We start from the raw sequence: 107,441 nt of genomic DNA on the forward strand, positions 1-107,441 counted from the left end.
TGAATGTTGGAGGTGTCCAACATATCATTGATATGCAGAAGAAACAGCGTGGGAGACAGCACACAGCCTTGGGGCACTCCAGCATTCACGGGCTTCGGGTTCGAGCAATATCCGTCGACAACGACCTGTATGCTGCGCCCAGTGAGGAAGCTGGGTGTCCACTTGCACAAGCTCTCGGGAAGCCCAAATGATGGAAGTTTGGAGAGGAGCGCCTTGTGCCATATACAACAACAGGCTAACTGCCAGGCCTTCCCCCTTGCTTTCAATAGCCGCAGCCCATCTATGTGTTAGGTATACCAGAAGATCACCTGCCGACTGACCATGGCTAAACCCGTATTGTCGGTCGTTGATCAACTGGTGACCCTCTAGGCTGACTGCTAATTATGCTCTCCATGATTTTGGAGAGCAGGGAGGTAATAGCAATAGGCCTGTAGTTTGCCGGATCCGAACTGTCTCCTTTTTCTTGGATCGGATGGACAAGGGCTGACTTCCATGAGTCAGGGGCTACACCTTTAGAATAAGAGTGCCGGAATAAACGCGTTATCACCGGCGTCAACTCAGGGGCACACGTTCTAAGCACGATTGGAGAAATGCCATCCGGCCCGCTCCACTTCCTGACGTCCAACGAAAACAGAGGCTCGCCTAACAGTTTTCTGTCTGAACTGTACTTCAGGCATAGAGCTCTGACACCGCGGGATGGTCGGCGGTGTTTTTCCGTTGTCGTCAAGAGTCGAGTTGGAGGCGAAAAGAGTGCACAAGAGATCGGCTTTATCTTTTGCCGTATGGGCCAGGGTGTCATTCCTCATGTGCAACGGTGGCATGGACGGCTGGCTGAAGTTACCAAGAGCAGCTTTCGACAACGACCAGAACTTGCGTGTTCCGGTCGGGTAACTGGAAAGCTGCTCGCCGATTTTGACGACGTGTGTTGACTTTGCACGGGCGATTTGCCGCTTAAAAAATCTGGAGGCACCGTTGTATTTCCTCTTAAGAACTGTGCAGTTCGGATCCTTTATGCCCAGCGCCGCAACCCAAGCTCGATACGCCTGTTTTTTGCAGTCAGATGCTGCTTTAACTGACGCATCGAACTAGGGCTGTGATCTGCCACCGATGGGTACTACAGAGTTTGGTATAAAAATATCCATACCCTGTAGTATCACATCGGCTACTGCAACGGCGCAGGCACTAGGATCATCCGATGGGAAACAAACCCTGCCCCAAGGGTAGGATGCAAAAAAGGAACGCATCCTATCCCAATCTGCTGACTTGTAGTGCCAAACGCGGCGGGTCGCTGGTGGTCTGCGACGTTGGCGTCGGATAGGCACTACACTCCTGACCAGGCAATGGTCGGACGTTCCGAGAGGGGTGTCGACAAAGACCTGGTAACCATCGGGATGTGTAGTCAGTAGAAGATCCAATAAGGACGGCATGTGGCTATCCACATCTGGAAGCCGCGTTGGCGACTCAACCATTTGGGACAGACCATACGCCAATGCAAAATTATGCACAGATCGCCCTGCGTAGTCTGTGGTACGTGATCCAAGCCATTCGGCATTGTGCCCGTTGAAATCACCCAAGACTACGATTTCAGCGGAGGGTATCTGTGCAAGCACGTCGTCAATTTCCGCTTGAACGCAGCCCATGAGATGATCGGTTTCTGCGCTACCACTACCGCGGACGCGGTCCTCTAAATCTACGTGGAGCCAGAGAGTGGACAGGTCCCTACCCTCAAAATTGCCGAGACGGCGATAGCAGATATCCTCCCTAACGTACACACATACCCCGGCATGAGTCAAAAAATTGTGCTCAATTTTGTACCCGGGGTACGTAAAATATGACGTATCGCTAGGTCGAGATATCTGCGTCTCCGTAAGGAAATACAAGGCCGGCTGCGCCGTCTCAAGGTGGTGGTGGACGGCGTTTAAATTGGAGTGAATTCCCCTGATATTGCATAAGTCCACGTTGAGTCTGGAGCGGGGTGCCGTGGTGTTACTTCCTCGTTTGTCCTTGGTCATGCGCGGTTCTGTGCCCTCCCCAGAATACGAAGGGCAGCCCGAGCTAGAGTGCTGGGGGAGGGATTCTCCTACTCTGGTAGAGCCGGTACCCTCCTAGGGTAAAATCTTTTTAAGTTCCGCTGTAATATTCGCGTGGAGGGGGGGGGGGAATAGCCACCGGTCCTCGACACTAACCTATGCGAAACATAGCAGCTCTAGGCCGCTACTTCACGCCGGTATTCTGTGCGAGTGTGGTAATTAACCCGGACGAGTCTGGCCCGATTGTGCTGACGTCAAAAGACGGTAGCGTGACTCTCCCACTTCTAAAAAGCCCTTAGTCGCCTCTTACGACACCCATGGGCCTGGAATTCCCATATTCTTTTTACGCTCCGGGCAAGCAGTGAACTTCTTATCAAAAGCTTGGCAAGAGGTAACAGCAGCCACTATCCAACATTCTTTTCGACATGCTGGATTATGTAGTAGCCAAGAAACGAACCAATTTGACAGTGAAGACAATCTACCACTGAGTGAATGGATAAGCTAGTTCAAGATACCAAACAATTTTAACGAAGATCTACAATCGTACCAAAATAAAGATGAGGATGTAGCCACAACTGGTACACTTACAGATGAACAAATTCTTGATTTAGTGACAAAAAGTCAGGAAACACCCGATAATCAAAATGAAGAAGGCGATCAAGTGGACAAATCCGAATCACCACCAACAATTCAACAAGCCCTGTTCTGGATCTCGTTCTAACTAACTGTGTTACCTTAAAAGTTTCTAACTCCTTAAATATTATAAGTAAAATTGATCGAAAGCATCCTCCCTTATTAATTACTGTACCGGAATTAATACCACACTTTCTTAATCCAGCACAAAATCCACGACACAACTTCTTTAAAGCGAACTATGAGCTAATCTTAGCTCACCTGAAGGAAATTAATTGATCACAAACGTTCGATAAGTGCCAAAACGTTAACGAGATGACAACTGTATTTTACCGTATTTTAAATAATACCGTGGAAACATACGTCCCTGTTTCGAAGCCAAAAAAAGCAGGTTCCCTTCATGGCTTAGTAAGTCTCTGATAAGAATAATCGCGGAAAAAGAAAGTAAGAGAAAAAAGTATATGAAATACAAAAACCCACGCGATAGGTTGGAATATGAATTACTTCGTGAGCGTAGTAAAAAAATAATAGACGCATGCCTACAAAATTATAAAAAACGGATCGAGGGTAATATTATCAGGAATCCTAAATGTTTGTGGAACTATATTAAGGATAGACGAGGTGGTCAATCTACTATACCTGCCGAAATGACCCTTGATGAGGTAACTGCTAACATTGGTACAACAATTGCAGAATTATTTGCTAAAAATTTTTTATCAGTGTGTAACGTAGTATTACCTGATAGTCTAGAGTCCGCAGCGCATGGTCTCCTATTTTTGAATATAATAAAATTCAGTGAACGTGAAATTAAACGTGCCATTAAAAATCTAGACAGTTTCAAAGGTGCCGGCCCAGATGAGATCCCTCCCGTATTTGTAAAGCGCTGCGGCCCTACTCTTGCTCTGCCACTGTCACTCCTTTTCAACAAGTCTTTACATGACGGGGTATTTCCTGAATTGTGGAAAAAAACTAAGATTGTTCCAGTGTATTAAAAAGGTGACAATAAAGACGTCCAAAACTACCGTCCTATATCCATACTTTCCTGTATACCTAAACTGTTTGAATCTCTTGTTTGCCCAATTGTCACGCGCCACTTGGAAAGCCTGATATCAGATTGTCAACATGGGTTTCGAAAAGGACGTTCTGTCACAACGAACTTGGTGTCGTTTATGTCCCATCTCAGTAATGAAATAGATAGTCGTCAGCAAGTAGACTGTGTGTACATGGATTTCTCGAACGCTTTCGATAAGGTGTGTCACTCGCTTCTTGTAGATAAATTGAGAGGGTCTGGTGTGTGCGGGACCTTGCTAGAATGGTTTAAGTCATACCTAGCAAAAAGACTTCAGTTTGTGGTGCTAAACGGTCACATATCAGATGTGTATGTTGCGTATTCAGGAGTACCACAAGGATCCCACCTAGGCCCTGTTCTCTTCTCGGTGTTTATAAATGATATTACCTGTTCTATACATCACTGTTAATACTCACTTTTTGCCGATGACTTAAAAATATTTAAAACTGTTAGTTCGAATAGTGATGTGGAGCTCATCCAAGCTGATCTTGATGCAATAAATATGTGGTGTAAATTAAATGGTATGGTTATTAACACAAAGAAATCTTATCACATTAAGTACACAAAGAAAAAAATACAATTTCCATCATCGTATAATTTACAGTCCGATAAGTTACAAGAGGTAACTGAGATTCGAGATTTGGGCGTGACAATGGACTCACAATTTAAATTCAAAGTACACAAAAACACAAAAGGATTTGTTTCTCCTCAAACCAAAATAATTCTTTATAACTCACTGGTTCGCAGCAAATTAGAATTTGCATCAGTTGTGTGGAGTCCCCAATACGCAGCACCTTCTCAACGTTTAGAGAGACTACAAAGATCCTTTACTAGATACTTGGCATATCATAGTTCCGGCATCTTTCATAAGGCCACCTACGACCAGCGGCTGAAACACTTTAAAATGTTGTCACTCTACAATCGCCGCATAACACTGGATTTTGATCCAGATCCAGATCCATTGAGGAATGTTAGCATTCCTCAAAAAGCTGTTATCAGGACAGACGGAGTGCAGTGAATTGCTGGATAAAATAAATTTCAAAATCCCGCACAGATATCCACGAAATCCGATTACTAACATACTTGTGGAACCAGTAAGTAGGACAAATGCCCTTAAGCATTCTCCATTATCAAGGATGTGTTCTGAGTACAATCGATTTTCCGCGTCCATAAAAGATTTTGATATTTTTCATGACAAAGTGACAAGTCTAAAAAAAAACTAACCGCACATTTCTGTTTGTAAATAATAATAATATGTTAGTTGATATTCATACTAACTATTTCTTCGTTATATTGTATCTATTATTGTGAGTAATTTGCTTAAAATCCTTGTTAAATTTGTAGTTCGAACTGTATTTTGTATTTAAATTAATGTCTTGCAATGAGAGTGGTGTATGCACCAGTAACTGGCATTCATACCAGATTATAAACCTATAAGACCATAATTATTTTTAATGTTTTGTATGTAATGCTGTTGGTGTGTCAATAAATAAATAAATAAAGCCCTAGATGCCGGTAAGTTGATAGAAAGTTATTTGTTGTTTAATCAAGACGATTCCACCACATATCTAGATATGAATAGAATACATAAAATAATACAAAACAAGTACTGGCATAGCAAAAAACGTCAGACAAAGTTATCAGACTATATGTGTAAACAATAATTTACCCGTATAAGCATTTATAATCTAAGACATAGGTACATATTAAAAATTCTTGTTAATTTGGTTGTTTTTTTGTGCACTCCATATAACGACAAAAAATGCTGAGTCCCTTGAGTTTCGTTCTAGAGACTTTAAGTAGTACAAAAACGTCAAAATTAGTCCTCTGGACGCTCACGAGTGGCGCTTCAAATAGGCACGAAAAATTTGCTGTCCAGTGGTATTTATACAGGTCCACTGACCTCCCATACGACGAATGAAACAACGGCAACAGCGACAGTGGTGAGCAGCAGGAACTAGCACAAATAATTTTACTTAGTTCCTACATGTTTTGAATTTTCTGTAGTTGTGTCATATTATTGACACAGGATGGCGCTTAGCACAAAACATGTTGTGTATAATATCACAGAGTAGGCTTGGATACATTAATACTATTATATAGTTAAGGATGCAGTATGTAACAGGAAATAAAAATAAAACCATTTAATAACCAACATAATATAATAGATAGATTTGTACATAAAACTAAGTACCTAGTACTTTTTAGCGACTAATATTATCGTTTTAATTGAAGTAGATATATTATAGTATCGTAATATCGAATTTACAATAAACGATAATTATTATAAATTAGTTTAACTTATTTATATACAATCCTGATTATTATTAAATTAATTACGACACGCCAATTATTTGAAAAATTTTCGAAGCACTTTATAAATTAAGTCTATACATACATAGGTAAGAAGTAAATCTATTACTATAAATACAAAGTCGAAATTTGTGAAAAGTGAAACTTTTGACAGGTCGTTAATAAGCTATTTAACATTAACAATAGCTTTAACCGGTTAAGATTGGACGGTTACGGTTCATAGTTAAAAGTTATGAAGTCATCTAAAAATTGTCAAATGGTGCAGCTCATTCTTGCTTAACCGGTACTTTAACATGTTTGTTATTGCTAAAGTTAGTAGGTACAACCCAACCTTAGTAGTCTGGTTGTTAATTTTCAAATGTGAGTCATATAAGTTGTATTTGCAAAACTTGTTTAATGGGCCAGTATATACACTATTGGATGAGTAATATAGAAATAGTTATAACATCTTACTCTATTTAAGTAGACTATTTAAATAATATAACTTTATTGAATTTCAAGCAACAGCCATACATTTAAGTAAAGGCAAAGAAATATTGCAGTTTGCAGTATGCTGATCGCGGGTCTTGGTATGAAAGTCTCCAAAACAAAAATCATGGTGGTTACAAAGAAAGAGGCTGTAAATCCAGTGATTTCTGCAGAAGGTAAGGTGCTAGAACGGATGCATAAATATAAGTATCTGGGTACATAGGTGAAGGAAAACTGATACAGTGATTCTGAAATAAAAACCCGCATTGAAATCGCTCTTAGTGACTCTAATTACATGAAAACTACACTCGCAGCCTGTAGAATGGTTGCCTATCTAGGTCACGGACTTAGGCGTGAGTTTCTTCAGATGATAAGTGGGCGCAACAAAAGATATTGGGCGTACAAAGAAGTGCTGTGTAATATCCAGGAATGGACTGGAATCACAACCAAAGACCGGGTAAAGTAAGGTAGAAGTCTGAGGAAACCTCAAAAGTCCAGGTGGAGCTGATGATGATAGTTATAATTACATAATTCATGATTATAGTTTTTTTTTAATTACAATTGCTTTTATTGACATATTTTGTTAAAATTATGATCGTGTCATAAAAACTTATCACAGTCACTAAAAATAAATAAATAAATAAGTACAACTATATACACATTAGAATATTAATATAATATATATATCTATTAAACATACGCAAACTACACTAAAGTTAAATACGTTACTTTATACACACTAACGTATTTTGAATGATTTATAACATTTGGCCGTTGAAATGTTTAATTAATTCATTAAATTTATTATGAATGAAAGAAGGAACCTAGATATATCTTGCATTTAAATTAGCATATCTCATTCTACCCTTTGATAGTGTAGTAAAACTTCGAACTGTCAATATTTAAACATATTTATAACGGCCGTACCCAATATTCCGTCTATTTCTTACTTGAGATAAAAAATCGCAACTATCGTTAACTTTTCTGTCTCAATAAACTTATCGACGGTAACTCACCTTATCCGTACACGCCGTCTGTCAATGGGACGACGTATAGCTTACCAGCGATAGAATTTTGTGTGGAAATTGCAATTCACGCGTCCCAATATTAGGCGATAAGAATGACTTATCGGGTATATTGGGACAGCTTCAGATTATTGACAGCTAATTACTGACATTAGAAGGTAGTAATTTATTTCTATCTGTAGACAGTATATTGGGAACGGTCGTAAGACATTACTAATAATAAAGGCATTGTAAAGTTTCTTCAAGTTTGATTACTTCGCCCTGTAATATAATTCTGTAGTGACAAATATAAGATAAGAACAAAAAGTTTTAATCTTGGAATAACTTTACTGCACGTTTATAAGTAACACAGATTATATATTATATTCAAACAAATATCAATTACCAAAATGTAGACATTGCTTGGCTTTTATTTGAAAGCCTATTTCGAATTACATCATTCGTTGATCCGTGGTATAGTCATATATATGGGTTTATGTTATTTTACTTGCCACGTCATTTGAAGCTTATTTACTTAGATAATTTATACGTCTAGATGGAGCCCCTTGCTGTCAGGCGTATGCAACAGGCCAGGTTTATTACCCTAGTGTGCATGACAAGCTATGCCTCACACACGAGAAATATATGTTCCTTGTTTAACTTTGTTAACAATTCCCGGCATTTTATTTCAACGTGTCCTAATGTGTCACTGTCTATCTATATTACGTACCTATATATTAGATCTAGTATAGACGTATAAATTATCTAAGCTAATTTTATAAAGATTTCATAATATTTGTGATCACTCATGTACAATAAACAAGTATACTCATAATCACGGTCTTAAAGTTGTCTAAAGCAAACCTTCCTACGCGTCTATTTGGCAAAGCTTTTGTTCACTTGTGTTCCGACCGCGCTTTGAATATAACGCCACGCAATGAAAAAATATTGAGTGAAAATCTGTTCAAATAACAGCATATCCAAACTTAATAAGTATGCAGTGTCCTATTTCAGGCAAGTGTCCCTTTAAATTAACATAATTGACGTTTTTAATCATTTTGCTAAATAACTACATTTCAATTGCTAAGACAAAATGTTCTTGTCTCGTCTTAGCGTCCATCTCTTTCGTACATTTCGCAAAATAACCAATGAACTTCTTATGAGTGTTTACAATAGACTTTGAACATAACTGCTACGAAATTAGTTGTAAATTTGAATGAATGTTTTAATGTTATCTATATAACTTAATTGATATTTTTCTAGTTACTTATAGCGTACTATAAATATCAATATATATATATATATATATATATATATATATATATATTGATATTTATAGTATATATATATATATATATATATATCAATGGCCGTTGCTAATGAAATTACTGGCTAATGAGACTCAATATCTTATGTGTCAAATTGACCAGCGCAATTGAAAATTGAAAGACTTGTCCCGAAAATTTCCCACGTTTACATGGTCATATTCTTAGCTTTATTTATGGGCAAAAATTTAAGCTACATTCAGCAAAAAAATATTTCGAATAAGCGAATATAAATATACACTTTTACATTTTATGTACATTACGGCTCCTTGCGGCTATTACTAAAAGAAATAATAAAACAATATTGAACTATTACATTACTAAAGTCTTAACTCAAAAACATAAGGGATAGGTACGTTTCTTGAGTTAGTTTATCGCGTTATATTTTTAGTACTTTTTCACACGTTTATGTAATGAAAAGCATACATAGGGTGAGTTATGGCAATTTATCAACAGAGGGTCTTTAGAGTTGGATCGTACAAGCTCAATTTCTAGTCTGTTGTTCCTAGTAGTTCTTTATTTTATCACTTAAGGGGATGGTAGGCCTCAACGGCTAGGGTGTTGATATATTACTCAGTCTGTTAGAATAATTGATCATTGATCAAAATAGTTGATAGTAATCCATTTTAAAATACCCATTTAAAGGTTTTACTACACAAAAACTAGTTTACACTTCACTCTGCATGCAGTGTATCGAGGAGTCTTCTGACAACTCATCCATTGAAGAATCCGTGAACGAAGTTCCATCTGAAAGTAAAACAATAGTTTTGTAATCGGTGCTATTCATTACTAGCCGTACTAGCCACAATAAGAGACAGTTAAACTATTACATAAGTTTGTCACTTGAAATCAATGACGTTCTATACATATATAAAAACCACGCCATATAAAAACAAAGCCGAAATATAGAACATGGCACAAATTACACCAGATTACCGTTGTTGTTTTCTCCAGTTGCTTAAAATATGCTATCATACTCTAAATGATATGACCTTATATGTGTATAGACCGTAATTGCTTCAAATCTTCGGTTTATAAATATATTTAATGTAGAACAACTATTATGGATTACATCAACAATGATTCCATATCTCTCTGAATTACTTTTTGGGCTTCCGTACCCGAACGACAGCCCACGGCAACTCTTTGCCAGCAGGCAATAATGACCGCAATTTAGCTGAAATTTTGAGTATGTATAACAATTGCTGCTATTCGTATACCGACAAATAAAAAAAAATTATGTATATGTAAAATGACCCTAAGTACAATTTAGATGAATATATAAAATATAATATCCAAGCTGCACGGTCTATACCAAAATTTTTGCATAAAATGAGTTTTTTTAAATACAAGATAAGTGCGAGTTTGACATTCAATTCAATTCGTTTTGGTGGAAAACAAACATTACCGATATGTGACACAGGACGATATGTCGTAGAAAGAGAGCCTGAAATCTGCAGCCCGAAACTTTGCCATCAATATTATTTTAGGCGCTACAGGAGCAAGCTTTCATACTCGAAGAATTGTAAATTAATAGCACGTAATGAGTATAACTTTAGTATTTGCTTTGATTGGCGCGAGTGTTACACATTTAAATAAAACACAGTTTAAAGGATTTAAACGCGTGTAATTGTAACCGTGTTTTTACGTTAGTATTTTCGTAAAAGTTACATTTTTATTATTATTTTAGTTAACCCGATGTTTCGTGACTGAATAAAGCCGATTTAAATAAACACAGTAATTAATAATGTCTCATGAAAGTTTTAATAATTTAATATTATTATTAGAGTATTTAGGCTGTGTTTAAATAGTAGGCTTTATGGCTGATTCTTTCATAAGTTTATCTTTTGTCGTAAACGTTTCAGCTTAATATTCCCGCATGCTCTTTATAAAAAATCGTGGCTTGAAAATTTCTTTCTTACTTAGGGAAACGGAAGTCAAAAAAATAATTACGAGCAGTTACGAAGACCAAGGGGAAGAAAGAACACAATTAAATTGTCAGATAGGCTTATTTTTGTAATAATATATATAAGGTAGTGTTGCAATAAATCCATACCTATTGGAACAAAAGGTGGCTTGTTCTGGAAAGAATATGTAAGGTGAAGGTTGATGGGTCTGCCAAACCCCACATCAGGATCCCTCATCACTGTGAACAATACAGACAGACATATAAAATCATACGAACTTTCAAAATATATTACTCTTTCATACAGAACTTAAACATATTCGCAGGGGCAGATTTAAAACAAACGCTGTGCAAGTGGCTTAGACTTATCAGAAATATGTCGCAATGAATTCAAGTTGTAAGATTCATGTCTTTCTTACCTTGGCTTTGTTTCCCCTTCCCTGTGTGCTGGTGTTTCTTTTGCCGAGCTCTGCTGTTTTGAAACCATACTTGTGTCACTCTCTTGCTAAGTCCTGTTACTTGTGCAATCCTCTCCAGATCTTGACCATCTGGATTTGAGTCGAGCTGGAAGTTGGCCTGCAAGACCTGCAGCTGTTCTTCGGTGAATGTTGTGCGTACCCTCTTCGCCTTACTCTTGTGGTAGCCCTCGGAGTCACAGCCATCTGCATACAAGATAGAGTAAAAAGTGAATTAAAGCTTTGCTTAAAACGTTAATAGCGTCTGTTCCATCCATAGTTTTGTCACCCAGGAACATTTCCAGTGCCATGAACTTATATAATAGTTTCTAGGTCTTTACGATCATTTAAAGCGTTTTTAAATTACTAAAGTCCGCCAACAACAACAAATTTGCGTTCAAGACAATTCGGTACAAATTATTTTGTATGATTTTGAATTGATTAGTTTGAATGATTTCAACAACTTATCAGGGATAGAGCCTGATAATTTCGTAAGTCTAACTTTACTACAAAATATTCTTAAAATCAATTATTTATTGCTGGCATTTTCATACACACAGATTGAATTTAAAAAAAATATTTTTGGCAAACACAAAATCTAAGTATAATTTTTTAATAATGATTATATTGGAAATTGATCTATATTAACTTGAGTAAAATTACCTAATATTTTAAGAGCCAATTTGTATAAATCATAACTTGCTCTAGCTCCAGGTTGTATATTTTAACATCACAATATAAATATAGGCTGCGGCCTTGAGTTGTGTCAATCTAAAGGAAGAAATCAAAAATATGTTCTCAATGGCGCGGGGCTGTAAGATAAACGACTTACACCCAGCATTCGTCTTGTTTATTCAAAGGCTGAGAGCCTTCTTGAGTGTAAATTCCGCTAACATTCGTCTTCAACCAATTCAACACGGGTTTCGCCTCAACACGAGCCATCCTCAGGAGATGTTGGCTCGCGAAATTCTGGCACGAGACATGTTGAATTACATTGTTGAATGAACAAACAAATTTGGTCTCTTCACCATTGTTACATATTTCATCCGGCAATTCCGGTAATACGTCACAACAGCCGACCAATCACAGCACGCCTAATTATGGGACGAGGATATAAAAGAGCGGTTACCAGCTTATTCAATTTCGTCTTGTTTAGCAATGTAATATCATTTTACGGGAATGTGGGTATTTTCTTATAACATGCATAAGTACATAATAAGTATATATACCGTCTGAGGAAATTGATCCGCCATCAAGCGTCTCTAAGTAATGTGGTTTGCAGAGCACTCTATCTTCATGTAACGCGAATTGTTCACCCGTCGATAGTTGTCGGCCGCAGGCGTCGCATGCGAAGCAAGCTAGGTGGTACACCTGCTCTCTGGCCTTCCTCACCCAGTCTGATGACGATATACCCCTACAGCACTTCGAGCACTTCGCACCGAAACTCCTGCAAATAAATATTTCTTGATGCCATTTCACATCAACACATAAATAAGATATGCAAAGCAGAGTTGGCAAAAAAATACTTTTGGGGCGGATAAAGTTGACCATCATTGTTCACAAAAGAAATAATATATATAATATGAAAGTTATAGTGTCTGTTGTAATAGATAAGCAAGTACGTATTTATTGACAATAATGTTCTTCGTTGTATAAAACAAAGCTTAATCAAGGAATATGCCACAAATTACAACATAATAAACTTCGACTGCTATATCTATACATTGCTGCATTTACTCCAGTTGTTAAAAATATTCTTGATCAATAAGCAGCAATGTAAAACAGTATACGAGCTAAACCTTATACGAGTGACTTCATAAAAAAACCTACAATGGATGCATTAGTCTGCACACTGATAAATAAAAACTTTTCTTTCGCTAATATTTTTGTAATCATAAGTTTATTTTAAATTCAAGAAATAAATTCTGTATGTGAGACGCGGAAGATCACCGAGTAAATCTCCCGTCAACTTCATGATTACGTTAACCGAAGCTTTTGCAATATACTCGGTATTCACTGGCCCGACAAAATTTCAAACGATTATCTTTGGCAACGTTGTCATGTCACTATCGGCAAACAGATTTAACGCCGGAAACGGAGCTATAGACTCTATAGGTATAGGATAGGCCACACACTCTGGAGGGACCTCAACCATATACAGAGGCAAGCCCTAGACTGGAACCCTCGAGGAAAACCCAAACGCGGCCGTCCAAAGCAAACCTGGCGGCGGACTTTCATTGACGAAGCAAAAGATATCAGAAAGACCTGGACTGAAATCAAGAGACCGATCATCGCGATCGGTCCTGAGGTCATGCTTTGTGTAATCGCTCTGACCCAGCTAGAACTTAAATTAATGAACAATATTTTGTTTAAATTAATTAATTGAAAGGGCACCTTAGCTAGAGGAATTACCGGGCTACGAGACTTAACATCTTATGTATCAAGGTGACGAGCGCAATTGGAATGACATAAAGAAAACTCCCATATTTAGGATTTTTTAGGCATTGCTTTGTTATTAGCAGGGCCTATCACTCACCACCAGGTGAATGTCCTGCTCGATCAGTTACATTTTCTTTAAAAAAATTGTTATGTGTGCCAAGTAATGACGTTCTATGCAATAAAAGCGTCATTGGTATCAAATTAAAATGCATTAAGTTAAAAAAAAGTGCATCGCGTGACTCGAAATGGTCGTTACAATGTCTTTTATCGGTAACGTTTTCTTTGAAAAAAGTTTTACAGTGACAAACACAAGTTATTTTTTCTTCTAACTAGCTATATTTTTATATTTTTACTAGCTAATCCGACAGACGCTGTTATGTCAATAAAAAATATGATGTAAGTATTCGGGAATAATGTAGTCTCAAGCGTAAGTGTAATCTTATTTAATTAGTTTGAAAATGAAACAAAAACGTATTTCTGAATGATCATACACTTCAACTTCCTTCGATAATTAAATGTTTCGCAAACGACTCATTATTTTACGCGTTAGTGACTTGATCATTACGTGTCATTACTTCCCAGTTCAGTCAATTTAAAAAGTTAAATAGCATGGAGTTTTTATATATATATATATAATAAAATTGAAAAGAATTTAACACGACAATTAACACAGACTGCCGCGAAACTTAAAATTACAAAGAAAATACATTAAACAATGATGTATTTTTAATTAAAAAAGAATTTTGTTATTTTTTTTAATTCAACAGTATTCATATCCAAACTGTGTACATAAGATCTAAAGATAAAGGAAAAATTACATTCGCAGTGCAATCATAAAAATTATCTAAATTTATTCAATACTATATTCTTAAAAACAATTGTTTGGATTCAAATTGATTGATTGAATAAATTTAAGAAATTAACTTATTTCATATCATGTTACAATAGTATGCATAGTGTTAATCCTACCTAAGAAGTGTGATGCTAAGTGGGCTAAGAATATTAACCGACAAACACGTAAATAATCAACTCTACCTAAATACAAAAAACTATATGCGTAAACTTACCAACAATTCGAAGTTGAACAGAAAAATCTGAATATTTTTACATGTTTATCAAATCATATCAAACGATTATTTTATGCTTTTCAGTTTTTGAAGTTGTCGAATATGATGATCAGTGGAACTCCATAACGTATTTCAGTAAGGGTGCGATCTGTAGCATAATTTCAAACTGTCTGCTATCAAATTGCATTGTGCTTATGTTCATTGCTGCATTGCTAATTTAGTAAGTTTATACATATTCAGACAAATTTGTTAGTTATGTCAGATTCACTAAAAATAGACAAACAAAAAAGAAATTTAACAAAAAAACAACCGACTACAAAAATCGAATCCAAAACAATAGATATAATATGCACTAAAAAGCCTTATACAATATAATTAATAAATCTAATTCTAGTTACCTACAATTATTGTCATTTTTGGAGTCAGCCCAGGTAGGTTTTTAACTTTTTACATAGTTATAGGTGAGATGTGCTTGTGTCGCACGCGCAACGTGACAAAGTGAGAGCGAGGGTAGGGCCGTAGCGGGTGGACACCGATTCTTGTCTAAAATTCGGTTGTTTTTGTTAAAAACAATTATTATTTTTCTTTTAATAAACAGGCGAACCGATTCCAAAAATATAATATTCAATAAGTATTATCTTTGCCTTCTTCTGTGACATCTGTATATATTGCCTCCTCCACGTGTATTTTTAAGCAATGTAGATGCCAGACTCACAGAGCACCTTTGTATATACGAGGCTAGACTGTCGCACGTACATTATGCAGTCATGTGAACGCTCCAAATATGTACTTAGCCTTAAAGCTCGTATGTTTTGAAATGCGTGGCTGCGATTTTGGAATTTCCTATCTTCGATGAAATAGTAGTTGCAGTACCTATACGCAATTAGTTAATACTCATCTAACAGCTGTTTAGCTATTGCGGCTTATGAGATACAACCCGCTGACAGACAGACTGACGGAAGGACAGCAAGGTCTGTGTAATTTGGTTATCCTACGAGTCAAGGAGTACGTATATTGTCCCGTCATTTTACCTTAAGGTCCGTTAAAACGTATGCATTCTGTGTCGCTTATCACAGCTCATTACCATTTTGCGGCGTTTTAATATTTAATTAATTAAGCAAACGCGTGCAGTGTGTACATTAACTTGTTATCATATCAGCGGTCCGACATAACACTTTTTGTTTTGATACATTTGTTCTCAGAAGCCACTTTGTTGTCTTGCTTTTAGATTAACAACTCACAGTTATCTCTTAATGAAAACCGGATAACTTTGTACTTTCAATACATAATGAATCAATCTGTCCTTCACAGATGTTTGGATTCAACGATTCTATCACTGACAATCGATTGTAGGTTTTATTTTTCTTGTCATTCATCAACCACCTAATGTAAATCTCGGTATGAAATATTTTCATAAAAATAATATTAAATTTAGTGTTTTTTTTAAGTTTAAGTAATTCCGATCAACATTTAGTGAATATTATTATAAGAAAACCTCTCTCTGCAGAGCTGAATTATAATGTTATTTGCACAAATACACAAAAATATACAAGAGTCGTTGGTTCATGTACCAAGAAGTAACTAAGATATAAAAACTAATTACAATATTGTCCTATAAATCAAAACCTATATATATAAAATATATAAACTCTAGAATTACGGGTTAAAAATACCATTTGCCCATTTCTCTACCCCTGATAATGTATTTTTCATGCAGATCGGTGTGATAAATAAGCTCACATTCCCATTAATAATAAATAACAGTAAGAGTAAGCATTAGATAAAATATCCTAATTCACGATAAATCTTATTTGATTATTGAATTGAAAAAATTCTGTCGGCAGTTCGAGTAGAGTAAGGGATCGAGATCAGTAAGAACATAATTTATCGGAGTAAGTTATTCTTGAATTATGTATAAAATAAATGCTCACTTATTCCACCTAATGTTGAATTAGACAGCATAGTTGATACAGATGGTAACCAGATTTGTCAAATTTTTGCGGTTTACAATAATAATTTGGGCTTTAAATAGTATATTGAAAAACCTTAATCCGAATAATGGGCCCAGATGGAAATCCCTCACATTTTGTTTAATTATGTTACGTTGAACATTCCGCACCCCTATCTATTATTTTTATTAAATCCCTATAATCTGGAGCTTTTCTTAAAAAATGGAAAATTGCTCATGTGATTCCTGTACACAAGTCGTTACTTCAGACCCATTACTTGCTGTGCGACGATATTTGAACGCGTTATATATAGGCATATTTGTAACTTTATGAAAACTATACTGAAGCCTGAACAACACTGATTTATATCACGTAAATCAACATCTAACAACAGAATATATGGAGATCATCGTTCATAAGGAATAAGTAGATATTATTTATACAGACTTTCAAATAGCATTTGATAAGGTCAACCACGAGCTCTTACTTAAAAAGCTAATGGAATGTGGTACACATGATACTTTATTGCTTTCGATAACGTCATATATTAAAAATCGTACACAAATAATAGCTTTCAACGGCTTTCTTTCTGACGCCATTTTGGTTCAATCTGGAGTACCTCAAGGGACTCATCTCTGTCCTTTATCATTTGTTTTGTTCATTAATGATGTCTCATCTAATTTTACCTGCAACAGTAGTTGTAAAAATTGATGACATTGAGGGCTGTTTCAATCTACATTGTGACCTTTCTGCTCCCAGTTCTTGGTGTCATAATAATTTAATGAAATTTGATGTTGACAAATGTCATATTCACTAAAAAATAAATAGTTTTTTCCTATGACATTTCGAATTCAGTTTTAAGACTTAAATAATTTACTAGAGATTTAGGTGTCATTGTTGACAAAAAACTATCATTCATTGATACAACTGCTGAAAGAACAAATCGACTGTTAGGTTTTGTCTTGCGTGTTTCAAAACATTTCAAATGCCAACATAGTGTTGTAATCTTATTTAAATCTCCGGTTAGTAGTATCTTAGAATATTGTTCAGTGGCATGGTCACCATTTATCAAACCTACATTGGAAATGATCAGAAACGTTTTTTGAGAATGTTGTGTATCCATTCAAAGCTTAGAAAATTCACTGTATAGCTATGGAGCCTAAAATATTTTAACCTGGACACATAAACATGTATAAAGGAGTAAATCATCATATTCATCACATTAGAGATTTAACTTATCTTCACGTGCTTCAAATTAATTATATATTTTGAAATGTGTATCAGTTTTGGCTAAAATACTCGTATTTAGGATATAATTTTACTTCTTATGTATGTTCTAAATTTTTTATTTTATTTTATTAGTTAACACGTTTACATGTATTTGTCTAGGCCGTGATAGTAACATAAAATAACAATTGTATTATATATTTCTACATTTATTTTAGTTAAATATCACGCCATAATAAGTGTTTCAATTTAAATCATGTATATGTTAATCATGATTTACTTAAAGTAGCGTTATTTTGTGAAGATTAATACAATCGTGTATGTTGTTTGGAAACCAATAAATAAATTAAACAAACTAGCTTGGCATGTATGTCTGTTCGTATGTATTGGAATCTTTGAAGGTGATTTTAGTTCCTTCAAAACCTCAGATTAACTTGAAATATTGCACACTGCTCAAGGATTGGTATCAATTTAATAATGTACATATTCTGTCCCATTTTTCTTATCAGTATCTTCAGGTTAAGCGATTTTTTTATGATCGATACTCAGAAGTGGCTTTATGTCAAAAGCTATGGCGCGTGCAATAAAACGAAACAAAGCAGAAATAAATAATATTGAGAAAGGAACTAACAAACATGATTTTGAAGAAAATCAAACTTAAAAGTAGAAAATAATTTTTAATAAGCTTTAACTACGAATATTGTGATTAAGTAAGAAAAAAATTTATTTTATCTTAAAGAAGCGAGTTTAATGGTGTAGTTTGAGGTAGTAGTAGTACAACAATGCTGTAGAATGAGCTTCCTTGTGCGGTGTTTCCGGGATGATACGAAATGTACCTTGGACAAAAATGAGTAAACCTGCCTCAAAGACCGCATCTCTCCTGTGATTCTAGTATTGCAAGAGATTGTGGGCGGCGGCGATCACTTAACATCAGGTGGCCCGTACGCATTTTTGCCCTCCTCTTCCATAAAAAAGGAGTTGTTTTTTAAATTTCCATCGGAATAAGGGACCACCATTACCACACCAGTATCCGTCGAACGAGCCACTTATCGAGACTCACAAGACATCTTCATTATAGCCGAGTGTTAAAACTTGTAAATCTGTCATCGGTTAATTACTATGCGAGGTCCGCGTTTAATTGATAGTGGCGCAGGCGGCGACAAAATGTTAATAAGTAAAATAGCGGTTTTAACCGAAGTGTTTCTTACGATTGCGTTCGTATCTCGCGATACAAATGCAATCTTACTTTATATTATTTTGCTTCGTCTGTCATTTGAATTTTTGTGTCAAAGTTTGTAATAAATCTATTACAGTGTCACCAACTTATCTGTGAACTGATGGGTGTCGCCATCGTCGTTTCAGTGTTGGTAATAAATTCCAATGTGCACAAAAATCGGGGCATATTTAACGCTTAAAATTCAGAAGTATCGCAATAAAACACACGGAACACTCGAAAGTAGTATTATTTATTTATTTTCTAAGAATATAATATACATTTTGATAAATATATATTGTCCTCCAAAGCCGTCTAGATGCTTTGATGGGGGATCGTACAATCTCGCTATATTATTTAATAGCTATAGGTTATTATGTAACAAGAAATAAACATTTTAGCAACAAATACTTTCCAATAGATATTTTCTTAACATATTTTTAAATTTAATGTTGTTAGGCTCGTTTCTAATATCCTCGGGCAAGCAGTTAAGTAAATAGGGATGACGTTTTTTAATTGTTCTATCACCATAATAATTACTGACGTAAGTAGACACTGACAGTCGAATGAAATTTCAACATGGCGACTTCACAGATAAGTTACTATATATACTGACTGCCACAAATTCAAAAGGTTTTAACTTATGGTTGTCTGTGCTTATTTAAAAAATACCACCCGGTTACATTATCTCTGGATTTGACGTCGATGACGTCACATCGGCGGTTTGTTACGGTGTGCAAAACAGACATCACTAGGATATTATCTTTAATTTCTTATATATATATATATATAAGAAATTTCCACATATATAGTCACTCATCACGATATCTCTGGAACCATTAGAGCTAAAGACTTGAAATTTGGTAGGAATATTTTTTTCACCGAGTAGAGGTCAGCTAAGAACGGATTTTCCAAAATTCCATCCACAAGAGTTTTTTTTTATTATGAACAGAACAACGTCTGTCGGGTCAGCTAGTTATTAATAAATGAACAATGTTTTTTTTAGTTTTTAATTTCGAACGAATAGGCTTTTCGCCGAGTAGAGGTCACCTAAGATTTTTATGAAATTAAACCCGTAAGATTTTTTTTATTTTGAACAAAACAACGTCTAGTCGGGTCGGCTAGACGTTGTCATTAATTTCAAATTTACCCGCAGTTTGATTAGATTAGATAGATTTAGTTAGATTTGAATTTGAATCACTGTTCTATTGAAAGAAAAAGATAAAGGATTAAAAAAATGATTTTATTATTAAATTGTTTTAAGCATTAAAATCGCATAAAATAACATGAACAATAATTCGAGCTAGTTAGACTCCACCAATAAGGTCAACCCAGCAAAGTTACCCACATTAACTTTTTTTTATGAAAAAAAGGGACGAAACGAGCAAGAAGTTCAGCTGATGGTAATTGATACGCCCTGCCCATTACAATGCAGTGCCGCATAGGATTCTTGAAATTCCCAAAAATTCGGAGCGGCGGTACTCTTGCACTCGTCTCCTTGAAACATAAGATGTTAAGTCTCATTTGCCCAGTAATTTCTCTAGCTACGGCGCCCTTCAGACGGAAACACAGTAATGCTTACACATAACTGCTTCATGGCAGAAATTGGCGTCGTTGTAGTACCCATATTCTAGCCGGCATCCTGCGCCGCCTCCTCAAGGAGACGCCTCAAAGGAGCCTCCCACTGGTAAAACGTACGTAAAGTACGTGAGTAAAGCAATGCAACAGGTGCGTGAGAATCACTATCATGATAAAAAAAAACTTTACCAATGTCCCGGTATAGGTTATTGAAAAATCTCGATTCGAGTGTGGCCCAACAAAGCGATGACGGGTATTCTGTTGGTAAAAAATACCCAGAGCGGTCGTGACTTGCAACTCTATCGTTTTCATATGTCATTTATTTTGATTGTGATAAGTCGATGCGACGTGGAATGATATATTTGAGTCGGAACGGGGTCTGATATGTGAGGAATGGCCTAGCCACCTGGCACCTGGCCACCGTGATTGGTTTACTGGAATTAACATACGTCAGTTATTTGAAACAAGAAAATTCATATTTATTTACATTACCCAGGCAAGTTATAGATGAGGCGGTTAAGGACATATTGAAGACAATTGTAATAAATTGGATAGGTTTATTTTTGCTATTAAGAGAATAAGATAGACAGTATCAGAACAAGCCGTGTGGTGTGCATACCACGGGTATGTGTCACCCGTACTATGGACCCATCATTTGGGGAAATTCTTCGGTCGCAATTCGCGCTTTCAGAGTTCAAAAAAAATTATCCGTGCAAGATGCAAGGCACACTGGATGGAGAGCTGCAATTCATTTTTTATCAAAAAGAAAATATTAACACTACCCTCTTTGCATTTGACACACATATCCCGAATACATCAAAAATCAAAATCAAAATCAAAAATTTATTTATTTAGCATTTTAGTAGTGGTATTTGTAGGACTTCCCTTTTAAGTTCGCAGAACCTGAAGATCCCGAATACATAAACAACCGGAATATTTCACCAAAATGAAAATCACTCTTCTAGGAACACTCGATACCCAAACATTTTACTTTTTGTTTTTTTTTTTTTTATGAAAATAAGGGACGAGACGAGCAGGACGTTCAACTGATGGTAATTGATACGCCCTGCCCATTACATTACAATGCAGTGCTGCTCAGGAGTCTTGAAAAACCCCAAAACTTCTGAGCGGCACTACAACTGCGCTCGTCACCTTGAGACATAAGATGTTAAGTCTCATTTGCCCAGTAATTTCACTAGCTACGGCGCCCTTCAGACCGAAACACAGTAATGCTTACACATTACTGCTTCACGGCAGAAATAGGCGCCGTTGTGGTACCCATAATCTAGCCGGCATCCTGTGCAAAGGAGCCTCCCACTGGTCACTTGTACCCAAAGTGAAAGTAATTCAACCAGCCGTTTCTAAGATCGACAAACAAAAAAACTTTAAACTAATGATTTTGGTCTCGATAAAATAAATAAAATATATATCAAATGTTTTTTTTTAATTACTAATTTACAGACTCAGCAAGATTACAATTTTGTTCTTATACTTGTGAGGACCACGCGACCCTCACGTGTCTTCTCTCCGTTTATGCATGCCTGGTATATGTATGTAATATGCAATAGTAGTTAAAACTTAGAAAAAATGCTGACTTACAATGGAAACAAACCAATTTGTTCAAAATGGACATTGTTGGAACGATCTCATGAACAAACCTCATATGCAATGTAACTCTATGAAAAACCTTTACACCTGAATAGCTTTTGATAGACCACCAAGAAACCCAAACTCAAGCTTAAGTTTTTAGCTTAAGTTAAAATTTTCTTTAGATATATATGTGTGTGTGTATGTAATAGATGAGTATGTAGTTATAAATGCAAAAATAGTGTTTATTTAGGCCGTATAATGAATATAACAATTTATTTTCTTCAATGTTATATATTTAGACATTATTTTCTTAATTCTTCTTCAACTCTCCGCCATTGGTAACATGAGTAGCAGCCTCATCTCTAGCATATATGCTTCCTCTAGTGTACGCTATAAGTTTCTGCCTATTACTTTGCTTTATTTACTATCATATGTCCTTTCTGACCGCTTAGCCCTTCTGTTTCTTCTCTCTAGCATTTATGCTTCATCTAGTGTACGCTATGAGTTTCTGCCTATGACTATGCTTTATGTCCTTTCTGACCGTTTATTCCTTCTGTTTCTTCTCTCTAGCATTTATGCTTCCTCTATTGTACGCTATAAGTTTCTGCCTATGACTTTGCTTAATTTACTATCACATGTCCTTTCTGACCGTTTACCCCTTTTGTTTCTTCTCTCTAGCATTTATGCTTCATCTAGTGTACGCTATGAGTTTCTGCCTTTGACTTTGCTTTATTTCCTATCACATGCCCTTTCTGACCATTTATTCCTTCTGTTTCTTATCACGTGGTCAACACAGCTACACTTGTCTTGCTTCTTATATTAGTCGGAAGAAAGCTTCTATGAATCTCTCTATAAATAGATACGGGTCATATATATAGACAATAGATCTACTATGACCACTTAGCGTCTGTCAAAATAGATCTTTTAATACGGTTCTTCAAATATTTTCATATATGTATGTATATAATCAAAGAGAGAGTTCAAAAGGTGATAACAAAGAATTGCCGACATCGGTTCACTAACACAAGTGCCCATTCGGTTATACGCTGAGGCTTCATTTAAGTATAACCTTGACATTAAGTGTCAATAGGTACGAGTCAAGTATGACTGAAATGACTATTTTAATCAGCAATCCTCACAACAAGTATCCGCTTGGTTGATCCCGTCCATTCGAAGACATTACAACTATTAAATGCTATGGGACCTATTAACTTCACATTTGGTATGAAATGCAAACAACTTATGTAAAAATCCAGGAATAACACATATATAGCTTGAACACATATTTAGTTTTAGAGTTAAATCGTTTCTTGGACATTGCAAAATTACACTATTTTTCTGAAATAAAATATTTTTTCTAAAATAAGGAGTAACCTAGGCTACGTTAGCCTAGGTTACTCCTTATTACATCAGCAACCTGCCAATAAAGGTCCCGTCAAAGACAGACAGACAAAAATTCAAAAATATGTTGTTTTGGTGTATGTACCGTATATTCATAATATACATGTAGTAAAAGAATGGATATTTAAATATTACAAATAGACACTCCAGTTTATATGTATAAATGATGTCACTCTATTTGAGTCTAGTCTGGTCATAACTTCAATTACATCATTAAAATGCATTTACTCTTGACGTAATCTAATTGTGATAAAGCTTACGCGTATTTATTTGTTGAACTTTGAGGAATTCTATTCGAAAATATTTATTACCTGGTTCTTTTATCTGTCCGGCCAAGACGCTATGGATTTCCGCACTACATGCTCGGGAAGTTTCTGATGTCATCAAATACCAACCATAATTTATATTCCAAGGGGTTCCGGACAGTTTTTTATAGAGAAGGCCATTACTTTGTAGCGTTTCACGAAAACAACCGTGAGAGTTATCTTTCAAGACGAAAAATAAAGCATTAAAGTGCTCTACTAAACTACAGAGTCCTATAACAAAATATGACCATTTTACTATAGTAAAATAGTTTTATTAAATTTAGGAAGCTTTTATTTTATTTCATTTTTTTACTAATTTACTTTTTCTACAATCTCCATGGTATGTTCCGCCAGTAAAATAGAAGTAACATTGAAGGCTATTTGTACTAAGTGGTAGCTCCGCATCAAGCAAGGTGCTTGTAACACAGAAGTCAAAAAACACAGTTACTAAAAAAATAGAACAAATAGCCTACAATGTTCTTGAATATTCACAATTAAGATTAAGTGTATCGTGTTAACTTCAATTACTTTATATTATCTTAAGTTCTGTAATAAAATTATTTATTATAATATATAAAAAATACAAAATCATCTTTAACATTTTTTAACCGATATTGGAACATAAATATATATCTTTTATGTATTAAATACAGGTATTGTTAGTTATTTTTTCAGTAAATTTAATAAACCCGTTTTTTTTACACAATTATTTTAAAAACATTATAAATCCCGTGCGCCACCATTCGCCGATCAGGTCGTGTCGGGCCGAAACAAGATTTTGGGCGCTCTGTCTGAAATAATCATTTCTATATTCTTAGAATTTATTAAGGATATAATCCGAATCAATCTAGAATAAAGTATGTACGCACGCAAGTAGTTGTTCTTCTTTGGCGTAACAAAACAAAAATACTTAAAAAAATTATTCCTCGTGCTATTTTACGTTTGTAGAAAGAACAATACTGTAATAAAGAAGGTATTAAATACAACCATTGAAAATATTATTATACCACATAATTTAGTTAAATAACATGTAATTAAACATCATTAAATTATTTTTATACCATAAGAGATAAATTTTTCTTTTTTTATTTTACAACTTGTATGTATTATATTGAAATTAATTCTCATCGAATTTTCATTGGTTGTGGTTCAGATTCTACTCCATTGGTTGTGGTTCAGTAGACATATTATGAGTAACAAGAGGCTCGGTAGCTGAAGTATGATACAAATGGTCTAGTTGACCAGCTAACGTCAGGGTGTCGAATTCGCGTGACGGTGTAAACATACGCATAGTAAAAATTCACTTTAATAAATTCTCCCTACTGCGCCAAAAGAAATATAAGCTCAAAAGAGTCTATCCCCTCATACTTTTCCATTCACACACGTGACATTAACTGTATTAAATTAAACGAGAGCTCATAAAACATCTTATGCTAACTGTACTGCTGTAATTGCAGGTTCTTTCTTTATTGAATACAAAAAAATAACTTAAAATTAAATCCCATGAAACTTGATTTACTTGCATGATATAGCATTAAATTCTTTATATTTATTTTCAAAAATTCAACAAGTATAACGGACAAGCTTTCAGACTTAAATAAATAAATAAGTCTCGAGACTTTTTGCATTTGTGTATGTACGTGTACGGTCAGCACATAAATAAATAAATCAATACTTATACATTTTTTATAATTTTTATAGCCAGGTACTTTATATGGAACAAATAATATTAATCGATATTAAAATAGTAAATTTCAATGCCAAAAATAATTTTTTATTCTAAATTTCTTCAACTCCAGACATTTCACACTCATCCTCATTCTTATTTTCATCCGATTAATAATTTGTATTAAATGTAATTTGTTCTGATATTATAATATCTAAAGTATTATCTGTGCCATGAAATTTCTAATTATATATATTACTAGCTGACCCAGCAAACCTTTTAGTGCCGATATTAAAATCGCTATACAAAAGTAACTGTTGCTCGTAGATGGGTGAAAATTTGAAGTTGTATGTATTTTTTAATGCTGACTCATAATCAAACAAACTTAAAAAAAAATGTCAAAAAAGTAAAAAAAAAAATCATGTGGACCACCCTTAACATTTAGGGGACCTACCCAATATGCACTCAAAATTTCATGAGAATCGGTCAAGCCATTTCGGAGGAGTTCAAAGTTTAACACCATGACACGAGAATTTTATATATTAGATAAATCATGAGAATAAACCAGAAATAAAATCAATTCATTAATTTATTAATCAACCGAATAATCAGACCTCACACTGATTAGCAATATTTAGAAATATAATTGTTATTTATTTGGCATTCATGACCATTCATGACTTTTAATTGTACTGAATAAATTGATATTTTTTTCTTCAAAATCTAACGAACCCCTTTTTTCGGACTATACAAGGGAATTCAAATTTTAAGTTTAGAATTCTTTAAAATATTTAAATACTACAAACGCAAAAACGCCTCCAAAGTAATTTACCTGTACATAAGTTAAATCATCATGAATCTTATTCAGCCACTTACAAGGATTGTTAAAATGGAAGAAGTCTGTGCGTAATGTAAATACTGGATCCACAACAAGTCAGGATCGATGTAAAATGTAGCTCGCCCGAGGGTCCAAGAGTAATTGCTTTCTTGATATATCATACGTTTATTGTTTATTTAACACTACCTTTTGTCTTTTGTTTAAGAAGGAAGTTGACTTATTCAAAGATACAAGTTAGAAACACAGACCGACGGCTTTTTTATACTGAATTCTATTACTTAACGATTTTCTAAATACTTGCTAGGAAACTGTGAGAGTTAATACAATCTTTCTTGATGTTTTTTTTTAATTAAATATATTAATATATGTACTTATTTATTTATATAGCAACTCAGGTTTTTTGATGTGATACTTCTTTTGGCACGTAAGGGAAAAATTATCAGATTAATTTTTACGATGCGCGCGCACACCGTTACGCAAATTCGACACCCTGATGTTAGCTCGTCTACTAGACAATTTGTATCATACTTCAACCAATAAATGACAATAGTTAAATAAATTTCAATATATAATTTGAATTTGAATACAAGTTTTAAAATTTAAAATAAAAAAATTCACCCCAAGTGTCTGCCGGCAGTCCTGGAGTGCAACCCGTATTTTTTATTTAACGCGCGTGCGTTCGAACTCGTAGTAGTATAATGTGGAAGGTCCCTTACAGACGTCGACGCTCTGCAGTCGCATATCACGCGATGTCGCACTGGCTCGCCCACACCGCTCGTTCGCTTCCACAAATGCTCGCAACATGTTCTATGTAAATGTACCATGTCGCCTCCAAGTTTAATTAATCTCTAGTCGCATAAATAAACCCAACTTAATCGATTCACCCTGAATATAAAACAATGAAAGCCGCCGTGCAATCATACAATACCAATACCAGAGATAACGATCTCAGATTCGATCCAATATTCATCTGATAAGTTTGTATTGAATTGCTTCACAAATATCTATTCATGCAACGTTATTCATACCTTTATTGACTGGTAATAGGCGAATGGTGGCTGTAGTACACTTACTATCCACTCTCCATTCACTGTTCGACTTAAAATTTACAGTAATCGATATATGTGTTCGTCCAGAGAATCACCAAAACGACCATTGCAGTTTTTTGGTCAAATAGTTTAGTTTTATTCCTTATTCATGTATAATATGGAATATAAACATTATTTGAAACACTCTTTCTTGTGTGTGTCGTCTACTCAGACATTAGCAATAAGAAGGTAGGTAAGCAAAGTAATAAGAAAAATAAAACTCCTGTAAAGTGTAACAAAATTTTTGATTCTTACTTAATAATAAAACCACTATAATCTAGAATAAAGCTGCATAAAAACAATTATTTAAGTAAAAATAAAATATAATATAGATATAAAAAAGGTTGAACCTTTCGCCGCTCAAAACTCACAATGATGTACTTGAAGTATTAATCTACACGTATATATCAAAAGACAGTATTTTTATAGCATTCTATTCTACAGTTTTAAGTTAAGACTTTAAGGCGTCGTGTTGTAAGTACAAGTAGGTATATATAATAAAAGTATGCACCACAATAATGATAACGCATTTACATTTCTCTCACTAACTCAATCCCTACTTAACATTATAAATGTGAATATAAGTTTGTTTGTAACGCTTTTACTCGGAGCTATTGAACCGATTTTGATGGAATTTGGTTCAGCGATAGACTAGAGCTTGGGAAAGGACATAGGCTACATTTTATCCTGGAAAAATCCATTGTTCTCGTAGGATTTGTGTAAAATTGAAATTCACGTCAATGAGGTATAACTATACCGATAGTAGGTTTAGTGAGCCATTGCAATCCTCCTCGAAATAAGATTCATATAATATGTTGGGAACGAGAGCGAAAACGGGAACCGGAATTGGAATAGGACATGAGATAATCTTCAATTCTAAACTTGCTTATTATTTTTAAAACCCTTAGTGTATATAGTGAACGCATATAAAAATACGATCACTGGCTATATGTAATACTAATAATAATAATAAAGGCTAGAACACATCATCAAACATATCAGCTTCGACCAATTCGACGATTTGTGAAAAAAAAATCTCTATATATTTACGTATAGCGTCTGAAGAATTCCATTGATTCCATCTGTAACTATACCCGTAATCAGAACTGCAGTTTTAGTACAATTGGAACCAATTTAATTATTTACACTTACTTTTAAACGTTAGAGTATTGAGGTAACAAACAGTGGGAAGGCGTGTGTTGTGTAAATAGGTCGAAAAATATTTAGGGACTCGTTACGTGTAAGTACCTTATGAGAAAGCTCATGGTCGCTCAGAGGGCAATGGAGAGGGCTATGCTCGGAGAGCCTTTCCCTGTGAGATCGAATCAGAAATGAGGAGATCCGTAGGAAAACTAAAGTTACTGACATAGTCGAAATGATTGCTAAACTGAAGTGGCGGTGGGCAGGGCACATAGTCCTCGAATGGCGACCACGTACCGGATGACGCAGTGTTGGTAGGCCCCCACAAGATGGACCGACGATCAGGACAAGATCGCCGGAATTCGTTGGATGAGGGCAGCGCAGGGCCGATTGTCGTGGAAATCTTTGCTGGACAAAGTCGTCTTCAGGGTGATGATGATGATGAACATGTAAGTAATGTGGTCCAGTAAACTCATTAAGCTATCGCTATATTATGCTCAGTCCCAGGTAAGATCTGTTTGGCTTAGTTAGTGTTATTAGTAGCCATTGTTTACCAGCATCGATCATCATCGCCGGAGGCACTACCAGTCGCCCCTATTCACTTAAAACAAACTTGTATAATACACCAATGAATCTCTGAAATCGTGTAACTAAAACAAATAACTTAAATCATGTCGTCCGTCGAGTGAATGGGAACCTATTAAAACGAAACGAGAGGAGGGAAAAGCAATCAACGATTGGAGATTTATATATAGCGCCGAAGGCTGTTCGTTCCCGATTCAACATTGTCAACGCGGATAAACGGTAAATAGATGCCGGGATAATTATTGAGGCTACTATACCGGACTTGCCCGTAGATGATAATGAAGCCGAAAATAAGCCTACTTACAACGTATCCAAAATGCCGCATGATTCATGTTATGTGATTTTGAAATCTTGTGTTAGCCGAAAAGATTACATACAATGTGATTGAATAAGAAATAATTAATACTTGGCACATAGGGTAGTCTTCGATTTTTTTAATATATTCTGAAGTGATTGTAAAAATTCGATAGCCAACTGGGATTTTTATTTTCTCAAAAAAAATCCACGTTATGCTATGAAAAATTGTTTAAAATTTAAATGATAGCATAGTCTTAATAACATAAACAATGAAACGTCAAAAAATTGCAGTGCAATACTTATTGATCTTTCTAAACATAAAAGTTACTTTTCATAGTCCGTATCTTTGGTGTGTTGTTAAAATCAAATTGTTTAGGTTTCTGCTATAGTGACGTCACAAGATGATGGTTGGGGTATTAGGTCACGTAACATTGGTACTTACAGATAATAAAACTATGATTTTAATTTTGAAAATATAAATTATTGTAAAGTTTTTGAAAGTTAGTGACGAATCCCGGTAGGTGCAAAAATTTACATGATGAATATGAATGTTTGTGTCCGAGTCATGGATGGAAGTATTTATTTATGTTTAAGCACGTATATTGTATTAAATAAATCGTTGTATTGTACCCATAGTATAGGCTATTTCTAGTTTGAGGCAAGATAATTTGTGTTAATTTAATAATTAATTTAATAGGCAATTAAGCAAAGCAAATGACACTTGAAGAAGAAGAAAATTTCGACGTATGATGAGTTTTGTCGGAAGATTTTGGAAGTAGAATAACAACCCAACGCGTATTGTTCGGAATCATACTGTTGCGGAGTTTTCTTTAGGACTTTCGTAAAACAAAAATCTTAATCTACATCATTTTGTACTTTTCCCTGACTTGGCTTGGTTGTATTTACATTTGCTTAGAGAAATGTTAGGTTTTGATTAATGTTACATTTTTTTAACAAAAGTGAAATAATAAAATTTTTAGTTTTGTGGACGGAAAAATTTAAATTTCTAGAAGAGATAATGTCGATTGTATTATAACATATTTTGTAATTGACGTTTTTTTGAAGTGAAAACTTATTTAGCGGCGTTAAGCATTTTTCTTGGTATGTGTATAAAATGTTAAACACGCGTCAGGACACGTGACCTGATCGAAAATTGGTAAGACAGTGGTTAAAATTATGGATGAAATTTGATTTTTTTGAGAGATAAACTTTTTAATGTCAAATAATTGTAAAAGTTCTGAAATGTTCAATTTTTAATGTAATATATATTGTCATTTTTGTGTACGATAGCGCAATAAATGAATACTGTACTTAACCACATAAATGCTAGCTAGTTTTATACTGATTAATAAAGCAATTCGTGCGAAATTATTCCCTCACAATTCTAAATTCAAAAAAGCACAACGTTAATGTTCAAGTTTTCACTTCTGCCGGCACTTCCGGAGTGCAACCCGTTATTTTTTGTTAGGCAGGTTTTCTACGTCGACGGAGATAATGTTAGGCCTAAATTTTATATCAAGTGGATAAAAGTATCAAGGCTTTCGCCATTATTAAAGTTATAAAATAATTTTCTCAGAACAAAGTCTATTATTATCCATTATAATTTATAAAATGGATACAAATAGAGCAGAGTCAGGGGTTCTGTAGTTAAATAATGTTCAAAATAAAAATCATGAATTAATAATGATTTTAAATATAAAAATAATAATCATTACATATATATTTTATACGGCAGATTAAGGGACTGATTCAACCACGCAGACCCGTAGAGAATTGATGAAAATATATTTCATTGCTCAGAGCCTTAAATGGTGTAAATCAGCTCTAAACGAAGTCCTTTATTTTCAAGGTATCAACGACATGTAATATTAAAATCTGGTTAGAAATCAAAGTACACGTACAGTAATCATTGAATCAAATCAAATCTAAATCACTTAATTCATGTAGGTCACGGAAATGACATTTATGAATGTTAAAAAATACTTATGAATGGTAAAAAACAGTTTATCTCGATTTCCGGCGAAAAAAAAAGTTCTATGGAAAAAAGTCAAATTGCAAAGTTGTAGGTAATAAAAATATCTCAAACTTTTGTTATCACAATGTTTTCAAATAATCTCAAAATTTGTAGGAAAAATTCTTTACTTAAAATAGTCTTTTTTTTCCACGAAATTTCGTGAAAAGTCACCGTATACATAATACGGTATTAAAACACACTGCAAATTATTTGAATTGAAATTTTTATTTTTTCCCCTTATTTTGACTTAAATATCGAAAAAGAATCCTTCTTTTCGATTGATAATTCACCCGTCAAAATCACAGCTTTTTCAAATAGTCGTGTTTTCTGTTTCTTGAAATCTCTACTTTCCGATGATATGAAAATATACATTACAATGGTAAATGCTCGGAAACTTTGGGCCCATAAAAAGGCATTTTATGGAGATTTCATACCTGTTATTTCGTAGCAACGTAGTAAAATATGGATTACAATTGATCAAATATATTTATAAAGCCAAAGAGGATAATGATTTAGTGTAATATATTGTTTTTCATTATTATTGATAAATTAGTCTGGTTTATTAAGGGTTCATCGCGGACAAACAACGTGACACGAAATTTTTATATATTTAGATAAAAGTGGGAAAACTCAAGTGACGTCAAGAGCAAAACAATATAGAAACAATAACCTATGGACAATTGAAATATTAAGTAAAATATACGTCACCGGAAGTCAAAATTTCGAGAAGAGAAAAGTTTGAGAAAAGATAAAGAGAAATGGAAAAAAATATTTAAAAAATACAAAAAGATCTAAATGAAAACGAGAGCTAAGAATGAAGTACCAATCAGCCATTTACAAAATGAAATATTTTCGATTCAAGACATGTTACGAAAACCATAATTTAATATTGGTATGCACGCTGCCTTGAGTAAAGATTTGCGCCAATGAGCATGATATTGACAAAGAGTGCCGCAGAGGAATAATGCAATATCATGACCACCCAGATAGGGTCAAGGGTCGCGTGCACCTATACTAGGCATACCAACCATAACCCGACCAAATCAAACCAAACCTGAATGTGAACATTACTTCATAATCAAACGGATCTTTCAAATTCGACAGCATTGTCGATGACTCTTGAAATCGAAATGACTGTGAACATTTCTAATACGTGAGGTTAATTGGACGCAGGCTGAGTTTTGTAAAGGAATTAATGTGAACGGATCAAACTGTTTGATGGCCGTATTCTTGGACAATGTTTAGTTTATATATATTATGACTGTACCGTAAACTACGGAACACAATACCGTATAATACACTCACTTAATTAAATAACATTCATTCGCATTGCCCTAAATAAATCACGAATTTATACTTAGAAACTAAGTTTTACTTTTTTTTTTTTCAATTTTAATATTTATTCAAACATAAAACTTATCAATAATAAAATACATAGTGAGAGGATATATTATAACCGTTGGAAAGAATATTTAATATAAGCAAATAATAAGTAGTAGATAGATATATCTACGTGATTGTAGGTTGTTCACTAATATTGACCAGACTGCACTAAGTATGACACTGCTAATATAAAGCATATTCCTCTAAGTACAGATAAATTACCTTCGAGACGTTTTTGCATTTGTAGTAGTACCTATATGTATATTTACAGGAATTCTAAACTTGAAATTTGAATTTCTTTGTACAGTCAGAAAGAGATGTTTGTTACATTTTGAAATTGAAAATATATTGACAATCAGAATTTAATGGCGAATGCCACAAATAAATAATAGTTATAGATTTATAAACGTCTCTAATTGTTGTGAGATATGACTATTTGACTTTAGCTAATAAATGAATGAATTGATTTTATTTGTGGTTTATTCGTATGCCTTAAAATATTATTCTTCAGTGTTATTATTGTAAAGTTATTAAAAAATTCAAGGCACGGATGATACTTTAGTTATAATATAAGATGAAATAACAATTAATACAAATAATTAATCGGATGAAAGTGAGAATGAGGATGAGTGCGAATTGTCAGTTTAATATTATTAGTTCCATATGAAGTATTTGGCTTTATTGAAGCAGGCGTTACTTTGCGGAAATCCAAAATTATCCAAATGATTTGAGTTTTCTTTAGTGTTAATTCCGCCAATATTTGTCTTTAAGCTGACAAATCAGTTTCGTGCCAGATTTTGGCGAGTCAACACGTCCTGAGGATGCCTCATGTAGAGGTGAAACAATAAAGAAAACTCAAATTATTTGGATAGTTATGGATTTCCGCAAAGTAACGCCTGCTTCAATAAAAAGTACATAGCTATAAAAATTGTAAAAAAAAAATGCAAAAGTATTAGTTTATTTATTTATATGCTGACTGTACCAGTACACCCACACAAATGTAAAAACGTCAATAATGTGGTATCTAGAAATTTAAGTATGCCAATGAGATTGTTGTGAAGTTGATACTAACTTGGCATAGTCCTGTTTGCAGTAAACTTGTCGATCCCGGAGGAAGCAGGATGGATGCCGGTCAAGCTGGACTGCGCACACGCAGCATCGCAAGCAGCCGGTATGCCAGGCGGCCCCACCCACCTCTAACAAGAAGCGGTCTGCTATAGGCTCCCCACACGCACAGCAAGTGCGGTGCTCCGTCTGAAACAATTTAGCAGAAAACATTTATTATTAACTACTCACAACTTTTTCTGCGTTATTTTGTACGTCTCTTCTCAATTTCAATTTCAATTTATTGCAATTCCATAATAATAGTCCTTAAATATAACATTCGAAGTTAATACTATAATTATTATACATGACAGTATATTATGGATACCCAGTTTGGGTGTCGCAATTTGGTCTGAACAGCAGACCGTAGTAGGGAGACCCATATTTTAATATATTTTAGTTTGGCTCGTCTCTTATCTTTGAATGCACCTTATTACCTTATCGGATTAATAGTTAAGGTTTGACAAAAAGGTTTGTTTTAACAAAGTAAATAACATTTGTATTTATAAAATGATATATCGTACTCCTTTGGGAAAATTTTGTGATGAAATGTACTACCTACGTCCAAAAAAAACCCATTTAGATTTCCAGAAGGTCCCGATTTCGAATCCCGGTAGGTGCACTAATTTATATATTTTTTTATAGAAAGTAAGAGGCAAGACGAGCAGTATGTTCAGCTGCTGGTAAATGATACGCCTTGCCCAATATAAAAGATTGCTGCTCAGGATTCTTGAAAAACCCCATTAATTCTGAATGAAATAACTACAACTGCGCTCCTCACCTTGAGAATAGTCCCTCTGTTAAGTAACATGCTAAGTCTCATTTGCCTAGTACTACCACTAGCTACGGCGCCCTTCAGACTGAAACACAGTAATGCTTACACATTACTGCTTCACGGCAGAAATGGGTGCCGTTGTGGTACCCATAATCTAGCCGGCAAAGTCCTGTGCAAAGGAGCCTCCCACTGGTAGATAATAAATATGAATGTTTGTATTAAATATATCGTTGTCTTGTACCCAGAGTACAGACTATGCCTAGTTTTGGGTAAGATAATTTGTGTAAGAATGTGTCAATATTAATATTAATACTAGCTGACCCGGCAAACGTTGTCATGCCATATAAATTATTTTACCGTTTCTTGGACATTGCAAAACACTTTATTTTTCTAAAATAAAATATATTTTCTAAAATAAACATTTTCTAAAATAATGGAAGTCCCGTCAATGTCGGTCTAGCCGTTTCGGAGAGTAGCCGAAACAAAAATTGTATAAAATGTTATTTTGGTGTAAGTACCGTATATATATTCATATACGTGTACTAAAAATGGTTATATTAATATTACAAACAGACACTCCAATTTTATTTCTATGTATAGATTATCTTAATAAACTGCTACATTTGTGCCAATCAGTAAAACAAGACATTTACATATTTTACGATATGTGTTGTTTGTTTTCTAAATTTTACTGTACACAGAATAAATACAGACCAAACATGCTTTAAGCTCAAAATGCAATTACATCAATAAATGGTTCACAACAGAGAGAAATTATTTTAAACAATAGTCCACATGTCGCCGGAGCGTTACTTCATCCGGCTTGGAGGCGAGAGGCTGGGGCAGTTCAGAAGGGAGCAGACGTAATCTAATAGAGAAGTTGCATAAATATAACAGCCCCCGCTTACAGACAGGATAATCAAACGCTAGGCTAAATCTAGTTAAATATTTGCAACGCAACTCAAATAAAATTTCAATGCACGAATAAATCGCGTCTATAGTTTGACGTAATCGATTTAATCGCGCAGGGTCGGTTTTGAACTTCCCCTAGATCTAAAAGGCTTAAGTTTCTATTATTCAGTACTTTTAAAGTGAAACTTTTATTACATCGTCTTAAAATTTTACGTCTGTGTGTTGCATGTCGCGTGACGGTCGGGCGACGCCTATAGTCCGCAGCAGCTGACCGTGTAGTGTATAGACTATTACTTATTTGTGTCAGTGCTCCACGCTATTTTGTTTGTTTTTATTATTTCACATTATCATTCCAATTTTCCAAGTATAAAATTAAGATTGATAAAGCGATTTTGATACACTTAATGGAATATTATTACAAACATTTTGAGTTAATTAATATTTAATTTAATTAATAGTTAATTTTGTACCTAATGTGAAAAACAAAACCGTGGTTTCATAAAACCACACAATCCTTTTTATATAAATGTTTGAAGATATACTATATAGGCGGATGCTCAAAAGAAGTTATACTTCTTTGTCCTAACGAAGCAAAAATCATTAAAATTATTTAATCCTTGTGCTATTCTACGTATTTAGAAAGAACAATTTTGTAAAAATCTTGCAAAATGGCTTTGACAATTAATTATTAAGTAATGAATACGGCTATATGAGCTTGAACCCTTTGCCTGTCTCTAATAATAGACGAAGTAACCAAAAATAATTACGAATGACGTCAAAGTCAGAAATTTTAAGTCACCAACTTCAACCTGTTACTTTTGTGTTACAGTGATGCGGACGCATCTTTAAATTTCACTTTCATCATTTTTTCATAACGCACCTAAAGAAGTATAAATTCAAAAATATCAGAGTTAATTTTAACGTCACGCAAAATCGACACCCTGACGCTAGTTGTCAGCTAAAACCATTTGTATCACGCTTCAGTTACCATAAGCCTCTAGTAACTAATATTAAGTCTAGTGAATCACAACCAATGGACGAGAATAGCCCAGTGGTTAGTGACCCTGCCTACTGAGCTGAGGTTTCGAATCCCGGTAGGTGCAGACATTTATATGATGAATATGAAAAATATGAATGTTTGTTTCCGAGTCATGGATCTTTATATATATATATATATATATTTATATATATATATATATAATATATCTCTGTGTGTTTAAGTAAGTATATTGTATTAAATATATCGTTGTTTTGAACCCATAGTACACTCTACGCCTAGTTTGGGGCAAGATATTATAAGTAAATTGTGCGGTAAAAACCTTCTTTTTTACAATATTTCTCTTTGTATAGACGGCAATGCTGGCATGACGACCGATACGGCCTGCCAGAACTATGCAGAATAGGTCGTGAACATTGGCATTGATGTGATTAATTTTATTCCTAGCCGCAGTGATACGCATATTGACAATGTCATATTATCAAGTATCGTTCCAATTGGCACAGAAGGTAACGCCTGTAACTAAAAGCCATCCTCATTAGAGCAAGCTCTGCTCTCTCAATCGATGTGACCAAAAGATCATCAAAGCCTGACTTACAAAGAAGTGCGTCCCATTAAAAACATACAAAATGTAACAGTTTTGTTACATATTTGTCACTTCTTCCAGTTATTAATTTGCGAGAAACATTTATGAGCAGATTCGGTAACGCCTATATCTTAATACTAGCTGACCCGGCAAACGTTGTTTTGCCATATAAAGTATAATTCACGCGATAGTTTTATAAGTAATAAAATATTGCCTATATTATAGCCTGTACATAATTTTGTTCTATTGTCAATAGTTTTTGCAGCGCACGCAAAAATAGGTTTCCGATTTTACACATTGTGTTACAAAATAGCAATTTTATTACGGATCCCTAATATTGAAAAAAAAACATAGCCTATAGCCTTCCTCGAAAAATGGACTACCCAACACTGAAAGAATCATTCAAATCGGACCAGTAGTACCAGAGATTAGCGCGTTCAAACAAACAAACAAACACTGCACCTTTATAGTATTAGTATAGATATGTATATAAATACTACACACATACAAGGATCCACGATTAACGATCACTTCAACTTCGATTCACAGCTTCAGCTGATTTTTTTTCCATAATATGAGACGCCTTGCCCATTACAATGCTGTGCTAATTCTTAGCGGCACTACAATTGCGATTGTCACCTTCGGCCCAGTAATTTCAAAAGCTACGGACCTAAGTACAGTAATGCTTACACTTTACGGCAGAAAAAGCACGTATGGTACCCATAATCTAGCCGGCATCATAAAGGAGCCTCCCACTTGGATACCAGACTAACGACCTGAGCAATACTCCATATGTGACTGAGCCTGCACTTCTATGTGAGCCAGCTTGAAGTATTGTCTTGCTATATCTATGATACCCATTTTCCTCGAAGCGTATTTACATCATATTCTTCAAACATATCCATCGACATCATTCAACTCTTCATTCCTTTATACTACATTATTATTATATTATTTATATTATTACTCACATTATTTTATATATAATATGTTAAATAAATATATACTAGAGCCATCACTAAGATTACATTTTAGTATTACTCAATAAAATTCTACAGAACTACAACCAAAATGATTTATAATGATTTTCGGGCGTGTTTAGCTATCATAACTGCCAAGTGCCCTCGACTCAATAATATTCCACTCTATTCTGACTTACACGCATAATGCAGTCCCCAGCAGCCGGTCGATCAAATAATAACAAACAATGGTGTATAACATTAACATTTAGCGTCGCTTCGTCGACGTCACCCCAAAATTCGTAGTAATAAAAGTGTGAGCTCTATTCGTAACCACAAACCGCGGGGAGCCCACGGGGCATATGTATCCCAATCCCCGCCTGGAACTGCTACCACAACAATGTTACTTGTCACCTATCAAACACTTCCTAACAAATTTCTTAAGAGCCCCATTCATCAGAATACATACCGGCTGCTTGCATTGTCCGGCGTCCCTCACTCAGCTGAAACTGATACGGTTTTTATGACAGTTTTTGTAACGCGCAAGAGATGCTCGCTACAGTCGCATAATAACAGTCGTTCGAATTTTATTAACGCATCATTTACAACGCTGTTTGTTCTGTATTCTACAGCAAATTATGCTAATGAGGAGCCTTTTACATGGTGCCTGACGTTTGTGTTCGTAACACGCCATACTATCAACGGCCGAAAGAGTAAGCTACCGTAAGCCTTTATAACAAGGGTTAAACTAATCAAATTTATAATGTATGTATCATTTACAAGACGGTTTTGAGGTTTCCAGTTGGCATTGTTTTCATAATTATTTTATTATTTTAATATTGCCTTAACCCCTTCGTCACAGTGTTCAAGAAACATTTTTTCATATGAAACCAAACTGAGGAACATGCTCCTTTTCCGTCACAAAAGAATGTGGTTGACAACGGTTACTTATCGACAGGGAAACTGATTGCTCTTTTTGCTGCCTACATGTATAAAAATCGACGTGTTAATGCATGTTTCTTCTCAGCAACAAACGACAATATTGATTTTCGGGAAATGATCAGGTAATCTTAAGATTAGCCCAGTGTTTAAACCTATGAACCGCGATCGAATTTACAGATTTTGCATAAGTGTAAAATGTACGTGGATGGGTGAACAATAAACATGTACTTCTGTAGGTAACAGAGAGATTGTAAGAATATCATTGAGTGATATTTTACTTTAAACTTCACCTTTATGTGGAATATGTTTCATTAATATTACTTTGTTTATACGACCCAGTTTGGTGGCTCCGTGCGATGGTGACGCTTAACACGAAATTCTTTCATCACAGGTGAGTATAGATTTAATTTCCTTCAACGTAGAAGGTCAAGTATACGTAGTCTTCATGCGACTTCGTAAATGTAAGTTATATATATTTATAGATAACTGTACAGTAGAGATAAAGCCATTTCAAACAAATTAGATTTAGAAGCAAATGCTACTTAAATACTCTTACCAAACAAGAACTGTTGTAATTAAAAAGTAAAACGCAAAATTATGTTTTCTTAAAACATTAAAGTTATTAAAATATGTAAGTTAGATCAATTTGTTAAATACACTACGATCAATTCGACATGTATATAGGTGATAAAATACTTTAGTTTTTAACTACTTCGATATATTTTAGTATTTGAAAATAATATAGGACAACTAAAGATTTGAGATAAAAAATCTAATTAGTGAAAAATTTATTACTACCGACACAATTCAATCGAATCTGCAATAAATCTGACACTCGTGTAGAGCACACATACGAGTAGATAACTGTTAACAAAGTACAAACGACTCAAATCATAAATCAGTCCCACGTGATTGCAACACGAGAAAGAGCACCGCATGTCAATAGTTATCAATATGCTAATATCATATGCATATTACTAAATCTAGATCGATCAATATTTTGGTGACTATTTTCAATAACGCGATAAATTTATATAGAGTTCCAACGACCAGTTAATAGTTTTATGATACGGTGTAGTAAATTATTTCGACAACAAAAGTGACTTTATAATCCGCAAATGCGAACATAATGTGGGGGTGCGAATACAGGGTGTAACATTGACAAACGTTCGGGCGTGACACCAAGCTGCTCGACAATGTGATGGCGATCGTTAAAAGGTGCTTCAAGGCGCCTACGCCATTGTCAGGGGCTTACGTTAGCAAATCCGATTTATATTTAAATATAATTGACTTTCCTTTCTGTATCAGGTACGAAGAACTTGTAGCTCTTTGTAAGCGGTTGATCTCAATGGTATTTTTATCGTATGAATATGATAAATGTGTTTGGAAGATTAAGTAGGTTCAATGGAAAGGATCCCAACGATTAACATATATTATAATATAGACTTGTTTGTAATCGTCTGCTTGTGTTATAAATTTGTATTAGTTTCAAAGCGTTCATTAAAATTATTTCGGTTACGTTTACTCTTATTTCCGAGTGCTTTACCTATAACACATACCTACTTTAATGAATTAATGTTTTCATAGAGATTCGATGAGTTTCATTAACTAATGTTGATTTATTAAAAAGAAGTTTAACTAACATAATATAGTACATTAATTCATTGCTTATATTTTCATCAAATAATTGAAGTTATACTTCTTTAGGCGTGTTATGAAAAAATTATGAGAGTGAAATTTTAAGATGCGCGCGCATCACTGTAACACAAAAGTAACAGGTTAAAGTTGGTTCCTAAAATTTTCTGACTTTGCATCATTCGCTTTTTTTTTGGTTTCTTCGTCCATTATTTGAATTGGCAAAGGGTTCAAGCCCATACAGCCGTATTCATTATCAAAGCCATCTTTGCAAGATTTATACAAAATAATTGTTCTTTCTAAAAACGTAGAATAGCACGCATTTTTGTTTTGTTAGGCTAAAAAAGTATAACTTCTCGCGTGCACACACAGTTTTTTTTGTCCACCAGCATGCAATAGACAGTGGTAAAAGTTCTATCACTAGATAAATCATTGTTTGTTCTACGAATTGTAAACAATGAATCAAAGATCTAACACACAATGCACCACAAACGAGACGAACACTTCCTTCGCATTAACATAACAGTAGTCAATCTCGCAAATTGGGATCTCTCCTTCTCGTTTCGTATTCTGGCAACAGTTCTGTATAAACGAGAAATCGCTAAGGGTTATAAAAATTCAAATCGAATCGTCGATGCTTTGATATTTGTTTTGTCGTTTGATTTATGGTTTTGGGCGTCTGCTATCGAGAGTTTAAAGCATTTAACAAAGGTGTATCGGAAATAAATAATACGTGTGTCAGCGCGAAGGCTCGGCTGAGCACAAAGCGATGGCACAGCGGGGGCCGGTATCACTATAATAGAAGCGTTTCACACCATTCACGCATGCCTCTTGAGTTTGTTCGTGATGGGTCACCACGAGCGTACGTCATCGTAACGATCGAGTGCCTTTATACGGACGACCATTTAAATTTTTCATATTTTACACGTCACTGATCAGAGTTATCAGGGAGGTCTGTTGGAACGTTGACCCCCGCTATTGATTTTGTATTTAAAGATAAATGAGGTGTCATGATCGAAACAGCACCGGTAAAGTATTTGATCTGTATGACTGTATGCTAACCATATTACTTTGAACTGTGCTGACTAGTTTAGACTACAGTTTTTGACGTTCAATAAGTGATTTGAAATCCTATTTTGAATAAAAATATTTCGAAGCTATTTGTTTTATTTAAAGTGATATCCCTAACTTCTGGGATTAATTTTACAAATTAAATTTGTAGCCAAAATTTATGAACAGGCGCCACTTGGGTTCCGTACGAACGCTCTTTCCAAATTGCTTAGATTTGAAAGAGCAACATCTCTATTTCCTTTTATGCAATTATTGAAGTTGAACAGGTTATCAACTGTAAACTAGATCCTGTAGATGGAGCCACAACCTGAGAGATGAACAAGACATACCTTGATTTAAGATCCATGCGTCGCTCGAAAAGTTGGCTCAGTTCATAAGTTTTGTATAAAAATATTTCCATTTGAATTTGAATATAAAGGCGGTCTTGTAATCGTGGTAATAATTCTGCTATAAGATAATACTCATAATATTGTTTTTATTTAACTGCCAATAAATAATTATTATTATAAAAGCACCAATTATATGAAATATTTACGGTTTTATTATTAATAGACAATATGATATTGTGTTAACAAATATGTTAATAAATATAATAAATTACTCATATTATGTTATGTCTACATAGCGGGTTCATGTAAATATTGTCGTGTATTGAAAGTGCATGTCATACGCGTGATTCAACATACTTATAGCAGCTGATATTTAAAATAAACATATCAGTGACTTCACATTTAAGCTTTTTTAGAAGAAGTTTATACTATAGGATAGACAGACCCTATTTATAAAGCAAGCGATTCGAACGCGATGTTTTAGAAGAAGTTTTAAGTTTATACTCTAGGATGGACACACCCTAAATATATAGCATCGACTCTGAATACAACAAGAGATAATTATGGATATAATTGCAAGCGATTCGAACGCGATGTTTTAGAAGAAGTTTTAAGTTTATACTCTAGGATGGACACACCCTACATATAAAGCATCGACTCTGAATTCAACAAGAGTTAATTATGGATATAATTGCAAGCGATTCGAACGCGATGTTTTAGAAGAAGTTTTAAGTTTATACTCTAGGATGGACACACCCTACATATAAAGCATCGACTCTGAATTCAACAAGAGTTAATTATGAATATATTTGAAAGCGATTCGAACGCGATGTTTTAGAAGAAGTTTTAAGTTTATACTCTAGGATGGACACACCCTAAATATATAGCATCGACTCTGAATTCAACAAGAGTTAATTATGGATGTAATTTCAAGCGATTCGAACGCGATGTTTCAGAAGAAGTTTTAAGTTTATACTCTAGGATGGACACACCCTACATATAAAGCATCGACTCTGAATTCAACAAGAGTTAATTATGAATATATTTGCAAGCGATTCGAACGCGATGTTTTAGAAGAAGTTTTAAGTTTATACTCTAGGATGGACACACCCTAAATATATAGCATCGACTCTGCATTCAACAAGAGTTAATTATGGATCTAATAATTGCAAGTGTTTCGAACGCGATGTAGACCGGGTCGGTGACACTTTTATCGCCTACAATATATTGATAGCGTGTCATCTCGGGTCATATACTTATAGCGTTGCATTATTTAATTAATTTTCTATTATAAATCTTTTAAAGTCGTTGTTTTTAATTCGTCAGTACGCAAGTAAGGTAAGCAGACCTCCAAAATGAACCCGGGAAAAGTCGGAAGGCGGGTTTAGTTAAAAATATCAAAAATCTGTATTATATGAATACGTCGTGGTAGACAGCAATGAATTTCTTAAACTGTAGATTTTGTTTAATGATAAGACAAGTATAAAAACTTGGGTGTGTATGATTAATGAATTATACAGATTCACTCGTATTATGTGGTTTGAATTTAAATATTGTAAACTGTTTTTTGCGTTTTACTATCAGATAAAACCCCGGCACTACGAAGAGTGTCGAACCATACCAGAACTAAAACTAAAACTACCAATGCTGCCAACGATTCATATTTTGAATGCAGCACCTTACAAACTAATTTGTTACATATTAAATCCATTGTATAATACTCTATTGGTTGAAATGAGTGGCCGTTGAGTTTTTTGTGTTCTTCTCACGAGCTCTACTTTTTCCGAACTTATTATATGTTCAGTAATTTTAAAAAAATCGTTATGGTAACGGTTCAGAAGCACTAAGTTTAAGCCTAACTGATTAAAGTTTATTTAATTTTGTCTTTGAAGGTGAGTGTTGATGTGCATCGGGGTCTCGAAAACACAGATATCGCATGCTGTTTGGATTTACCACCCGATGTACTTTGAATGATGTATGTATGATGTACGATGAAATCATGAAATACTAATTAAGAAGTCATTTCTGTAGATCTCACTCATTAACTATGTCCTAACCCTGTGCTTCCCCGAGGCATAAACAGAATAGCGAAGACCCGAGGGTGTCGTAAGAGGCGACGTAGGGCATTTAACAGTGGGAGGCTCCTTTGCACAGGATGCTGGCTAGATAATGGGTACAACAACGGTGTCTTTTTCTGCCATGCAGAACGACACTGTGTATTACACATTACTGCAGAAGCAATGTGTAAGCCTAATTAATTATGAAGTTTATTTATTTGACTTTGACATGGTGCCATTGATATCAACTGGATAATGAATTTACTTAAGGAAGTTTTTTCTTTGGATATATAAGAATTTTGTTATTTGATATCTTGTATTTAATAATTATTGCCTATATATGCTTTCCATCGTGTTTGTTAAACCTGTATAGCTTGGATGGATTCTTAGTGGCTGAATTGGGTTTAATAATCATCATTTCGGCGGATAGACATCCATTGCTGGACGAAGATTTCCCCCAGATATCTCTATGACAATTGGACCTGGGCTGCCATCACCCAACCAATTCCGGCGATCTTGACTAGATCATCAGGCCATCTTGATCCTGAGCCATGATCCAAGTGATCATGAGCTTTCTCATAATATTTCCCATACTTAGCTATCATACCATTTGTCATTTCAAACTTAATAAGTAACACAACATTTCCTTTTCAAATATTGAAACGAATTATTCAATTTGTCAAAATTAAAACTAAAAAAAAGCAAATTATACAAATAAAACATTAATCAAAATATATTATGTCACTCCATTTCCTATGTTGGTATGAATAATATCAGTTTATTTTTTTCGGTTACAAGGCCTCTTAATTCAGACCATACAAAAACCGAATGAGATTTTCAATTCGAAATCATTTTGAAATGAAAATCTCTATGCGGTTAGGTCTTTCTTTTATAATAGGTACCAATATAATAGTCTAAAACGTTAGAATACGAGTGATGATAACAATACGTAATCAATATTTTGATTTGATTTGATTTAATCTTTTACTTTGTATTCTCCAACCACTACGTCATTTGTAGCAGTCTACAAAAACTGTGGTTAAACTACATTCTGAATTAACATAAATCCATTTCAGTTGAAATACAGAAGCCGCGTATCGCTTAAGCATTTTCAGCTATAATCTAGTTGTGATAAAGCGTATAATAGACTGCGTGATAGCTGGCAGAGGCGTGACAGGGCGTGGCGGGTGACGTCATCGCCCCTACGTGAGAGCTCCCTACGTCATATTGAAACAATTTTGCTGCTGAATACTGATGCTGATTAAGTTACGATAGACGATACACCGACGGCCATGTTGTACGATACTTCCAGCTCGATATAATTGAGGTAAATAAGTATAGTGGCGGGAAATTGTAGAAATGTATATTAATGCATTTCGCTTTACAATAATAACACAAATTTTACCTCATTTCATATTTAACAGTATAAGGATATTTTTTACAGCATTATCACAGTCTATTGTGTTAAAATACGGGTATATATTTTTCATAATTAAAATATCAATCGACTTTATGAATTAAAATAACTTTTCCCGTTATTCTCATCAACTTTTAACGTAATTTTTTGATGATTAAACATATTGTATTGAGGCGAAATTGACAGACTGTTGGCGTCGCGACGGCTCGCCGTGGGTTTGTTGTTTTTAGAAAGAATAGAGCCGTCTCAACTTTAAATATTTAATTCCATAGTGAGTAACCACTTTTAATTAAATTAAGTTATAACTAGTAATATAAATGATGGCACTTTTAAAACAATTTTTTATTTTAATGTGGAATCCCTTACTTCTGGGATTAATTATGCGCCTCTCAGTTTCTGTTCGTCACTCGAACGGTTGGCTCTGTTGGTAAGAGCGCTCGCACTCAAGCGGAGAGGTCGTGGGTTCGAGTCTCGCAACGTTCATAAATTTTGGTGACAAATTTAATTTGGATGACACTTCTTTCAATACATCCCTTAAAAGTATGATTTAGATATTTTTCATGAGTATCTATACAAAATAATATGTATCAGGCGTCCCGTAAGGGCTCCATTTTACGATAATGATTTTAATTCCCAACTCGTACTCAACTAAAATTTCAAAACTAATAAATATATTGATAAATCGATAAAACAAAAAGGCCAATGAGACGACGCTATCGTTTCTTATTCATCTTCTAGACAATATAATAGAAGGTAGTGAAATTACTGGGCAAATGAGACTTAACATCTTATGTCCCAAGGTGACGAACAAAATTGTAGTGCCGTTTAGAATTTTTGAGTTTTTCAATAATCCTGAGTGGCACTGCATTGTAATGGGCAAGGCGTTACGATTTCCATCATTTGAACATCCTGCTCGTCTCGTCCCAAATTTTCATTAAAAAAACTTGAACCGTTGATAATTTATACGTCTAGATAGTCTCTTGGTGTTAGACAACCTTTACACAAAAACACCTTGACAAAAATTAGTTTAGTGTGCGTGACAAGCTACGTCTTACACTCGCGATTTATATGACACTTTGTGTTAGCGTGCGTGCATTGCTCAAATTAAAGGCTAACTCTAAACTCAATTTTTTTACGACGTTTTCACAGCTGCCATAGTCTATTTAGTCATATAATAATCTAAGACTTTAACATACTCTTTAATATAACGGTCAATGCTCCTCCTCTCGCCTTATTATTATTATTAATAATGTATCTACAGGTGTAGTGTTTAATATGGACATTTTGCATGCATCTCGTTTGATTTTTACAAAGTTATTGATATTATTATTTTACTGGTCATGTAACGTAATTTCGATATTAGTTATAGTTACGAAATAACCGCCTGGTTACACTTAACGATTACACCCTGTATACAGATATTAAAATATTATGCGTATCCATACATTAAATATTTTATTAACCTTGTATATGTGACGGTTTGTCGTGCACAAACACGCTAATCTCATGATCCCAGATTTGACCTCTCGGTACAGTTACCGAGGGGTCAAATCTGGGTGCAGTTTTCACTGATTTATTTGCAAGCTTTAATTTAGCCAATGTTTTGTTTTATTCCAACCGTTCGGTGAAATATTAATTAAAACAAAAGGCCAAAATCTAGGTGGGTATAGTCGGGGCATCCACTCGCTATTAATATTTCTATTATTAGGAACATGAAAGCGAGGGTGGTAGGCATAATATACCAACACGTGGTTGTATATATACCTGAAATAACACCAACTGCTGATAATAATATCAAAAGCTTTGTTGATTTTAATTTAAGCCACAGACAAATAACAACAGAGACTTACAAGATGAATGAAATTGAGTAAAAGATAAATAAAACTACAAAAGAGTTTGCTTAGATGAAGCTAAAGATTTGTAAATAACTGCTGATTTTGTATGCAACAATCATAAAATGTACAGACGACAAAAAGAAAACTAAAAGTGATCACCATTACCTTATTTATTTAACCAAACAAAACGAAATTTCAGTGTTTAGTTTTGTAGCGAAACTAAGGACATTATGTAATTGATTCATTGTTTCTATTGATAAGGCTGTATGGTGTTTTTTTATTTTTTTTATTTATGAAACTAAGGGACGAGACGAGCGGAACGTTCAGCTGATGGCAACTGATACGCCCTGGACATTAGAATGGAGTGCCGCTCAGGATTCTTGAAAAACCCAAACATTCTGGGTGGCACTACAATTGCGCTCGTCACCTTAAGACGTAAGATGTTAAGTCTCATTTGCCCAGTAATTTCACTAGCTACGGCGCCCCTCAGACCGAAACACAGTAATGTCTACATATTACTGCTTCACGGCAGAAATAGGCGCTGTTGTGGTACCCATAATCTAGCCGGCATCCTGTGCAAAGGAGCCTCCCACTGGTATACGGTGTAGGTATTTTTTACGATAGTTTAATATGATGGCTATGGTAGGTGGCTATTTACCTACATTAACTATCGAAGCCGATTTCTGTTTCTCTACATCAAGCCAAGCAATTTTCACCCTAAGTTTTCCTAATGTGTATGCGCACATAAAAACCATATCCACTCTGAATTTGCAAATGGCCTATATACCTATATAACATTTACGATATTCCGTTTTACAAAAAGCCCTCTAAGTTTATCGACAGTAAACTCAGCCTTAACAAAACGCAAAAACAACTACAATTAAATTTGGTATTCCGTCACAGCACAACATAATCGACAAAACCCTTTGGCGCCATCTCTATAATAAAACCCGCGTAACCAACAATAATTGAAATAAAATCGTATTAGCCTGCGTTATAAAATATTCTCCACGAAACATCAAAAAACATTTTAATTATCTACACGGCTGGCTTATAAACCCGAGAGCGATGTTAACCTTCGAGTGATTCCATTATTCGTTATAGACTTCTCTATCGGACCGAGTTCTTAACGTATTAAGTAATAAACAGTCAATATCACTCGGTTAGGCCCGCCCGGTTTCACTGCTAATTATCAACAATTAGGAGTCATCTTCCCGCCCCCCGTCGCGCGCCGTATCGATACACAAACCCGTCGTATTTATTGCTTATTGGAAACAAAATCGTCAATTAGAATATGTTTTGACGGACTCATTGCTAGTATGAGCTTTCTGAGTAGCAAACTACCTGGTTTGTTCTCAGTTGCTCAATGATTATTAAAAATGCTTTGTGACTGAATGACTGTCATACAATTGAGTGTACAAATTCTACAATCGAGTGTTATTTTAAAGTAGAAGTAAATACTTCCTAACGCACAAGAAAGAAGCACTATATTCGCGTGTGTATCTATGACAGACATCTAATTATTGCCAGTGATAAAAAATATAACTATATTAATCCGGTGATAATTTTTTTTTTAATACTTAAAAAAATATTTGCATGTTTGTGAAGCTAAGAAATTTTCGCACGACTAACGGTCTAATCAAATAATATTTAAATGAATACGGTACATTGGGTATCACATAAGATTTGGCTCAGTGCAATTTGTCAACAAACACATATAAATAACCTACTTCATCTTCACTCATAGCTGGGATGCATTTCTTTCTGACAAAACCAGGATGAGAAAATGTTTTATGACCTGTTCTGTACACCTAATATAGATTGAAGTGAAAACGATAACCTTGATGAAGGCAATACTCAAATTGGAAACTTTGGGTAAAGCTACTGCAGTTAATTGTGATCTGAACGTAGTGAAGGCCGTACCTTTTGGTAATAACAATAACAATTCGACTATGAGAGCCGGCTGGCTGTGTTTCGATCCCAAGGGGAAATCGGCGCGGGATGGGCGCATCACAACTGTCATATAACTCAAACTCTAATAGGAGCGGCTTTCCTTATGCCAACTATTAAATACCGTACGCTATTTACGATAATGCCCTACAAAACTCTTATTGACGCATAAATTCCGAGTTCTTTTTTCTTAACAGCCGAAGGCGCCACTTGCTTCCCAATATTAATAACGCTAGTTCTGTTTTAATTGCGTTCAACTTGGCTGGGAAGTAGTAAATTAGGCGGCGGGCCACTTTTAATATGCATAGCGTCTTCAAACAAAATTCTAAACTAATTAAAAGATGTAAAATAAGTATTGCCATCATAACAGATGATGGCGCGGCGGATATCAACAAAAAGTCAGGTCTACGAATGTCGCCATTTTAATGGTTATTGGGTATTAGCTCAACTCAGCGTAATCGGGCAAACTATAGTGTGTGACGTCAATACGTATGCTTCTTATAAAGTTACCCTATACGAGTACTGTTGTTCTTTACTAGGATACCAACCAATACATTATTCAAAATACCAAGTCAAATTAGCCGATAGTTCAACATTATTGACACATGAGCATAAAGGCTCTCGTCGACAACACTCACCCGGGTATTCATTACTTCTGCATCTATTTCAACTACACATACCCCAGTAATAAAAGCGATATATTTAAGTTGTTTATTACTAATGTATAAGTATGATGTAATATTTATATTAATTAAAAAAGGGTGCTTATTTATTATAATTTACAAGAAGGATGTATCAGCGTTTGGTTTCGCTTTAAAGATTTTTACAATGTCCCTATAGCATATTTAAATGTGTAACCTATAATAATAGATCCTCTATTATTATAGGTTACACATGTACACATGTAACCTATAATAATAGATCCTCTATTATTATAGGTTACACATCGATGATTAAAAACTGTAAATTTATTTTTAATATTTTTTAAATATTTCTTTGAACTAAAACACGACAGCTTCAGCTGTTTTCTAGCTTCGACTGCGCACTGAGTCAAATAAATACGATACGGCGCGGAATAAAAATAACGTGCGCAGTACGAATAAAATGCGGATTTCAACAATTCGGTTCGATTCGACTCGCGAGGCTTGTGAACGTGTGCCTTTAAGTTCTAAGATATAACATTAATGGGTTTTCGTAATTGGAATAGAATAAAGGAAATACTCAAATAAACTTCGTTCTACAGTTTCGTTGCACATGGAAGAAAATTCCTTGTGATATACAGTGAATAATTAATTGAGCTTGTGGTATATAAAGCCTTGTGATTTGGACACACAATATCTACTTATATATACTAATACATATATAATAATAAGTTACATAATCTACTTCTATGCTTAATAAGACAGACGTCTAATTTTATTTTCAGATGAAGAGAACCATAATCCTTCCTCATCAAGAGCCTATTCGCCAACAACTTCTTGGATTTATCCCTTCGAAGGTTTAATAGTTGTAGCCTCTGTCTTTTCCAGATGTTCTCTTTACCTCCGTGTTATCCACCATAATGAGCTGAAGCTGCTTAAATTCATCGTATCCGAGCAGTTGCCCGAGAAATAATTGCGCATCTTTATAGTAAGCATAATTTTGTAAATAATACCAACCCACGTTAAATTTAGTCGCAATTAAAAGCGATCGTGTGGCCGGCAGGTGTGAACGCCACTCGGCAAAAATCTAAGTGTTGTGCTAAACAATAGCGGCTTATAATCGATATCGATGTTGTAGAACATTCAATGTGTACATAAATCCTCATGCTAATTAAAATAATTAAACGACACGTCTTGTATCTTTTGTAAAGTTATACAGTTTGTTTAGAATCGAATCACAGACTACAGCGGTTTATTTCAACAACTAATTCCTATAATTATAATACAATAACACTTAGCAGAGTATCTACTACTAAGTTAGGAAAATAAATTGGTTTACACGTGAGATGTTTCACAGCCTATATTTTTATATCGACAAATCGATATCGATAAACCACTGGTATACCTAGTGTTGGCACCGGTGTCAGTCACAGCGGGACGCTACCGCCGCTCGTGCCTACTAGACCCCCCCTCCCCTTACCTACACCTTTCCTTACAGTTCGCTGCCTTTTGTATATAAATACCACCCATTGTCTACTATACAAATATACCTACAGTGTCGATTGCTAGAACCGGTCAAACGCCCCGCTGTTTCATAATTCTTCATAAAATAAGGAAATCCCGACGTCTGATTGAGACAATGTTTCAAAATTTGCCACAAGTGATATCAAAACTATTAAGTATTTGTCGGAGATAATCGAATGAAATTGTAAATATTTCTCTATATCTGGATTTTTACATTACTGATCTGGCTCCCTGTGACTATTTCTTATTCAAAGATTTAAAGAAAAAAATGAGGGGTCGCAGATTTTCGACGGACGAAGAAATGAAGGAGGCTGTGACTGACCATTTTGACGAGCAAAATAAAAATTACTATTATAACGGCATGATGTCACTTATTTGCAAATGTCATAAGTGTATTTCACTTGCAGGAGACTATATAGAAAAATAAAAAAAAAACTAGCCATCAAAGTCTTTTCTTTCATAGTTAGGTAAATTACTTATCAGCCTCCCCTCGTAGGACGTCATTGAGCTAGGTACATTATAATGTAATTTAAAACAGCATTTTGATGTCAACCGAATTCACAAATCGACAAATGAAACAGACAGAAGTCACGTCTTCAATATCGAAGGTATGTTTGTATGAAACGTCGACCTGCCTCCACCCTCTAGGAGTAATATAATCAGGGTGGCACGAGCTTAGAGGAGAATAACGTAAATTGGTGTAAAGTAGGGATTTTATTGCCATCGCATTTTTGTTTCAAATTAAATTGAAAAAAAAAAAGTGTATACTTATGTACGTACACAATAAATTCTTCTTCTTTGGCGTTATAAAACAAAAATCCTAAAAAAATGATTCCTCGCGCTATTTTACGTTTGTAGAAAAAACGGTATTCTAATAAAGAAGGTTTTGAATATAACTAATGAAAATATTAATTTACCGCATAATTTAGTTAAAAGTGTGTAAATAAATATAGTTAGATTATTTTTATACAATAATGTTTGAAGTTTTTGGTGACTGATGCAGTATGATGAACACGTTACACCGCACCGTTGTAAATTTGTCATTTTGCTGTGGTGACCTCTTCAATTGTGATTTTACTTGGCTTACGTAAAACTTAGCTAAGTGTATGCTTAGCATAATCTTTGATTTCATTTTTTTAATCATTTGACAGCTGAAATTATGCTGAGCTTAAGCTAACACAGTCAAATGCAAAAATCAATTTCGCGTTTCATCACACTCAGCAAATTATTACATAATCAAAATCTGAGCAATATCTAAGTACCTACGCACTTTAGATCTAAGACTTAGTGAAAAGGATATTTCTGTACTTTTCAACCGTGTTTCTTTATTTATTTATATTTAACATTAGACATTGATATAGGGCTTGTTTTGTATACTGACAGTAAACTGCAACCTTTAAGTATTTTTTGTTGAAAGAGTCTTAGTGGGAATATTCGATTCCCACGATAAAAATTTTTTTCCCTTATACGATTTGAGTGAACTTTGGCTTTTATAAGATTAACATCCTTTTTAGTTCTAACAGCACACAGTAACCTTGATATTTTATGGTCTTGGTCACGGTATCAACCGATAGTATGACATACGAATCCAGATGTCCTTTATGTTTTATTTTTGTTCAAGTTTTGTAAACTCTTAAAAATCCGAGCAAGGCTCGATCGTCCGGATATTAATATATTATAATAGAAATGTTTATCTTAAATAGTCTTACAAAAAGAACCGCGAAAGCTCTATATTTCATGTGTAAGGCGTGTTGGCGATAATGCCAAAATAGTGGACAACAAATACAATAAAATATTTATTAGATATTTTATTACATTATTTATTTTTTAATGCACATATCGTAGTAGCAAATTGATCCTTATATCAAAAAAAAATACTTTTAATGCTCCGAGTATTTAAAAAAGATTAACTTTGTCTCTCAATCTACATACACTAAATTTTTTATAATAGTTACGACATGACCAACTTACCGACCAAACTCGATACTATGGTGCGATCTGGCGGCGGAGGAACAGTAGTATAGATTTAATTCAATACTAATAATTGATAACGTTATATAAGATATATATTGTCACTTTTGATGATATGATACTATACATAATAAAATTTTGTTACTTGAAACGTTTTAGATATATTTATATATGAATTATCTGAGAAAAATAAAAACCTAGATATATTATTTAGTCAAAGTTTTCAAGTATTGTGTCAAAAATCATATACTTGAAATAAGTTCAATTTATATTGCAAACATTTTAAGTGGTTTACGTATAGTTTAATGTTTTTCATTTTTATGTTTATGCTTTATTCTGATACCTAATAAAATTGTTACCTTTGTAAAACGCATGCTGTGCACGCTATTAGTGAACTACAATACAGATTTGTAAATACATATATATTTTGTAAACTATATTATTTAATTAAATTTATTGTAGTTTGTTTGTGTGCCTAAATAAATAAAATATTCAATAATTCACGAAAACGTAAATATAAATTATTTTATCGTGTTAAAATTAACATTCATATTGGCACCTCAATCCTTATGAAAGTATACTTATTTTATTGTTTAAATATATTGTAATAAGACATTATCAATGGTTTTAAGAAACTTGGTTTCGCTATGTTCAGTTAAGCCTGCGGATTAACGTACAAACTTGAAATTATTATTATTTTTTTTATATGAGAGTGGGCAAACGGGCAGGAGGCTCACGGGATCGGCAGAGGTGAGGCAACCGCCCAAGGACATCCGCAACAACAGGTGTGTCTAGAAATGCGTTGCCGGCCTTTAAGGTGGGAGTATGCTTTTTTCTTGAAGGTCCCTAAGTCGTATCTGTTCGGGAAGACCGCTGCCGGTAGTTGATTCCACAAGTGGCTGTGCGAGGCAAGAAATTCCGATTAAAACGCGCGGTTGTGGAATGTCGGACGTCTACGTGATGCGGATGGTACTTTGCACATAATGTCCGATGGTGGAATTCGGCCGCTGGAATCAACCCGAACAGCTCCTCTCAGCACTCCCCGTGATAAATGCGGTAGAAGATGCAGAGAGAACCCACATCTCTACGCAATGCTAGAGAATCAAGCCGATCGGAGATGACTTGATCGTCGATGATTCGAGCCGCTCTTCGTTGTATGCGGTCAAATGGAAGAAGCTGGTACTGGGGAGCACCCGCCCTGAGGTGAGAACAGTACTCCATGTGAGGCCGAATTCGCGCCTTATAAAGTTGCAGGCGGTGGCTTTAAGTGAAGTACTGTCTCGCCTTACTGAGTACACCAAGCTTTTTAGAGGCCAGTTTGGCCTTCTCTTCCAAATGACCACGGAACTGAACGTCGCACATATATCGACGCCAAGTATGCCAATACAGGCTGTGGCAGTTAGAGGAGTGATCTCGAATCGAGGGGATACGACAAAGGGAGACTTTTTAGTGGTGAACGCACAAACTTGTGTCTTCTTGGACTAAATTATGTCGGCCCCATTCCGAGACTTTGCAAAGCATAGTATCGATTTCAGACACAAGTTTGTTCCGGTTCTCGTCGAAGCTATCCCGGGACATGTTGGCACGGCCGGTGTAGAAAGCATACCCTGTGCTGTCGTCTGCATAGCAATGAATATTGCCGATTTGCAGCATATCATTGATATGTAGAAGAAACAGCGTAGGGGATAGCACGCAGCCTTGCGGGACACCAGCGTTTATGGGTTTTAAGTCGGAGCATGCACCGTTGATAACAACCTTGATGCTCCGGTCAGCCAAAAAGCTAGTGACCCATTTGCACAACTTCTCGGGAAGCCCATAGGATGGCAGTTTCGCTATAAGCGCTTTATGCCACACCCGATCGAAGGCCTTCGCTATGTCCAAACTCACCGCCAACGCCTCTCCCTTCGACTCAACCGCTTGCGCCCATTTATGGGTGAGGTATGCAAGAAGATCACCAGCTGAGCGACCCTGACGGAAACCGTACTGGCAGTCGCTGATCAGCTGGTGCCCCTCTAGGTATCCCAAGAGCTGGTGGCGGTTGATGATCGACTCCATTACTTTGGAGAAAATGGAGGTAATGGCAATGGGGCGGTAGTTGGACGGATCTGAGCGTACACCTTTCTTAGGGATCGGGTGCACTAAAGCCGCCTTCCATAATTTCGGGACTACGCCTGATGAGTAGGAGAGCCGGAAAAGACGGGTAAGGACCGGCGCCAGTTCCCGAGCACATGTCCGCAGCACTATCGGGGGAATGCAATCGGGCCCGCTCGATTTGTGAATATCCAAGGTAAGAAGCGCCTTAAGCACGGCACCATGCCGGATTTTTACCTGCGGCATATATGAATCGCACCGCGGAATATGCGGTGGTGGTGCACCTTGGTCAACCAGAGTCGAGTTGGACGCGAAGAGGGAGCCCAGGACATCAGCTTTCTCTTTCGCGTCATGGGCCAGCGAGTCATCATCCCTGTGCAGTGGCGGAATGGCTGGTTGGCAGAAGTTTCCTTGGACAGCCTTGGCGAGTGACCAGAACGCACGAGTTCCCGAGGGAAGGCGTGCAAGTCTCTCGCCAATTCTGCCAATATGCTTCGACTTCGCGTCAGCAATAACTCTTTTGAAGGACCTGGAGGCATGATTGAAGTGTTTTTTAAGTTCGCTGGAATTCACATCCTTAGATACCACCGCATTGACCCAAGCCTGATAGCACTCCTGCTTTCGGCGAGAGGCCATTTTGCAGGAGCGGTCAAACCATGGTTGGGACCTGCCACCGATAGGCACAGAGGAGCATGAAATGAAGAGTTCCATACCTTGCAGTACCACATCAGCAACAGCGTCAGCAGTGGCATCTGGATCTCCCAACGAAAAACAGATCTGCCTCCACGGGTAGGATGCAAAAAAGCACCGCATCTCGTCCCACTCTGCTGACCTATAGTGCCACACGCGGCGACAGCCTAAGAAGCGGGGCCGTGTTAGGCGCGTGATCGGCACGGTGCTCCGGATCAGGCAGTGGTCCGACGATCCCAGAGGAGGGTCAACGGAAACTAGGTAGCCGTCCGGATGTGAGGTCAACAGAAGGTCCAACAGTGAAGGTGTATGATCTTGCACATCTGGGATTTGCGTTGGCGCAATAACCAGTTGCGTCAGACCATATGCTAAGGCGAAGTCGTGAACAGATCTCCCTGCATGATCGGTGGTACGTGAGCCTAGCCATTCGGCGTGGTGGGCGTTAAAATCGCCAAGAAACTCGATCTCTGCAGTGGGGATCTGCTTCAACACGGAATCTGTAGCCATTTGGATGTGTTCGAGGAGCCGGCCAGTCTCTGCGGATGGTCATCGCAGTCTACACGCAGCCTGATGATGGATAGGTCCTGTCCTTCAAGAAAACTCAGGCGTCGAGAACAGACATACTCCCTGACGTAAACGCACACGCCAGCCCGTGGTATAAAGGAGTGTTCCAAATTATACCCCGGGTAGGAAAGGTAAGATGAATCAGCTAGGGAGGATATCTGTGTCTCGGTTAAAAAGAACAGGGCCGGCTTCGCCGTCTCCAGGTGAAAGTGGACGGCATTTATATTTGATCGAAGCCCCCTGATGTTGCAAAAGTCCACAGCGAGTGTGGAGGAGGGTGGTTTGAGCCTCCTGCTGTTTGCCCCGAGTCAGCGCAGATTTGCCCCCTCCAGAATACGCGGGGCAGCCTGGGCAACCACTGTTAGGTACAGGCCCTAATTGTGGACGCCCAGGGACGGATTCTCCAGGGCTGCATAGCCTGGTACCGTCCTGGAGTAGTCTCTTTTTAGTCTGTGCTGCCATTTGTATTTTTTGTAGGCCTCCGGATACCCCACTCACCGGACGAAACACAGTGGCATAGCCGCTATTTCACGCCGGTTTCGAGTGGAGGAGTGGTATTTCTTCGGGCGTGCCGGGCCAATTGTGTTGTGTCCGTGGGGACCCAACATGGCACTACCACTCCTCCTATTTGTGATTAACTTATTATTATACTTTACGTGAAGAATATGTAATTTATATTATTACTTACCTATTAAAATAAAACCGAAAACAGTTACTTATTATTATCAGAATCATTTTTACGATAAGTTAACAAACTATTAGGTGTGAATCAAATTAAGGGCTATAACTTATGTTATTCATAATTTCACTTCATTAATATTGTCATTCAATTTGTTTTTGAACTGATTGAAATGAAATAAACACTAAATTAATAATTAATTATATTAATTGTAATAACAAGCTTGCTACAATACATCCGCATTCAAATCGATCGAGCCAATTCTGAGATAAGCCAGCAGAAAAAACTGACAAAAACTCTAAATACTACATTTTAACCTTGGTTGAGTAAGTACAACTAATATAGGTAAATAGTTTTTTTTTAATTTAATGCTACGTCAAAAATTTTATTTTAGTACATATTACGAACGTCTAGGATGTTGGATTATCGAAAGTAACACACAATTTTAATCAAAAATCAGATAGGTAGAAGTGATAACTTAAATCTAAACTACCTAACAACAGTTTGTATGAAATGTTAAATTACGTGTACCACGAAGAAATTAATCTACAAACTAACAATAGTTAATATTAACTTTAACATGTTTATGATGCGTTGTTGGTAACGCGGCTGTTTTTACTAGAATAAATTAGATCGGCAGCAAATCTATAGGAATATTATATACTAATAAATGGAGAACCGGTTTTTTCCTTCGGTTATATTACTACAAAAACTACTGAACCGATCAGAATAATACTTATACTAAAAGATGCGTCATATGGAGAATTACTATATATGTTAGTGATTACTTATCCACAACCTATATTGTTTTGACTAAGAAATACCAATACCAATACAAATAATTCAGTTAATGACATTCCATTAGACATGGGAATTCATACAACGAGCGGGTGCGGGATTATTGGTTTATATGTAATAAAGTAATAAATTAACGAAGGAACATTGGAATTCAAAAAATAAGCATCTAGGATAAATTTCGCATCGAATGGTAATACTTTCATGTCGATACGATCAGTGGTTTAGACTTGAAAGAGCCACAAACAAAGACCATTTCCGTTATAAATATATATACTAGCCGTTTCCGCCCGCTTCGCTGGGCGAATTTTAAAAGGCAATAAGTTATTGAAGGATCGATGGAATTCGACAAATAAGTATTCATAAACTATCTAGGATAAATTTTGCATCGAACGGTGGTTGTTTTATTTCGATACGATCAGTGGCTTAGGCTTGAAAGAGCCTCAAACAAAGACTATTTTCATTATATATAGAAGATGGACTGGTATCGAGTCTCCCTCAGTCAACTCGAGCCAAATTTATTGAACGAGCGTTACATAGCCCATCATTACAGCGGATAAAAAAATAAATGCACAGAACATCTATAGATTCTGCTTAAAAAATGTATAGTTATTCTTTGATTCTTTGATGCTTGTAATTATTACCGAATTCACTACCTTGAGGTTTCTACACGCCACACGGTATGTCTTGTACTTAAAGCACGCAGTGACACACGCCTTCTACTAGCTTCAACCATAACTATACAAGACACTTGCGTATATTCTTTCGAACTAATCATAAAATTAATTTAACTAGAGGTACTTTTTTTTATGGAATAGGAGGACAAACAAGCGTACGGGTCACCTGGTGTTAAGTGATCACCGCCGCCCACATTCTCTTGCAACACCAGAGGAATCACAAGAGCGTTGCCGGCCTTTAAGAAAGTTGTACGCGATTTTTTTGAAGGTACCCATGTCGTATCGTCCTGGAAACACCGCACAAGGAAGCTCATTCCACAGCTTTGTAGTACGTGGAAGAAAGCTCCTTGAAAACCGCACTATGGAGGACCGCCACACATCCAGATGGTGGGGATGAAATCCTAACTTGTGGCGTGTCGTGCGAAGGTGGAATTCGGCGGCAGGAATCAGGTTAAACAGCTCTTCGGAACACTCCCCGTGATAAATGCGGTAGAAGACACACAATGAAGCGCCGTCTCTAGGCAACGCCAAGTGATCCAGCCGTTCACAGAGCACTGGGTCCCCGACAATTCGAGCTGCTCTGCGTTGCACGCGGTCAAATGGATCGAGCTGATACTGGGGTGCGCCAGACCAGAGATGACAGCAATACTCCATGTGTGGCCGGACCTGCGCTTTGTAGAGCGCTAGAATGTGGGCCGGCTTCAAGATAAATCTATAATAATATTAGTTGATTCAATATAGAAATATAACTTGGGTATAAAAAAATGTTTTACTTGAATATTGTGTAATAAATGTTCTTCTTTTAAATTGAATACGTTACTACTAAGCTTCACGGAACGAAACATCTAAAAAGCCGTCTAGTAATATGTTAATCGCTACGCCATTTATTCGTGTGTAATCAAAATTCCGTAGAAAACAAGCCTCAAAATGTATTGTTTACTCATACGAACCTTCAAAGTTACCAATAATCCGTTATAGAATTCTAAACCTTAAGGCATGTAAACACGACATCAAATTTTTTATCGAAACAACTGAAATAATTGACACAAGTGCCCGCTGTGTGTTGTCACTCGTTATGTAAATAGATTTGTGTCGCATAAAATATGACTTTAATTAATTATGTATAGAGTTGTAAATTGATTGATTTAAATGAGTGGAGATATATATTGTTTCATAACATCGTAAGTTGTTATAAAGATGTCACTATGTTTGAATTCATTATTGACACAAGTTGACTTTTCGGAATACTACCGACCCATAAACATAGATTTCTGTTAAGTGTTAATAGAATATTAACCCAGCCACTCTTACGTTCGTTAAACAACGTTCCTGCGATTCCTCTGGCATTGCATCATTAAATCTGTACGCTCGTTTGTCCGCCTCTTCCATAAAAAAAAAACTCTTCACTGTGGTTTTTAGATTTTTGATATGAGACAATATTTAAAGTTAATCAAAATCTCAGTAGATCTTAGGCTCAGATCTAGACTTTAGTTACGTAGCCAAGTGTGATAACACATTTCTTTTTTTTAAGATGTACATGTCACCTCGTATTTGCTCTTGTTCTAAGACATTTTCTATAATATTACTTTTATCATTTTAAATCTTCCAAAATAGAAGTAAAAGAAATATTTTGTTAGCTTAATAAGATACCAAATTGAATAAAAACTTATTTTCTGCCACATATCTTTATAATATATATAATTCTTCTGTACGTGTGTTGACAATGAGCTCGTCGTAAACGGCTTGACAGATTTGAATGAAATTTTCTGTGTGTGTTCAAGTCGATTCGATTTAGATTCACAATTGAACTACCTCCTAAATGGCTGGACCGATTTTGATGATTTTTTTGAGTGTTCCAGTGAATTTGAGATTGGTTTAGATTCTCAATACAGTCGACATATATTATTTAATAATTCTACTACGTCGGTTACTGATATCCTCCTAACGTCTGGACAACGTCTGTCGGGTCCACTATAAAATACCATACTTTATGAATTATATAAGAATCTGTAGTAGTATTATGTCTGATACTATTATTAATAGTTTTCCTTATTTTTTTATGGAAGAGGGGACAAACGAAAGTACAAGTCGCCAGATATTAAGTGATCACCGCCGTCCACATTCTCTTGCAACTCCGGAGGACTCAATCCTCCAAAGAGAGAAAAGAGCATTATCAGCCTCTTAGAAAAATGTAAGCGATTTTTTTAAAGTACCCATGTCGTATCGTCGATATACCGGACAAGGAAACTCATTCTACGCTCTTGTGGTGGTGAAGATATTCTTATTTGTGAAAGTCTAAGAAATTAGATCAATCTAGCCTTTCACAGAGCACTGGACTGCCGATTATTTGAGCAGATCTGCGTTGCACGAGGTCATATTTTTCGACCTGATACTGACCTGTGGGAGGCTCATTTGCACAGTATGGCGGCTAGATTTTGTACCACAACAGCGCCTATTACTGCCGTGATGCAGTAATGTTTAAGCATTACTGTGTTTCGGTCTGAAGGGCGCCGTAGCTAGTGAAATCGACTTAACATCGTATGTCTCAAAGTGACTAGCGCAATTGTAGTGTTGCTCAGAACTTTTGGGTTTTTCAAGAATCCTGAGCGGCATTGCATTGTTATAGGCAAGGCGTATCAATTACCATCAGCTACTCCGTAAGTAAAACTTACAAAAAAAAAAGTAAAAGCTATACCAGAGATGACAGCAATACTTCATATGTGGCTAGACCAGTCTGTGCTTTGTTATTTATTTATTGAGAAGTACTATCAGCTTCCTTGATTTGTAATAACTCAAAACCATATACTTATTTACAAAATTGTATTAAAAATGCTTTATTCAATACCAAATCCATGCCAACACCATCATCGCTGATAAAGTTACTTATAATTTTTACTATTGTCTTAAAATTTTTGTTTGAGAATCGGAAGAAAAGTAGCCCTGTCTAACAACTCAATCTCTCCTTATCTAGGAGGTGGCAGGGTCAATTTGCAGAGGAGACATTACGATTTTTTAGGTAAAATATTATCAAAAAAAAAAGCCGGAGGTAAGCCGTTTAGTGAGGATGCTAAAAAATAAGGTAGCATCACCGACATGGACCTACATGCAAACTTAATGTCTTTAGAATGGATAATAATTCATTTAAATACAAATACTATAAGTAGTGATTCAACTTAGTAATAATTATGTTTTCATTAATAAATAAACCATAAAATCATTTATTGATACAATTGTTTCTTATAGGTGCAAATTCAAAGTATATTATATGGTTAAATTTAAATTCAACTTATTATTTTTTATACTACAATTCGTTTTTAAAATGAATTATGCCCTTCTCATGTTATTCTTTTGTGTTTCTAATTCTGCTGGCACGTCTCGCTAATTTCTCGTTGTTTTTACACGCTTTTACAGGTATACAGGTCAAGCTAATAGCTTCACCTGTATGTATGTTTGTTTGTAACCGACTCATTTTGACGCGATTTCGACCCACTTTAAACGGTCAGATTTCGTTCAAACTTCGTAGAATTATCAAGGACCGATGACAATACGTTAATTTGATAAAATTATTCTATTTTTCAATTTGCAAAATAAGATTTTTGTTAATTAATATAATTTTCATCTATCGTCGATAAGGCAGGGATTGATGTTCAACCATTAACTTTGACCGATTTATCTAATATTAGGATATTTTCGAATACCAAAAATAATTTTTTGCTCTTTACAGTGTTTTTTAGTTTTTTTAAAACTATTACATAATATTATTATTCTATATCTGATTGTTTGTAATATTATATGTTTTTTTTTCGATTGATTTGAAAACGCTTGATTTAACCTTATACCTATTCAAGTGGCTTAGTAGTTAATAATACGTTACTATCTAGTAAACAGTATCAGTTATAACTTTTAATTTTTCACTATTGAAATCAAGATACAAAGCTATATAACTTAGGGACCTTTTCGACCTTTACGCTTGTTACAAATATTATAGATTTTTACAACTTGCAAAAACAGGCCGTATTAGTTGTAATGCCAAAATTTATGAAGTCATCCGGAGAACATTTGCCCCACTTAATATACCAGCTATTTTAGAAACAAATGGTATACCCACATCGATGGCAAGTGTCCTGATGGAATAACCCTGGTGGCTTGGACACGGGGACTTGCGTCGACACTCAGGCTCCTTCTCATGTCCAAGCTACTTCTGTTGTCGCTGGGGCTGCTGCTTCGACTGCCGAAGACAGCAAACGTCGCAAATATGTCGGTCTCAGTGAGTCATACATGTTTGTGCTGCCGTTTGGTGTCGAGATACTTGGCCCGTTAGAGACACGGATAATGATGTACAAAGTATGATCTACACGACTCAATAGGGCTACTGTAAACAACGGATCAGCCTAGCTATACAATGCGTAATTGCTGCCAGTATTCTTGGTGCACCTCCCCATAATGATGGTTTTAATTTAATATAATCATAGTATTGTAAATAAATATAGGTATAGGCATTGTTTTTTTGAATAAATTTACTTGCAAAACACTAAAAGTATTAAAACATCGAGTGTGTTAAGTTCACGCCTAAGTGGCTTATTAAAATCGCACGGTCGTCATCAAAATAATATACTCATACATTTTTTAAATTTAAATTCAAAATTTATGCCGAGTAACTAAAGTGACCCTTGAGCCTGTCCTCGAACGCGGATGAAGCCGTGAGCCAAGAGGCTAGTGTGTAATAAATTCGAAGATTAAAATTGTGAAGAGATATAAATGTAGGGCCGCCACATAACGGCTCGTTTTATAAGCCCTCATAAACTACCTGAGGAGCAGACAACGTCTCAAATTGATAAATTAAATCGGCCAGGACACGTGTAATCCACACTAAATTAATTTCTCTAGTGACTTCGGAACACCTATTCTTTTGTGGTTGTAAGCATTCTTGTATTTTGTTCAATAAGATGAATATTGTGCTCCGTGTGTAAGTCACCTTTCTAGGAAACCAAAAAGGGTAAAGGTCAGGTCAACACTGCGTTTACGATTTACAAGCACACATTTAGGTATAACATTTGCATTCCTATCACCAATGTTATTATCAATATATAATTATTTCAGTACCTACATTTTATGGGATGCGACGGTTATAATTTGTGGAGTAGATATCTGCTTTTCTTTTGAAGATTGAAACATCGTTAATCTAGTTCAAAATACCAATTTCGTGCGTCCACGAGTTGATCCAACCATCTTAAAATTATATAGTCACATTTTTATTTGCGGCCATAATTCTTGTAACGTTTTAAAACCGTTAGATTTAATTTAGTATTATAGCGAAGTGGAGAAACTTAAAAATTTGATTAATTTGCACTTAGAATAAAAAACATTACTACAGTGAAGTGAATGAAGGTTTAACTAACGATTATTTAAAATGAAACAATTCTTAGTTGTTAAAATTTTACGATCACATTTCGTTTGCAAATAACATAAGATTAAACAGAAAACATGATGTAAAACACATCTTTCGCATTGATGTTTTAGTCTTAGAGGATATTCTAGGTTTATTTGTATGTTTTTATTTTTAATAAAGGTCAAGGTCTATCCAAAATCGAGCACTCAATGAGACAATCGAACGGAACAAAGTAGGGGTGCGTGCTTATAATATCTAAAGGAATAACAATGCACCTTGTTAGTAAAACTTATTTCCAATAACCGAACCGTAAAGTATAAAGCCAAGATTAATTCGAAATTTATTTATAACATTCGAAGCAACAAGATTACTGATTTAGAAGATGTTAAACTAATACTGTTTTATAACCCTTAGAGGCTTTTGAATAACACCGCGTGCAATCACGCATACATACAATGATATTATGTATAAGAGCGCACCTAGCTGGGACGCATTTTGACACTGCTTAGCGTTTGTTTTAATCTTTTGGCTGTCCTTTTTCTATAATTATAAGTACGGTATCGGCTACATAATTTCAATTTCAATCATCTTTTTTCTGGTTATTTTGTGAGTATATAACATCATTCAATATATCGACTCTATCTCAATTATTTGTTTCCTTGTCTGTGAGGTCAAAGAGAATACTTTAATTTAACACTGCATGTAGACCAGCTGAAGATTTTTTTCTATTTACCGGCTATATATTAGCATGATCACTTTAAAATGTCGGATTAAATTGAAGCTGTGCACACATATCAAGGACCGATAACAATACAATGATTTAAACAGACTGTCCCACTTTTATATGCGTATGTTTGTCTGTATGTATGTACTGGTATATAGGAGTGTGATTTTCGACACCTTAAAAACGTCGGATTTATTTGCACACTGCTAAAGAACTGATGTCAATATAGTAATCTATATAGTCTGTCCCATGTTTTCTTCAGGATAAGCGATACCCGGTATTGTCTTTTCTTTTTCTACCAAAGACTATCCGCTAGTTGCAGAAAGCATCCATATAGTTAATGTTTCATTATATCACATGCTACCTTTGACTGTCAAAATCAAAAAATAAAGTGACGGTATTATATTTATTGTAACATTAACTTTAAGGAGGCTTTCTGTAACTAGCGGTATGGTGCGTACACTTAACAACATCACTTTTTACCTTAAAAAAACAGTGTTTCATAAGCTTTTCTGCTACAGAAACTGTAATCTTATATTTGTTCACCGGTGTTCTATCTATGAAGATGAGGCCTAAATCGAAATATTTGTAACCACATACCACATACTAACGTATAGACAAATAAAGCATGCGAGAGGGAAGAACTTCTCTAACTGAGATCGAACTCTATTTTTACTGTAATCAATTATTATCAGCAAGTCGTAAACAGTCAGCCACGTCACGCCATTCATTGACTGTTGACGGAATTTTAACGAGTATGCAGATGTCTATAGACATACATAGATATTATAGATTTGTGAACAGTGCTTTTTGCCCTATATAAAAAATAATTAATAAAAAAATAAATAAAAAAGATTTGGACAAAAATAATATCTCTGACAATAATCTAAGTAACCCTTCGCTAAATAGATCCTCCAAAAGAGTAATATTTTGAAAGGATTTTTAAAATTTCAGATCAAGATCTGAATATCAACACCCTGGACATAATTGGATTACAAATACATAGGAATATTCTCAAAGCAATACGTTTCTTATTGATAATGAATTGTCGATGTACTTGGTAATGCAAATAGTGGCAATGATAAAGCCCTTCCTTGTGTAGAAAACACGAGCTTGCTTACTGGCTTTGGATGTTATCTAATTATAATATCTACTAAGTTACTACAATCCCTATTCACTACAGCTCGAGATTTAACATATTCGAGACTAATTAAGTGTTTAAACTTACTAATATCATCTATATATGTAGATAAAATTTGAGTGTCTGTTTGTAATATTAAAATAACCGTTTTTTACTACATGTATATGAATACATACACCAAACTATCAATTTTTACAATTTTTGCTGTCTGTCTGTCTGTCTATTTATTCCGGCTAATCTCTGAAATGGCTAGACCGATTTTGACGGGACTTTTATTGGTAGGTATCTGATGTAATAAGGAGTAACTTAAGCTACGTTTATTTCCGAAAAATTATTTTATCTTAGAAAAATAAATTAATCTTGCAATGTCCACGAAACGTTCTATCTCTAAAAACAATTTATATGGCAAAACGTTTGCCGGGTCAGCTAGTAATATATATATAAATCCAGTGAACCCATGTTTCTTTCCAGTGATCTCCTAAAATAATGAACTGATTTTAATGGGGATTACTTCATAGAATGCAGTTTTGTGCAACTTGAGAGATAGGATAGTTTTATTTCGATTTGGCACCCATATTTATTTTTATTTCTAGGATATTTGTTTTATATGGACATATTTTCTATGAGAGAATGTTTTAATGCATGGCTTAACAGTTCTGCTGTGAAGCAATTTCATTATAACAACCGGATGCATTATTAACAAAATAATTCTTGATGTTATGAAAAATTATTGACAAATTCATAAAAAAAAAACAGTATTTTATTTATTATGTTCAGAGCAACGTTTGTCAGGTCAGCTAGTCATTTTATATTAATTATTATGATTTTGAATTCTATAGAATATACTTAACGTTACATTTTAGTTTTATACCTACGTTTGAATGAAAGTTACAGGTAAATAAGTTGATAAAAAAACTCAATGCAGACGTGTTGCTAACTCAAATATTTTTTTTTGTTTATAGAATATGAGGAGAATCGAGCGTACGGGTCGGGTCACCAAGAGTTAAGTGATCACCGCTATGCCACCACCACTATTGCAACATCAGAGAAATCATAGGAGCGTTGCCGGCCGAAAATAAAAATGTACGCGCTTTTTTTGTGAACCTATGACGTATCGTCTCGGCAACACCGCACAAGGAAGCTCATACCACAACGTGGAAGAAAGCTCCTTGAAAACCGCACTGTGGAGGAAGGCCAGATAAACATTTCTGTCAAAAAAGTACCTAAAGTTCATTGTAAAACATCATTTATATTAAAAAATTACTGATGTATACAGAAACTAATAAATATATTTTTAAAGTAAATTCTAGGTGATTGGGAATGTTTTATTAAAACTTTTCTTCTTCTTACTAATTACTTATTTACTTTCCAATTATTATTAATATATTTATTTTAATAGTATCTCCTACTTGCGATGCATCACAATATACATATTAATTTCGTATCGCGCTACCTTGGGTTAACAAGTTGGACCGGATATAATGCTACTTCCTTTACGTCTACGCCTGAAAGCCCAAAATTTGGCATGAATACATAGTAAACAATACACTTTACAGACGTTTATACTTTAATAGTTTGAAATACGTATTTAGACTTCGTTTTGCACTGTTATCATTAGCATGCTAATACCTAACAGGCAAGGTTCAATGACATGAAGCTAGTTGTACTAGCTAAGTGTAGTTATCTATGATTTTGCTAATCATCCCTACTAATATTAGAAATGTGAATTTAAGTTAGTTTCTTACGCTTTCACGCCTAAACCACTCAACCGATTTCGGTAAAATTTAATCCAAAGATAGAATAGAGATTTGAAAAGAACATAGGCTACCTTTTGTTGCGAAAAAATAAATGGAGGGGATGAAATAGGGGATGAAAGTTTGTATCGAAGTTCGCCATTATCAAAGATGTCTCCATAAAACTTTGTATTTAGGCACTTGATAAGAAGAAAGTAAATATTTAGTCAAGTGTTTTTAAAATTTCGAATGGTGTAGGGATGAAATAAGGGATAAAAATTCGTATGTATGGAAGTCAAAACAACGTCACTCTTCCACGCCCAACTCCGAATTCGATTTTGATTCTATTTGGTACAAAAATAGACTAGACCTTGGGAAACGATATAAGCTACCATTTATTGTAAAAAAACATGACCAGGTTGAAATAAGGGATAAAATTTTGCATGGGAATTCGTCATTTTCGGAGATAAAGCCAGTAAGCTTTGTATTTAGGCACTTAATAAGAAGTAATTTATAAACATTTGTTGGAGCATATTTGAAACTGAGACGTACATGGGGATGAAATAGAAGATTAAAGTCCACAGGGAAATAATATTAAAGAGACTGTAATGACAAGGGATATCCGCTGTATCGTAGAAGATAGCAGTTTGTGTGTGTATTATTTGCAAAGTATCCTATCAATTAAAAAATGTTGCCCATAGTAACTATTCCATGCGGACGAAGTTGCGGGTAAAAGCTAGTTAGAAATAAATTGAACACCTCAAAATATAGTCTACTAGCTGACCCAACAGACGCTGGTCTGCCAATAGAAAAAAAATTATGTATGTATTCGGGAATAAGGTAGTCTAAAGCCCCCGGAAATGTGTAATCAAAGTTAATGAGTTAAAAATGAAACTAAATCGTATTTTTGAATGGTTTTACGAATATAATATCTAGTAATAAAATGAGAAGGATTAATATTTTAAATTTTTAAATTTCGTTTATATTTCAAATAATACATATATATTTTTAGTGGTTGAGACTTCCCAGTAATTTGTCTTAGGACACTTGTATTGGGAATAGCTAGCAACTTCCTTAGCGGACACATAATACGAGTATAGAAATAAACAAAAATGATTAAAAACCAAATTTTACAATTATCGCACAATGAAAACAAGTCTGAAAACTGTATGTGTGTGTGTGTGAATGAGTGTGTGTGTGTGAGTGAGTGTGTGCGTATGTGGGTTTGAGTTTGGACCTTTAATTGGCTAGATCTATAGACTGCGTGTGCTTGTCATGTCAGTCTGATCAGAAGATTTTATTTTATTTTACATTACCGCTTTATAATTGTCAATTTTTTTAAGTCCTAAAATGGATATCATATGTTATCCTTAAGAGCCATATGCCATCGCGGATTTTTAGATCTACATAACATACACAATTTCTTCATACATTATTTTGTTATATCTCAAAGGGCTTAACAGCGTTTTCCTTGAAAGGTCCTAGGCGGCTTATTTTTTTCCCACACCTCCAACAAATATCGATAGTGTATACAAATATGTACATACAAACTAAACAAATTATATACTAAAACCTTCCTTGAGAACCACGCTTTCCACTGGTGGAAACAACAACAAAATCAGTACAGTAGTTTTTCAGTTTTGTTGAGTTTTGAGTTTTGAGCAGAAGATTTTGTTTTATAACATAAAGTGCGTACTTTTAGAATGAAATTTTGAACTGTTAAAATTTTGAATTTTGAACTCTGAAGTGGACAAACAGTACAAGTCTATACATCGACATGTAGTACTATAGATAATCAAGGATGATAATTAAGGTTAATGAAATATTCTTAAAATATTTATAACAAATAAAAATAATAAAAATAGTGCAACTCTATCAACAAGAGGTGTAAGAAAAAATACTTCATAATAATTGACCCACTCACCCCGTTAAAATTCCTCGACGGGTGAAATATGCGTTGTTATGCTTTAGGCTTAGGATCGTGTTTTGTGTTCTTTGTCTGTTCGTTCGTCAATATCGGCTATCGGCTGCAACTATTAATATCAGCCATCTGCCATGATGTATTACCGAGTGCTGGGCTGCAAGCTCATATCGTACGATAATAGTGTTGTACCCACCCATCGACAAATCTTTCGTTTACTGACAACTTACCCGGAAACTTATAAGGCTGACGAGTTTGTCAGGTTCTTGTTGACTATTTAAAAATAATTATGTTATAGTATCTAATATATAACTGAATATACCAGCAAATAAAATTGCTTATATATTATTATCGGTAGTAAATATTTCATACTTACATTCATTTAGGCTCAATACTAAACATCATAAACTTTTACTAATCCACACTTCGCTGGCATGATGTAGAAGTTGACGATTTAAATCTTAACATTTGCAAATTTTGTTAGGCCGTGATTTGGTCAATTGAATCTGATTAAGCAACACAAAAATTACGCATGGAATAATTCAATTAAAGTCGTTAAAACCCTTGAGCGTTCTTATTACATTACATCAAAGTACCGAGTAGAATCAAGTATTTTACTACAGTCAAAGCTACCTCAGATCATAATATTATGCTAAATTCATGCTCACTTCGATTTCTTAATAACTTTTTAAGTTAATAATGTCTAATTAAATTATTAAAACTTTCATTACTACATTATTAACGTTATTTATTAAAATCAGCTTTACTCACGGTTCATCGGTGTAGTCTGTACCCACTAGTTTCGGACCATTTGGAGGTCCTTCATCAGAATTTGTGTAGTAGGATTCGACCGTGCGCCTTATCACCGCTGGCGCACTCCACTCCCCCCCGCCCTGTCAAGTTGCGTACTACGAGTGCAAATTCGTAGGGTTAGATGGGACGTCACTGCAAACTTACTACAATTACCCTTTCTAACCCTGTACCTATAGTCCTATAGACTATAGGTACAGGGTGAGAGCGCCCTGTTTCGGTGTATCTCAATTGCACATCTACGCTACGGTTATCTTTGAAGTATTTTTATGAGGGAAAGTCAAAAGCCAGGTCATGGACATAATAAACGTTGCCGTCCTTATTAATGTGGAAGTATGGATATAGGTATAATAAAATAAATATTCTTGTGTGATGCTGGAGGCTTTTGTTGAGGATACCTTGGACGGCCAAGCAAACAAATGAAAAAACCCGTCTGTCCATGATATGTTGCCTCAGTCATGAGGGAACGACTAGAGAGAGAGAGAACCTTTACCACTATTGATCGGCTCATGTGTTCGTTTATTAAAACTAAAAATGTTCATTTTTGAAATAAATTTGTCCTGCTATGGTAAAGTCGCTGTACTGGAATAGATAGGTATAGCATATTAAATAAGTGTATATAAACGGTATAAAAAGGCATTTATTTTCTTTAAATTGATTCCTTTAGAATGCTTCTTGATGTCATTTCTAATATACTAGATACAGCTACCGCTTCGGAAACAAATCGCACTCTGAGAGAGAAGAAGCGCCGCAAGAAACTCTCCCACCATTCTTTTTTTGCGCTCTTTTTAATAAAAATATACAATAGGACCTGATACTCCGATTATGCGTTACTAATTATTATATTTTGTTCGTCAATATGTGCGTTAGCTAGTCTTTTTACTTCAAAGCACACGGTACTATGAAAATCGGTTATAGTTATACATGCTATTTCTCCGTTGGAGATATTATTCTCTCTCGAACGGTTTGTCTCTATATAGTATATTGTAAGTCTATGTTGTACCGTCAATCTATAAAGTTAATATTTCTATCTATAAAAATCAATAAGAAAATAACTTTGACGGATTTTTCTAGCTACAATATAATAGCTGCCTACTGCTTTCAACAAAACTCACCACAAATTTTTGAAGTGAAACTTCTTCAGAAAACTTTGTGATTTGAAAATCGATGAAACGAAAAAGCGAGACGATATAGACACAAACAGGTAAATGGATTCAGCCGGCGAGAGAATGAGTTAGGAAATTATATTATACAGTGTTTTGGTACCAGGCGATCATAATTGAAGAAGAGATTGTATTATGTATGACGAGATAATACCTTAATATATTCTGAAGTCATGCGCACGACGTATTACTACATAGACACCAGGAGAACATAAATATGGTAGTGGTGATAGTTATGTTTTTCATAGCGGTTGAAATCACTTTTTTTTTTCACTCACAAATCACAAACCATTGTTTCACTTCTAGCACGTGTGAATTGCCACACATGTTTTTTTTTACAATTCCTATATTCTGTATAAAAAAATAAAGAAAAAAAGAAAAGAATAAAGTAGCCAATCTAATTTATTCATTCGTTATCAAAAACCATATATTATCTAATATCAAGTTGATGTTGATTTAGTAGCAAAATTATTATTTTATAATTATCAACAGAACGATATGCGTATGCGCCCATCACTAGTCCGTCATATTAATCACTATAACACAATCGCGGGCACAATGATCCTTCGTGCCCTACCCGTTAATGTTTACAAGCGAATGCTATTCGTCAATGTCCACCACACATAAACATATTATTATTATAATATCACTTAACTTCACTAAACCTTTACTCGTGATGCGAGATTTGAGAGGTGTAGATAATTATTAATCGTTAATTATTAGTGTTTGACTTACACGAATCTTTTTCCATGCGCATTTTTTCCCTGACTTTGATTTCTCGAATAGTTTACAGACAGACAACGGGACAGGTGAAACTAAATAAAAATAATAATAAATATTAAAAAAACGTGACAAAAAAAAATAAAGAAATTAAAAAAAATCAAGACGTACCCCAGGCTCGAACCTGGAACCTTCTGCACTAAAAGCATACGTGATAACCGCTGTTCCACGGCAACTGTAATGACCGTGGCGAAATATCTATATAGATCTAGTAAGTAAGTGTTAGGTTATTTTCGTTACGGAATTTCTGGATTCGGTCTCCACGCTCTTTCCTTTATGAAACCTAAGTTTAAACTTTTTAATTATATCTAGCCTAATGATAGCAAGCAATTAAAATTTATCACTTTGGCGTGTAAGTCACAATAAGAAAAATTTCGAAGTGAATTTGTTTATGAAACCTCAGTTTTATCATTTTAATTACTATATAGCCTAAGGCACCCTAAGGATAGTAAGCAATTAAAATTTAATTTAATTTACTAAGTCAATTAAAACTAAGAAAGTGTCCATTAGTACTATTATTATTGTCTCTGTTAAGGGGAAGACACTATGTTCTTGTGTTTGTTCTTCACGAATTTGAAATTGAGGAAAAGTTTGAATTTTACGATATTAATATGACAAATATTTATAATAGAAGTAATTGCCTTACATTTTAGAAGCTTTGCCAAACAACAAATGCACAATTGAATATTAATCCTATATAAATATTTAAAAAAAAATAGCTTTAGTGTTTTTATTATTAATTGCTATACCTGTTATTATAAGTTTTCTAAGAATAATAAAATTATCTTTAAAATGGTAATTTATGTTGATGTTTTTGTGACCATTTGTCATTTAATTATTTTACAAATAAATAACTAAACAACAGTGCATTCATAGTTTGCTAAATTTTACCATTCTTAATGAGAAAGTAGGACTGTTACATAAAATTATGTAAGAAAAATTTACGTAAGTTATATAAATTCAAATTCAAATATTTTTATTGAAAATAGGATTTAAAATCACTTATTGAACGTCAAAAACTACCACCCATTCAAAAGAGACTGCCTCAGACCTGAGAAGAATGGGCGCAAGAGATATAGTTATTTCTGTTTATTTATTTTCATTTATAAAATGTTAATACTTATTCTAATATTAAAGCATAAGGTAAGTTATAAAGCAATAATGAATGAAGCAAATAAAATTGTAGATGAAATTACATAGGATCTTGTCGTTATAATCTTGTTACTTTAACTAATATGATAAAAACATTACGTTTTAAAAAAAATAATATAAAATTTAAAATACTAACTCATTACTTTAAACCGAATTAATAAAAATATACGGGGCATAAATAATGGTAGTGTTATAAAAGTTATGTAGATACATTGAGATAGCTAGCTAGATATATATAGATCCTACCTACTAAGCTAGAGTAGAGTCCCGGGTTCGATTCCCGGTAGGTGCAAGCATTTATATGATGAATATGGATATTTGTTTCCGAGTCATGGATGTTTAAATGTATTTATGTATGTTTATATGAATTTATGTATGTTTGAGTAAGTATATTGTATTAAATATATCATTGCCTTGTAACCCATAACACAGGCTATATATGCTTAACTTGGGGCAAGATAATTTGTGTAAAAAGTGTGTTTATATTATTATTATTATATATAAGGTTATTCAATGTATTTGTCTGTCTGGACGCGATAAACTCAAAAAGTAACGAAAGAACCTTCATTCAATATTCACCATAATACGACTGATATATATTTTTTTTTTAATTTTGGTTATGATAATATTCACAAATATTCCTTTAATCATCATTTATTTTTCATCTGGACAGTACAGTCTGTTAAATAAGTTAATATATAAAATTATAAAACTCAAACTGACATAAGTTTAATATTCTAATTTCTTATTTTTAACAATATCCGTATTACTACTATCTGATTGTCCGTGATAAAACTTTAATACAGTGTAAGTAATCTATATATATAAAAATGAGTTGCTGTTCGTCAGTCTCGCTAAAACTTGAGAACGGCTGGACGATTTTTCTAATTTTGGTCTTAAATTAATTGTGGAAGTTCAGAAAAGGTTTAAAAGGTGAATAAATATGAAAATGCTCGGAATTAAATAAAAACAACAAATTTGTTTTTCCTTTGATGTGTCCATACATAATTTCTATGAGAGAATCTATTTACGCACGGTTTGACAGTTCTGCTGTGAAGCAATTTCATTACGACAGCAGGATGCATATTTTACGAAGTAATTTTTGATGTTATATTATTGAGAAATTCATATAAAAATATTATTTTATATATTATATACAGAACAACGTCTGTCGGGTCAGCTAGTAAGTCATAAAAAATAAGTAAAGTGCAATTATAATATACTGTCCTCTTATTGAAGAAGGATATATTAATCTGGAATATCGACATTTATTATTGTTTATTATCGATAATACCTATCACTCGGCAAAGTCGAGTTAGTAAGTCTTTTGTGGGGCGATGTATATGCTTTTACAACAATATCCCAGAAAATGTTTAAAACAAAAGTATTGCGTTATTCAAAAGAATTGTTAAAAAAAGTTTGTGTAGTAAAGTACTATAACATAAATGACTTTCTTAATGATACCACAGATTGGGAATAGAGTGACCGCCCTCAGGCTATTAAATAATAGATTTAATTGTGCAATTTTACTTTGTAAACATATTTTTTGATGAAAAAAAGAAATGAGCGCTGAGTTTGTTCCGCCCATTCTTCTCAGGCTTGAGGCATTCATTTTGGAATGGGTGGTAGTTTTTTTTTTTGACTTTCAAAAAGTGATGTATAATGAGTGATAAAAATATTTGGTTTTGATCTGTGTAAAATGGATTACTTGAAATAAAAACAAAGATTTCCTATTGATTTTAACTGATAATCTCTCCATTTTGAAGCCTATTAATATAATTTAGCTATATGTTTGGGGTTTGAATAAGGAATCTTATAAAATGCTGGTCATTTAGATTACAATACTCTTTGAAATGTTTGTTGAGTAAACAAACTTCGAAGGCTTCGCATGATCTACTTAAGAGTTGCTTCAACACGTTCAAGGTGCCGTACATGTAGGGTTGCCGCACATCAATAAAAAAAAATCTTTTTTAATGATATATCATACCGTGGTATTCTCACTGCATAAATAAGATAAAGATAAAGTATAGAATAAAGAAGAACAAAGTGAATGAATAATCTTAATCCTATGTTTTATTGAGTTTTGATTTAACTTTTTATTAATTTTTTTCTTATAGTCAGAACAATGATTTCCGTATATCATAAATTATATATATGTCGAAATATTTTAGTTTTATATTTTTTTTAAGTTTTGTACCAGGCCGGCAATATTATAATTTAAGACGTTAATATCAATTGTCAAATTAATAAATTATTAGATGTTGAACTGTCATGATGAAACTAATTGATGATGAGATTGAAGTTGGATGTTTATTATGAGTGTACATGTAAAAGTTTGTGAAAGAATTAATAGTTATTTATGCAACGGTTGCGTAATAAGGGCTATTAAAACACGAATGTGGAATTATCACACGAGGCGAAGCCGGGTGTGATAATAGTATCACATGAGTGTTTTAATACCTAATTATCAACAGTTGCATACAAGACTTTATCTACACCCAGAATATGAATCCTCTAAAAGATTCTGAAACAGTTAGCTTACTGCTAACACTAAACCACCAGTCCTAGTAGTAAGCTAATATCATTCATTACTGATTATTTACATATAAACTAAGTATTGAAACAATTATTTATTTTAGTAGTAATTTACATTTTGTATAGTGAGATAATTAAAATTCACTCGAATATAATGTCCTTTTGCAGCGTTTAAAATGAATCACTCATTTTTGTAAACAAAACAATAAAAATATCGAAGCAAAATGGCGGGGATTCGAATAACCTACTTTTTTTTTACGGTACGCGACGTTCTGGTAGTGTGGAACGCGCGTAAACGAAAATGTTCTTTTTTTGAAATTCATACAGATACCACGCATCGAGAAATAAGAATGTGGCTGTCTGTTGAAACTCTTTGCGCATGAAGAGATCGAAAAAAAACATAGGAGTGTTGTTATGAAATTCAGTACAACATTACAACACTCTTTTGGATGATGTAATGGTTATTAGAACATTGGGTGTTTTAATGTTGGCAATAAGCTAACTGTTTCAGAATCTTTAATAGAGGATTTAAAGCATGGGTGTAGATAAAATAGTTTAAAAGTAGACAATTTCGAATTATTGCCACGATCCTACTATATATATACAAGGAACGAAGTTCGGTAAGAACACACACCCGACACTATATGAATTTAGGTAAAAATCTACAAAAATACATAAAACGTTGTCTTATAGAACTGTGACACCCCTGACATACTTATTTGATATAAAAAAGTAAAGGACGAGCAAAGGATTATATGACCACAATTCCCATTAGAGGTCGATATATAAAAAATAAATCTATATATTGTGTATTGTATTGAAAAATACATTGATTTAAATGTATAAATTAAGGAATGTTCTGTTCTATTACAAACGATACGACAAAATAAAAATAAATATAAAAAAAAATCCATTAATAACTCTACTTTAGTTATAATTTAAGAATTAATTAATTTTAAATATTAATATTTCAAACTCAGTCATTTCTATTATTCTAGTCATGAACCCAACAGACGTTCTGCCTGAACCTTGCTAAGTAATGGCAATCTAGGTTAAAACTGAACTTGATGGGAATTAAAATTTAGATGTTAATTTAAATTTAAATGCTCTAATATGTAAATAGAAGAAAAAATGTTTTTCTTAATTCTAAATTTCGCATCAAGATTATAACGCCAATTCCAAAAGTTTGCCTAAAATCTAAACTAACCGGAACCCAATAGAACACAAAGAAAAATCTATTTGTATCTACCAAAATTGGTGTGTGTGTGTGTTTTTTCTTTAGCATTTAAGTGACATAAACACGTATTGAAGAATTATATTCATAAAGCGTTGATATATCAGATACCAGGTGGAGGCTGCTTTGATTAGATTTTGGGTACCACAACGGCGCCTATTTCTGCCGTGAAGCAGTAATGTGTAGGCATTACTGTGTTTCGATCTGAAGGTCGCCGTAGCTAGAGAAATTACTGGGTAAATGAGACTTAGAATTTTTGGGTTCTTCAAGTTTCTTGAAGAACCCTGACTTGAAAACCTGAGCGGCACTGCATTGTAATGGGCCGGGCGTATCAATTACCATCAGCTGAATTTCCTGCTCGTCTTAATTTCATAAAAAAAACCTACTAATCAATAATTAATGACAAACTGCCGACTATCATTTTGATTCCATGGAATCTACTGCTGACGGTGATAGTTTCAATGTAATAATGTGATATTTACAATGTTATGTTATAGAGGTTAAAGTTACTTACGTGAAACAACTCCATGAGTGACTAACCAAACAACGCCAAGAAGACATTCGCACCCTGATACATACCTATCATTAATATCTCCTTTGAGTCGGTGGCAGCGCTGCGGGAATCCAAACGCTTTAAATAACATATTAGCCACCAAAGCGACCGCCTTCATAACTCTCTGATGTGGAATAAGTTTGGAAAACGTAACGAATCGACTGATGACAGCCGATGCGACAACGATTTATCGCCTGCACCCGATCGATAATCGGATTTCATGTCGCGCGACAATTTCGATGCGCTAACCTTTGTAATTTAAACAACTAGCGGCTAAGCTATTTATGTGTTCCTGGTCCATTCAGTAGAAGAATGTTTGTGAAATAAATAACTTTTGATGGGTAGAGACTAAAATCTATGAACCATAATCCAGACTTAGGTAGGTCTATCTAAATAGATCTATCTTCTTCAATAAATTCAAGACTAAGGGGTGATAGTCATCCCCTAGTCTCACCCCTTAGTCTTTTATGCAAGAAGACGGCAAACGTTGCAAATATTTCAGTCTCAGTGAGTCTTACATGTTTGACTTGCCTTGGGGCCCAGAGGAGCGAAGAATGTACAAAGAACTATCCTCGCGCCTTAATAGGGCTACTGGAAACCCAAGCGCTGGCAACTATTTCGGTCGACGGATCAGCCTAGCTATCCAATGCGGAAATACTGCCAGTATTCTTGGTACACTTGGCCGTTACTAGAGCTTTAATTTGATTTGTTTTGTTTGAATAAATTTTATTTTACACAAGTTATCTTATTCATGCAACTCTTGAATCCCTTCTCAGAAAAACCTTTATTGGATAATTTAATTATTTCGGTACGAGGTCAACCGATTAATTATAACATAACCATACACATTACTCTATCAATCGTGTAGTAAATCGAATTTTATCCAACTTTTCAATACGATTAAAATTAACCAACGATAAAATTAATAATTTAAATGTGAAACCTTCTTCTTGTCGATGAAGGGAGGGCGATCAGTCAGAGCAATATTAAAGTACTTCATTTGAAATTATGTATACGTACATATATTGTAAATCAAATTAGAATATATTTTAATATGTACAAATTACAATTTCAACTCAGTTATTCGCATGAAAGTCTTTGACCTTTAATTCATGAATACGATAATCCTATTACGATATAGTATTGCGTAATAACGACAAATTTGCGTTCCTTGACTTATTCGGATTACTATGATTGCGTTGTTTACATAATCCGCGCAATACGGAGTGATTTCAATGAGAATGCTACTCAGTAGGAGGTACAGATTTGGCAGGAGTAGTATTTCCGTGAAAACAATACTTATCTGTTTTGGTGTTGTTTTTGTTTTGTAGAAACTTATTACAAAATGCTGTTGAGATAGGGCAAGATGTTGTATTTTATAAATACCCGTTATAAGAACTTATCTTTTCAGTAGTGGGATGTAAAAGTTAGTGAAAAATATGTAGTATGTAGTAGATTATCGAGACCATTTATTAATTTGTCAATATTATACCTATTATGACTAGATATTATAAGAAAAAATAAAATACCTTAACAAGTACCTAGTTTATAGATTTTCTAAGAAATTTTTACTCTAAATCAAATACTCATCATCAAACATTTCTTTAGCTAACTAAGAATTCTATTTCGCCAGGTGACTCTTAAGTAAAACTAGAGGTAAGCCTCTAATCTTTCAATTAATTGACCGCGTGCAAAAAAACTTATACGTACAGACGGCCCTTTATAATTGTGTGTCACTTTTATAACTAAACAAAACTCAAGGATTCAAAGATTTTTTAGACTTGATTCCTGCTGTGAAAATCCATCATAAGCCACATCCGTAAAATATTACTCTCACTATCTCGATATTTGGCGTTTATCTCATTGCTCTTTTCAAGGAACTTTCGACCAAATACAATACAAGTATAGATTAAACTTCCTGGTTGGTATCTCTATCCTCTGAGAATCCTCTTATATTGTAAGGGTTCCGCATGTTAGTTGGTTATCCTTTTCCATAAAACACAAAAAACTTTGGCTTTCATACAATTCAAGATTAGTTACTTCAACGGACAGATGCAGTGTTGGTAAGATCCCCACAAGATTGACCGACGCACGCGAAGATTGACAGCGCAGGACCGATCATCGTGGATCTTCGGGGAAGGCCTATGTCCAGCAGTGGACATCTTCCGGCTAATGATAATGATGATAATGACAATTCAAGCTGTATTCGATTTAAATTTAAATCCGTTAAAATATCAATGTAGAGGTTCATCAATCTAACGATGTAAGAATTTAGATCATGTTTAATAACATCTTATTTTCTATAAGATTAGTAAAGATTAATATTTTGACTACTAAATGAAAGATATAGAATATCTTTCATATATTAGTCAAAATCATATTGTATTTTCTTTGATTAATGCGAGTGTTAACCCGACGTTTCAAGACCTTTCCAGAAATCGTTTTCAGTAGGGGTTGAGATCTGTAAAGTTCTTGAAACGTCGGGTAAACTTAAATAAAAATTTAACTTTTAGGCAAAAATCTATTGTAAAAACAGTTATAATTACACGCGTTTTAATCCTTTAAAAGTGTTTTATTTAAACAAAATAATATTGTAATGCAAAAGGAAGGTACAATAAAAAATAAACAATGTAAAATGTATGTTTGTATAGTATAGAATGTTTTAGAATAATTTCGCGTATCTCATAGCAGTAAAAAATACAATGTTACTCTCATCATAAATTGAGACGAGTTTTTGATTTAACTTCTCGAGGTCGTCGGTTCAAGCTCCGTGGAGAGATTCGTTGGTTCCGGATAATACTTTGCAAATTGATTGACTCCATTTTAAATTCCGAACAACGTTGTTTATTAATGTATTCCCGATAAGTATTTAATGTTATTTGTAATTATCAATCCATAAAAAAGATGTTTTTTTTTATTTTGCGCCTGGCATATTTGAATAAATAAAATAGCATAGGCGTCACATACTCTTAGATAATTATACGCCTAGATAGAGACTCTTGCTGCTAGACAACCGATGAAAACAGGCCAGGTTTATTACGTTAATGTGCGTGACAAGACACGTCTTAAAATCGTGATTTGTATATGTCACTTTGGATGCAGCACCTTACAAACTTATTTGTTATATGTATCACAGCTCTTGTAAAATACTGTAATTGATTGAGTGTTGCCGTTGAGTTCTTTATATGTTCTTCTCACGAGCTCTACTTTTTCCGAACATATTATGGTAGGTAATTTAAAAGAACTATTTATAGTGACGATTCAAAAGTGCTTCATTGAATAAAGTTTATTTGGCTTGGACTTTGAAGGTGAGTGCTGATGTGCATCGGGGTCTCGTAAACACAGATATCGCATGCTGTTTGGATTTACACCCCGATGTGCCTTGAATTATGTATGAATGATGTATGTATGATGTACGATGAATCCATGAAATAATAATTAAGAAGTTCGCCTCAGTCATTATTGTAGATCTCTCTCATTAGCTGTGCCCTAACCCTGTGCTTCCCCGGGGCATAAAAAGAATAGGGAACTCCCAGACGCAAGGGTTTCGTTAGACGCGACTTAGGGCATTTACGAGAGGGAGGCTCCTTTGCACAGGATGCCAGCTAGATAATGGGTACCACAAGAGCGTCTTTTTCTGCCGTGAAGAAGTAATGCGTAAAGCATTATTGTGCTTCGATCTGAAGGGCCGTAGCTAGTGAAATTACTAGGCAAATGAGACTTAACATCTTTTGTCTCAAGGTGTAAATTTTTAGGTTTTCCAACAATCCTGAGCGGTACTGCATTGTAATTGGCAGAGCGTATGAATTACCGTCCGTCTCGTCCCTTATTTTCATATGAAAAAACTCTCAACGGCCACCGAACAATCTTGAATCTTTGCGAAAATCTTGCATTCAACGTGGTCTATTGTACGCATGATTGTCAAATCTTAATATTATTATGCGTAATATCCTCATACCTACTGCCTAACTTTGAATGAATGAATGAAGCCTTTATTGCAAGCAAACTAAAAAGCTACATGTTTAACTTATGCTGCAACTTAATATTCTATTTGATTATAAATATATTTCACCTAATATATGTTATATCTTATGTTAATCATTGCTCGCTTGTCCGCCGACAGAGGCCTCCTCCAGATCTTTCCACATTTTCCTGTCGTAAGTTGTTCTTCTCCATGATGGTCCAGCAATCTTTTTGAAATCATCTTTCCATCGAATCGTAGTATTTTCCGTTTAGAGTATAGTATATTTAAGTAATTTATTATTATGATATTGGAGTTATTTGTAAACAATGCTATATACGCTTAGCTATTAAGAATAAACATATACCTACATATAATCTATCATCTAACATAGTTTTTGAAGCCTAACTAACAAAATATGTGCTTCTGTTGCCCCAATAAAGAAATTCAATAATATTATTATATCTCCTTGCAGTTTATCAATAACTGCCGACCGTTCAGCGTTCTTGTACAGTTTTAACGGAAAGATCTACCTACCTTATCCTATGATTCAAGTTTGTATTATTTATATAAATCTTATAACTATATTTACAATACTATGACTACATAAAATTAAAACTAGCATTACGTGGAAGGGTACCAAGAATACTGGCAGCATTTCCGCCAGCTAGGCTGATCCGTTGACCGAGACAGCTGCCAGCACTTGGGTTTCCAGTAGCCTTATTGAGGCGCGAAGATAGCATTTTGAACATTCTTCTCGCCTCTGGGCCCCACGGGCCAAGTGCCTCGTATAAAAAATTATTTAGATTCAGATATTTACCCCATCATATATGAGCACTAGGTCAGAACAACTACAATCAGTCCAAATAAGAAATTGCATTTTAATAATAACAAACACGTCTGAAGCCATAAATAACTCCTTAACTAAATGTAAAGATTTCAATTATTGGTATGTACCAACAAAGCGAAGTCAAGTTATGGCCGTGTTACAAGCTAAAAGCATTAATTAAGTCTTAATTAACGAAAAATACGAACTTTATCACTTTACGCAAGGGCCGGGTGCATTAATGATGCACGGATCGTTACGTCACAGATTTGTAATTCAAATTTCGAATAAATTTAGAACTAAGAAAACCGCAACCGATGTTTTTCAAAACATTTTTAACTCATTACTTGTATTATAATGATTATGATTGTTTTTTTTTTTAAGTTAGGGCTATTGTCAATCCCTCGAGATGCCTTTTATAAGAACTAGCTGACCCGACAGACGCTGTTCTGTTGATAGACATAAATTTATATATATATATATATATATATATTTTGGAATGATGTTGAATATGCAAAAAATTAAAGCGATGGGAAATATGCATTCAAAGTTAATGAGTTAAAAATGGAACAAAAGCGTATTTCTAAATGATTTTTTAATATGTAGTAAGAAAATATTAAGGATTAAGATCGTACATTTTATGTAGCTTTTACATTACCGCGTTATATTTACCATTTAATTAAGGTAATTTATATATTATGTTATCCTTAAGAGATAGACATATACCCTTGCGGGACTTTTCTGTAGACCTATATAGATACACAATTCCACCATACATTATTTTTTTATATCTCAAAGAGTTTGGACAGCGTTTTCGTTGAAAGCTCCCAGATGGCTGTTTATTTCCACATCTCCAACAAAATATATCGTTAATGTATATACAAATGTATACAAAAGCTCAACAAATACTGAAACCTTCCTCAAGAACCACGCTATCCATTGATGAAACCAGCATGAAAATCGGCGCAGTAGTTTGTGAGTTTATGGCGAACAGACAGACATACAGACGCGGCGGAGTCCTTTGTTTTATAATATGTATTGGTATCAAAGTAAGGACATTTAAAAAGAAACATCCTTTTTTAATTTTATGCTAACAAAATTTAAATACTGATAACTATAGGACAGGATTCGACAATCTTATCTACCAATATTAAAAGGATAAAGAAAGGAATAAGTTTGGATGTTTGAATGTTTGTTGCTCTTTCACAGCACAACTGCTGAACCGATTTGGCTGAAAGCTGAAATGATGAAAGCTTATTCCTCGGATTGGGACATAGGCTAAATATCATCAAGCTATATACATATGCATAGTATTTTTACTCTATAGCGTCGACGCGGACGACGTCACGGGCAGCAACTAGTAAGTATATAAAGTCAAATTTAATTACTCCCATTCATCGGCATTTATTCCCTGAAACGCGTTATTATTGATTTTGATGTTACGAAGATCTAATTACCTACAACAATTTATCCTCAAAGCCGATGGTAGTAAATAAATTGGCGTTTATATTTGATTGCTCTATGAGTAATACACAGCTCTATTTATTATACCTATTACCAAGACTCGCAAACAATTCGTTTTTCGACGGAGACTTAAAAGATATATAATATCGTGTAAAAAATTAAAGTTAACTTTTTCATATATATATATCATGTAGGTATCTACATAACAATTTTGATATAATCATCATCACCATCAGCCGGAAGACGTCTACTGCTGGATTAAGGATTTCCACAATTTCCCCCCAAATATTTCCACAATGTGTTGCCAGTGATGACTTACGGTACGCAGACGTGGTCGCTAACTATGGGCCTTATGAGAAAGCTCATGGTCGCTCAGAAATGAGGAGATCCGTAGGAGAACCAAAGTCACCGACATAGCCGACGATCTGGTCAAGATCAACGGAATACGTTGGATGAGGGCAGCGCAGGACCGATTGTCGTGGAAATCTTTGATATAATATAAAAAGTTCATAATTATGATACTTAATAATAACCCAATAAGATATGATCCGAATAACGTAGTTGATTCGATGGGTTGAGTGTGTACTTACGGATTCACATAAATTTAAGTGTCTTAAGAGTCCACTATTATTTTAAATTTAAAATTATAGTTGTGTTTCCGAAATAATGTTACGTTTCCGAATGTTCACTCTCCTAAAGTATTTCAGGCTTACGTGAGTGTCATTATTAAAAACTCGCAAAAAGGTGAATCAATTTATTCTCCGCTACACTATTTTAATTCCTATGAAATGGCAACAGCGGCGGTCTAAACCCACATTAACCCGTCGATTACTTCTTGAACATTCTATTACCAATCTTTACTCATGTAAAACATAGCTGAGTGAATGCTTAGCATAATCTTTTATTTTGTTTTTATAGTCATTTGACAGTTGAAATTATACTGCTCTTAAGCTAAGACAGCCATGCAAAAGCTATTAACAAAGTTTTACGTGAGTAAAGTCTTAGTAAATTCTATAGGTTTCAGGCTTAGTTTTCAATAATATTTATTTATCGGATGTGACAAAATGAGCACGCCAATCGTTACATTTCCTTACCTCTACAATACTACATTACAATATCTCGTTAATCTCAAAGTTATAAACGGCATCTCAATTCCAGTCATCATTTTTGGATATTAAGTCTAACTAGTCCAGTAATTTTGGTAAGTACCCAAGGCACTGTTGAAATACAATACCTTATACTTCAAGGCAGTAAATTCTATACAAAAAAAGCCGCTTGCTACAAAATTCGAAAGAAGCAGAAAAGTTGGTAGAGTCCATATCAGAAACTTGAGTAGTTACCGTCAAAGAGTTACTTTACAACACTCATGTTTGCTTATTAAAATTTGTTTTGAGTTTTCAATAAATTAAATCAATGAAATTTAAATAAACAAATTTATACATAATGAGAATCAATTATATAATATATCTTAATATTCATTATACAAGCTTCAATTTGTCCTTTTAATGAGATAAAGTATAATTGATTGTATATTTGTAAGTCAATTTTATATTCATTGATCAAAAAAAACTTTTAATTATAATATTCTTACCTTCATATCTAGATTGATTCCCAACACCTTAATATATCACAGAACCAACCATATATAAATATTCATATCAAAACATCGCACTTTACACAAATCACGATTGCCACAAGCGAGCACTAACACCGATAGTTAGGTGTAAACTAAGAGAGATTGTGGTAATAGGCGGTGCTCAGAACGGGCCCCCGAACTTAAAGAAGAACGCCATTGGTGGATCCAGTAACGGGCGTGGATTCTATCTCACCCACTGCTGTAGCCGATGTACGGAACGTATAGATATACTAAATTTATGACGTGGTAGGTCTATCATTATGCACTGATATGACGAGAATCTTGCAGTATTTAGAACGTACAGTCGTGCACGATTATTTTGTTTTAAAGTAATATTTTTGTACATTATTCTCTTAACTGAAAACTGAGTGCATCTTACAATAATTATTAGGTTACGGCCGCCAGGCCGACTAGATAACTGGTTTTGTTTGTTTATAAACCTCTTCACTAGAGACAATAACTTCCTTACTTTTAGTTTTTAATATTGTTTTGCATAACTTGCAATGAGCGATTCTCTCCTAACACAGATTATCTAAATCTACCAGGAGAGTTTCATATGTGAGTGTAAATGACTGTGTACAAATAAAGAAATTTTCAATTTTCAATTTGAATGAAATTACTTTTGTTATATAACTTATCTTTTATGTTATGGTACATTAATAAATATTAAAAAAAATAAAATAAAAATATTTACAATGGGACTTTATGTAGCAATAATATAACCACCATTGTATTTAATGCACCAATAAACAAATTTAATAAAATATATTTGTTATTGCGTTATCTAAAACTCTACATAATTCGGCTGCCACTCATCACTTATTATGATTGGTAGTCATTTGTACAAGCACGAATGATTAGCATCTCTAATAAGACTGCATATAGTCTAATATAATATAGCTCTAATAGCCTAAACACATGATCGGACATGGTACGGCCGAAACATCGGACGCGGTCTGGCAGCGGACCATATTCGATCGTATATCGCATTGTAAATCGCACAAAATTATTATTACCATCCGGAACGTACCGAGTACGACGCCGAACCAATTGGTGGTAGGCGCCCGTCTGATACTCCGATCATACCTAATCCGACCATGTGTTAAGCCTTTAAACAGTATAATCCTACGAGAAATGAAGTATCTGTATTTCCATCATGGATTCCGATATTTATTGGCACATCAATAATAGATAAAAAGTTTTTTAATATATACCTGCTTCCATCAAGCCGCAACCATAATGTAGGTACGTATTCTCCAATAATACTTTCCTGTATATCAAAACAGAATAACTCAAATATGTTGGAGTTCGCCCTACTCAATAAATTTTCTTATACCGCATTTATACCTGTATATGTCGCAATATATAGGTATGTATAAGAGCACAAAAGCACTCAAATCTAAGCTTGCAACGGAAAAAGTTTCTCCTTGTGTCGGTTACTACGTCAGCTCACGAAAAACTGTTCACGTTTAAAATTAAATGGGAAATGAATAGGATTTAGGTCACCGGAATTTAATGCTGTTATATAATTTTAGGAACCCTGAATTCTACTGAAATTACATTCGCTAAATAGTAGCCGAAGATAGATAATAGTTCAATCCTAGTTTTCTCATTTACTAATGATATGATGACAAAGATATATAAAACCCAATATTTCACTTTATTTGGTAGAAAACCGTTATTTTTCCTAATATTTACTAGTTTTTATACACGACAGTATGTATGTATAATAATAATATAATAATATTTATATAAGATAAATAATGAGGTACAAGGCGAGTAGGACGTTCAGCTGATGATAATTAATAAGCGCTGCCGATAACAATGCAGTGCCGCTCAGGATTCATGAAATACCCCAAAAAATTCTGAGTGGCATTACAGTTGCGCCCGTTACCTTGAGACATAAGACGTAAAGTCTAATTTGCTCAGTAATTTCACTAACAACCTTCAGACGGAAATACAATAATGTTTAGACGGCAGAAATAGGCAACGCTAGATTATATGTACCACATTTATAATCTAGCCGGCATCCTGTGCAAAGGTGCCTCCCACTGGTATACTGGATTAGGAAGAGTTAAGACAATATTGAAACACACAAACCCCACACAGAAAATGATGAAAATAATGAAATCAAATGACTATAGTAATCAACGCAATTTATGTCTTATGAGTTATCATATAAGGTGTATTATCTAACATTATCTTATACTAATCATTTACTCAATCACGTCCTATTAATACTTCTACGTACCTTTAATTACTAATTTGCTGATTTTCCATTACGTAGAAATGTATTTATTATGAGTAGGTACGCTAGCAGGAACAGCTATCTTGCTGTTGTTGAGCCTGTGCTGGTTTTATTAGTATTTTCACAAACTTTATTGAAAACATATTCTTGAATATGTATAGACAGCAATGATGCAATGCAACTGTATAATAAAATTCAAATTTATTCGAATTCGGAAATCTATGAACAGAAAACTACGCACCGCAAAATTCTACGCCATTTGCATTTGTAAACGAATGGTTCGTTATAAATTCTGCGCATAGTTCTCATATTTCCATTTTACATTCCAAAATATGCTAACGAGATGGATGCTTATGGTATTATTGACCAACCCGCGTCAGCACCTGTTGTGGGTTAAATGTTAATCCTTGTTACGTCAATTATATGTCAGTGTTCAGTTTATTTTTGAAGTGAAACCTTCTTCGTAGGGGAAAATCTTATGGGTTCGCGTCACCGACTAATAATTAACAGAATAAATAAATATAGTTAGCCACTTTTTGAATGGGTGAAATCTCGTGAGGTCGCATCACCGAAATGCTTATAGCAGTATACCTGTAGCTATACAGGTGACGTATTGTGCAACATTAGTGCTGTGTATATCTCATAAGTGAAAATGAATGGATTTAGTGAAAAGTTCAATGTGTATAAATAGGTACATGTTAATTATTGAAATAGTGGTTTCGTTTAATTCATAATTGAAATTAATAATTTAGTTGTTCTGAAACATTATGAAATTTCTAATTTAAATACTAACGTAAAATAACATTTATTATTAAACAGCCTGAGAGCGGTATTACCATTCACAACCTTTGATAACATTTACGGCCGTTCCCAATATTCAGTCTATCTCTTACTTGAGATGAAAATCGTAACTATCGTTGACATTTCTGTCCCAATAAACGGTAACTCACCTAACCGTACACGCTGTCTGTCAATGAGACGACGTATAGCTTACTAGCGATAGAAGTTTGTATGGAAATTTCAATTCACGCGTCCCAATATAAGGCGATAAGAATGACTTATCGGGTATATTGGGACAGCTTCACATTGTTGACTGCTAATTACTGACAGTAGAAGGTAGTAATTTATCTCTATCTGTAGATAGTATATTGGGAACGGCCGTAAGAAACTCATTTATCTACGTTGTCAGTAGTATAACCTTTACCACATAAATATTTTTTAATTCCTTTGGATTGCGTAGCACATTTTTTGTAAAATCATATACATGGCCCAACAAAAATCTAACTAACTCGATTTAACCGAGTATTAGGCATAACAAGTTAAAATTTGTTCGTGTTGTTGACATTATGATCATCACAATTTCTAGCTCTAAACTCTTTCGTGCTTTTAAATGCGTAATAGAGAAGATAGGTAACAAGAAAAAAGAGATACGCAAGGGGAGATCACAGAAAAATTTTGCTTACGGATGAGAAATTTTAACTGAGCAACATTTTAACAAACAAAATGACCGTATTTATGCTCAAAGGAAGCTTCCCAATTAGTCGACAGGGTGCAACGTGGACACTATCCGACTTCAGTGATGGTTTGGTGGGGTTTTAGCTATGAAGGAGTGACTGAGCCATAGTTTTGTGAAAAAGGTATCAAAACATCGGCACAAGTGTATCAAGATACCATTCTTGATATGGTAGTGAAGCCCCTTAACAACACCATGTTCAATAACCAAGAATGGTCCTTCGAGCAAGACTCGGCACCGGGTCATAAATCTCGGTCTACACAGTCTTGGTTGGAAACGAACGTTTCGGATTTCATCAGAGCTGAAGACTGGCCGTCGTGTAGTCCCGATCTTAATCCGCTGGATTATGATTTATGGTCAATTTTAGAGAGTACGTCTTACTCTGATAAACACCACGATAATTTGGAGTCCCTAGAACAATCCGTACGATTTGTACTGAAGAATTTTCCCATGGAAAGAGTGCGTGCTTCTATCGATAACTGGCCTCAACGTTTGTAGGACTGTATTGCAGCCAATCTTTAATAAATAAATAAATATAAGTATGTTGCCATTGTTAATTGAAGACTTCCAGTAGGCTGGGGTTTAAGGTGATGATGGTCCCCGAGGAAAGGATTTGCTAAGTTTTTGAATACATTACTCGTAATGATATTTTTTGGTGGTGTCGGAATAAAATAAGCCGTTTGGTCGAAAACGCTGTCTAAACCCTTTGAGATATAGCAAAATGATATATTGCGGAATTGTGTATCTTATATAGATCTACAAAAAAGTTCTGGCGTATGTCAATGGCGTGATGTCTATTTCGTAAGGATAACATACTTTATCTTTTAATACTTTATAAAATCGGCACTAATAAAGCGGTAATGTAAAAGCTGTTTACACTAATGCGATAATAATCCATTTCATTTTTTAATAGGTTTTAGGTTAATTTTTAGCTCATTAACTAAGATTACACATTTCCGATGACCTTAGACTGCATTATTCCCGAATACTTAATTTTTTTTTTCTATTGATAGGACAGCGTCTGTCGGATCAGCTACTAACATGTTATAATAATTTCGTGTCACGTTGTTCGTCCACGATGAACTCCTAAGCCGAATTTGAACCGATTTTGATCAAATCATTATTGTATGTTTTTATAAGCCTTTTTAATCTTATCATATCACAAAATTCAATTATAAACACCAACAATTTGAATATACATGTTGAACATATGCATTTTTACCGATTAAAAAGTCCTCCGTCGCTAAGAAAATTATAAATACTTTCTGATTTTCCAGATACCCGTAAATAATAGTAATTAGATGATGCTCATGGTGAGGTTATAATTATTATTATAACAATGAACGGTGGAGTATTGTTTAAAAAAATTAAGACTATATTACCTACCGATTTTAGAGCACGGACTGTATGCCTAATAAACGCTTTATTTTTCAAGTGTAAAAACTTGGACGCGTTGGACACTTTTTGTTAGGGGATAATCTTATGGGTTCGCGTCACCGACATGCTCATGACTTGTGCACGCAATAAATAAATATCTATAAATATAATTATGAAGTTTGTGGAGGGGTGTAATCTCGTGAGTTCGCGTCATCGAAATGCTTATAGCAGTATATCTGTAGTTATACAGCTGCGTATTCTGCAAAGTTAGTGCTGTGTATAAATTATAAGTGAAATTGAATGGATTTACTGAAAAGTTCAATGTTCGTATACTGTGCATTGATGAAAAAGGGTTTTTGTGTGATTAATATGTTATTGAAAATAAGTTATAAAAAAATATAATTTAATTGTTTTGAACATTATAAGGCTCAGGATTCTTGGAAACCCATAAATTCTGAGAAGCACTACAATTGCGTTCGTCACCTTGAGACATAAGCTATTAAGTCTCATTTGCCCAGTAATTTTACTAATCAATCAATTTACATAATCTAGCCGGCATCCTGTGCAAAGGAGATTCCCATTGGTAAACAATTGATTTTGTAATAGTAATGTAGTATATCAAACTCCATTAAATAATACCACAAAAAAAAAGGATATTTAACAGGATTATAGTTTTTAAAGCTGCCCATACTTTTACTAAAGCATGTGCGACCGCAAACCAATGAGTAAAAATAGATTGCAACAATCAAAATGAATTGTCGACAGTTGACAGTTGTGCAGTAGGTAAAGATATGTCGAGAGCGTAATGAAGGGCTTAGCGATGTATGAGTACGGACCCCGCTCGGGGTGAGCAATCACAGAGAACGTACCTCCTCGATGGTATTATAAACTTAAGACTATAATTTCGGATTTGTGTCTGTGTGGGGATGAGATGGTATATCACGTAGTTTGCTATGATTCACAAGTGTTACAAATATTAATTAAAATTACTGTTACAATAAAAGTTATTTTGACTTCAGTATTATCAGCCTGATGAGAAAGCTCATGTCGGTCAGAAACCAATGGAAAACGCTGTGCTCGGAGTTTCCCTGCGATGTCGAATTGAGGAGATCTGTAGGAGAACGAAAGTCATCAACATAGCCAAAATTGCGAAACTGAAGTGGCAATCGGCAGGGCACATAGGTCGACGGACAGATGGCCGTTAGGGCAGTAAAGTCCTCGAATCGAGGCTCCCCACAAGATTCACCGATGATGTAGTCAAGATTGCTGGAATACGTAGCAAGAAAATCAGACGGTTAACTGACATAGATACGGCGAGATTAGTATACTTTAGTTATTTTCATGGTGTTATGTCCTATGGTATATTGTTATGGGGCAGTGCGGCCGATATTAATACTATCTTTGTGCTGCAGAAGAGGGCTATTCGCGCGATTTATAACCTAGGTCCTAAAGAATAATTAAGAGAAAAATTTAAAGAAATAAACATTTTGACTGTTGTTCTCAATACATTTTTGATAATGTTTTGTATGTTCATAAGCACATTGAGGAATTTTCTAGAAACTGTGACATTCATAATGTTAACACGACGAACAAACATAAACTTGTAATGCCTACTACTCGGTTGGGTCGAGTTAGTAAGTCTTTTGTTGGGCGATGTATATGCTTCTACAATATGATCCCAGAAAATGTACAAAACAAATGTGTTACGAAATTTAAAAGAATTGTTAAAAAACGTTTGTGTGGGAAAGGTTATTATAGCATAAACGATTTTCTTAATGACACCACGGACTGGGATTAAAGCGAACATCCTCAGTCTCTTTAATTATTAATGATTATTGTACGATATTACATTGTAATCCATATTTTATATAAAAAAAAAAAGCCCGCTGAGTTTCTTGCGCCCATTCTTCTCAGGTCTGAGGCAGTCTCTTTTGAATGGGTGGTAGATTTTGACGTTCAATAAGTGATTATAAATCCTATTTTGAATAAAAATATTTGAATTTTTGAATTTTTTTTTTGAGGGCAGCGCAGGATCCATCATCATGGAGATCTTTGGGGGAGGCCGTTGTCCAGCAATGGACATCTTCCAGCTGATTTGATTCGGTTCGATTATCTTCTATATTTCAACTTATTAGAAAATGATATAAATATTTATATTATGATTGAATAGTCAGAATAATGAAAGTATTAGGGTCAATTTAGTACCAACATGAGGAATTAAATTTTAGCTCGAACCATAGATACAATATACCTACTAGAGTATAGACAGAAGCAAACAAAGCGTGAAAGAAATTTTTATTTTTAAAAATAATGGACGAGACGAGCAGGACGTTCAACTGATGGTAGGTAATTGATGCGCCCTGCCCATTACAATGCAGTGCCCCACAGGATTCTTGAAGAACCCAAAAATTCCGAGCGGCACTACGATTGCGCTCGTCACCTTGAGACATAAGACGTTAGACATAGACATGTAAAGTCTCATTTGTCCAGTAATTTCACTATCTACGACGCCCTCCAGATCGAAATACAGTAATGTTTACACATCACTGCTTCACGGCAGAGATAGACGCTGTTGTGGTACCCATAATCTCATCGGAATCTAAATCGGAATTTTGCATGGGGCAAAGGAGCCTCGCTCTGGTAAATAGAAGAACATCTCCAACTGAGATAGAAAAGGGAAGCGAATCATAAACATTCAGCCACTTTTAGAATCAGCTCGTAAATACTTTGAATATTAACGGCCGTTTTCAATAACCTATCTATCCTTAGTTAAACATTTCAATAACCTATCGACATAAAGCATTGGACTATAACTATTATATTGGACATAACTATGGATATATAAGATCTTGTTATGAAACGGTGACAGCAATGTATCCGTAACTAGAGATACGTTATAGAATATAGATTGATAACCACTTACCAACCCGCACATTGACAAATCAATTTTGGTCACGCATTATTAGGCATCTACACTATAGCATATTCTTAATCTTACTGAGATCTATAGAGCGTGCTTATACTTTACTCAGACTTTACTTACCTACGTAAAACTTAGCTGAGTGTTAGCAGACGATTATCTTTAAAAACAACTAATAGGACATCTGGATTTGAACCGGAGTCTTCTGCTTTCCGGATCACCCAATATCCCATCTGAGCTATTATAGTCTTGCATATAGTAGCAAAATTTACCTTTGTTTTCTAATGTTATTGTACTTGTTTCTCATAGAAACACGGAAAAACTACATTTTTTAAAATTTAAATCATAGTTAGATCGATTTCTCGCCCCCAAACTACTTGTATGCTAAATTTCATTAAAATCGTTGATGCCGTTTCCGAGATACAGATATAGATATATATATATACAAGAATTGCGCGTTTAAAGATATAAGACTTGACAGCTGAAATTATGCTAAACTTAAGATCAGACAGTCCAATGCAAAAGTCAAGTTCGCGTTTTATCGCACTGAGCTGTTATCTATATATCTTTATATATATAATTCTTGTGTGCGTGTGTATGTCACTGAACTCCTCCTAGACGGCTGGACCGATTTTATTGAAACTTTCTGTGTGTCTTCAGGTGGATTCAAGAATGGTTTAGATTCACAATTGAACTACCTCCTGAACGGCTAGACCGATTTTGATGAGATTTTTGTGTGTTCCAGTGAATTTGAGATTGATGTGTGTCTTCGGGTGGATTCAAGAATGGTTTACATTCACCATTGAACTACCTCCAAAACGGCTAGACCGATTTTGATGATATTTTTGTGTGTTCCAGTGTATTTGAGATTGGTTTAGATTCTCAATTCCGTCCATATAGTATATTTTAGTGGACTCCTCCTAACGGCTGGACCGATTTTTCATATTTAAGACGTGTGTCCGAAATTTCCGACAGGACAACGTCTGTTGGGTCCACTAGTATTATATATATTATATAAAAATGAATTGTTGTTCGTTAGTCTCGCTAAAACTCGAGAACGGCTGGAACGATTTGGCTAATTTTGGTCTTGAATTATTCCTGGAAGTCCAGAGAAGGTTTAAAAGGAATATGAATATGAATAAAAATGAAAATGCTCGGAATTAAATAAAAACAACAATTTTGTTTTTCTTTTGATGTGTCCCCCGTCGTTCAGAAAGCAAATTGAAAGAATAGTTTAAAATGAATAACTTACTAGAATTTATATCTTTCTAACTTTCTCAGGAGGTAAAAAACAAACTTAATTTTATATACAGAACAACGTCTGTCGGGTCAGCTAGTAACTAAATGAAATCTGAGCAAAGTGTAAGTACGCTTTAGAGATGTACAGCGTTTGTCAAATCAAAGATCATGTTAAGCTTACACTCAGCTAACTTTGACGCAAGTGAAGTCCGAGTACCTACCATCTGTAAATCTCAGCGAGTCAATCATATTATTTTGTTAATAATTAAAAGTAAATATGTGGTTTTATGAAACCCAATGCTAGTTAATTTTTTTTTATGATTAATATCACCATAACAATAAAACAAAATGTATTCTTTACTTATTGATTAAATAAAAAAATATGTAATGTAATAAATAAACTTATGCCAGGTGTGTGGTTGTAACCCACGCTCCCTCTACGGAAAAAGTGCTTAAATGTGGCGCCCTAGACTTCTCTGCCAACCTGACTCGATGTCAGTAGTTGAAATTTATGATTCAACTACACCCCTGCTCCGCGGCCGCCGTAATTTAAGGCGACGTAATAAAAGTTTCATTTAAAAAATATATTATACTAGATTCAAAAGAAAATGTGAACATTTTCATCTTTTGTTAACGTAGAAATTACGAAGCTAGACGAACAAGTCCTAAATTAACGCTGAAAGCTCAATAGCCGATAGCCGCTCAGCTTCCGTCAAAGTTCGTATTTTATTCAAAGCTCTCGGAAGGGAGCGGATTGGCCGGAAGGATCGATTTTTCATCGCAAATTGCGAATTTGAAATTCTAATTACGTCCGTCCCCTCGACGTTTTCACAGTCCACTGATTCTACTTTCAATTGGTGTCATTACGTTTGTAGCTCTCTCCTCAAATTATCTTTATTTTATGTAATGAATAATACTTTTAGGAAATTATTTAATTTAGATATGGTAGGCCTTTGTGAGGCTAAGTTTGAATAAAATTAACCACACTAAGGATATATTAAGCATTTATTTTATATTTTTATATTTCACATCATATCCAAGTTGGTCTAATTTTCTTACCTATTTTACTGAAAAAATTAAAAATGCCGAATTACTATTTAAATATGTTTCAAACACCAAAGTAGACCTTTGCTTTTTTAAATAAATTTTATGAGTCATTATTGACATTTTTTCATGCCTGCAGTTTGCCCGGACTTACATAAAGACAAACCGATAAAAACTCTAAAGTACTTTTTTGGAATCGGTATTGTTTATGGGATATTGGGTTTGGAAATTGGGACACACAGCAATTAATATTCTTTTTAAAAATTGTTTTTACCTTGTTACCGCTTTACTATATATATACATACATTCTCGATTTGTAATATAATCTATATAGATATAATGAACACATACGCTCTATATTACAAACAGTTGAACATGTTAGCATGCGACTACTATAGATAAAATTCTAAAATAAATAACTAAGAATTACATAAGTAAATACGATAGATACAAACAAACCCGTAATCAGAATTGTAAAGCGAAACATTATTATATATAATGTTAGTAATACAATATGACACGTGATGCAACCTCAAAAGCTTCAGACATTTATTTTTCTTGTAAATCAAAAGTATCTCTTTCCAACACATTCATATTACAATGTGACAGACAAAGATAGCACGTTAAATTCGCGGTTTGTTAGTCGATACGGCTTGGGGTCAATACCTCCCGAATAAAACGAATACAGCAATCTAACAAATCTTAGGCCGTTCGCAGACCTTGTTTTGATAATTAAATATCATTCGAAGTTCTGGTTTTATATTATTGTAAGTAAACTGAATGATTGAACGTCTTATTCGATAGGGCCCTATTATTTGAACATAATAAATTTTAATATTTAAAGTATCGTAAGCTAATTAATTATTTTACAAAATAAACCTATTTTACTCATCCAACTGGCACATACCAAGCTTTGTAAAAGTAGTTTATTTGTAGATTAATTTAAACAATATTATTGTTACTTTTTCAATAGGTTTAATGTCAAGAATCAATTACTAGTATTAATTACTTATGTGTGATTTATTTTAGCGAATGAAACAGTACTTGTATTCTGGAAACAATAAAAATTAATAAACAGAAAAAAATAGTAAAATACTAACTATTAAATATAGCATTTATTTTATGTAGATTCTAATTTAAGCCCCACATTTGTCTTGCCTTGTATTTACTACCAAACTATTTTGTTTAGAATATCAATAGATTACAAAAAACATAAGAACAACATATAAAATACATTACAAATAAGTTAGTCAACAGCATGAGTTAAGTACATAACTCTCAAATTAAGCATGATACAAAGATAATAAATAGACGAATAATAGTTGCTTAACAAAATTTAATATAGTATGAAAAACTAGACTAATCAAATATTTAACTTCAATTATACTTTATTATGTGAATAAACGCTCAAAAAGTCTTAAATTAATTTTGTTTATTCTTGTAAATAAAATTGCTATACTATTGACATACGAGTACCCTGTCACGCATTTAGAAAACAATCATTTAATGGATGAAAACAATAAACTTGCATCGTTTAATACACTAAAGGCCTTACAAATAAAATTGGCATAAAGTTATAAGTAAGCATAAACCAAAAATATGTAAAATGTTTACAAATACAAATTTTGCTTACGAATGGTTTGTTCGGACGTATAACGTTTCCCGCGTTTATTTGCAGGGCAGCTTGTCATTAGGAAAACTTCAAAATTATCATTGTATTGACAGTGATGTCAACTTTCTTTGTTGATTCTTTGTTTATCATCAGTTTTAACTTTATACCAAGGTTATTTGTAAGGCCATATATTAACCAAACGGTTTAAGTTTAAATTTCATGTTTTAATGTAATAAATATCACGCAGGCGTATTAATTATTGTGTGTCTCCGCCCTAATATTATTAGCGAACACAAGTTATTTGGGGTAATTTATCTAAATCTGATATAAATATAATAATGTGAACAGGTGTCCTGTTACAATACAATATTTTGGCTATTTAAGTGTCTACATCATTATCTATTCGTACTTTGAAATGCGTACAATTGATCACTTGTTATTTTTAAATTTTGTTTTTAAATTTTGTATATATCAGTTTTACTTCTTGTATTTGTGACTAGCTGACCCGGCAAACGTTGTTTTGCCATATAAAGTATAATTCACGCGATAGTTTTATAAGTAATAAAATATTGCCTATATTATAGCCTGTACATCATTTTGTTCTATTGTCAATAGTTTTTGCAGCGCACGCAAAAATAGGTTTTCGATTTTACACCTTGTGTTACAAAATAGCAATTTTACTACGGATCCCTAATTTTGAAAAAAAAAACATAGCCTATAGCCTTCCTCGATAAATGGACTACCCAACACTGAAAGAATCATTCAAATCGGACCAGTAGTACCAGAGATTAGCGCGTTCAAACAAACAAACAAACACTGCAGCTTTATAATATTAGTATAGATTATAAAAACTTAAGGATCCATCCATTGGCCTGTAGTTATTATAAATTAGAATACATTTGCACTTTCCACGATAAATATTAAATAATATAATGTAATGCATACTTACATTATAAATAAATACTATTTTACCGTAATTTCAATCTTGCAAAACAATGAAAATCCATCATGGCTACACGATGTTGTTACTAAACTTGCGAAAGTTTATATTTCGCAGTGGGTTAGATAAGTATCAATCAGCTTGTCTTGTTCGCATTCATTGATTTCCGCATTGAGGTCCGAATACAAAACTTGCACCCTCAAATTGTCGTACTCGTTGTGATTTTGGAATTACTGTTCCAGATTATACGCGTGCTTTAATTATTTACATCTCTATTAATAGTTAACATAGGCCTTTACTATGTGTGAAAATAAATTATAAATTTCAATAGTTTTACAGCACATTTTTTACGTTCTTTTTAATAGAATATACAGTATAGATTAAGAACCACACACACATACAGATTATAAAAACTGAGTTACGATTTATACTTAATATTATCTAGTTAGTAAGTATTATATATTTGAATGTGAGTTTTGTTTGTTACGCCTTCAATGATTTAAAAACTCAAACGAATCAAAAGACATTCTGTTTTTAAATTAATTATATCCCAAAAATTTTAAAATAAATTATTAATTCACGCAATTGTAAGTGAAAGCATAATTCAGTAACACTGCACTTTCATAATTATTATTTGAAAACAATGTGATATGGTTTATACTTAATTAGATATGGGTCTATACTGCTTTTTTTTTTATTTGTTGTTATTGTTGGTTGTCTATATTTTATTGATCAGAAATACATTTTCACAAAGGATGAAAGACATCAACAGATATAGAAACTTAAAATCTAGACAGAGTCATTGCATGACAATATTTCTTTATAAAGCACCGATAACACAAGTTAAATCTTTCCATATGTATCAGAGTTTCAATGCAATACTGTACTTTATTTAAGATTAATATATTTTTAATACTTAGTACTTATATTTTACCACAGGATGCCGGGATAGATTATGTGTACCACAACAGCGGCTATATCTGCCGTGAAGCAGTAATGTGCGAGCATTACTGTATATCGGTCTGAAGGGCGCTATAGCTAGTAAAATTACTGGGCAAATAATACTTAACATCTTATGTCTCAAAGTGACTAGCGCAGTTGTAGTGCCCCTCAGAATTTTTGGGTTTTTTCCAGAGTCCTGAGCGGCTCAGCTTTGTAATTGGCAGGCCGTTACAACTACCATCAGCTGAACATCCCGCTCGTCTAGTCCCTTATTGTCATAAAAAAATATATATTTAAGTTTTATGGAATAGCTTTTTACGAAGCGGTTAGATTGTCTGTAATAGGACTATCACTATGAGTTATCTCAAGTTATTGATCGTATTTTAGAAATTCTAGTCAGGCGCCACTTGTATAACGTAAAAGTTGTTATAATGACACTAAGCAAAAGTACCACAGAGTAGTGATAGATAGTTGTACGTTAGTTAAGTTAGACGTGTTGTATTGTTCATTCGGGGCACGCACCCTTTTATAGCGTCACTCATGCGAATAATGCATAATTGCGTGTTTACAGTGGCTCTAACCATTAATACATCAACTTTTTCTATTATTAATCAAATTCAAATATTATCTATAGATTAACAAAATATCTTCAAACATACGGTTGGCGTAACCTGTCATTTAAAAAATAAGATTAGTGAAATCAACAACAACTCGAATGTTAAATAATTGAGAACAGGAAATAATGTTGTTAATTATTAATACGATTCTGATATAGATTTATTTATGACTGTATCTGTGCAGTTTATCGTATCATTTTTGAGTAATAGATTTATTACTCAGAGTGACGATTGACGTAAGATATTGTCTCGGCATAGTCTTATAATAATAATACTTAGTGTGTGAAGGCGGCCATAGCGCGTAACAAAGGCCCCAAAGTATTCGCACGAGATTTCTCTATTCGGCAGAGTCGCAGCTGAAGACCGGTGACGGCAGGGTCGTTTTGTCTAAGCCCGAACTTTTGAGGCAAGTCGAGAAGTTCTACGGACAGTTAGACACGACTGCACGGGAACCTGTTACCAATAAGGCTGAAGACCAAGAGTCAAATTAGCCCGACACAATACCGAAGATATCCCAGACATCAACCTGTTTTTTATGAAAATAAGGAACGAGACAAGCTCCTAGTTAGATAAGCTAGTCTCGTTCTTTATTTTCATATTCCGTTCAGCTGATGGTAATTGATACGCCCTGCCCATTACAATGCAGTGCGCTCATGAGTGGCAGTACAGTTGCACTCGTCATCTTGAGACGTAAAATGTTAAGTCTCATTAGCCCAGTAATTATGTAAGTATGAGATAAGTATGGGCCTAAAACAGCTTAACAAACAACAAAGCGCTGGGTGATGATGTAATTACAGCCAAGCTTCTGAGAGCTGTGTTTAGATCCTTCAGAAGCTATTTAATCCTCGAGCATAATTCTGCCATCCTTTAAGCTTTTGGACTGGAACGGACTGGGCATCAATATCAACGGCGAATACATCACCACTCACCTTTGATTCGCAGACAATATCATAATCATGGCTGAGACAACGGAAGACTTAAGCCATATGCTCGATGGCCTCTCAATACAGCTTTCCAAGGAGTAGGTTTTAAAGTGAACATGGACAAGACGAATATCATGTCAAATGTCCATTTCGCTCCTACTTGTGTAACAATTGGGAATTGTACTCTCAAAATCGTTGACGAGTACGTCTACCTTGCACAAACATTCCAGTTGGGTAGGTCCAATTTCGCGATAGACGTCACTCATCGAATCCAACTCGGATGGGCAGCGTTCGGGAAGCTCCATAAAATCTTCTCGTCCTAAATACCTCAGTTTCTGAAGAAGAAGGCATTCAACCAGTGTGTGTTGCCAATTACGACTTACAGTACGCAGGCGTGGTCGCTAACTTTGGGCCTGATAAGAAAGCTCATGGTAGCTCAGTGAGCAATGAATAGGGCTATGCTCGGAGTTTCCCTGCGAGATTGAATTAGAAATGAGGACATCCGTTAGAATGAAAGTCACCGACAGCTTTGGTAATTGATTGCGAAACTGAAATGCATTTTATATTAAATTTGATTGTATAGTGCGATGGCCAAGTCAATCTATTTATTTAAAACATTAAAAACATTTTTAATATTGATATGGTCACTATAAGATGTTTCTAGGTTAGCTAATTACGTAATAACTTAAGTCAGAAGGGCCCTTAAGTAGGGACTGAATAAATTGACCGACTTACTATTACATGGATCTACATTTTTTTACGGTAGAAGAACTGAATTGCGAGACTGTCTGTCTGTTCGGGTCGAATACGGCCTGCTCGACTTGGCGGAGCAACTACCGTGCCCCCAATTTTTTTTTGGGGGATTATGAAGGCTAAAACTATGAAGGCAACCTAACGTCCATGATCAGGTTAACCTCTTCTATATATGTTGTAAAACGCCTGTGGGAAGAAGCTGTAATTAGCTCCGTTGGGTGTTTACGTCCTCCGGACGACAGCTTCTTTTAGGATGGACCTCTACGCGTTCGCTTAGGATAGATAGGACAATATCATGTTTCGTCCATATAGTGAAAATTCAACAATCTAAATACCAGAAAGCATTTTAGCAGCAGACTGAGACTGAGATGAGAGATGAGTACAAGTAGGAGGCTCCTGTGCACAGGATGCCGGCTAGATTATGGGTACCACAACGGCGCTTTTTCTGCCGTGATGCAGTAATGTGTAAAGATTCGTGTATTCAGTCTGATGGACGCCGTAGCTAGTGAAATTACTGGGTAAATAAGACTTAACATCTTATATCTCAAGGTGACCAGCGCAATTGTAGTGCCGCTCAGAATTATTGGGCATTCAAGAATCCTGAGCGGCACTGCATTGTAATGGGCAGGGCGTATCAATTACCATCAGCTGAACGCCCTGCTCGTCTCGTCCCTTAATTTCATAAAAAAGATCTATAGAGCGTACTTATAATTTGCTCAGACTTTACTTACCTACGTAAAACTTAGCTGAGTGTGAGCTTAGCATAAACTTTGATTAGTCATTTGACAGCTGTAATTATGCTGGGACATTAAGATAAGACCAAGTTCGCGTTGTATCACACTCAGCTTAGTTTTACGTAAGTAAAGTCTGAGCATTGTCTAAGTGAGCTCTATAGATCTCAGACTAAAGGCAAGCGTCAAAATAGTGAGTACTTGTCTGTGTACATAATATTACATGCTCGCATGACTCGAAAAATAGGCAGTTGTATTGAAATTTGATTGCCTTTTTATTCAATATGCGTGAGTTGCCACGTGTTTGGTGTAACGTAAGGTAGTGTATTGAATTGTTCATTTTTTTCAGTTCTGTGTCGATAATAAAATAATAAATATATAAATAATAGTAGCACAGTTCTGTTTTGCTTATTTAGAATAAAATAAAATGAATAATGCATGGTTACATTTCTAAAATACTAGAACTTTTGGGATATTAACAAAAATATTTTTAAAAACTGAACGCCCATAGATGATTCATGGTTTAAGAATGTATTTTTCATAAGACTTAACAACTCACTTACTGATAAAACTTAAATTATCATAAAAGTAAAAAGTAATGAATTTATATACAATGCAAACGTGTAGGAAAAGTAATTGATTGGATTGTCTTTTTATCACTATACAATTAATTATTATAATATACTAGCAGATGCCCGCGACGACGTCCGCGTGGATGCTATGAAGCAGTTAAAATACTATGCCCGCATCTAGCCTATATGTTTTCTCGACTTTTTGTGGATATTCATAAAAAATAAATTATTTTTTTTAAATAGCATTTCTATTATCCATCTGTACTTACCTTATTCAACAAATAAATAATTGACTGAATGATTGAACGCCCCGCTACTATAGAAATGAAGCAAGTATGTGTCTCATCATCAAAAGTTTCATTAAAATTCATTCATTACTTTTTGCGTGAAAGTGTAACTAACATACATCCAGACATCCATACATTCTTACAAGCTTTCGCGTTTATAATTTTAATATTAATGGATAGGGAAATTATCAATAGGATTATTATAATGTATTTAACTTGCAGCATCCGATGTGCATTGCAATGCCACGCTAAGTATAAAGAAATAAAGAGTTGAACAAAAAAAATATTTATCTTATTTACAAAAACTCGTGTCACAATGTTAGTTACCTTAGTCCACCCCAAAATTGTTTTTTTAATATTTTGACAATTTTTATTTTTTTATTTTAATATGATTCAGCATTGAAAAATACATACAAATTTACGATCTACAACTATTTTTGTATTATTCTGTTCCACCCACCAAACCGATATAGGGTTGCAAGATGGCAATCTACAATAATTGTAGTACGATATATTTGGTAGGTCTGAGAATTGGTTGCATCAAAATTTTAATAATTGATTTTTTTTAATATATTATATGGCAATATTGCGTTTTCTGAGTCAGCTAGTATTATATAGATTCTTAGGCAAGGAGGCATATCGGTCAGTCCCCAGACCTGTCTATAATATACATAGTTTACATAACATTACAATCTGATGAAAAGTTTAGATATATTTGTTCTTATACAAGAAATCCAATTCACAGAAACTGTGCGTCGTCTTTGTTCCTCATAATTTCCACAACAGCAGATTTGAAGATGACGCAGCTTCACTACCATGTGGCAATATTATACTTGGAACGCACGGCCTCGTAAGTAGAACATTTTCCATACTAGCGTTGATTTAAGCAGGTTGAGCGTGAGACGCTTATAGGGATGTCGACATCGCGTTAACGAAAAAAATTTCGATTAATATTTTTTGCTTGTACATAAACTTATGTGATTTTAAAACCTTTTTATTAAAATTAACTAACTTATAACAGTAGTAAATTCATTCGGCATTCCCTGCCCCCACTGCACCGCCCATTTGTGGCGTCTTTTTACCATGAAGATGTCCTACTTATAGATTTTTAACTTCATGGCACACTGACAGCTTACACAGAGAGAAACTACACTAAGCTAAAAAGAATAACATTTCAAGCATGTATTAGAAATTAAATTAACAATTAAAATATTATCAAATAATATATTTCATGAATATTTTTAACAATGCCAAACAAGTGTCAGAATCCCAGATAAATGACAGATGACAACTTTCACTACTAAATTATTGAAGAGGTATTTTTGTTCTGTTGTTTTAAATTAAAAAAAAAAAAAAAACTATTATATCCTAATATTTTTATGAATTATAGATATGAACTACGGACGTCGTCTCGTCTTGTAGAAGATAGATATAAATAAACATAATTCTTAGATGATGGGATTTTTTTCCTTTTTTGCAATGTCGAGATCCTGCGAACAAGTATCTGTGACATTTGGTGCATCAAATTGCTGAGTTTGATCTGCCTTTGTGAGCCTTAAGACTATTAGTACAATAGGATTTCACGGGAGCCGCGTGCTCACTCGACCGTCTATATGTGATTATACCCCACGCGCACACCCCTATACACGATTACAGAATAAAATATTTAAGCTCGTGTACAGAACTTTTTGTATGATAATGACATTAGAAGTCGTAACTAAGTATTGTATTTTATAATTTTTGAATGCGGTTTCGCATTTACATGTATCCTTTTCCACTTTTTATATTCAATGCTATATATAAGTAGGTTCTTTAAGAGCTCTACCAGAGGGAGGCTCCTTTGCAAAGGATGCCGGCTAGATTATGAGCTTACAACGGGTGGGCAACGGCGCCTATTTCTGCCGTGAAGCAGTAAAGCATAAGCATTACTGTGTTTCCGTCTGATGGGAGCCGTAGCTAGTGAAATTACTGGGCAAATGAGACTTAACATCTTATGTCTCAAGGTGACGAGCGCAGTTGTAAGGTCATCAGCTGAACGTCCTGCTTGTCTCATCCCTTATTTTCATAAAAAAAAGCTTAAGATTTTTTTTTTGTTGTTTTGCCTATCTGTACTGAGATCTGTTTTTTCCTTCGGTGAAATTGCGAAAGCTATTGAACCGATCGGAATAATACTAATACCATGAAATGCAGCGTGATTCCGAGAAAGTGTTAGTATAATAATATGTTGGTTGATGATCCGGAACCTATACTAAATTATCTATACATGTAAATAAAATTGGAGTGTCTGTTTGTAATATTCAAATAACCGTTCATTACTACATGTATATGAATGTACTACATGTATGTGAATATATATTATATACGGTAAATACACCAAATTAACATTTTTTACAATTTTTATCTGTCTGTCTGTTTGTTCCGGCTAATCTCTGAAATGGCTGGACCGATTTTGTCGGGACTTTTATTGGCAGGTAGCTAATATAATAAGTACATAATGTTGCAATGTCCAAGAAACGGTCTAACTCTTAAAATAATTTATATGGCAAAACAACGTTTGCCGGGTCAGCTAGTTTGTAATACAAATAATTTTGTCAATGACATTTCATTACATAATATTATGACAATTCATACAATGAGCGGGCGCGGGGTACTTAATTTATTGAAATATAAAAGTTACTGTTGGCCAAAGGTGTGTATTATATATTTCCAGCTAATAATTGATGTATAGTGCTGTTGATATAGTGAAGAAATAAATAAATAAATATATATATATATATATATATATATATATATGTGCTATTAAGATGTCAATGTTGATGTATCTTCTGTAATCCTCACTCATTTGAGTGATTTTTATAATTCACTACTCGTATCTCACACGGGAATAATGTAGTCTAAAGCACATGTGTAATCAAATTTAATGAGTTAAAAATGTTATGAAACAAAAACGAATTTCAGTATGATTTTATAATATTATGTAGTACTAAAATGATATGGATTAATATCGTAATTGGTGTAAAAAGCTTTTTAAAATTGATACAGTTTGTGACCCCTAAGAGACAGACATATGCCATTGCGGACTTTTCTGTAGACCTGTATAAGATACAGAACTCCACGATAAATCATTTTTGTAACTCATAGGTCGCGTTTTCGTTGAAATCTCCCAGACGGCTTATATCGTCCCAATACCAACAAATATCGTGAATGTATACAGATATGTATACAAAACTTTACATATTATACATTAAAACCTTCCGCGGGAACCACGCTATCCATTGGTGAAAAGACCATGAAAATCCGTGCAGTAGTTTTTGAGTTTATCGCGAACAGACAGATTTTGTTTTATAATATTATGTAGTGATTCACATATTTCTCAACTTATTGAAGTATGCCGAGTTTCCCACAGATCATAATAATGATAACTATATCGATTTTTCGCCCGATTAAACTCCGCGTATTAAAATTTTATCCAAGACGTTAGAGTTAACTACCAGGTACCATCGAAAAAATTGATCCA

The 107,441-nt window shown here is 34.5% G+C and overlaps 1 protein-coding gene across 1 annotated transcript; it reads right to left on the bottom strand.

Moving 5' to 3' along the window:
* Window positions 1-8,984: 8,984 nt before the first annotated feature.
* Window positions 8,985-86,284, bottom strand: LOC126978300 (LIM/homeobox protein Awh). Its single transcript, XM_050827053.1, has 6 exons — window positions 86,162-86,284; window positions 34,056-34,237; window positions 12,433-12,650; window positions 11,168-11,410; window positions 10,899-10,988; window positions 8,985-9,589 (listed from the first exon to the last, which is right to left on the bottom strand). The coding sequence occupies exons 1-6, from the start codon at window positions 86,165-86,167 to the stop codon at window positions 9,510-9,512; spliced, it is 819 nt and encodes a 272-aa protein (XP_050683010.1). The 5' UTR covers window positions 86,168-86,284; the 3' UTR covers window positions 8,985-9,509.
* Window positions 86,285-107,441: the final 21,157 nt, after the last annotated feature.

This window comes from Leptidea sinapis, chromosome Z (assembly GCF_905404315.1).
Source record: "Leptidea sinapis chromosome Z, ilLepSina1.1, whole genome shotgun sequence".
Classification (NCBI taxonomy): domain Eukaryota; kingdom Metazoa; phylum Arthropoda; class Insecta; order Lepidoptera; family Pieridae; genus Leptidea; species Leptidea sinapis.

Excerpts from the sequence above, each read along its gene's own strand:
- LOC126978300 (XM_050827053.1), bottom strand. Across the intron at positions 10,989-11,167 it reads GAAGGGGAAACAAAGCCAAG|TGATGAGGGATCCTGATGTG; the intron begins GTAAGAAAGACA and ends TATTGTTCACAG. Across the intron at positions 9,590-10,898 it reads GCCACCTTTTGTTCCAATAG|ATGGAACTTCGTTCACGGAT; the intron begins GTATGGATTTAT and ends TTTTACTTTCAG.